Source organism: Telopea speciosissima, chromosome 1 (genome assembly GCF_018873765.1).
Source record: "Telopea speciosissima isolate NSW1024214 ecotype Mountain lineage chromosome 1, Tspe_v1, whole genome shotgun sequence".
NCBI lineage: Eukaryota > Viridiplantae > Streptophyta > Magnoliopsida > Proteales > Proteaceae > Telopea > Telopea speciosissima.
In genome coordinates this window covers 55,149,506-55,275,815 of record NC_057916.1, presented here as the reverse complement: position 1 = coordinate 55,275,815, position 126,310 = coordinate 55,149,506, and the positions used below count along the sequence as shown (strand labels likewise).

Here is a 126,310-nt window from a genome sequence, read left to right as displayed (position 1 = left end):
TTTACCACCTGTTGATCCAACAATTGATTATAAAAAAGTCTTCACCATGCTTCTAATGCTCATAGAAGCCACAGTTCCTGAAGCGGCACCTTGAGTTCTACCGGGGTATAATCTCCAAACCATTGACTTTGACCCCAGTTTTGTGAACCAAGTGGGAAGAGGGGGGTAGAAGAGAATCACTGAAAATTTGGGGACAAAAACATACTGTCTTTTCCCATGCTTCGTCAGTGAGATGAACATTAAAACAGAAAATAAGGAACTATAAATATTTCAATAAATCAAATTCCTATAAAACAAAAAGGAAGAAGAAAGGGGAAATGAAAAAAACCGGGGCTCAAAAAAGGACAATGAAACAGATTTGAATTGAAACCTTTAGACTAAATGGAAGCCCTACGCCAAAAAAATTTAGGTGGACCAAGCCCCATTTTGAGGTCCAATAAACACAAACACTACCAAAGTGGGGAAAGAAAGGGGAGAGGAAAAACCAAAAAAAGGAGGGATCATACGTTGCATATTAAAACAAACTTATTAGAAAGAGCTAGTTGTGCTTGGTCAAGACCTCATGCACCCTGCCCAACCCAAACCCAATGAATACTACTACTGCATATTAACCTTTAAAAAAAATGCTGAGAGAACATTTAAGTGGTAGAAGTAAATTAGACAAACATTGAGCTCATTTGAGCACTTCAGCTGATTACAACTTTGGTTGTTACATATTAACCATTCGGTTTCCATTATTGGGCCAGGCTTGCCCTATAGAGTGTAGACAAACCAAAAACTGATGCTATGCAAAGTTTGGTCTGTTCAAGTGCGTTATCACTTTGACCATCCACACTTATTACCAATGATGCAGCTTCTTTTCCTCCAAGAGCAAGGTTAACATTAAAACATAGTGTACTATTTTTCTTATCATATTTTCTACAAAGGCTCTCAATCAAATATTTAGGGGTTGTGAAACAGAGAACTTCTGATTAGTTTGCTCCCAACCCTAGGGCAGGTGCAATATTGATATGATCTTGATTGATGAAGACATTAAAATGTGTTAGGGATCCCTAGCGAGCAGTAAACACAGTTTGATTCAATCCAACAATATCAACATGCAAGTATAATTAATAATTGTCCATAGTTCAAAACAAGTTAACAGTTCAACACTGAAAAAAAAAGTATAAAAGTACCAGTCAACAAAGAACAGGTAATCTTTCAGCAGTATCACGACCAGAAAGTTGTAGTTATGAATCACAAAGAGAACTAAAAAATAGCAATGCCATTGAATAATTTATAGGTTCAAGAATAAAATTGTGTTGTGCAACTTTTCAACCATAAAAGCACCAAGGGGGAAAATTGGCAGTGAAAGACTGCATATAGAGATCATAAGATTAAAAAAAAATTCCATGTCAGAGAAACGATAACTTTGAGCAGGCTACACATGAATAAGGCATACATGTGATGCATTTCAGACAATTTTTTCTTTTCTGGGAAAAGGAGGAAAGACAAAGAGAAAATGTTGATAATTAGTACCAACACATAAGAAGTGGCCAATCTCTCAGTGATTTTGAATTAAACCAAAAACCAGCTCTGATAAGCTATACTACAAATGATAAACAAGCATGAGTAATCGAAGATGTAACTCCTAGAAGAAACAATCCTCCAAAAAAATGGGTGGAATGAAAAAGAACCACAATCAATAGATAGATTGTAAATTGCTGTCTTCTAGGATTAAGACGGTAAGTTAGACACAATCCTTCATTAAGTTCTTAATGATTACCCTGCTGTTGAGAGCAACAAGTACTAAAACACAGAGGTTGCATAGACCTTCATGACTCTGCCTTAACATGTATAAGGGTCAGAACATTGCATGGTTTAAATACCAAATGATAGTAGAGTAAAGTTAACTCCCAAAAGTTCCTCAGACACATGGCCACACAAACAGCTCACAGTAAGTACTTCAATAAGGTCATGAACCATCCCTACGCATGCTTATGAAAATTCAAAACAAGTTTAGAAGTTTCCAATAAAAGTTACTTTTTAAATCCCTATTCGTTACAACATATCAGCCCATTACAAAGAAATGTCTGCACTAAGATACTTGAAGGAAAACTCACTCCTTGTAAGTGTAAACCTCAATGCTATTAAGCAATTGAACCAATGGAACAATGTATGTTAGAGTTTCTCTCGCAAGAAATCAATGGAACAATCTCCAGGGCCTGTTCTATACTTACCCAAGAACATGGCAACGTCCATCGTAAACTCTCTGAGAAGTCAAACCCATCAACCCAACACTGCCTACTCCATACACCAAATCTATCCTCCTCTTCACCTATAATCCATAGACCATACCATTGAAATTAAACGAAAACTCATAAAAGCATTTCATTCCTAAATCCAATAAAGTGAAATAATCAAACCAGTCTCCTACAACCCAACAATCACATTCTAGGAAAAGAAAACGAGAAAGTCAAATAGAGCGAATAACCATTACTGAGAAGGAAATGGCAGACGCAAAGGAGTAGAGAAACGTGAGAGAGAGAGAGAGAGAGAGAGAGAGAGATAAGGTATGGGAGAGAAGTACCAAGTCGTTGTTCAAAGATGCAAAGCCAGAGCTGCTATTGCGAACTGGATAACTCTTTCCTCAGATCTCACAATTAAAGAACTTCCCTTCCTCTATGAAATTAATGATTGGAGTGAAAAAGAGAGTTGGGAATAGAGAGAGATAGAGAGAATGGATTCCTACCTCTTTGGTCCTAATCAGGGATTCTAGGGTTTTGGATTTTGCTGGTAGTATGATCGACGGCTTACTTGAGAGACTGTCGACATTTGCTTGCTATAAATTATATGCACAATAAAGAAGAATCCAATATCTCTTCAATTCTTGCTGGAATGTTTCGCTTAGAAGTTGTGCTAGGAGAAATATTAGCAAAAGATGAATCAGAAGGGTTTGGTTTCCTACTTAGAAGAAAGAAATAAGTTGGGTACTTTATGGAGGCGCAATACTTGCTGATCATAATAGTCGCATTGTTCTATCTATATTGAAAAAAAAAACACTTCTAAAACATAGGGAGAGGGTTTAAGAGGAAGGAGATCGTATTCTCACGCTGAGAGAGGGTTTGAGAGGAAGGAGATTGTGTTTTAAAATTTAAAAAAAAATAAATTAAAAAAAAAGGAAGGGAGGGGTATCTTAGTATTAAAAAAATGAGAAATTAAGGAAGGAATTAGACACAGAATAATGAGAAAAATATGAAAAAGATGGTATTTAAATAAAAAGAAAGGATAAAGTTGTCAAGTGAAAAAGTAGCCACAAAGCATGCATTCGTGCACTTATATAATAGTATGATATAAATATATATATATATATATCATACTATATTATAAATGTAGAAACTCAAAAGTCATGGCAAATCTTTTCATACCAAAAATACCCTTCAACAATATCAATAAGCCCAAAAAAATACCCTACATTGATTATTAATTATTAATTGTTATAATTTTCAGCTAAATTAAATTCTTCCTCCATTAATAACCCCCCCCACAATGTTACAATAATTATTCTTTTATAAAAATTAATGGACCAATTGTTTCCCTACTCAGTTTTCTCACGTTTTTTCAGATAAATTTAATAAGAGATCATTATTATTAATTAAAAATTAGAAATTATAAAGAGAGAGTAAAATAATCCCATTTTTCGTTGAACAATGTATAAAACCTCACTTTCCAATGTATAAAATAATCCCATCTTATCTTACCAAAAAAAAAATTTATAATATTATCCATTATTCCTTGAACAATCGATAAACTCCCCCTCAATTAATTGTTATAATTTTGAAAATACTCTTCATTAATTATTAATTGTTATAATTTTCAGCTAAATTAAATTCTTCCTCCATTAATAAACCCCCCCCTCAATGTTACATTAATTATTCTTTTACAAAAATTAAGGGACCAATAGTTTCTCTACTCAGTTTTCTCACGTTTTTTTAGATAAATTAAATTCTTCCTCTATTAATAAGAGATAGTTATTATTAATTATTAATTAAAAATTAGAAATTAGAAAGAGAGAGTAAAATACTCCCATTTTTTGTTGAACAATCTATAAAACCCCACTTTCCAATGTATAAAATAATCCCATCTAATCTTACCAAAAAAAAAATTACAATATTATCAATTATTCCTTGAACAATCGATAAACCCCCCCCCTCAATTAATTGTTATAATTTTCAGCTAAATTCAATTCTTTCTCCATTAATAACATCTTATCTTAAAAAAAATAACCCCTCTGTTGCGTCAAGAAATCGTCGAGCGGACCTGCGAGTGCCGTCACCTGCAAGTGGACCAAGGGGTCAACAGAGAGAACCAGTGTGGTTCCGGCCTAGGGCTCTCCAATGCCAAAGTTAGATCTCCTGAGCAAATAGATGAATAGTGATTATTCAGTATGAGTTTAGATGTCCCCTGATGGGGTTGTGTACCTTGCCTTTTATAGTAGTGTATAGCGGTGTGGAGAGTCCCAGTTTGATGGCGAGTGTGCCATTGAGTGGATAGAGGCCCTGGGTAGTAGGGCTCTATCCCGATTGGTCATCTCCCTGCGGGAGGGAGTGTCTTGGTGGTATCAAGATCCTTGGCGGGTAGATACTCGAGTGTGGTGATAATGTCATTGGTGCTTGAATTCGTCTAGGTGACGTGACCTCTAAGCGGTGGCCCAGAGTCCTGGTGGGGGCATAAGTCTATAGTGACACGATTGGGTCATAGATGAGTGGCCTCGGTGTCCGTGTACATCACGTCTGCCTCCACGATGCCGCACCTGGGTGTGAGGCCATGCCTGGGTGAGGCCGCCGCCTTGGTGAGGCCGCGCCTGGGTGAGGCCGCTCCTAGGTGAGGCCACGCCTGGGTGAGGCCGCGCCTAGGTGAGGCCGCGCCTGGGTGAGGCCGGCACTTGGGTGAGGCCTGCACCTGGGTACAGGCCACGCCTGGGTGAGGTCACGCCTGGGTGAGGCCACGCCTGGGTGAGGCCGGCGCCTGGGTGAGGTCGGCGCCTGGGTGAGGCCGCGCCTGGGTGAGGCCGTGCCTAGGTGAGGCCGACGCCTGGATGAGGCTGCCGCCTTGGTGAGGCCACTCTTGGGTGAGGCCGCCCCTGGGTGAGGCCAGCGCCTGGGTGAGGCCGACGCTTGGGTGAGGCTGACGCCTGGGAGCAGGCCGCACCTGGGTGGGACCCCCGGTTGGTTCTCCTTGGTTCTGGAGTGGGTCGCTTTGTGACATGTGGCAGTCGCTGACTGGTTCGATGAATCTTGGATGTATCATTTGCCCCCCACTCTCTTGGGATAGGATGTCCAAGAGAGTAGATGCCTTTATATAGTAAGGGGTCCACTGCGAATGAACTTTCTTTGTGGGGCTTGCCTATAAATCTGTTAATGTGGTAGGAGAAGTTGGAGGTTCAAACCTTTCCTCCTACACTCTTCCTTCTTCTTTTTTGCTTTATTTTTTGTAGATATATATCCCTCTCCCTCACTTTCTCTTCTTTCACTTCTCATTTCTCTTTCTTACTTTTTGTCTCCCATTTTGGTCTTCTTTAATTTCTCCTTTGCATTCCACTTTTTGTCTTTTGTCCTCTTTCTGGTGCCCACCATGTGCTTGTCTTTGGGTCACCTAGACTAGTATCCATTTTGCTTGATTTTGGGTCCTCGTATTTGCTTTGTGCTCACTTGGTGCCTTGTTTACTTGGAGGGCTTGAGTGGTGCTTGGCTTGAGTGCCTTGCCTCTTGTGGTCTCTGTCACTTGATCGTGTCAGTGGTGTGGCCGCATCGTCTTGTGCCTGCCTCCCCATGCGATCGCCTTCCCCCTGAGGTAAGTTCAACCCCTTCTCTTTCTTCTTTTTTTTTTTTTATTTTTTTTTATGCAGGGTTGCTCCTAGGTGAGGCCGCGCCTAGGGTGGCCGTGCCTATGGGGCGTGAGGCCGGGCCTGGGTCACCTCTCTTATGGGGCACGAGGCCGCGCCTGGGGTGGCCGTGCCTACGGGCGTGAGGCCGCTGGGTCATTACGCCTGCGTGAGGCCACACCTGGGTGGTGGCCGCCTGTGGGTGTGAGGCAGCGCCTGGGATGGCTGTGTCTGTGGGTGTGAGGCCATGCCTATGCTAGCCGCGGCGTGGGTGTGATGGACCCTCATGCTTCTCCACTCTCCTTCTTCTTGTCTGTGATGGATCTGCTATTTATACTTTGCAAGTGGTCTTCATTTCATTTTTCTTGCTAGCTTCTTGTCTGGGAGATCATTGCTCTGAGCAAGTAGCTAGTCTGCTTCATTATTTGTCCATGTCATCACCTAATGACTCTGATCCGACTGCGGTCGTGTTTGGATCCCTTGAGGAGTCTTCTTCGGGGTCGTCTTCCCCTGCGGATACTTCTTCTTCTTTGCCTTCCCCTGTCGCTAGTGAAGGGGAGGAGGAGGTTTCTGGAGATTCCACCCCTAGTAGGGGTCGTAGGGCCTCCAGAGCTTCTATTTCTGTTGGTGACCTTAGGAGTAAGTTGGCTCTCATTCCTAGCGTCTTGACTTCTTCGGACTTGGCGGTTTGCATTCTGGAGAAGACCCATGATTATGACTTCTCAAGGTTCCCTGAGGTCACTACACTGCTACTTGAGACTGCCGTAGTGGCTCGTGTCTCTCCTAAGGATGATGTTGTGGTGACAGAGGAGGGTGCGGTCTTACCAGAGGAGAGTGTTGCTCGTCTGGCTGAGGCTGATATGATGTCTCCTTCTGGATCAGAGGCTGCTCCTCCACTAGATGCCCCCTGATTTTATAGATGTTCTTTCTGGATGTTGACTTTTTGGATGATAACTTTTGGATTGTGATGCTTGCTTTTGTGTGTACTTGACTCTTTCTTTAGATGTTGATATGATTTGATCCTTGCCGCTTTGATATTGATCTATGCAATCTCATGTAGTTGGCGGTCCATAGGGATGCCTTGTCTCGGTGGTCCCCGGACCTTAGTGGCATGACGCCTCAGTGGTGGCATAATGCCTTAGGCATAGAGCCTCGGTGGTGGCATAACGCCTTAGGCATAAAGCCTCAATGGTGGCATAATGCCTTAGGCACAAAGCCTCAATGGTGGTATAATGCCTTAGGTATGAAGCCTCAATGGTGGCATAACGCCTTAGGCACAGAACTTCAGTGGTGACATAAAGCTTTAGGTATGAAGCCTCAGAGGTGGCATAAAGCCTTAGGCATGAAGCCTCAGTGGTGGCGTAAAGCCTTAGACATGAAGCCTCAGGGGTGGCATAACGCCTTAGGCATAGAGCCTCAGTGGTGGCATAAAGCCTTAGGCATGAAGCCTCAGAGGTGGCATAAAGCCTTAGGCATGAAGCCTCAGTGGTGGCATAAAGCCTCAGGGGTGCCATAATGCCTTAGGCATAGAGCCTCAGTGGTGGCATAACGCCTTAGGCATGAAGCCTCAGGGGTGGCATAACGCCTTAGGCATGAAGCCTCAGGGGTGGCATAACGCCTTAGGCATAGAGCCTCAGTGGTGGCATAAAGCCTTAGGCATGAAGCCTCAGGGGTGGCATAACGCCTTAGGCATGAAGCCTCAGTTGAGTAGTAGAAGAAGCCCAGTATTCCCGAAATTTTTTTCAATTCATCCTTGAAACCGTAATGCCATCTACTGCTACTGTTGGTGGTGCCAAACTCCGCTGTTGTTACTTCTGCTGATAGTACTTCTTCAAGTGTAGTGAGTTCTAGGTGCGGTCTACCTTCTTGTCCCCCAGAGTCTTCAAGCGGTAGGTCCCTGGACGTATCTGCTTGGAGACTATGTAAGGTCCTTCCCAATTTGTTAATAGCTTCCCTTCTTTTCTTGGCTATGATGTACTTGCCCTCCATAGGACTAGATCTCCCTGGTGGAATAGCCTTTTCTTGACTCTGGCATTATAGTACCTGACAGTACATTATTGGTAGGCGACGTTCCTTAGTAGTGCTCTCTCACGGACCTCATCTATAAAGTCTAGGTTCGCCCGTAGTCCGTCGATATAGGTACGTTCGTTGAAGTGCAGAACCCTATGGGACATGGCGTAGACCTCTACTAGAGCCAATGCTTCAGTGCCATATGCTAGGCGGAATGGGCTCTCTCCTGTGGGTGTCTGTACTATAGTTTGGTACCCCCACAGAACGCTTGGTAGCTCTTCGACCCATTTCTCTTTGGCTCCCTCTAGCCTTTTCTTAACTCCTTCCAGCAGTGTTCTGTTGGTGACCTCTACCTGACCATTGGCCTGTGGGTATGCTATCGATACAGGCCGATAGTCGACGTTGTAGCTGTGACAGAATACATGGAATTTGGGGTTGTTAAATTGTTTGCCGTTGTCTGAGATGAGGATCTGTGGTACCCTAAACCTGTAGATGACATCATCGCGGATGAACTTCTCCATCTCTGTCTCTGTTATCTTGGCCAAGGGTTTAGCTTCGACCCACTTGGTGAAGTAGTCAATCGCAACGACCAGGTACTTTTCGTTTCCCGATGCTGTGGTGAAGTTCCCTAAGATGTCCAACCCCCACATGGCAAAAGGTATGGGGTTGAGGATTGATGTCAGCTTGGTGGCGGGTAGATGGGGTACTGGGGCGAACAACTGACATTGCTTGCATTTCTTGGCATATTGGATGGCCTCCTCTTGCATTCGTGGCCAGTATAGTCTCTGGCGGAGGATTTTATAGGCTAGGGCTCGTCCCCCCATGTGGCTTCCACATATCCCCTCATGGACTTCTGCTAGGGCGTACTCTGGCCCCTTGGGTCCTAGGCACCGGAGTAGTGGTGATGTTGCCCCCCGCTTGTACAGTACCCCATCTAGGATGGTGTAGTTTGCAGCTCTCATCCTGATCTTCCTTGCCTCGGCCTTGTCTTCTGGTAAGACGTCGTTCTAGAGGTAGTTGAGTAGAGGGTCCATCCAGCTGGGCCCCTCCTCAATCTCATTAACTTGCTTCTCCCGGTATGTTAGCTCATGTAATATTTCCACGTACACTACATTGGTCAGGTTTCTGAGTTCATCATTGGCTAGCCTGGACAGTGCATCAACAGTTGCATTCTCGATCCTTAGAACTCGAACCATCTCAAACTTTGACCATGGTTTGTCGCCTACAGTCCTTGGCTGTAGCATTTTTTATTTATTTATTTTTTTGAATTGGTCTTTGGCCATAGACACCTCTTTGCTCGAACCTTGAATCTCGAACCCCGAACCTCGAACCACGATCCTTGAACTTCAACCTCGAACCTTAGACCTTGGGCCTCAACCTCGAACCTCGAACCTCGTCCTTGGATCTCGACCTCGAACCTCATCCATGCCCATGGCCTGTCGATCTTAGTCCTTGGCCATGGCCAAAGACCCCCTTTTTATTTTTCTTTCTTCTCTCTTTTCTTCTTTGCTTTTGGGCAGCGGCCTTTGACGGATGGCACCCATTCATGAAATTTTTTTTTTCTCTCTCTCTTGATAGGTGACGTCCATTGATGACGACCATAGCCCTTTGGCCGTGGCCTCTTGGTCGTGGTCTTTTAGCCATGGCCTCTTGGCCGTAGCCACTTGGCCTCTCTCTTTTTTTTTTTTTCCTGGCTCTGTCTTTGGTAAGGTGCATTCAACGACGAAATCTGCCAAGGCTTGGCCTTTGATGGCAGTCCTGGGTTGGAACCTGATGTCATGCTCACTTAACTCCACCGTCCATGCTATCAATCGTCCAGTGACGTTTGGCTTGTGGAGTATCTTCTTCAGAGGTAGGTCTGTGAGGACCGTGATGGTATGGGCTTGGAAGTATGGTCGTAGCTTCCTAGCTGCGATTACCAATGCGTAGGCTACCTTCTCGATCCTAGTGTACTTGGTCTCTGCATCGATTAGAACATGGCTGACGTAGTAGATAGGCCTCTGGACTTTGTCTTCTTCCTTCAGCAGTACTGCGCTGACCTCGACAGGGGTGGCGGCCAGGTAGAGCTGCAACTCTTCGTTAGGTTCTGGTCGCCCAAGCAGTGGTGGGCTTTCTAGGTACTACTTCAATTCTCCGAACGCCTTCTGGCACTCTTCCGTCCATGTGAAATCTTTAGGGCTTCGGAGGTTCTTCAATGTTTTGAAGAATGGTAAGCACTTATCACCTGATCGTGACATGAACCTGGAAAGAGCGGCGACCCTTCCATTCAACCTCTGCACTTCCTTGACCATCCGAGGAGGTGCCATCTCTTGGATGGCCTTAATCTTGGATGGGTTGGCTTCTATTCCACATACTGAGACCATGAACCCCAGGAATTTTCCTGACGTTACACCGAAGGCGCACTTTGCTGGGTTTAGCTTCATCTGGTTCCTCCTCAGTACTGTGAATGCTTCCTCTAGGTCGGTCAGGTGTTGGTTGGTATGGATACTTTTCACGAGCATGTCATCCACATATACCGCCATGTTGCGCCCGATCTGCTCCTCAAACATCTTGTTGACTATCCTCTGATAGGTGGCCCCTATATTCTTTAACCCGAACAGTATGACGTTGTAGCAGTAGTTCTCTTTGTCCGTCCGGAATGCGATGTAGGACTCATCACCCTCATGCATGAGGATCTGGTTGTATCCAGAGTAGGCATCCATGAAACTCAACATCTCATGGCCGGCGGTGGCGTCAGTTAGTAGGTCGATCCTGGGCAGTGGGTACTCATCTTTTGGGCATGCCTTGTTCAGGTCGGTGTAGTTGACACACATCCTCCACTTGGCTTTGGCACCATGACCACGTTTGTGAGCCAGGTTGGTAACTTCTCCTTTCTAATGAACCCTGATTGGCTTAACTTCTCGACCTCTTCCTTGATTGCTGCTTGTCGATCGAGGGTGAAGTTACGCAGCTTCTGTTGAATGGGCTTCCTGGTTGGGTCGACATGTAGTCGGTGCTCCGCTATGGAACGTGGTATTCCCGGCATGTCAGAGGTCAACCATGCAAAGACATCCATGTTCACTTGGAGGAGGTGTCCAAGCCCTTCTTTCTGTTCCTTGCTTAGCAGCGAGCCGACCTGAACGACCTTGGAGGGGTAGTCCCGGTTGAGGGGCCATGGGATGAGGTCTTCCACTGGCCTTCCCCTTCTCTCTGTCAGTTCATCTCTCTGGTTACTGACCATGCTCTCTAGGAGAGTGCCATTCCACGGGTGTTACCATTGTTCTTTTTCATGAAGGTGGCGTAGCACTCCCTTGCTTTCTTCTGATCTCCTCCGACTTCGCCTACCCCATTCTCGATGGGGAACTTCATCTTCAGGTGAAGTGGCGATATGACTCCTCTAAGGGCTGTCAGTGATGGTCACCCTAAGAGGCCGTTGAAGGACACCACGGACTTGACTACCATGAAATTCACCATGATGGTTACTTATTGAGGGTATACCCCGAAGGTGACGGGTAGTTCTATGGTACCTCTGATGGAGGCGGTGGCACCTGAGAATCCATGGAGGTAAGTGGGCTCTGGTTTGAGCTGATCGTCCCCGAACCCGAACTGTTGATAGGCGTCCAAGGAGAGTATGTCAACAGATGCCCCTGTGTCTATCAGTACCTTATGTATAGGCCAGTTGGCTACCTCCATCTGTACTACCAGGGCATCTTCATGTGGGAAGTTTAGTCCTTCCAGGTCTTCATCCAAGAAGGAGATCACTACCTCGGTCTTGGCTATCTTGCTTGGCTTCCCTGCCACTCCCACGAACCTGGTATGAGCTTTAGCTTTTCTGGTGGACTCTTACCCCGGTCCTCCAAGTATGGTGAGGATAGGAGGTCCCTTGGTGCCACTAGGTTCTGTTGCATCTCTCCGCTCTTCTGGGCGGTCTCTCTCTTGATCTGTTCTTCTTTCTTCTCGTCTCGATTCCATTCTGTCTCCGTCACGACCTCTATCTCCTTGGCCTGAGCGGTGGTCACGTCTCCCCTTCACATACTTGTTCAAGCTTCCTGCTCTTACCAGTTTTTCTATCTCTCTCTTCAATTGATAGCACTCCTCTGTGTCATGCCCATTCTCTTTGTGGAAGAGACAATATTTGTTAGGGTTTCTCTTCTCTAGTCCCGCTAGCATGGGTCGTGGCCAATGGAGTAGGTCACGGTCTTGGATCTGCATGAGTATCTGAGACCTGGTGGTGTTCAGTGGTGTGAACTCAGGGGTGCTTTCCCACTCACTTCTCTCTGGAAGGCGGTCTATCCTCCTAGATGGGCGGTCGCTCTTCTCTTATCGACGCTCTGTCCTCGACCGCTTACCCTCTTTGGGGTCATCAGGTGCTGACCTCTTGTTGTCCTGTGGCTTGGCCTCGATTATTTTCGTTCTAGCTTATAGTACCTTAGCCATATTTGTAAACTCGTTGCACCGCTCCAGGAGCTCTTTCATAGTCCTGGTCTCATGATGTGCCAGGTCCTTGATTAGGTCTAGATCCCTGATGCCTCCTGCTAGGGCTGCATGTTGTGTCTGGTCATCCAAGTCTCGAACTTCCAGGGACTCCTTGGTGAACCTGCTAACGTATTCCTTGAGAGATTCCCCAGGGTTCTGTACCACATTCAGTAGATTGACGGTGGTCTTCTTCTGCTTGACGCTGCTTTAGAAGCGGGTGATGAACTGTTCGCATAGCTCTGCGAACGAGCATATAGATCTCGGTCGTAGTCTGGAGAACCATGATGTGGCTGCTCCCTTGAGGGATGCAGGGAATGCCCGACAAGAGACCACGTCCGACCCACCATACAGTGTCATCATGCCATTAAAGTAGTTGATGTGGTCATTAGGGTCAGTGGTACCACTGTAGAGTTCAAAGGTGGGTAGTCGAAACCTGGAAGGTAGCGTGGCTGACATGATCTCCGTCGAGAATGGGTGTTGTCCAGGTATAGAATGTGTCTCACCTTTGGTCTGCTTCTTTAACCCTTCTAGCTTCTCATCCAGGTCGCAGAGTCTTCGATCGAGCTCATTGTCCCGTGTCTGTCCCTCATGCCTGGCCAGATGTTCGCTGCGACCCTGTTCACGCTCCCTCCTGGATGTCCCCTCCCTCCTTGAGTGTTGGCGGGATGGTGAATGGTCACGCCGTGATGATCCCTGTCGTGAAGGTGAGGGGCTTTCCTCTCTGTAGGTCCGGCTTCGTCGTTGTATGTGACCTTCTTCAAGTCGTCCGTCGAACACAGACCTCCAAACCGATCTCTGCGGGCTAGACACCCTCGCCCTTGGTGTTGACGTCCTCCCACGTTCTGACCGTGGCGAGAGGTCTCTTGTTCTCCTGGGATGTTGGGAAGGCTCCCCCCGCTGCGGAGTGGGGGTTGCCCGTTACGCTATTCTCTCTGATCTCACGCCCCTGGGAGATGATCTCCTAGGGTTCGGCTCTTGTCGAGGTACGGACTCCACCCTTGCTGATGGTGACGTCCTTCGGTGGTGAGACGTCACACTCTGTGTCAAGTATTCTCGAAAGAGTCATTGTTCATCGAGGATCTGTCGTTGCAGGTCGTTGATCTGACCCACAGTGGCTGGAGCATTGGGGTCAGGTATCACCTCCACCACCACATCGTCTACCTCGTCATTGTTGGGCTTGTCGACCACAAACTGGTCATTAAGGGGGATCTCTTCCTCTAGAGGGACATGGTCCTGGTCGTTGGCTCTGCGGCGAGAGCACTCTGGGGGTGGTGATCCATTCCTTGCTCCGTTGTTGGTGGTGGTAGTCTTCCTTCGTGCCATTGAATGAGTATGGAAGCGAGCTAATAGCTGTAATGGCTAGCGTCGTTCCCACAGATGGCGCCAATCTGTTGGGTCAAGAAATCATCGAGCGGTCCTGCGAGTGCCATCACCTGCAAGTGGACCAAGGGGTCAACAGAGAGAACCAGTGTGGTTCAGACCTAGGGCTCTCCGATGCCAAAGTTAGATCTCCTAAGCAAATAGATGAATAGTGATTATTCAGTATGGGTTTAGATGTCCCCTGATGGGGTTGTGTACCTTGCCTTTTATAGTAGTGTATGGCGGTGTGGAGAGTCCCAGTTTGATGGCGAGTGTGCCATTGAGTGGATAGAGGCCCTGGATAGTAGGGGTCTATCCCGATTGGTCATCTCCCCGCGGGAGGGAGTGTCTTGGTGGTATCAAGATCCTTGGAGGGTAGATACTCGAGTGTGGTGATAACGTCATTGGTGCTTGAATCCGTCTAGGTGACGTGACCTCTAAGCGGTGGCCCAGAGTCCTGGTGGGGGCATAAGTCTATAGTGACACGATTGGGTCATAGATGAGTGGCCTCGGTGTCCGTGTACATCACGTCTGCGTCCATGATGCCGCACCTGGGTGTGAGGCCATGCCTGGGTGAGGCCGCCGCCTTGGTGAGGCCGCGCCTGGCTGAGGCCATGCCTAGGTGAGAGGCCGGGCCTGGGGTGAGGCCACGCCTGGGTGAGGCCACGCCTGGGTGAGGCCGGCACCTGGGTACAGGCCACGCCTGGGTGAGGTCATGCCTGGGTGAGGCCATGCCTGGGTGAGGCCGCCGCCTTGGTGAGGCCGAGCCTAGGTGAGGCCGGCGCCTGGATGAGGCCGCCGCCTTGGTGAGGCTGCGCCTGGATGAGACCGGCGCCTGGGTGAGGCCGCGCCTGGGTGAGGCTCCCGCCTTGGTGAGGCCGACGCCTGGGTGCAGGCCGCGCCTGGGTGGGACCCCCGGTTGGTTCTCCTTGGTTCTGGAGCGGGTCGCTTTGTGACACGTGGCAACCGCTGACTGGTTCGATGAATCTTGGATGTATCACCCTCAATGTTGCATTTATTATTCTTTTAAAGAAATAAATGAAAAAATGGATTATTGTAATGTTTGTTTATATAAATAATTTTATTATTTATGTAAAACATCTAAAATGTTGGGTGTTCATTTCGGTGATTCATACATGAAAAAAAGCAAACACGTGCATTTGCACGTGCAACTTTACTAGTATATATATATATATATACGTACTAGTAAACTCACACGTGCAAATGCACATGCAGCCATATGTTGGTAAGAGAGAGAGAGAGAGAGGCATGTTGAGTAGATGCCATCAGAATATACAAATGTTGTATTTGTAACATTACTTAATGATTGTGACTATATTGGATGAGTTGAAAATACTAAGTAGTTAACTTGTTTCCCAAATGTTGCCTACTATCAATAGGGTTGTTGCCCTCTCTTCCTATCACTTTATGTCGCTGAGGTTTAACCTCGAACCAATTGAAAGAAATTGAAACATTTGCCCTTTAGAAATTCCATAAGCTAACTCTAAGGTTTGACTGATGGGACACCAGACAATCTCTGCATCAAAGCTATCCATTAATAAAGAAACATACAGATAGTGAGAATAAACACTATCTATGGAAAAATAGATACAATAAACATGTAAAAATACAATTACATACAGTGAAAACTCATAGGAAGAAAGCCAACTAAGGTCATGATTTGAATGGGGTAAAGATTGTTCATTTGTTTGAACAATGGTACTGTTGGTTTGTCTCCATAGGAATTATAATCTTATAGAGAATAACATGAAGGCAAGAAAGGTTTTGGGACGTTGTAACTTGTGCCATTTGTAGTAACACAGCCCTGACTTCCTTAGTAAAAATGGTCTGTTGATGGTGTTGGTCCAGCTTTGGCACATGAAGCTGAACCTTTAGGATGCCGTATTCTTGGGAGTTGACACAACCATTATCTATAAACTGTATGTAGCAGCTCTAAATATATTCTTGAAGCCCCATAGAAATTAGGGTATACCTAACCCAAGAAGCAATAGAACCAAAACTCGATCCAAATTCCTACAAGTTCTTCACCTTTTTTCCTGAAACAAATAACATTGAAAAAATCTTTTTTTTAAGCCTTATAAGAATATAAATTAAAGGAATATGGCTTTTCTGCTATCAATTTCCTTGTACGAAATGGAATGCTTGAATATATTTCAGAAAAAAAAAAAACTTATTTGTTTAAAAATTACATATACAAACATAAATTACTTGGCCAAAGATTGCAATATTCAGATTCTATGAACAAAAAGAAACCAACGATATACAGTGATTTATAAAATGGATTTAAATAGACAGAGGGGATAAAGAGAGAGAAGAATATGTTCTCTGTCAGTCTAGTAAACATTATATAACTGAAGAATGCCTCTATTTCAATGTGTTCACGTCAGTTTGTTTTGGCCCTTGACCACCCACCGATGGTGTTTGACAAAGTACACAAGACAAGAAGCCTTAGTTTGTATTTGCTCAAGGAATTGGGAACACTATAGATAGATAAGAAGAAGCTTGCTTTTAAGAGAGTGAATGTGTCTATCAAACAGAACTCAAAGTAACTGCTTTTTATGAGAGAAAAAACTAATAAAAAATAATGGCTTAACTGCTTCTAGATCCTTGGGATTTGGCGGATTGTTGTGGTGCAATTCAGGTCACCTACCTAATCTTCCTAGGGGGTGGTTTGGGGTATGACATAATTGGTGCCCATGTGAATTTTGTTTGGTGACTTGTGTGGGGAGTATTCCAACCACCATGATGCCTATATTTGTGTTAATACTTGATTTCTTTTCCAAGATTTTGGTAGGCTTTGATGGTGGATTTATTGTGTCGTCCTATTTACATGTTAATTGGTCAGTTAACCATCCCTTTCAATTGTTATAGGTAGCTTAGGATTTCTATTTTGTTAATTTTTAATCTGATGAAAAATCACGGTATTTGTACTACTGATTTGCTACTACTGAGATTTCGAGAGAAAGATTTGGTTTTGGAATGCGATAAAAAAGGGTTAGGATAGTCAAATTATTGGCTTGATTAAGGGATCTCTTGATGTGATTTTAACAATGATTTGAGTTGTTAACAGATGCAAACAAACTTGAGTAAGGTCTCTCTTAATGCACATTTTTTAGCAGCTGTAAATAGATGCAAATAAGTTATTAACTGGATTTAAGGCTTCATGTAGTAATGCTAAGATAACTCTTTGTTCCATAAGTTACTGATGAGCACATTTATGTGTGAAATCTTAGGGTATAAATCATACATTTTACCATATTGGACAGAGTTACTCGGTGCTTTCTTATGCTTTTCAGGTTTTAGGTGAATTCTTGTGAAAATGGAGGAGATGATGCTAAGAAAATGTTTTTAAGGTGTTTAAAGGTGTTAATGGCTTGGATACGTAGCCCATCGAGTCAGCTTCGCAACGGTTTAAACGGCACATGATTCCGAGTTGAAACGAAGAAGTTACGGCCGTTTCCGTAACGAAGCACGAAAATGGTCTATAGGGGTTTATTTGTAATTATTGATAGTCGGCTGGGGATAAAGTGAAGCGAAAGTTCGAATTGCAGGGGCCTTAACAGAATTATTAGAAGTTACATTTCTTGTACCCGAAAGATTCCATTTGGAGGGCTCTGGACAGTCCAACTTTAACTTGAGATATCTTGGGCTCCCGAACTCCAAATTGGACGAAATTTGGGTCTATTTTGGGTGATTTTTCGCAAGGAACACACTGGTGAGGCCTATATAAGCACCCCATGCTCCACGTTTCCTGAAGGACAGAATGGGTATTTTATTTATTCTTGAAGGAATCCTAGTCATCACCCTTACTCTCTCTCTCCTCCAACTTCTCAAGGGCACTTCTGGAATTCTACTGGGGATAGACTTATTTTGAAAGATATTCTCACCTATGGAAAGTTGAAAAATCAAAGATGCTTTGATTTTATTGCTTGGAGAAGATATCTACAAAGAAAATGAAGCACTTGTTAGAATGGGAAGTTTACTTTTCTAGAAATAGAAGGTCTATGTAAACAATCTTCTCTTTCTTTTTTTCTTAGGATTCAAGGCATTGTAAAAGAAGAAGGATAAGAGAATATTCTCTTTTCTTAGGGAATATTTCTCCTACACTTCCCTTTTCTCCCTTCTCTTCTCTTCCCCCTATAAATACCCCTTGCCCTTTGGGTTGTAAGAAGTAGTTTTTTAGTTAGTTTCTAGTTCAATTTTAATTCAGTTTTTTTAGTGTAATTTTTACTTCATTCATTTAGTGAAATTTTCTCTTCTTTTCCTATTTTTGGCTTAAGTTCTTAGTTTTGATTTCAAGTTCTTAGTTTTGATTTCATAAGTCTAGTTTAATGGTTGTAATAGTTATAGTTTAAAGCTTCCTAGTCTAAGTTCCTATGTTGATCACAAGACATGGAGATTTAGAAGAGGAAGCCATGGTGAGTTTATTCAAGTATTCAAACACATCAAGGTATCTCATTCTCTAAACCCTTAATCTCATTCTCCCTTTCCTCTATCTCTCTCTATGTTCTTCTTCTTCTCCCTCTATTTCTTTTATTTTTTTTATATGGTTGTGGTTTGTGGATGCACTTTTATTCCCTTATTCCTTTTTATGTGGTTATTATGTGTGGCTGTTTTTTTTTATTTCTTTCAATTTGCGTTAGTCTGATAGGTTAGATGCTCATGTGTTAGGACGTCAATTTAATCCCTTAATTTTGTTAGATGCTTATGAGTTAGGATGCATTAATTTTTATTAATTTAACACTTTAATTTGGTTCACTTTGCATTACTTTTAAGTTAGTTAAATAGAGTGGCGTATATCTCCTCGTGTTCGACCCGTAGCTACGATTGACCCGTACGCTTGCGGTATTATTTTAACTCAAACAGTTACATAACTTACTTTCATCATCTTGTCATCCGTGTTCAATGAATTCACAAACAAAACCTCTTTGTTGCATTGCTTTATATGATTTTCTCTGTTTGTGCTTTCATTGTTGCATTCGGAGCAGTCATGTTTGGTTGCCTTATGAGCCAGAATGCATTTTCCTCCTCTGTAATTCAAGGCTTATAAGTTCTGATTTTATGACAAATATTCAGATTCTCTCACCAAATAGATATCAAAGATGTTGGGGATCATCTGCAATATGTGCAATAAGGAATTCAAATATAATTTACAACATAAGCTCCAGTACAAGTCTGAATGGCACTTTTACAATCTCAATGGAAGGTTTGTCTTACCTTTTTCTCTTTTCTTCATTTGTCATTTCCATGGTTTATGTTAAATTAAATATTAAATTATGCCAATGGACTTTTTTTTATTATCTAGAACCATGTTTAAGAGAAAATTGAGTGACCAAATTATATTATTATTTGATGGGTTATTTGATTTGGGTTTCTAATGATGATAAAATTGGTTTCCTATTATCCTAATCCAATTGATTATTTGTTTGATGTATTATTTTGATTTGTTTTTTTAGATCAAATTTATAAAAATAAAATATTATTGCGAGGAAGGAGCCTTTCCCGTAGTCCTTTGATGTGTTCTTCAAAATAGTGTCGGATTATTGTGTCATAATGGGTGGTTGGTTCATTATTTTTTAGAGCTCTAACCTTTTGGAATTATTTTATTAATGTAATGTTATTTGTTAATTGTAATATGTAATATCAGGTTTTATTCTTGAGTTACCACTATTAGCACTTGATACTGTTTCTGCATTAAATTTATATTTTTTTTACTTACCTAATTTCTTGAGCATGACAATGCATAAGAATCATATATATGCAATTTTTTAAAAGAACTATTTGCCATGCTGTCTTCTTTGTTCCTATGTTTTTGTTACATCATCTTTGCCTACAGATCTCTGATGATCTAAAAAAAGTGGCTTCTTCAGAAGGGTGTTTTTTTTCTTTTTTCTTTCTTTCTTTCTCCCCCCCCCCCCATCTCTATCAGTCTGCTTCTGCTTACCTATTTCTCTACGAGTGTATAGTACTTCTTTGCTTTCTAAGGTTAAGGATAAGTATAGTCCGATTATCTGACAAGATTGTTGTTCGTTTTCTTTCTTTGTTTTGATTTGAAAATATTCCACGGTGATTTGTTGAGAAATGGGAATTTTTTGTTTGATTAGGTGGACTGAGCACTTACTAAATATCTACTCACCCTCTTTAAAGACAAGTGGCCTCTAATGTCTATAACTTTGTAACTCCCCACTTTGGCGCCTAGTTAGCAAATTCGGATTCTGGAATTATTCGGATAAAGAATTATTTGGAATAATTCGTTTTGTTAATTTAAGATTTTGATAAAAAAAAACAGTCAAAAAAGTGGACATAATAAAATTCTGATTCGGATTCGAATTCATGAATTATTTGTTTGTCAAAATAAAAGTCGGGCAAAAAATTTGGATGTTATTTTTAATATTTGATAGTATCTGTTTAACATTATCGATCAATAAATATACCTGTATAAGATACAAGTAACATAAAAATTGGAATACAAGCATTTATAGTCCACTAATTCCATCATCCATAAAAACATAACAAGAATTACAATGGTCTAAAGCACAACAAAAATCAAAATCATAATATTTAGTCCACTTAATTCCATCATCCATGCAACAAAAAGTACTATAAACAAAACAAAATAGTCACAATGGTCTAAAGCATAATAAAAATAAAAATCATAACATTTAGTCCACCTAATTCCATCATCCATGCAAAATAATAGTACTATAAACAAAACATAACAGTCATAAAAACATAATAATAATTACATCACCATATAACTAAAATAAATTAAATAAAATTGTCTGGGGGTTGAGTCTCGTTCTCAGTAAAAGTGTCCATTGCACCAAATAACATGTCTTCAGCAATACTATTGTCCACATCATCCAACATTCTCTCGAGCTCTCTATCAACAGCCTCGATGCTCTCATCAAAATTGTCAATACTAATGCTGTCAAGATTAATAGCCAACATGTTCTTCTGTTCAACTTCAGCCCTTTTTCCATCATCAACGAATTCATCCTAACATAGACTAAATCATCTAACATCTCTACTGACAATCTATTCCTCTTTTTTGTTTGCACTGCATCCCAGGCACTCCAATTTCTTTCACAAGCTGAAGAATTACATGGTTGGCTTACAATTCGAATGGCATACTTCTGTAAGATAGGAACTCTATCACCTTGAAGAGACCACCAAACCCCTACATTGGTAAAAAGATAAAACAATATAAATATGCAATTCTAAATGACAAGTAATTTATATATTTAATAAAAAAATAAATAAATTAAAATTTTGTAGTACACTTACGAGGATGTTGTGACTTAATCATTATCATGGCACTAGAAAAAAATATTATTGAGTTCTTCATTTGGTATGAAGCCAATTGTCCATAATATTCTTCCCTCTCATCTTCTGGAACCATTACATCACCAATGAACTCTGTTGCTTCTTTGATTTGAAGAATCTTTTTAAATCTTGGGCTACAATAATAAGCAGGATTGAAAATAGCAGCCGCATAGTGGATCACACTTAATATATTTCCATCCCTTCTCTTATCAAAGATTCTCAAAATCTGGCCATATCGATAGTTTGCCTCCTTAAACTTTTCTAATACCTCTCTTGTTCTTTCCATTGCATCATACAAATACGCTGAGGTAGCCCCATCATCATCAACCAAACGAAGAACTCGAATGATTGGTTCTATAAACTTCAAAATCTCTTTTGACTCATTCCAAAATGACTCCCTTTGAATAATATTTACCACCCTATCTGTCTTAACGGATCTAGAATTTCTTAGATTCCTCCACTCAGCTGATGCAACTAAGATTCTAAGTTTCTCTTCCACTTCAACAATGGACTGAAGCATTAAAAAGTTTGAAGCAAATCTAGTCTTATAAGGATATTTTAGATCCTTGTTTGTGAATTTTCTCATCAACTGTAAAACAATTGTAGACTTGTACAAGTAATCAATAATGCTCTTTGCTTCATAAAAAATGTCTTGAACCCATATAACTTCTTCATATATATCTTTTAACATAAGATTAATACCATGGGCTGCACATCGAGTCTTGAACAACCAACGGTATCTTCCAAGAAACATATCAAATGCATTTCCATAATTGGAAGCATTATCTGAAATTATCTGAACAACAACATTTGGACCAACACTTTAAATCTCTTTGTCAAGAATACCAAATATAAAGTCACCAGTAATCCTAACATGTGAACACTCTTCTGACTTCAAAAAAAGGGCACCACCCTGGGAATAAGCGATCACATTAAGAAAACACCGCTTCTTTAAATTAGTCTATGAGTCATACATTATAGTGCAACCAGTTTCTATCCATGATAACTTTACTACTTCAGCATATTTCTCAAGATCCTTTCTTGCTTTAGGGATTATTCTACCACGAAGGGTAGAATAACTTGGAATCGGAATACTAGGACCATATCGAGCAGCACACTTCAATAACTTAATGAACACCTCTGATTGAACAACATTAAATAGAATATTGTTCTTAATAAAGAATTCACGGAGGCATTTCTCCCAATATCGCTTATCCATTTTAGAGATCATTTCCTCCATAGTGGACTGCCTTTGACCATGTATTGTTGTGGTGAAAGAAGTCGAACCAACCCCACTCTCAGTAGTTATACTCCTATGCTTTTTATTATTTGATTCAGAACTAACAATAAGAACAGCTTCTCCTTGGACATCATCAACTACTTTTCCACAAGGACCAATATCATGGCCACTAACTTTAGCCAAATGATACTTGAGGCGAGTAACCCCTCCCTAAAACTGTTTCTCAGAAAATGTACATTTGAAACGGCCATTATCAAGTTGATCAGCATGTTGCCAAAACTTAGCTTTTTGCCTTCCCATTTTTCCTACTTGTTGAAACAAAGAAAACAATAATAATTATACCTTACAAAAATCTAAATAAGACAAACTCATATTGATAAAAAGAATAATACAATAATCTAAATAAGACAAACTCAATTTGGTAAAAGAATAATACAAAAACCTAAATCAGATAAACTCATATTGGTAAAAGTAACACCGTATGAATTAGTTTTCCAAAGAACCAATGGAGAGGACAATTCAATGGGAAAAAGCAACATTAAAAAATTCAGATTGGTTGCACACTTGCAAGTTACAGAGTAGCGAATTGCTTGAATAAACAAAAAGACAGCAATGGAAAAAAAATTTAAAAAAAGAATAAAAGAAAGAGGGAAAGATTAATTTTTTTTTAATTGAAAGTAAGTTGATTACAGGACCTTTTTTTTTTCTTTTCCTTTCATAGTCAATTATGTGAAATGGGTTCATGTGCAAAGAGGATTTCCGATGATTTCCAATTTCATTCAAGAATCAAGACTAAAGAGTGCAAGGACTTTGTGAGTGGGGCATGCTGTGGATACAAATTGTGACTATTCAAGAGGAATTCCAATTTCATTCAAGAATCAAGAGTGCAAAGGCTACTGTGATTTGTGACTTGTGACTTTGTGAGTGGGGCATGCGGTAGAGACAAATACATTACAGAGCATGTGGTTTACCTCTTAAAGATCCTCAACCCTTAGTTGGTCCAATGGAATAATGGATTCGTCGCTTGCTAATTGCTATACCGAACCTTGCTAAGCCCCACTTGAGAATTGAGAGAGAGGTTGATGCTATATACAATGAAAACACATAATAAATTGAGAGAGCAGAGTCAGTAGACTAGCAGAATCGCAGGCAACAGAGTATGTGAGAATGATAAAATAAACAAAAGGTTGGGAGGAGGGCAGCTACCTAGAGTGGAGCCGTAGATGGTGAATTTGTTGAAGAGGGAATAGGTGGCTGAGCGCTGCTCTTGATGGGTTCGAGAAAGATGAGAGAGTGACGAAGAGGGTTAGGAGAAGGAGCAAAGATGGAACTCAGGATGTCAAGAGTCGCTTGCAGCGGTAGCCAGAGGGCCGGAGTCGTCGGAGTGTCGGACAAGAAGAAGTGTCGCAGACTAGTCTTTGACTCTTTGTCTCTCTTATAGTAAAACTGTAAAAGGGTTAAAGGGATAAAATTGTGAAAGTGTTAAACCGTGAAACCCTAAGGGATAAAGGGAATAAAGGATATTAAGGGGTTTTTTTATTTTATTTTTTAAATAATCAAATTATTCGTATATAATTCGGTTCGTCCGAATATAACGCGATTTTTTAAATAGTTATAATAAAGCGTGACTTTTTTTGACTTATATTTATAAATTGGATTCGGGAAGAATAATTCGTATTATTCGATATAATTCGGTTCGGCCGAATAATTCATCAATTATTCGGCGAATTAAATAACTAGGCTCTGGCGCAATCAACAATAACAAAATTGTTGGTATTTTATTCTCTTGAAATTTGATCCATGTTTAAGTGTATTCTCTATTGTATTCAATTCATCCACTTTTTCCATCTTCCATTTGTTTTTTTGTAGTGTTTTTCTATTAACAATTTGGCATGTTAGAAATTGTCTATTATTGATGCACTATATTGTTGGAAATCTTGTGTTTCGTAATGAATCAACTTTCGGAGTTCCATAATTTTTACAATTTGCTTGTGTCCTTTACATTGGTGAATTGATGTAATGTTCCCATTTTTTATTGGCATAGAAGGAGCTAAGAGATAACAATTCAGGGAAGGCTCAATCCATCAACAATTTCCAGAATATTTCATTCCTGTGGATATCCAGGTCAACAAAATCTTTAATGGCTAAAATAGCCAAATCAGGGCCATTAATGGATGCAATGTATGGTAGACTGTTGTTTGAGGCAATTGAGATAGCTGAAATGGTTTCAGATTTAGAGCATCTTGTTTCATTTTCTTTTCGGATTTTCTATGATTGTTCTCCAATCTTAATAGATTATTTTATTTCATATGTGAAATGACATTATTATCTCACGATATTGTTTAACTTGGGTATTAAATACAGCTTTCGAAAGGTATAATCACCTATGGAAGATGCCGAATTATTTCAAACATGGATTGCATGATTTGCCAATATCAGACTTATGCACATTCAGTCATTTAATTGCATGATCCTTTTCGTGGATTTGTAGTTATGGACAGAATTAGACTAGTATCACCTGGGAACTATCTATGTCTAATACTACTTTTGAATTATGTCATATAATTTTATTGACATGTGATAATTATGACATTGTATAATTAGTTCCTCATTTGATGCTTTGCAAGCCAAATAGTTGTGGCATTGTTGCTTTAGTATCTTATATATATATATATATATATTTTTCCCTAATCTCTAAGCAAGATATTGTAATTTGAAATAGGAAGAAAAGGTTGTGGCCCACCTAATATTTATGTGAAGCCTAATAAGACTTCAACCCAAAATCTACTATACTCTCAATTTTGACTATAAGTTCTTTGTTTTATAGTTCGTATTACATTTTTTTTTTTAGGATGCCTTTGTTATATGCTGGTTGTAGTATCCTTATAAACTCTTTTTTAATGATCTTTATAGATTATTAATCCATGTAGTACCCTTAGAGCTTGATTCTCTCTCTCTCTCTCTCTCTCTCTCTCTCTCTCTCTCTCATCATTCATGCCAATTAAAACTATAGAAGACTCACTTTCTAATTGGGTCAAACATTATTGGACCTTAATTGGTTCAAATGTTGTGAAATTGTGGACTACTAAAATATCTAGAAAGAAATAGAAAAATATGTCGTAGTATTAGAACAATAAATATTCCATTCTATAAACAGTTCGAAAAGGAAATGGCGAAGGTTCTAATGTTATAGGACTTCAAAACATTAATGGAAGTCTTAATATATAAATCTTTCTCTTCTTGCGTTAAGTCATAGTTTCAATTTTTTTGCTAAATTTTAGTTTAGCTAATCTCTCTTCTGAAATATATTTCAGCCTATTTTAAAAAAGCAATCTTCAATGAATAAAAAATCTTGATGATCTTTCAAATGTTTTAGTCTCATGTCAACTCAATCGTCATTTCTGTCTCCCAAGTCGACAATGCGTATTTTCTTCTTGATGATCTTTTAAATGTTTACTTATATGCATCAATATCTATTGGTAAGAGTCAAGCACATGATACTATTTTGCACATTGAGAAAGTCTCATTACTTTATAAAACCAAAATAATTTGTTTTCCATCACTTAACAAATGATTACACGTGTATATTTACTAGTATATATATATATATATATATATATTTGATGTTCACCTAATATACAAATATGTTAATAATACAATAGATGACATAAAATATCACTATTCACATAAAAATTAATTATTAGGATTTTTTTTTTTTTTGGTACGATAATTATTAGGATGTTCATGCTCAAAACAAATGCACATGAAAAAATTTTGAAATATACAAATATGTTAATAACACAACAGACGAGATAAAATATTACTATTCACACAAAAATTGATAATAAATGCACATGAATAAAACTTTGAATTTTCTCCTTATCTATTTTAATTTGACATAACTTGAAAGATAAAACAGAATTTTGAATGCAGACCCTTAGTCTTATTAGAATACCAAACTAGTTGATATCCAAGCACCCTAGACTTAGACTACCTATCCTTGGCTTGGTGCCGGACTCGTTCCGTTATTAAGGAATTACCCTAGTTCATTATCGGCCCAACTCAGTGATGGAATGATATGTTTTTGAAAAAAAGAATAATGTTTTGAAAAGAAACAGTCGGGTTAGTGTTCGAACCTAGTTGGAAATGCACAAAATAGGCTTCAGTTACAAGCCTCAAGGGTTGGTGTTCAAACCCTTGACCCAAAATGTAATTTGGAGGACATGTCCTCCGGGCGAATGGACCAACACTTTGCCCATCCAACCTTGATTTATAGACTTAGAGGGTCACTTTAATGTAAGCCACATGATCCTTGTTGAAGATCAATAGATGATCCAACTTTGAGATTTATGGCTGGACAAAGAAAAACACAATTTAGAAATAAAATATTTTATTTTTTTAGAAATTATTTGAAAACAAAACAGCAAAAGACAAGAACAAGAGGAATATATAAATGTAAAGATGCATGAATCAGGTTTGGTACAAAATGTAAGTTCATATGAGAACAAAATTAAAAAACCTGACTTTATCTTAGTCAGCTTTATTGTAGAACATGATGCTTAACTTGGTTTATCCCAAACCAGAAAAGAAAGAAGGACTGGTTTAGATATTGGGAACCATGTCACATAGGAATGGGTCCGATGGATTGTATGGAAAACGATGCCCCCAATCAATATAGATTTGAATTTTTTGCTAAAAAAAAAATAACAAAGTGATTGATTATGTGGAAATGAATGTGGATTCTTGACAAAAATCGCTTGATGTAGAAAAGATAAATGATGCAAAAATCACATCAACCAAGTGGTAAAAACAAAAACTCGAATGAAAATTCAATCAAACGGGAACCTTGATAAACCCTTTGATCTATCATGGTTAATCTGTCGAGAAAATGATATAATGAGATTTTATAAAAGATACATTTCACATATGCCAATCATCTTTGAAAGAAAAATGATATAATGAGATTTTATAAAAGATACATTTCACATATGCCAATCATCTTTGAAAGAGAAGATCAATGATACCAACATCAGCTCATTCAAGGTTTAGGTAAAAGGTTCATTCAAAGGATGATGCAATGTAATTATGACATTTTCAATCGGATGGAACAAACAACTCGATCTTTGTAAGAACAAGAGAGTAAGCAACCCTGCCTCATCACTATCGACCAAATCACATAGCATCTAAATTCAACCCGAATCTCAAAACCGTGATGGCGGTCATTAGAAAATATTCAGTTTGGGCCCTAAAGTGTTCATGGCTGAGTAGGTGGGAATCACCCCATAGTTCTCGATCATGTAAGCTTTTGAGTCCTCACTGATATGATCTTAACCACCAAAACACGAGTTTCGAAAAACAAGCCAAACCTCTATACCAAATGAAGTGGGGATCATAATGAACAAGGCTAGTTACACTAATGTTCAAACAAAGATCTCAATCAATTGTTGTTAGTATTGTTGTTCCTAAGTAATGGATCTAGGTTCGATATGATGCATGCATAGGTAGGCCATAGGACAGAAAAATGTCACCTTTGACAAGGACTGTCAGATTGCCTATCACTTGCATATGCATAGTGAGTCAAAGGCAATTGACAAGTCCTTTTGTTGTACATGTAAAAGCCAAGCGGTTTGAGAAATGTAACATGCCTCTAGGCGGACCCAAAGGACAACGTCAGTAACTCCTTTAATCGATGACTCCACAATGCACGAGAATAAAGGTTGTGGTTTCATTGTGGGTTGTCCAAGCATACGCAAAGGTCCAGACAACTACGCCACAAGGTTTTAGTTAGTCATGCTATGAATCATCCCCGCAATAAAGAGAAATTAACAAACAAAGCCTAATCAACAAAATGTATGCAACAAAGTCCAAAATCAAGAGTTTGACATCCCCAGTGGAGTCACCACTGTAGAGAAACGCGAGAACGGATTCCCATTGCGTTCTCTTGAGGATACACTAGATATGTCCTTTCTATCACACACACACATATATATATATATATATATATATATATATATCATACTATTATATTAGTGCATGAACTCATGTTTTGTGATTACTTTTTCACTTAACTATTTTATTCTTCTTTTTTATTTAAATATCATATTTTCTTAATATCATCCATCCCTATTGTTTTTTATTTTTTCTTTACTTCTGGTATCCTCGTATTTAAAACTTTTTTTTAATAAAAAGTATATACCTTCATCTCCATCGAACAGAATCTTTCTTTGTTTCTTTTCCTTATTGGTTACCAAAAGTACCCTTTTTTACTCATCAGAACTTCCAAATCCTTCCTTCGTATCCTTTCTTTATTTGTCAAATCTTCCAAATCCAATCCTCCCACTCCCTCTGTCCACGATTTCCTTCGTTCTCTCTCCCTAAAACTAAATATACGATTCTCCTGCCGATTTATGCATCGTCCTCTCACCAGTGATCTTCCCACTGATGCGCTATTACTCAAGTTAAGAACCAGTAACCAGGTATAGTCACTCTTATTCCGTTAATGACGATCGATTTCTATTGATCTTTGGAATTCAATGTTTTCTTTAAATAAAAAAAATACATGCGTAGGATCCTGTCCATCTTTTTATTAGATCCTTTGGTTCATAAGTGTTTTTTTTCCTTTACCTCTTAGTTCTCCGTTATATCTGCAGATTAATTCTCTTAACGTTTGCGTTTGTTGTTATCGAGTTGTTATGTTTGATGGATACATTTGCTTTTGCGCTAGGGTTTGTTGGATTTTGCTTTGCTTTCGATCGTCGACTTTATTTCACAGGATTTCTTATTTATCTAATTGAACGCTCCAATTTAAGGGTAAGCTGTTTTACTCATTATCTCCTCCCATGATTTGCCGACTCTATCTTCCACTTGGATTGGTTCTTTGCTTGAATTGTAGTCACAATTCTAAATGTGGTTAGGAATAAGAGTTGGCAATTCCACATTATATTTTGTTTAAAAAATTCTTGTTTTTTTTGGATATTCCAGATTGGTTACAAATTGATATTAGTGGTTCATGGTTCTCAAATACCTTTAGTGATCGGTCTTGTACTCTTGTTTCATTTTGTTGTTATCTGAGAGGTTAAGGAGTACTTCAAATGAAACAATCCCTGCTAAGAAAACAGAAAAATTTTATGTGGTTTGAATCAGAACCTTCTGGTTTTTTGACGCTCTCTTCCTGTCTGCACTATTTTATTTTATTTTTTTTTGGCCTTGAAATATAATTTTTGGATCATACAATGGAATTTTGATGATTTCTAATATTTATTTGTTTGGGAGGTATAATGTATTTGATTCAAAAGACATGGTATTCTGATGTGATTCTTCTGTATCATCAAAATGGAATAAAAAAGGTTTTATTATGATTGCTTAGGTTCCTTATGTTATCAGTGGTCAGTATCCCTCTTGTTCATGGATATTGATGTGTATTTGGAACTAGATTAGTTTAGGGCTTCCTGATTTTTTATGTGGTGACTGTACAGAACTTGTTTGAAAGTATTTGTTCTATGTGGAATGGCAGGAATGCCCTTATATTTGTTGGCATCTAAGTAACAGTGACCTCCTCTGCATTGGTCTTTCTTTGGGTTAACGTGTGAAGTTTCAATTGTCACAAACAGGATATGTCTCTTGTGAAACTATCACTACATTCTTGAATTTGATTCAGGAAAGCAGATCCATTGTGATTGGTGGGATTCTAACTGCTTTGTTGCCCTTGCAGTGATAATACAATTGGCATTGCACATGATGCGTTTGATACTTTCTTCAGTGAGACTGGTTCTGGCAGACATATACCAAGAGCTATATTTGTTGATTTGGAACCCACTGTCATTGATGAAGTTAGGACTAGGTCCTACAGGCAGCTTTTCCACCCGGAGCAACTCATTTTTTGGGAAGGAAGATGCTGCTAATAATTTTGCCTGAGGACATTATACTGTTTAATTACATCTCATGTTCTTTGATTCTCTTACAATGTCGGCTTCTTTGGCTAAACTATTTTGATGTTATGTGCTACAGTAGGAAAGGAAATTGTAGATCTATGCTTTGACCGAGTAAAGAAATTAGCTGACAACTGCATTGGTTTGCAAGGGTTTCTGGTATTTAGTGGCGTGGGTGGTAGCACTGGTCCTGGTTTGGGTGCTTTGTTGTTAGAACGATTATCTATGGATTACGAGAAGAAGTCAAAGCTTGGGTTCACTATCTGTCCTTCTCCACAGGTAACTTCTGGTTTATACAGACGATATCAAGAGCAACACCATGACCGCAGAAAGTACAATGTTAATTTGAATGAGGAACGCCCGTTGCCTGATTTACATAAGGTCACTGTGAGAGTAAGTATCTATTGGTAAATCAGAATGGTCAAGTGTCTGACCTCAGCTTCGTTCTGGATTCTATGATTTGTTTGCAATTGTGGAGCATTCTCCCTTTGGTTTTGGTTCGAGTGATGGGGTTCACTGAGGCTGAATCTGGTTACTATGGAAACCACCGTTGCCAGGACTCTGCAAAAATCAAAGTTGTGGAGTTTGGGTCGTTTTTCTTTTTTTCTCTTTCAAAGATTTTAGGTACGACTTATCCATTTTTTTTAATTATTTCTATGCCGCCATGGGATTTACATATTGGCTTTCTCTATCTTTGGGACTCCTTTTGATCTTTTTCTTTCTCCTTTCAGATGCTCTAAGCAAGAAATTCAGTTCTGTTGGAGTTTATGTCGTTTCTTTCTGAAGTAGGATATGAGAAATGGATTGGATTATGTCCAAACTTATTGTTTTCTTAATCCTTGCTTACATTTGTTCGATTTCGCTCCATGTTTTTTTCCCAAGTTATCGAATTTGTTTTGGAATTGGCATCATGGTATGTGTGAATTTGGTGTTTTAAAAATTTAGTTTTGTCTACGCTTTGGCATGATTGAACTTTAATGGATTTCAAATAGAGATTTCAATTAGTGGGCTTCTCTAAGCAACGGGTTTTTTCCCCTTCCTCAGGATTGTTGAGCTCAGAGGCTGGTAAACTTCTACGGGGTTAAAAAGATACTGCTACAACAAAATCGGGTGTAAAAAGTCAATGGGTTCACCGAATGGTAAGCATATGAGATTCTCTGATCGCCATATGAACACTTGGGATTGCAAAATCATCTCTTTAGTGTTCATAGCTCTTGTTTTCAGAGCTTTTTTGTTTCTTACTTTCTGTATTCTTGTCTTCCAACAAAACAACTTATTTCTGCTCCGCGGCTTTTCTTCCTTGTTGGATTATGAACTTGGAGTCATCAAAGATACATTTTTGGAGGTTCTTGATATTTTCTATGGATAAATAATAAAAATGTTATTTTTGCAAGGGCTTGTCTCACTGCAATAATGTTGATCAGAATTCTAATCCTAAGATTGTGAAAATATCTCATATGTCATTTCATATACAAATGCATTATGTCTCTTTAAAGTTTAATGATAATGATAATATGGCCATACTACTACCTTTATAGACCGGGAAAAAAACTGTTTACTTCAATGAATAATGATGCATTATCATTAGCGATGAAAAGTTGCGTCAAATATGGAGGTTTTTAGTCCTATATTGTAGCATTGATTGGAATTTCAAGTATGATGCTGGATTACCATTATGTATGGAAAGTCGCATCATGGGTCCAAGTTTTTAGTCATACGCCAAGGATGAAATTAATGATCCTCCAAGAGCGGTCAAGAAATTGTTGAATAATCTTGTCTTTGTTGCATTGTTTTAAAATCATATCAGAATCAGTGGAATTGGTCGTTGATTCTGATTAATTCTGGTTCTCAATAAATGAGTTCTAAGTGAGTTTAATTGAGTTCGGCCGAGTTTGGCCAATTCCGAGTTGATTCAAATCAAAATCAATGTCAGTCCCATTCCCAATTTCGATATTTTTTTTAACCTTGATTAGTTCTGGATTATTTTAATGTCACATATACTCTTTATGCCTTTAGAATCTGGATGTTAACTATTAATTTCAGCACAAATTTTTTCAAAGCCCCAACATATTGGATTGTGTCTAATGGGTATTTAAAGAGCAAGTAAACTCACCCATGGCTAACCAAGTAGAAGAACACCCTTATGTCAAAAAAGTTGGAAATTCTCTTTTGACTCATAGGATTTGTGGCAAACAATCTGTTGGTATCTTAGAAGGCCTGCTGAAAAAGCTTACCTGTTGCTTTCCCTATTGTTCAAACTAATAGTACTGCTGTCACTCAACAACTACCATCCTTCTCTCCCCATCCCCAAAAGCATACTTTCTGAACATCACTTGCTGCAATAAAATATGCCTTAGAATAGTTGAAATAATTTAATCACTACTAAGAATGAAAGAAAGAAAGATTGAACATTTGCAATTTTCTGATGAAACTTAATTCTTCTTCTGTAGAATTTTGGAATTCCTTGCTTTGGTGGCTTCATTTTTTTTTTCTTCTCTTTTTTTTTTTTGTTCATATGTTTAATCTAGAGTGATGACGGAGAGTTTACTGCTCCATAATTGTCGCTCTTCTCCTCTCCTAATTCCTTTTTGATTGTGACAAGCAGGTATGAGAGGAAAAGCTACTTCGAGCTTGTATCATTAACGGAGGATCATTGCAACCATTCGATTAAAGTTATGTCCATATTTTACTGTGTCCGCTAGATGGGAATTGCAGCAAAAGAGGATTCCTCCTATCACTGTTGCTGTTATAGTAGGGAAGAATCCTTAATCCTAATGCCACCCAATGCGCCTCAGTCAACACATGCTCCGTCTATGAAATATGTGAAGTTTAGTATTTTCTCCTTTTTCTTTTTTCCCACTTCTGGATGGTAATTTATATTTTGTATTCATTGCAAGTTGCAATTTTCTTTCTTCCACATTTTTTTTTGTGAAAACCATCTCAGAACAATTTTGTATGACTGAAAAAAGCCGTCCTACACCCTACACTAATGAAAAATTATTTGATGTTCTAACTGGGACTGTTGACTCTATATTGATTTGGTTGGACTCCAAGTACAGAAACTAGACTGATATATTTACATTCCAAGAGTTATAGACTCTGTAATCACCATTGTGGGTTTTGTCGAATCGTCAACAGTTGGGTAGGCATTTGAAGGGAATTTATGTAGGAGCATATGGTTATGGATGTCGTTTTGATCAATATCCAACTGTTGACAACTTAATAGCACAATCTCTCAATTTATTTTTTGAAATCATTTCTCTACCTCAATATATGCCTGACTGAGGGAATAGGCTCAAGGTCAAGTTCAGTATTGCATGTTGTAGTTCATTTACTTACTCGATGTGGCATACCTTGTTTGAGATTGACACAAAATATGTGCCTATTAAGCCCATCGGAAGAGGAGCTTATGGTAGAGTGTGCTCTTCTATCAATAAGAAAACGAATGAAAGAATATTAATAATGCCTTTGAGAATCGTTCTAATGCATTGAGAACTCTACGGGAACTGAAACTCCTTCGACATCTCTACGACATGTGAATTTGATTGGTTTGAAGGATGTTATGATGCCTATCCATTGGAGAAGTTTCAGGATGTTTGAGTATTACATTTTATCAAAGAAAATTTTGGAAAGAAGTCCTATAAAAGAGGGCCTCAAAATAATTCTATACAAGCCATATTATATGGCTTCTTCTCTTAATCAGATGGAGTTATGTTTATATTAGCTTCTGCAATCTTGTATTAACTTGCAAAGAGCTTTTTATTTAAACATATGAAGTAGTCATAAAGGTCATACCCAAAATGTTACATGGGTGTATCGAAAGAAAAATCTGCTAAGTTGATCTTCAACAAGATATATGGCCTTGCATTAGTACTTATTTTCTTGATTTGTTAATTGGTTCTTACATGGTCCCTCTCTTTCTCTCTACTACGGCTGCTACTTGCCCTCTCCCATCTCTCACTGATGTTTGCATATTGCAGAGTGCACATCACTTGTTCGCGCAGCTCGCCAGTGTTAAAATAAGGTTTAGGAAGGGAAAAAGTGCAGAAGATTTGCATTGGTGGGGGTGTTGCCTTGTTATCTATTTTTGTGGCTTCTTTTTGTAATCATCTGTCTCTGCTTCTACGCCTGTGACAGTGTCTGTAATCTCTCTCTTTTCCTTTCTATCTGTTTTTGTATGTGGACCTCCCATGAGTTCTTTTCCCCAAATGTTTTTCCTAAGAAATTAAAAGAAAGCATGGGCCAAGTACAACTGAAACCAAATCAATTATTAATGATTTTAATTTCATAAACCAATTACACATCGGGGTTGATTAATTGATTTGTTATTGGTTTTGGCTATTGGCTGATTGGTAGAAAGAGAATGAGGAGAGGGCATTAAAGATAAATTGTAAAGGCAAAAAACATGGGGAAAGAGGAAGGGTTTAAGGGAGAGATTTAATAATAGTTCCAAAATTAATTAAAGGGACAAAGAACGCTACCTCTAAGCCCAGACATAGGGCAGTGCAAAATGACCGCCATACCCCATAGAAAGGCGGAAATTCCTGAGGGCAAGGTGGACATTGCATGGCCACAGGGGGCTGCATGCTACCAGGTAGCATTCTCTTTCCCTTAATTTAAATTTGCATCCTATACCCAATTATAATATCTCTATTCTAGTAATCACCATCTTTTTATCTCTTCCTCTTCTACGTTTCTAAGGCACCAATTATAACATCTCTTACATGGTTTCACTTTCCTAAGTACTTAAAATTCTCCTCTCCCATCTTTAATCATGCCTAGATACTTTCCTAATTTATTTATAATTTCAAATCTTAACTCCCAATTATAAAATCTCTCTCTCTCTCTCTCTCTCTCTCTCTCTCTCTCTCGCTCGCTCGCTCGCTCCAACTCACACTAGAGTATTTGATTTAAACCATCAATAGTCATCAGTTCCCTCCTCTCTCTCTCACCCGATTGAAACCATCAATAGTCATTAGTTCCCTCACTCTCAAGTCTAAGAACGAAGTGTTAAATGATTGACATGTTGAGAATGATGGCCTGATCAGATCGAAGTAAATTATACGATTCCTATTCATTCTAAGTGCTCCCTTTGTTTTTGACCCGTTATCTTTTTCTAAAGAATCATGCTCCACACAATTGGAGGTTTATTTCAATTAATTTATTTTCTATCGAGGTAAGATGTTAAGGAAAGATTACCTCTACAAATATGGATCCAAGTGCATGAATGTCTCTCTCTCTTTCTCTCTCTCTCTCTCACACACTCACACATACATACACCTAATAAATGCCCATGTGCATTTGCACGTGCACGTTTACTAGTATATGTTAATAACACAATAGATGATATGAAATATTACTATTCACACAAAATTTTGAATATAGTCCCTTAGTCTTATTGGAATTCCAAACTAGTTGATATCCAAGCATCCTAGACTTAGACTACCTACCCTTGGTTTGGTGTCGGACTCGTTCCTTTATTAAGGAATTACCCTAGTCCATTATCAGCCCAACTCGGTGATGGAATGATATGTTTTGGAAGAAAAAAATAATGTTTTGGAAAGAAACAATCGGGTTCGTGTTTGAATCAACTAAAAAGTGGGCAGCTGGTCCTTTGGGTCTAAGAACGGAGTTTATCCATCACCTCTCCTTGGAACAATTCTGCATTTCTGCAATGATGAATCAATAGCTTGACAGGCCTTCTCTGATATGGTATTTTTTTTTGTTTTTATAATAACTTGTTATTTTATTTGGGACACTAGGAACTATATGATTTTTAAGTCCGATAAACCTAAACCTCTTTAAGTGAAGAGGAAGGTGGAACATTGGATGAGTGACTTGCGCATCTTCCCCCGCCCCCCCCCCCCTCAAATTTGCCCATTGGATGATTTTAATGATTATGTAACCTTTGTCCTTCCAACTTTACCTACTCTAGATGTTCATGTTTTGATGTGCAGGACACGATCCTAGGAGCATAGGACTATAGGATGGACCTCATGCATTTTGCTAAAGGGTAAATTCATTTTAATTGAAACAGAAACCCTTTTCCCTAGTCATTTTTTGGAACCTAAACTTTTTGACCTTCTCAAAGATTTTGAACTTGCTGCAAAGCTGGGTTTGAAGATGAAAGAAGCTTGGTGCTATCACAAGACTATAACCGGACTTCTTCCATGTCCATCCCAATCTCCGTGACCTCTTGAAATTATTAACTTACTTGTGCAAGTGGCTGACATTTCAAAAGAAGTGTCTTTTTGTTATTGCAATCATAGTTGGAAAACCAGGTTTTCTGACTCGACTCACCTTTTAGAAAACCTGGTGACACGGCCTAGTTAAACCTAGTCAAGTCGAGTCGTGTTTTTTTTTATTATTAAAAAAATAATAAATGTTACATTGTTATGGATTGGATGATAAAGACTGCAATGTGGGGAGAGAGAGAGAGAGAGATGGCTTCTTTTCATTTATATACAGAATTATAAATGCCACATGGCAACTTCCAAGAAGAGAGACATAGAGTTGGCTTCTTTTCATTTATGTACTCAATTATATATGCTACATGACAATTTCCAAGAAGAGAGAGGGAGAGAGAGATCCAAAACGTTAGTTTGGCTAAGCATTTTTTTTATTTTATTGTAGGAGAAAGTTTTTATACACGGTCGTGTAAGCATGCACGATCGTGTCCCTTCTCACAGAGAGTTTGAAAAATCATAAACCCCCATCCATTAATTAATGCCTTGAAACTCCTAGCCTCTCACATACACGGCTTACACAGCCGTATATAAAAACTTTCCCCTTTATTGTATTACACATTTAGTTTTACATTTATTAGTTGTTACTTATTATATTTATTGATATATTCACTCATAATTAAGTAGTATTTATATTATCAAAAAAAAGAGTCAAGTAGCATTTATGTATATAAAAATTGACAAGATTCGTCTAGTTAAAAGTGACTCAGGTTAAAAAACTAAGTCTTGCCTGACTCGGGCGAGTCAATATCGAGTCGTGTCATTTTTTAACATTGATCAAGTCTACATGACCCTTGACCAGATTTTTCCAAAATTTTGACTTGACTAGAGTGACTCAGCCAAGTCAAAACCTGGTTTTTCAACTATGATTGTAACAGCTCTAATCTAACAAACCTCCTAACTCTATAGGCTGATAAAGCCGTAAACACCAACTCTTCCTTCAGCTATATTGTAAATGTAAATTTGTACTCAAGAGTAATATAATTTTCTTTTCTCATAAAAAAAAAAAATTCAATTGTTTCGTTTAATGGAAAATATTCTCTCTGGATAATGATCATATGAGATCAATGACTGTTTTTCTTTTCCTAATTTTTGGCTTTCTGTTTGCTTTTTAAGTTTTTACTGTGTGTTTGTCCTCTGTTCTGTAGTCTGTCTATGTTCACGTATTACATAAGCTTATATTCACAAAAATAAAAAATAAAAACCTCGGAAAAAGACCAATGTAAACGGAATATAGAACCTTGGACAGGGAGTCTAATTAGTCCAGAAGGGTTTTATAGGTCATCCGGAGGATTTGCAAGTCTCCAGTGGTGGTTTCGCAGGTCTATGTTGAGTAACGAGTCGTCATTGAGCTATCAATTTATGAGAGGATAGTTGAAAGTTAGAGGGCAACCACACCTTAAATCTAAATCTAAAGGATAAAACAGTCAATTGGTATATTAAACCCAAGTCGCATTATCACTTAAATCCAAGGGTAAACTGGTGAATTAGAATTTTAGGCCTAGTCACGTAACACACTTTAATTAATTTTCTAAAGTAGGGGAAACTCCGAGGAATTTGACATTGTATTTAAGATTTTGTGGCAAGAACAGCAACCAGTCTCGATGGAACTCAGATCAAAATCTCTCAAAAGGGCATCAATAGAGATCAAAACATTTACCGGTAAATTCTACACTCGTAAACCTCTTGAATGCAAGCAAAGTTTTGACGGATGCAATTAATTGCCAAGGCAAATGACAGCACAAGAAGCCAATAACCAATAGGTAAACACAAACATCAATTTCAATTTAACTGAATGTATATATAGGAACACCCCAATCTAATAAGCTCCAAATCATATCCTGTAACTAAACAAAAGCATAACCCAACTCTATCTCCTACTATTCTATCAACATCTATTAAATAAATAAATAAAATTACAAAAATGGCTCTAAGGGTCCATTGCACTTAATTGCAGCAGTTGGATGACCTGCAACTCCTTCCCTCAATCCAGCAATTTCCAATTCTCATGTCATCTGGTATACGCATACAAGTAGAACAGGAGAACTATGGGACACCATCAATACAACCCAAATTGAGCAAGTTGTCAAGACCAAGTGATTCCTCCAAAGTTAAAACTCAACATTGCAGTGTACCACGCCACAAGAGGACCTGAAACAAATTTACAGGACAAATCTCCGACAGGAACACTTTTTTGTCATCATTTCATAAACGGTGGGATGGATGACTTTTATCCCACAAGTTATTGAATCATCTACAAAAATTGCAACTGATAAAACTCCCTACTCATAATTGTCACAACCTCTTAGGAGAGGCAAGGGTTTGGAAAGCGATAGCCGCAAGGTGAAACCAACAAGGCAACCAAGGCTTCCACTACGCATTGCCTGGGAGACACTTGGATGCCTATGCATCGCCTAAGAAACGCCTTGACAACTATGCTTCTATTCAGGTTCCATCAAGTTTTGATGGCAAAACACATTGAAAACCAATTATTACCATTCAAAATAGTAGAATACCCAGTAACAAAAAAGTTCAATTCTGTTTAACAAAGGTTGGTTGCACAGACTGTAAACATGCCTAGTTGCTCCAATTTGAAGAAGTAAGGAGAAGATCATCATATTGTAAAGGATAAAAACAGCATTACACACCATAACTAGGAAGTTACAAATAATTGCTGTATTTTATGCACATTAATCTGTTCTAATTTAGTCTGAAATTAGATGGAGAAAATTCTAAAAACAAAGCACACAAATTAGAATTAGGGAGAAGGATCTTTCTTTTATTTCTTGCTTTGTGGTGGTTACACTAAACTTAAGTCACATAACAAATTTGCCCTCCTTCGTACAATAAAAAACGATATTCTTTGCCTTGTAGAAGGCATATATAGAATTTTAAAAGTTTTTATATTGTAAATTCATAATTATCTCTTGTCTTATATGATCCGCATCGGATATAACAAACTCAGTATAGCCATAAAATATTTGTTTATATATATATATATATATATATATATATATATATATATATATTCTAATTACACTAAGATATAAATATCCGATGTAGACCATATAAGACAAGAAATAATTATGAGATATGACAAGAATATAAAATACAACTTTTGGTATTACCATTCATAACCCCTTACAAGATAAAGAAGACAACCCTTATTATACCAAGAAAGGGATATTCGGTATAATATTAAGGATTATATTTCACATATTCTAAGTCCTTTTTATAACTTCCATTATGAGTCTTTGCATTGTAACCACCTAATAATGGGACAATTAAGTCAGAGCAATTATACAATTTAACAACATTGCAACATATGGGAACTTTAAATTATGGTGTATGATACCATTTCTACACCCCTACAAAATTTGTGTAACCAACAATGGTAAAAATAGAGGGAAATCCCTTTTTTTTAAGAGTTCTAGAAAGTATCGGAGGATCTACATCACCAGCAATCATGCTTTACACCCCCTACCCATCCCTAGCTAAATAATTCTATATAAAAAAGTTCTACTACAACTAGTTCAATTAATTATATATTAACCAATAAAAATGTAGTATTGTGATTTAACTCCAATCTCGCAATATATGCAAGAGAAGAAGCTGATGACAACACACAATCTATGAGTTTTTCAGCCACATACCAATTTTGTAATCAAAGGGTATGAGGATGGTTAAAACTCAATACAGGACCTTTTCAAAGAGAATCCCATGCACAATATGTTAACCAAAGCAACTCATGTAAACTATGCACTCCAATACAGACTTCATTATGAAGTGAGAAGACATAACTATATTATGGATGCAAAATCTGATGTCTATAAGACAGTCAAATATGATTAGAGCAATATTATCATCTCCGTATTTAAAAGGGTATGGTGCATTAAAAAGCTTCGAAGTCTCTCAGGGTCATGGCCTCAGTTAGATCCATTAATTTCATGTGAAATGCAGCTTCCCCAAGTAGGTTCTCCCTGCAAAACAGGGTCTTGGTTCCACTACACCTCAGACAACATGGATCAAATCATCACCAGCAAGATACACCAATACATAAGATTTCCCAATGAACAAAGAAGAATAACAACTAATGCATCATACAGACTAGAGCTAAATACATAATACTAAGATAAAACCATTTATGACCCTCAATAAGAGAAATAAATCTTAAATTAAAATAAAGCCTTACCAAGTAGGCCATTGAACTCCTTACATTCTCAAGGAGGTATGGACTAGGTAAGATTCAATAATTTCATATGAAATGCAACTTCCCCAAGTAGGTTCACCCTGCCAAACAGGGAATTGGTTCCCCCACACGCCAAACATGGATCAAATTCTCATAGGCAAGATACAACATTTAGAACTACCCAATCAACAAAGCACAATAATAGGTAATACATTACACATAAATGGGGCTCACTAATTACTTAAAATAGAAAAAAATATATCAAACTACCTTTGATCTTCAGTAAGAGCAATTAATATGACACATAATGCAGCTCTCCCAAGTGCCAAGTAGAATATTCCTGTTAAGGAGTGACTTGATTCCAACAAAATAAAAATGAATACCACCCAAATTGGAGAATCTAGAAACCTAATTCTACTTTAAAAAGCATATCCATCAGAAACGAAAAGGAGAGGAGGAAACAAACGACAGCATACCAAAAGAACAAAAATAACAGAAACAGGCTCGGATATACATATCAGCTCTTTCAATCAAGAATTCTCTGAAGCAGAACTGGTTAAAGCTGTATACTTAATCGTCATTGCCCACTCTCATAAACCACCTGGAGCATAAGAAGCTTCTGAATTCGAACGCCAATTTATTTTTTTATTTTGCAATGTAAGAAATATTTGAGTCTGAAGATGAAATACAACATATCAATGTCAACAAAAAGGTTAAGATTGCAGAGATCGATAAGGCGTCACACCTGTGGCGAAGAACTTTAGAGGCAAAACCATTGAGAAGAGTTTAGCCTCCACGTTAACCTCGCCAAGCTTATTATCTGCCTCCATGACTAGGCTCTTTTGAGTGATTATATAGAATATAAAGAGCTATTGGAGAGGCAACAGATGAACAGAACTAGCAATCAATATGAATAATGATCTAGCCATTGCTTTGACACAGATCAGCCGTTGTAGTTATCGAAGCTAAATTGCAACACTGAATGGCACACTTTAGCACACGCAATGGGGCTTCATCGTCAGTGAATTCTTCGGGGAAGCCCGGGGTGCACTGTGCGGACTAAACATTAAAAATAAAAATAAAAAGGACGCAGAGAAGCAACGAATATGAAGAAGGAAGTCGCCAACAACGGGGATTGCCATGGTAGAATAAGTGAATGATATGAGTAGCTAAGATCTATCTATTGCTACTTATTCACTGAACAGAAAACCCTAACCCTAACTAAGCAGAGAGTGATCATGAAGAACTTCCAGTTGCCAGATCCTGGCTGCTGTGTTCTCGATTTATATAGATAGATAAACCCTACTTTCTTGTTTACCATTGATCTACCGTCATCCTGTGGTTCACAGTTCACACGCATAGTTCTTTAACCGGGAAAATAAAAAGACACGCATGGTTCAACTATACAAAAACGTACATGGACCGGCCTCCACCGATTCATTATAAACCTGAGGCAGCGGTTGGTAATGGCTTGTAAAAAACATCCGTTCTTGATTAGAAACCATTTCTTCCCGTTTTTAATCTGGAACAGTGTTCTACATATCAGTGTATGAATATGACCGTTTGACAAATCCGTTCTGAAACATTTTCGAAACAATAATACAACAAAATGTGTGGTTTGGTAAAACTTGATCTTCCAAATTTGATATTAATTAAAATAATATTATTGTCATCCAAATTATACTAAAAAAATACTTATCAAATCATTTACTTTATTACCAACCTTAGTATAAATCCATTAAAATATGGGTTAAAAACGCATATCCTCCTAAAATGCACCTAATATTCCTCGTACCCCCCTCCTCCTAAGGTTCTGACAATTTCATGTACCACCCCTGAAAATTCCATGTACCATCCCTATTTTATCCCCTAAAGCCATTTAAGTCCACATTAGACATTAAATGCTAAAAAATGACCAAACTACCCTTTATATTATCCATGTATCATCCTTGAAAATTCCACGTACCACCCCTACTTTACCCCCTAAAGCCATTTAAGTCTACATTAGACATTAAATACTAAAAAATTACCAAACTACCCTTTTTACTATTTTTTTTAAAATTTGAAAAGACCTAATTATCCTAACCTATTTGTTAAAATTTAAAAAAACCAAAATACCCTCCTCTTCCCCAAATTAACATTTTTTTTTACAATGTGGATACCCAATACCACACGACCCACCATTAACACCATGCATCACCACCGTACCGAACTACAATAGATACAGGGAGACTGTTTCCAAACTTCCCCCAACAGAACGTGGGAAGAAAAGTGTATTCTTCACATTTCTTCCTTTTGTTTGCTTCTTCTTTCGCTTTAGTAGAACAAGATGTGTTCGTTTCTAGCAATGGCGGCCTTACGAATGCCGAAGCTATGTATATCAGGCAGAGGCAGCTTTTGTACTACAGGGACAAGTTTGGTGACAGAGGAGAGAATGTCACCGTCAATCCTTCTCTAGTCTTTGAGAATCCCAAACTCAAGAACGCTTACTATGCCTTGCAAGCTTGGAAGCAAGCTGTACAGTGATGTATGGTTATTATATGTTGCGTTCACTTAGGACACGACCGAGATGGAAGGGATTGGTAACAGATTTTCAGATCTTTCAATTCGTGTTCAGTTTTGGGGTTTCAATGGTGATGCTTTGGTTCCATTTTAATGGGTTTGGGTGTTCTGGGATTTGGGGTTGGTGTTTTAATGCTGTGTGGTTAATGCTTCTTTGTTAGCTCTGTTTATTGATTTTCATTCTAGGAATTATGCCGGAAGAAGAAGAAAGGTTGAGAAGATGGACAAAACGTCCTGATTCTTTGAGATTTTTCTTTTTTTTTGGGGGGTTTTGGAAATGGGTCAATAAATTCTGAAATATATATCTAAAAAGCCGTTTGTTTGTTTTACATTCCCATTCTCCGATCTAGGAATAGATTCAAGAACGATTTCCATTCTAGGTTCTCGTTTTCTTGCATCCTGCAGCCTTCACTTGTTTTCGATTTTGAAGAAGAATCACAGGTAGATGTCTTAAAGGAACACACATAAAACCTAGCAGATGAGTGGATATTTACCCTTATTGGCCGAGTTATTGCCCAGAACTCCTCATCCTGATGCCATCCTTTGGGTCACTTTAGGCTACGTGGTGCACATTTGTGGCCATGGAAGAAAAACACTTTCTTCCCACGTTCTGTTGTGGGAAGTTTGGAAACAATCTCCCTGTATCTCTTGTAGTTCGGTACGGTGGTCATGGTGTTAATGGTGGGTGGTGGTGGTGGTATTGGGTATTTACATTGTAAAAGAAGTTGATGATAGGGAAGATGAGGGCATTTTGGTCTTTTCAAATTTTAGCAAATAGGTTAGGGCAATTAGGTCTCAAATTTTAGAAAAGATAGAAGAAAGGGTAGTTTGGTCATTTTTTAGCATTTAATGTCTGGTGTGAACTTAAATGGCTTTAGGGGGTAAAGTAAGGGTGATACGTGGAATTTTCAGGGGTGGTACATGGACTTGTCAAAACCTTAGGGGGATATAGGGGTGTCAATACCCAATCCGAACCGATGAAACCGGCCCGAACGAGCCCGGACCACACTGGACCAAACTCTTAATGGTTCGGGTTCGGTTTGTGGATCCAGAGAGGCAAACGGTTTGGTTTGATTTGGGCTAGCCCGATGGTGCACCGATAGCCCGAACCATTAGGCCTGAACCCAAACCGAACCGACCTAACCCGATAAATAAGTAAATCAATAAATGCCTAATGCCCCATTGCCCCCTAAATGTGTTGTGATAGTTTCTCACTTTCATATTCTTTGTTAGTGATTACCCAACCAATTGTATCCATAGGCCATAGGACATAGGATACAAAGATGCAATGTATTTGAAATATTTTATGTACTTAAAAGAGAAAGAGAAGAAAAATTAACACTTACCGGACCTTACTAGTTATATAAAACTGGTACCAAACCGAATCCAAACCGATATCAACCCGTTATCATAAACCGAAACCAACACGAAACCAAACCGCACCGAAACCGAACATTTCTTAATGGTTTAGTTTCAATTTCTATAAAAGTCACACCGAAACCGAAATCGGCCCCAACCAGCCCATTGACACCCCTAGGGGGTACGAGGAATATTGGGTGCATTTTAAGGGGGTACGCGTATTTAACCGTTAAAATATCTATATTACCAACCTTAAATATGTTGGTGCATGTTTTGATTCTGGATTCAATTCCATAAAATGCCTTCGTGTGGATTTGTAATTTTAAAAGATTAACTGTTTAGTTACTCTGATTCTGTGATATAAATCCTCCTGAATAACTATTTAGTTATCTTGATTCTGTGACCTGAAACTTCTTGGAAAACTGTTTGGTTACCCTGAGTCTGTCAGTTGGATCCATCTAAAATTCAATTTAAAAACTGTTTGATTCCCATGTTTCTGTCATTCGTTAACTCTTTTTCCCACCCAACATATGCAATAAAAAGAGTTTTTACAGACTAATTCTCTCCTCCTATACAAACTAATTGTTATTACCTTGCTATTAACACTACCACACTACTTATGTAATTGTGTCATTACCTTGCAATCCAACATGAATAAAAAAATGTGAACAATCCATCACAATCACTAAATTCTTACTCTAATAGAGTAATAGTGATAATATCATTACCCAAAGATGCAACTACATAAAAATAAAAAAAATTTGTAATCCACGAAATGAGTAGTTATATAATCTAACTACCAAGTTGTAAAATTAAGTTTAAAAGAAGAAATCGAACACATCATAAAGCCCACACATGGTTTTAATTGCCTCCTTTGTTGAAGTCAAGCTTTTGAACAGCATCAATATTATCTGTTTGTGATCCGTATATCCCAAAGAAAGAAATTGATGTGTGAGAGAGAAAAGTATAAATGGAAAACACTACTTGAAATTGTGTAGATTATTGTCATAACTAACTATGTCATCAAACGTAAAATACACCAAATTTAGCATACAAGAAAGATTAAAAGAACTATGATTGGTTGCTTCTATAAGCTCAATATGATCAATAATTTATTGCATGGACTATAGAGAAAAAGAGATTCGTAATTTCAAATAAAATAAAAATATAGTTTTTGTTTGAGATAAAAAAATATATATAATCTCATAACTGAACTACTACTTAGATTACACCCCTGGTGCATGAAGGCTTGAACAAGATGCTAAGACAACCATTTAGAGTGAATAACTGTATATATGTTATTTTCATGAAGAAAAAAAAGGTTATTATTTTTTTCGAGTCTCTTTTCAATTTCCTACTCTTTCCTCTCTTCCCAAATGAATTATACATGAGTAAACGTGAGCTCCTTTAAGTAAGATTTTAACTCTCTTTTTTTTTTTTTTTTTCCAAGTCTTTTGTTTTTCCATTACCCAAATGAAAATCAAATGAATGTTGTGACTTTATCGAAACAAAGAAGAAATTCTTATGTGTGCTCTCACCTAGGCACCATTTTCTCAAAATATATACTTGAAAATATGAATTTTGGCTTGGCTTTGAGGTGCCTGTAGAAATTCCTGCAACTTTATTTGGATTTCATGAACTAAGAAAAGCAAATTGCATATCTTTTGCCCTCAACATAATGCACTTTTCCAGTGAAGGAGAAGTATTGGATTCAAGGCTTTTGCATCACACAAAACACACACCCTTGAATCCAGAAAGGTTGTTGATCCAAATAATCCTAACCCTTATTTGGTTGAAAACTTAGGATTTGAATGCTCAGTAACAGGTAGAAGAAGTAAATTCAGAGATTAGAAGAGGAATCCACCCCAAAATACACACCCTTCAATCCAGAAGTATTTTGCAACTAGCAGCAACTTGTATTGATGTCGATTGTGTACTACAGTAGTTATTGACCTATATTTATAGGGCAAAGTTTCCATCTTTAAGCTCAATCACAAAGCAAGAAAACTTTCTAAATCTAGTTTTAGAAACTACTTCTTTCCTAAAAAAACGAAAAATAGAACCTCACAAACTCAGCTAAGACTTTTAGTAGCTGTCTTGGACTGTGTCTTCTGAAAACTAAAACAAAGAGACTCAATAAGAAAACAAAAAAATAGAAAGTGAACAATTACAAACATGGTTGCTGTTGTTGCTGCTGAAACTAAGCTGCTAAAATCAGTGAACAGAAAAGACTTCTAGAAGGTAGCCTACACCTAGGGTTTAAACTTTACCATTTGGCTGCAGATCAAAAACCAACAAGGAAAGAATGTTTTTCAGCAGTCATTGATGAAGATTGAAAGTACCATTTCAATAACGATAACCACAATAAAAAATGATAAAACAAAGTATTATTTTTATTTTCATATTTTTTATCGATTCTATTTAGTAATACAATGTGAGAAGGCAATCTTTGGATAGCACGTACCTAGCAAAGGTGCCATGAACAAGAACAAAAAGATGATCAAGTTCATTATTTAACTTTGCAACTCCCTTAGATGCCGTAACATTTCCCTGAGTGCTACCCATAGTTTGAAATCTAAAGCTTTAATGTTTTTAGGAAATCCTCAAACCTATTAACTTTTCATCGTGCAAATATGAACTTCCCCAACACACCCACAGATGGGTTACAACAACAGAAAATTCAAATCCTTAGGTAGCCTCAAAGGTTTTGTGCCCTCTTCTAGTAAAGTTAATAGGTTTAATTGGACTCAATTTTTGGTTCAATTCAAGCTTACTCATCAAACTTACATGGGATTCCAAAGCTTTCAATAAATTTTGAAATGGAAACTATATAAATCAGAACAGAAGAAAGAGAGAGGAAGAAGAAGAAATTCACTTTAACCAAATGCCCTAGTAGCAAGAAACGAAGTGGAATTGGAAACCGCCTAGAAGAAAAACACAAAAAAAAAAAAAAAAATTATACGAGGAACCCTAACTCGGACAGAGAAGCATAGATATGTGAGAAAAAAAAACCTATAAAACGATCATAGAAGGACAGAGTGAGAGAGAGCAGAGAGAGACATTGCCAGAGAGAGGGAGAGAGGGACAACTGATAATTGATTGCATAGTTCTCAGGAGATCTCAACTTCTCAAATTGTTGTATGCGATTGGGGACAGAGAGAATGAGAGAGAGAGAGAGAGAGAGAGAGAGAGAGAGAAATGGGGTGAGCATACCTTGGTGGGATCAGACCTTCCGCTTGAAGAAGATGAGACCTTGGGTTCGGTCCTTCAGAGCTTGAAGACGAAATCTCTGATGCGTTCCCCTAGGTCCTTCAGCGCTTGAAGATGAGATTGCGCTTCCTAGGGTTCGATCCTTCAAAGCTTGAAGAAGAGAGACCTCTTCCTAGGGTTTTGTCCTTCGAGAGTTGGAAGAGTCACGAGGGTTGGTCCGTAAAAGTGGATTCCAGTAAAATCACCCTTTTTATGTGAGGGGTAGATTTGATGGAATCGATTTGGAATTCACCTCGTAACGAGTCAATTTGATGCTAAATGTGGAATTACCCGGGTTCACACGAATCATGTTCCATTTCAACCAAACGGTTTTAAATATTCAGAATCATGATTCTACGGAATGTTCTACTGATTTACAGAACCAAACACTTCCTAACATAACCAAAATATGTCAAATTATAGTTATTTAAAATTGAATTTACAACTTCAACAACCTAAAACTTAATTTAATATTCATTTTTGTTCAAATCTAACTTATTAACAGCTTCAACGACATCTTTGAACATTTTGGCTTGATTATCTGAAGATGTGATTGCACTCTTCAAATAACCTTTCAGAAAATCTGATGACGGCACAGCAGATAGAGCTGTTGAACTTTCTGGACAAACCCTTGAGACATCAGTCTGTTGGCTGGAAGATGAGGTTATGCCCTCTTCTATTCATTGGAAAAACCCACAACCGCGATTATCATCCTGTAAATTCTTGTAAATTATGAGATTCATCTATAATATATAAATCAAACAACAAATAGGTAAGATAAATAAAAATAAATTAGCAAGGCTAATCATATCCCAGTCGAATTGGGACAACACCAAAATGAGCATCCACAGTCTCTTTTTATTTTCATTCTCTTAACTTTACATTGTCCTTGTTCACATGCACACCACTTCAGTTGGTTCACCCAAAGAAAAAATGAACAACCCGTAGGATATTTGAAGTAATCTCTTCTTCTATTATTGTCTGACTTAGATGTTTATATCGTGCATTTCATACCATATTTTTCACATTTTGCAATAGAATGTCCATTCACATTACTAGATATCTGCACATTGAATATGAATGAAAATAAAATTCAATGTATTGAAGATAGTGAATATGACTGTTGATGAGGCATAAAACATCCCACCTATCGGAGGCTGCCACGTGGCCGACGCGACCTCAGTCCGAGAACAGAGTTGGGCCGAGCAGGAAATTGGGCCGACCCCATCTCCGATAAGTCACCTGACAAAGCCTGAGTGGAGCGAGCTAGCCGGTGGCTGAGGCCGAGATTGTACGGGTCAGCCATAGACTCCTAGCCGAGCTCATGGCCGAGACCAACCTCCCGGGCCGACCTCGTAGGCCGAGCCCTCCTCCATTGAAGCTCCCATAGCACCCCACCGGGGATCTCCGGGCCACGTCAGCACATCCCGAGAATCACGGGATAAGGACCGAGCCACGATCCTAGCGCATCACGGAATCGCACTCTACATGGACTCTTACCTTAATAAGAGTCCAACCCCGAAAATAACTCTCCACTCTGCTCTACGCGAGAGAACCTTCCGAAAGAAGGACTCCTACCATACTAGGACTCTTCCAACCGTCTCATCTCCTCCTTACTCTATAAATACCCAGGTATGGAGCACTATTCCTCATCTGGTTTTTTATTACTCAGTTACGCTGTCGCATTGGAGACCTGACTTGAGCATCGGAGAGTCCTAGGTCGGAGCCACACCGGCCCTCTTGCGCTCATTGCTTGGTTTTTGCAGGTTCATCCACGGGCGAACCAAGCACCGGAGGTTTTCACACGCACAGATTTGGCGCCGTCTGTGGGAACGACATCAGCAAGCATCGTCGTTTCTATCAATTCCCAGAGCAATAATAATGGTGCACACGAGGTCAGGGCAGCATGGCTCTACTTCCCGCACGGAGGAGCCGCAACCCGTTGTGCAGACAAGGTGATCACCGCCCCCTGAAGCCTCTCGACAGGGGATAAACAGAAGACCCCCTAGGGCAGGTGGTGCGCAACCCATCACGGGCACCATTCCCCCTCCAGAGAGTGGGAATGGGGGAGGTGCGCTAACCACGGCAGCGGCTAGCCGGGTACAGGCCGAGCCAAGTTTGGACGGGAACGGCCTACCAGCACCGCCACCCTTGCCGGAGAGTTTGGACCCAGAAGCCCCGGCAAATAATCGACAGGTTATGGATTTGCAGCTGCAGATGCTCCACACCAACGAGATGCTGCGCACCTTCATGAACCAGATGGCCCGAGGAGGGCTGATGGGCCAGCCGCTGGCCGCGGCCCCTCCAGCACCGGTGCGCGCTGAAAGAAACTTGCAGCAAAATGGTGGCCGGCGTAGAGCCGAGCCGAGTCGGGCCGCGTCCTCGCACCCGTCTCGTCAGAAGACTACACCTCCGCGCCCCAGCAGAGGCGCTCGGTGGGGTGAACAAGAACATCGCCAAAGCCCGCGAACAGGGCAGGAAATCGAACCGGCCGGCTCTGTAGCTAGGAGGTCGGTATTTTTTGGATGGATCGGAGAGGACGAACAGCCGAGGAGATTCTGAGAACAAAGGAAAGACCCGGTTGAAAGGGGCACGCCGAGACAAGGAGAAGGATCGCGTCATACTCCCCGGCGTCAGAACTCACCTCCCCGAGAAGAACAACAGGGGAGCCCCCGAGGGTCCAACTTCCAAGAAGAAAAAAGAACAAGGAAGGATGGTGAGGACCGAGCTGACCAGAATGGCCGACTACAACGGGACGACCGACCCTATCGACCCCGGGCCGAGGAGCCGGTTGGCCGAGCACTTGAGACTGAGCTGGAGAAGCGGCTACGAGACTTGGCCGAGCAAGTGGAGGGGTTGAAGAAACAGGCGACCCCGGACGCCTACTCTTTGGTCGGGCGTCACCCTTATCCTCCCGAGATCATGATCGCACCGCTACCAAAAGGTTTCAAACCTCCCCCGTTCGACCGATATGACGGGACGACCGACCCGACAGATCACATCAACTACTTTAATGCGATGATGACCATGTACGGGGGAACCGAGATCGTTTCCTGCCGAGCCTTCCCTGCATCCCTCAAGGGTGCAGCGACCTCATGGTTCTCCTGGTTGTTGCCGAATTCCATAAAAAGCTTCGCTCAACTCTGCCGAGCCTTTCTCACGCGCTTCCAGAGTAGCATGAAACATAAGAAGACAACGGTCAACCTCCTTAGCGTGAAGCAAAGGCCCGACGAGTCGATCCGAGCATTCGTCTCCCGCTTCAACAAGGAATCCTTAGATATCAAGGATTTGGATGAGGCCACGGCCCATACGGCTATGAGCAACGGTTTGGCCGATATGGACCTTATCAAGGACTTGGCCCGGAAGCCGACAAGAAACCTGGCCGAGCTCTTAGAGAGGTGCAATGAGTTCACAAATATGGCCGAGGTCCTCCAAGCCCGGAAGGGCAACGAAGGTCGTACCGACAAGAAAAGGCCGACAACAGACGACCGAAGGGAAGACAAAAGGCCAAGGACAGATCGCCGAGCTGACAGGTCGGATCGAGCTCGGAGCCCCGACTACACAGCATTGAATGCGTCTCACAAGGAGATCCTGATGCAAATACAAGATGGGGGGTACATCCGCCGACCCCGACCGATGCAAACGGGGTCATCTCGGAATCCCAACAAATATTGCTAGTTCCACAAGGACACCGGTCACGACACCGAAGATTGTTATCAGCTGAAAAGAGAAATCGAAGAGCTGATAAAAGCGGGCCACTTGAAGCGATATGTCAAAGGAGGCCGAGAAGATCGTGGAGGTCGGCGGCCTGATGACCGAGATCAAAGAAGAGCCGAGCCTAGGGCCGAAAACAGGCGAGTTGAAAGAGACGATGACAAGGTCCGAGCCGATAAGAAGGAGGACGGATCCGGGCTGAGCAATGACAAGGGAGCCCCCATATACACTATCCTCGGAGGGCCTGGGCAAGAGACTACTCGAAAGGCTAAGGCAAACGCGCGCTTTGTCGGAGTGGCCGAGATGCCCGCCAAGAAACTCAAGCCGGCGGTGACGATCTCCTTCACCGAAGCCGACCTTGAAGGTATAAGTTTACCTCATGACGATGCTTTAGTGGGGCAGGTAGAAATTGCGAACAGACCCGTCCACCGTGTATTGGTCGATACCGGTGCATCCGTGGACCTTATGTCACTAGAAGCGTACCGACAATTTGGCTTCGGCGACGAAGCGCTCAAGCCCGAAGGCACCTCGCTTCACGGGTTCTCGGGAGCGGCCGCGACCATCAAGGGCTCGATCGACCTACTAGTCACAATTGGGCAAGCTCCATGCCAGGCGACGATCCAAGTTAAATTCATGGTGGTAAGGTCGATAGTGGCTTTCAACGCCATACTCGGCCGTCCTTCATTGACCGCCCTCCAAGCCATCATCTCCCCGACACACTTGAAGATGAAGTTCCCTACCGAGAACGGTGTCGGCGAGGTCCGAGGCGATCAGAAGAAGGCACGAGAGTGCTACGCTACTTTCGTCAAGCAAAACAAGGGTAATGTGCGAGGAATGGCCATGTGCGCCGAGCATCTCCCCGAAGATCAGCGGGATGAGCTGATCGAGAGAAGAGGACGACCCGGGGAAGACCTCACCCCACTTCATCTCAGCGAAGATGACCCAACCAAGGTGGTCCAGCTCGGATCACTACTAAATGAAGATCAAAGAAGGCGGCTCGGAGTTTTCTTAAAAGCGAACGCCGATGTCTTCGCCTGGTCGGCCGCTGACATGTCGGGCATACCCAGACATATAGCTGAGCACCGACTCCATGTGGATCCGGGTCAAAAACCAATCCGGCAGAAGAGAAGGAACTACGCACTTGATCGACAAACCGCAATCAAAGAAGAGGTGGAGAAGCTTCGCCGATCAGGATTCATCCGAGAAGAGAAATTGCCGACCTGGTTGGCTAACGTCATCATGGTCCCTAAACTGAACGGGAAGTGGAGAATGTGTGTCGACTACACCGATCTCAACAAGGCTTGCCCAAAAGATGAATACCCACTACCTCGGATCGACCTCTTGATCGACGCCACTGCAGGTCACGAGATGCTGAGCTTCATGGACGCGTACTCCGGCTACAACCAAATCATGATGCATGAGGAGGACGAGTCGTACACGGCCTTCCGAACTGACCAAGAGAATTTCTGTTACAAGGTCATGCCGTTCGGATTGAAGAACGCCGGAGCGACATACCAGCGCCTCGTGAACTATATATTCCGCGGGCAGATCGGAAAGAACGTGGAAGTCTACGTGGACGACATGTTGGTGAAAAGTTTGAAGGCCGAGCACCACTTGGCCGACCTGGAAGAAGCCTTCGGCGTATTGAGGAAGAACCAGATGAAGCTGAATCCCGCCAAGTGTGCATTCGGCGTAACCTCGGGAAAGTTCCTCGGCTTCATGGTCTCTATCAGAGGCATAGAAGCCAATCCGACAAAAATCAGAGCCATCCAAGAGATGAGTCCTCCAAGGACAATCCGAGAAGTACAAAGGCTAAACGGACGTGTGGTGGCGTTGACGCGATTCATGTCGAGATCGGGCGACAAGTGCCTACCATTTTTTAAGGCCCTAAAGAATATCCGGAACCCAAAAGACTTTATCTGGTTGTCCGAATGCCAGGAAGCTTTTGAAGAGCTGACGAAATATTTGGAGAACCCGCCTCTTCTCAGCCGACCTGAACCAAAAGAGGAGCTTCAAGTCTACTTAGCCGCCACTCCCGTAGCGGTCAGTGCGGTGTTGATCAGGGAAGAGAGTAGAACTCAAAGGCCGATATACTATATCAGCCACGTTCTTGTTGATGCCGAGACTAGGTACTCTGGGTTCGAGAAAGTAGCATTCGCTCTAGTCACGGCTGCAAGGAAACTAAGGCCATACTTCCAAGCTCATTCGATCGCGGTACTGACCGACCAGCCACTCAAGAAGATATTGCACAAACCCGACGTTTCGGGACGGCTGATTTCCTGGGCAGTTGAGCTGAGTGAATACGATATAAGCTATCGACCGAGGACGGCGATAAAAGGACAAGCCCTTGCCGACTTCATTGCTGAATGCACGGGGCCCGAACATGAGGTCGGAGAAGAAAAGACAGTCGAAGAGGTCGGGGCTACTGCCGACCCAATTTGGACCATGAATGTCGACGGCTCAAGCAACTCCCGAGGAAGCGGGGCCGGCCTAATACTTGTAAGCCCCGAAGGGTTTCTGGTCCAATATGCCCTAAGGTTCAAGTTTCCCGCCTCGAACAACGAGGTTGAGTATGAAGCCCTTCTAGCTGGACTTCGAGTCAGCAAAGCTATGGGCATAAAGCGGTTGAAGGTGCGAGGAGACTCCCAACTAGTGGTCAACCAGGTCAACGGAGACTACGAGGCGAAAGACGAAAGGATGATAGCATACCTGGGCCGAGCCCGAGATCTGATCTCCGAGCTCGAGCACTTTGAGATGACTAGAATACCGAGAAAAGAGAATGCCGCAGCTGACTCCTTATCCAAGTTGGCCGAGGCCGACCTCCAATACCTGAGCCGATCAGTATACATAGAAATATTGGAGAAGCCCTCCTTACAAGAAGAAAGCGTAAAGCACATTGAAGAGGACGGGCAGACCTGGTTGGACCCCATTGTCAACTACTTGGAGAATGACCTGCTCCCGGGGAACCGAGACGAAGCAAAGAAGGTCAAGATCCGAGCCTCCAAGTACTCGATGATCGACGGAGTACTCTACAAAAGAGCAATCTCGGCCCCTCTTCTCCGATGTCTGGGACCGAAGGGGGCCGAGTATACATTAGCCGAGGTGCATGAGGGAATATGCGGGAGTCACATGGGCGGCCGAGCTCTTGCATACAAGATACTTCGGCAAGGATTCTATTGGCCAAGAATGCAAGAAGAGGCCATGAGATACATGAAGACGTGTGAGAAGTGCCAACTGTTCACGCCAATCCCAAGCCAACCAGCAACGAAGTTAACCTCAATGCTGAGCCCAATCCCATTCGCTATGTGGGGAATGGACATTCTCGGAGATTTCACCCCGGCATCGGAAAACAGAAAATACGTAGTAGTAGCGATCGATTACTTCACCAAGTGGGTCGAGGCCGAGCCCCTTGCCACCATCACTGAGAAGAACATGGAGAAATTTTTCCGAGATAAGGTCATCTACCGGTTCGAGCTACCGAAAGTTCTCATCACTGATAATGGCGCGCAATTCAACAACCCGGCCTTCTGAGAGTTCTGTGAGCACTTCCACATTGACTTCCGACCCATCTCGGTAGCTCATCCACAAGCAAATGGACAAGTAGAAGTGTCCAACCGAACATTATTCGCCGGCATTAAGAGAAGGTTGGATGAGGCCAAGGGGAGATGGGTGGAAGAACGCCCAAGCGTCCTATGTGCATATCGGACGACTGTAAGAACTCCAACCGGGGAGAGTCCATTTCGCCTCGCTTATGGGACCGAAGCCCTCGCACTGGTTGAAGTTATGGCCTCATCGTACTGAGTGCTCAACTTCGATGAGAAAACCTATGAAGATGGACTGAGAGCCAATCTTGACTTCCTCGATGAAGTCCGAGAAAATGCCCTACTCCGGAACGCGGCGTACCAACAGAAGACGGCGAGCTACTATGATTCAAGAGTCAAAGAGCGGCATTTCCGTCAAGGGGACCTTGTTCTCAGAAAACTCAGCGCATCCCAGCCGAGGCAACAAGGAAAATTAGCACCAAATTGGGAAGGCCCGTACATAGTCTCCAAGCAAATTCGCCCTGGCACATATCGCTTGCAGACTCCGGGGGGCAAGAAGGTACCGAGACCTTGGAACTCGGAAAATTTGAAGAAGTTTTTTCAATAATTGAGCATGCTTGTATTCGGCTTCAGTTCCGACATTCGATTCAATAAAGTCTTTTCTCCACCACTTAACGTATTGGCAAGCTCCCAAGTCGAAGTTGTAAGACCGGTCCTCATCGACCAGGCCGACATCAAAGACCGATCCTCATAGGTCGGCAGCCAAGTCGTAAGCCCGGTCCTCATAGACCAGGCCGACATCAAAGACCGACCCTCGTAGGTCGGCAGCCAAGTCGTAAGACCGGTCCTCATAGACTTGGCCGACCTCAAAGACTGACCCTCGTAGGTCGGCAGCCAAGTCGTAAGACCTGTCCTCATAGACCTGGCCGACCTCTCAAGGGCCGACATCCTTATTTGGCCAAGCCTAACAAAGTACAAAACTAAGCTAAGGCATTAGGCTCGGCCAGGAAGGATATTTGGCCACGCGTCCGCTTATATGATAGCCTCTCCAATCGGACCGAAGGAAGCGGCGAATTAACCAACCAAAGCGAGGATCACATTGACCTCGGGCGTGGCATGGCCGAAACCGCCGACCACATGAGGCATCGATGAAAAAGAGACGAGTCCTAAGCTCGGCTAGTGAAACGACTCGGCAACTTGGCCACAAACAAAACAGAATACGCAAGGAAAAGAATGCTGAGGGCGCCGAGTTAAAATACTTAGACAAATTCTGGCAAAAATAAGTTGTTTTATTCATTGTAAGCCGACTGATCGGCACGGTTACAAAATGGGCAGTTCGGCCCCAAAAAAAAAAAAAAAAAAAAAAAAAAAAGAAAATTTTTACATCTCCGTCTCCTCGGCGTGGGACTTGGAGGCGACCTCGGAAGCGTCCACGGTACTGGGCTCGGCAGTAGGGTCTTGGGGTCCGGCTCCCAGAGGGAAGACGTCGGCCGGAGTAGGGGCCTCGAGGGGCAGAGCTTGGGTGACCTCGGCTCCCTCCTCATCCCCCATCTCCCCTGCGAAGGTAGTCGCATCATCATCAAAATGGGAGAGATTGAGATCAGGGTACGCCGCCTTGATCTCGGCCAAAAGTTCAGCTCGGCCTGCCTCAAAACCCTCGGCGAAGAGTGGCTTCCTGATCTCATGGCAGATATCGGCGTACTCCTCCGATTTAAGATAGTCGCTGACTGCCGCGCTCCGAGCCGTGGCCAGATCTTCCTTGGCCTTCTCCTTCACCTCGGCGAGCCGAGCCTGCAGAGCCCGGACCTTCTCTCTCTGTCTGGCCACCTCGGCCTGAGAGCTCTCCACTTTGGCCTCAGCAGCGGTGAGCTTCTCTTGGGTCTCCCGACGCCTCTGAACGGCATCCTGGGCATCCTGATAAGCCTTCTTGCACTGGACGTCCAAGGAATAGTTCTCGGTCAGGAGCCGCTCGAAGCGGAGCATGGTCTCCACTGCTTTGGCGAACCCCTACAAAAAAGCATGAGAACAAAAATCAAGACAAATTACCCAGATCATATCTAATTACGAAAGCCGACAAGAAAACTTACCATGTTAAAATCTTGGAATAAGGTGGAGAGGAGCTCGGGGTCGGACAGCGCCTCGAGTTTCTCCTTGTTGGCCAGAAGCCGACCTGCATCAAGCCATTCCTTGGCGTGAGCGGCCGACGTCAAGGCCGAGTCCCCCGGGAAGAGGCGCCAGGTCGGCCGCACGGGGACATTGTTGGCCGAAGCCCTCCCCAGGATGTATCGGGAGATGTTGGTGGGAGAAGCCACGGGCGGAAGGCCGCCACTCGTCAGGTTTACCGAGAGCTTTTGACGCTTGATATCTCTCGGCTGGCTCCTCTCACCTTTTCGGCCTTTCCCCTTCCTCGGAGACCCGGCTGGACCCGTGTTCTTCTCGGCCTCCAGACCGACCACCGCGTCCGACGGTCCCGGCATTACGGCCTTGCCCTTGGAGGCCTTGGAGGACTAGCCCCGGGGTTTCTTCTCTGAATTCTTCTTCTTCCTATCTGCGATGGTCTCGGCCCTTAGCCGAGCTGTGTCCATAGGAGGAATATGGCCGACCACTGCAAGAGAAACCGAAAACATAAAAAACAAGTCAGAAAAGGAAAAGAAAACTAAAGTAAAGGGGTCAGCTCGGACTACAGAGACAAGCTCGGTAAGGGTTCCTACCAGGGGTCATATGCCAACTCTGAAGAAACCCCTCGTCCTGAAGCTGGAGGACATCGAAGGGCGGACGCTGGGGGATCAGGTCGAGCGAGGTCATCTCGTTCTCGGTCAGGGGTAGTACCCTATTGACATAGTTGAGGTTCATCTCCTTCCACTCGGTTCGGAGAGGGCTGTTGGGAATAGAAGCAAAGAAAAAACGGGGCTTCCAATACTTGTTGAAGGTCGGCGCGCCGACCAGAAATTTGTGGCCGCCTAGAGCCGCACTCTTCCCCGATCGGCGGCAGAAGTAGTACCACCCCTTCTTGGGAGACTTCTTCAGGAAGAAGAGCCGAGAAAAGAGCGCCACGCTCGCACCTCGGCCCATCTCGCAGAACAAAGCGTAGAAGCCATACACGGCCAGCCAAGAGTTTGGCACCAGCTGACCAGGAGACAGGTGGAAGTGGTCCAAGATCTGGTCCACCAGGCTGAGAACGGGGAGTCGAAACGCATACTTGAAGGGTGTCTCGTACAGAGCCACCTCGCCGGGCCTGATGAAGCAGGCCATCTCCCCGGGATTAGGAACTCGGAGCTGAATGTCCTCGGGGATGGCGTAGGTCGTCCTCAGATAGTCGAGGTCGGCCTCCGAGATCGTGCTCAGAACAGTACCGACACTGCCTTCCTCGGGCTCAGGGGCGTATGTAGACGAGCTGACCGAGCCAACCCCCACCTCGGACGCATCTCCCTCACTTGATTCCTCATCGGATGACGACGACCCGGAGTTCTCGGCCCGGTCTGCGGCTGTGGATTGGGCCGCGTGGTTAAACTCCGTGTGTAACGGGGGCTCGGCCACCTCGGCCTGACGAAGCTCCACTACATCGGGCTCGTCTGAGGTCGAGCCCAACAGGTCTATGGTGGGAGAGCGAGCGGGGAGTTCTCGGCTCAAACTCGCGCCCTCTGCCGTCCTGGCGAGCAGTTCGCCCATAGGACTACTACCAACTGACATACGAGGCGGAGAAGACTTACTGGTTAAAGAAGAGCTGAGCGGGAACGAAACGACGGCCGAGTCGATCACGAGCAAGCAAACGATGAGATCTACCGAGTTGACGGATCCAAACTTGCCGAGAAGTCAATAACTTAAAGCGATGAAGAATGAATAGTTAGGAGTCGCCTATTTATAATCCTTGGGTTTCTGATCCAACGGCCGACGAGCTCAACATGATCCAACGGCCCCATCAAAGGACGTTTGAATTCCGAGCCAGCCATAATGACTTTGCGACGCGGTACGTGACACCCAACCGTCGAGATCGTGCAACGTCAAATCCGCAGCAATAAATAATCTCGGCTCAACCGCAAGAATCTTCCAGACAAGCGACCAGGAAACTTCACTCATCAACGCCGAGCCGACCCCTGATGAGTGGGGGGGCCTGTGATGAGGCATAAAACATCCCACCTATCGGAGGCTGCCACGTGGCCGACCCGACCTCAGTCCGAGAACAGAGTTGGGCCGAGCAGGAAATTGGGTCGACCCCATCTCCGATAAGTCACCTGACAAAGCCTGAGTGGAGCGAGCTAGCCGGTGGCTGAGGCCGAGATTGTACGGGTCAGCCATAGACTCCTAGCCGAGCTCATGGCCGAGACCAACCTCCCGGACCGACCTCGTAGGCCGAGCCCTCCTCCATTGAAGCTCCCATAGCACCCCACCGGGGATCTCCGGGCCACGTCAGCACATCCCGAGAATCACGGGATAAGGACCGAGCCACGATCCTAGCGCATCACAGAATCGCACTCTACATGGACTCTTACCTTAATAAGAGTCTGACTCCGAAAATAACTCTCCACTCTGCTCTACGAGAGAGAACCTTCCGAAAGAAGGACTCCTACCATACTAGGACTCTTCCAACCGTCTCATCTCCTCCTTACTCTATAAATACCCAGGTATGGAGCACTATTCCTCATCTGGTTTTTTATTACGCAGTTACGCTGTCGCGTTGGAGACCTGACTTGAGCATCGGAGAGTCCTAGGTCGGAGCCACACCGGCGAACCATTGCTCTCTTGCGCTCATTGCTTGGTTTTTGCAGGTTCATCCACGGGCGAACCAAGCACCGGAGGTTTTCACACGCAACAACTGTAATTAAACTAAAGAGATAAATCAAGCAGCAAAAGAGAAGAAGAAATCAAGAATGAAGAAAACAGAAGAGAAGAAATCTGGAATTAATTATCTCCAGCCTCTCACACACTTTTTATATAATAAAAGTCATTACATTAGTTTTCCCAGAACAAGTAGGAAAGCAAACCTCAGAATAAGAAAAGAAAAAGGAATCCTAACAACTCATAACACCATCTCATAGCAACCTTAACAACTTACGTGTAGGGTCTGGTTCTTCGTAGACCCTCACACCCACGAAATCTAACACTCCCTTCAAGCTAGAGTATATATATTACCCATGCCCAGCTTAGTACAACCACGAACAAAAGCAAGCCGAAACAGAGAATATAATACCTTAGATATGGAATGGAGAATTGAACTAGAATTCCAAATAGATCTGATTCAATATTGAAGCAGATGTAAACACACAAACCGAGAACTTCGAGAAGCAGATTGAGTTGAAATCAATCTCTCAAACACATACCAACTTTCTAATCTTCAAATAGAGATAGGAAAATTAGAATCGCAGATTGCAGAGAAATCAGAATCGTAGATGTTATTTCATGCGTGATCTTCAAGTAATGATAAAAACACCATAATCATAAATTGTAGAGACTTAGATTCGCAGGTTGTATTCCATGCGAGGAGAAGAAATAGATTCAGGCCTTAGTATTCCGTACTACATCAAAGACTGGGCACAATCACAGACCAACAGCATAGGGTCCTGCACCCAGCATGTGAAGACTATAATGATCTTCAATCTAAATCACAGGATAACAAATCTTCACAAAAGCTGATACCATGTAATTAAACTGAAGAGATAAATCAAGCAGCAGAAGAGAATAAGAAATTGAGAATGAAGAAAAGAGAAGAGAGAAAATCTAGAATTAATTATCTTCAGCCTCTCACATACTGTTTATATAATAAAAGTCATTACATAGAAAAGGAAGTTAGTTTCCTAGAACAAGTAGGAAAGCAAACCTCAGAATAAACAAAGACAAAGGAATCCTAACAACTCATAGCAACCTTAACAATTTACGTGTAGGGTCCATAGACCCTTACACCCACGAAATCTAATAATGACAATTAGATTGTACATTGAATATAACAATTAGATTTAATATAACTAAAAATTTCTTGAATAAAAAGGTTGCATACCACCCATGGCCTAGAAGTGTGCCATAAAAAATTCAAAATAAGTTCCAGAAAATATCCTCCGAATGTTCATACACAATTAAATTCAACCCATATGCTCTGCTGTCCTATAATTTCTGGTCAACTGATTTGCAATGTTTTTTCGAATGTTATTCATGATTCTTCTACCGTCTTTCTGACTGAGTTTAGACATAAATGTTAAATACGGCTGGTGTTTAGGATTTAGTTCATCTATCACTTCATCGTTGTCATTCCCTAATTTTGCAAATTCTTTGTCCACAATTTGTTCGTCATGGATGTAATTATGCATTCCTTAATAGACCATCACAATGTATATATGGACTCTAACACTATAAGGAGGCATATTTCTTAATATCATAAACCTATTTTTCAGAACCCCAAATCAACACTCAATTATATTCCTTTGTGAGGAATGCCTGTAGTTGAATAACTCTTTAGCAATCTTCGGGTTTCTCCCAGATCCTTGGTAGTTGGAAATATGATACCTCTCACCTCGAAATGGGGTCAAGTACCCAACTTAACTTACATACGTAAAGTCTATAACATAATATTTTCTTACATATTAAACCATTGTGAAATAAAAAAGTTAGTAATTTAAATACTTCCTCCCAAGTGATTTTAATATATCAGTAGGATTAAATGGGTTGTTACCTTCAGGTGGATGTAGGAACTGTAAACTGGGATCTCTCCTTGCATGCTCAAATACACGACAATCATTAGCACTGTCCTCCCAACCTGCATAGACATACGTGAATCGCATATCAAAAGAACATACACACTTCACGTTTTGTCTGATAAAGGCCCTTACGGTTTCTGTGACGTGTTTGGTCTGACTTAGGCACTATGACACTAATATGACTATCATCGATGGCTCCAATGCAATTCTAAAAACAAAAAGGATAGTGTATGATTGATAAAAAAAAAAAAAAAAAGGGAGAAAGTTCTCTGTCCGGGAGTGTGGCCTATGCTAGCACTCCCATGAGTCTATCTCTCTCCTCCCCATTTGAAAAGACACTTCTTCCCCCTTGTTTTGAGGAAGAAAGAGATAGACACATGGGAGTGCTGGTGTAGGCCACACTCCCCGATAGAAAACTACTTCCGCCCCCCCCCCCCCCCTTAAAAAAAAAACATAAAAACCATACTTAGCATACAAAAAAAATGATAAAATGATTGCATATTATCTTAAAATAAAGATAAAATTTATGTTTTGAACATATCTCTATTAGAATTGAATTAAAATTTTGTGGTGTGATCCTTTCTCTTGCCAATTTTTTCTAGCCATTAGCACCCGTCCATGCAAAACTCCTGAAAGCAACGATCTGCATGACCACTCAAAATCTCATGGACCATTATTGATCATGGATGTCTACCATCCCTATAAGGCTCTCTAGTGTATAGGTTTTGGGTGGCATGTAATCATGAGGCTAATGTAATAATGTCACCCTCATCACTAGATGAATCATTACTGCACTGGTGTATTGTTGCCATAACTGCTACATATCCACAATAATATAATATGTTTAGATATAACCCACATTACACCATCAACATAATTACTTAGAACAAACATAGATATAAACAGTATTATACAACAAAAGCATACATTAACCATACAGTTTAAAAAGTACCATCAAACACTCAAATAAATTGTACAACATCATAGAAGAAGCAACAAATTGTTTCCAAAACCTACCAAATCAAACATAATACAAATTGTCAAGTTCAAACCACCCAAATTAAACATAGCATAACCAAATCAAAGTTTAAATCTGACCAACACACTATTCTAACTCCAACAACCACATCCTCCTGTCAGACCTACAACCAATGAATGTCTGCCTCCACTCAGGTGATTCCCTAATTTGTTGTAAGGCCTTCAGGTTCATGTCTTTAGGTATATCAGGTATTTCGTCAAGGACACGTGTATATGCCAAAGAATTGGTGTCGATAGAAGAAGCTGTGGGAGTCACTAATGTGCCAAGGTTAGAAGCTGCAGATATTGCCTCATTACTTACAAATGCCTTCTTTATCTTTATCACACACAATTTCCCAATAGAAGCCAAAGCCATTGAGACATCAGTGGACATACTCCGATTCCTTTAAGCTGTTGGAGTTCTATCTTGTCTATGGCATACAGGCTGCCTCTCCTCCTCAACCTCATTGACCTGTATGTCATCTAGACCTGTCTGAGTGGGGTTGGTTAGTGTAGGTCTTTCTTCATCAACCTCTAGATCATCAAGCACTCCAGGATTCACCCAATCTGAGGCCGAATTTAGTCCACCATTTCCACGGGCATAAGAATCTACAAATATCATTTGGAGTTCAAACCAATGTGTCAAACCTTGAGTCTGATACTTTTCCATCCTGGATGTGCCTATATACAAAATGAGATACTATATTAGACATGTATTATATACAAACCAAAATAACACGAAAAAAAAAATAGTTTAAATCAGACCAAAACAGGTAACAATATAATATTTACCACTATAGTTCTGTCCTAAACACTGTCATCGTCAACATAAGTATCTTGGTAATTGAGTTCCATCCGAACCCCGTAGTTTCAAGCAATGCCTTAAAGTTACTACTCTATTCTCATCTTGTTGAACTTGTTCCTTATCTGTTCTCTATCGAAATCCCAACCAAACGTGGCTTCTAACCGGGTTTTAATGTCATCCCATCCAGTTTTGCTGAAGGTTGCCCCACTCTTGTTACCAGACCTCACTAGTGGACCAATTGGCAGGCCTAAATTTTGATTTTGATTTTGATGAACTAGCCATAATCTTTGACAAGTATGGATTATATTTGATTGCTAGTTAAAGTAGGACAGATTACATAAAAATGCAATTAAAGTGGCAACACTAGTCAAATTGACTCATCATATCAAACAACTAAAAAGTAGTAATAGATCCAACAAGAATAATGTGGTAAGGCACTCCGAAGGATAACATATCATGCAGATTCAAATGCAATAGCATTGCTTCAGTTACTATGTTTCCACTTCAGATGGAATATATCAGCAAATCTTCCCACAATGAGTAAAGGACATAAAAGGAGTACTGAAAAGCAAGGATGCATTTTGCACTTATGGCAATTAGCTTACAGCAAAATGACTTCTTTAACATAAACACGATCATATTGTATTCTAAAATTAAAGAGGGGAAAAAAGAAAAAAATTTACTTGACAAAGTTTAAAGGAATTGATGTTTCAATCGTGAAAAACAAATTAATAATTTCATTTATCTAGTGTAGCTTTACCAAAACGAGGATCTTATTAAATGAATGCAAATATTCTGAAATTGTTTCCAAATTTCTAAGCAATGGGCCTTTCAGGAGAGAATAGAAAATTTTGAATGTCGTGGAGTTGAAATGATTTCAATTTAAACAAGTAAGAAAAAATCTAATCCATTGCAAGCTAGAGTGAAGACCTGGCTTATATAACAAGAATGATAGCAACTGATACACAAAGAGGTTAAATGATCCTAATGGAGTTTAAGTTTGGCGAATATCATGAATCACTATGGAATGCAAGTTCATGGTGATGCATATATGGTTTAGAATTTACAACCGAATAAAGCTTAGAACTAGGAAAGTATCATACCAAAATATGGGTTATAGTTACTAGCTGGATGCAAGGGAAAACACTATGAAAGCTGATGCTAGAAAATTAACCAGAACAGATAAGACGTTGCAAGGAGGAATGTGCCTTCTAATATTCAGTACACCATAGAATATTTAATGAGTAGTCAACAGCAAGTAAATAACTTCATAGTAGCTTCGGTATCACCCAGTATTACTCAGCTGCAAAGGAGAAAAAAATAGAAACTAAAGTGAACCAATGGTGAAAAAGAGGATAGAAAGGAAGAGTGCGCAAAGTTAAAAGAAGCAAAAAAAAAAAGATTCAGTTTCTTTCTCTTATGCAACTGTAATACCCTATCCAAATGACTTGAATCGATCTAAATTTGATAGGAATCAACTTAAAAACATGGATATCTCTAACATATTTCCAATTCATGAAACCATAAATTAACATATCAAACATGGATATTTGCAAGTCCATCCATACCAACACATATTATATCACGGATTATGTACATTGAAATCATAGAGAGAGACAGAGAAAGATAGCAAAACAAAGAAAGATTGAGAGAGAGGTAATAAATTATCTCACAGATTATGTATGTTACAGTGAAACATAGTTACAAATTTTAAAAGCCCTAATATTTGCTCAAAATCTATACTTTTTAGAAAATCAGATTTCTTCAATCTAACACCCGAGGGTCTACATCAGGCTTTCTCTTATCCAATTTCTAAGACAAAATTCAAATGAAGAAAAATTGGTAGGTCAGATAAAAAATAATTTGAATCATATAGAGAAACAGAGAGAGATAGCGAAATTGAGAAAGATTGAGAGAGATGTAATGTCTTATCTCACAGATTATGTACATTACAATGAAACAAAGTTAAAGATTTCAAAAGTCCTAAAAGTTTCATCAAGAACCCTATAAAATCCATACCTTTCCGTTTCTAATTTCTTCGATCTAACACCAGAGGGCTTACAACAGGGTGATTCTTACCAATTTCTGAGACAAAATGGGAGGAGAAGGTTTGGTAGGTCAGACCAAGTTCCCAAAACGAGATTACATATCGTAAAAAATAGAGACAAAGAGAGAGAGAGAGAGAGAGAGAGTTACAGAGATAGCATTTGGGTTAAGACGAACTCACAATGGCCTCCTGCTTTGTCGATCTTTAGCCCTTCTCCTCTCCTGCAACTTCACGTTGCCTTCAAGTGGTGTCCTTGAGCCATAGGTCTCTATTGGGTTTTTCCCGAGTTTTGTTGTTCATTTTGTGCTTTTGATTTGGTCTGCATAATGAAAAAATAAAATCATCTCTGAGGTGTTATGTAAATCACGTTCCACATATCAATAATATAACCGGTTCATTCTAAAAGAACAATAGAACAAACCATTTTGCCAAACATGTTTTACATGTTTTTCCATTATTGAAAAACGAAAGAATGCCAAACCGTTACCAAACGAGCTCTTAAAAATTGGAATCACAAATATTTCCAAAAAAATATGATTTTAATATTGGTAAAATTTGAGCATCAGCTTAAAGATTTTAAACTCACACCTTGGATAAATCATCCAAATCTAAACTGTTGATCCTTGATAACAAATCCTAAGTGTTCATTTATTTTACCCTTAACTAGGTAAATTGGTGAAGCATCACATAGAAGTTAAAACTATAGCATACATCAAGATTTTTTTTGGGTAAAAACCATAGCATACATCAAGATTGAAATTTATTAACTTTGGTTTCAATCTTTAAATTTGATTAAATTCAAACTTCAGTCATTTTTGTTTTCTTCCATGCAAATATCATTTGTGAAACTTGAGACATTCGAACAACTTTTCATTTGAAAAAGAAAAAAACTCATTACCAGTTTTGAGTCCATGAGATAAATATGCATGGATGGCTATAAATTTGTATTGTGGGTTCAATCTTCTCATTTTATCCCAAAACATCCTAGGGTGTGGATAACCCCCCACACCTTAGATGATTATACAAAAAATTAGAAAACATGAAGGAAAATAAAAGGCAGATTTGGTTTATGCTAAAACCATGTATGCTTATCTCAAATAGGGCTTCTTATGTTTTTCGATATCTCCTTCTACAACATGTACGTTTTATAGTTTTAAGTATATTTCCTGAAAGAAAATGATCAAATGATGGATTAATATATGTCAACTATTTCATGAGCTTATATGACAGTATAACAATTGATTGACACGTTTGTTAAATTATATGTCAAGTTTTGCTAAACTATTGGAATAGTTATAGTGTAATAAGATCTTGTATTAGCTCTATAAATTTGAGCCATTATACATAGTAGGTGTTACACCCGCACCCGAAATATATCCTAACACCCCGGGTCAAATTAGACTTTTACCAACGGGTAATGCCACGATGGCAATGGTTAACCCCTGCGACTTTGAACTTTAAATTTTCATTATACGTATCCCCTCGAAGCCTTGAAAGTACGGGCCAAAACCCGGTAACTTTCCTTGAGGTTTGGGCCCTGACAGTAGCAACGGAGTCCCGAACGGACTCACTAGACTGGTTCCGTTCGTGGATCCGTCCGTACTGTTTCTTACCCTTTTGAAGTATTTTCATGTGGGACTCACATCCCCGTGTCCCGGACACCATAACTAGACCTTTAGAACGAGATGGACTCCCACCCTTACCTTCAATTGGTTAGTTGGACCATGAAGGTGGGCCCACAAGACTTAATTTAAATAAATAATGAATTCTTCTACTTAGCTTGAACCAAACAAGCCCTAGAATTAATGAGTCCTTTATAAGACCTAGGGCAGACCCAAACATGTCCTAACTAAATAGATTAATTAAGTGGTGACCTTGGCCAAACAGGCCCTAAGGCTCATTTAAACCCAAAAGACCATCCTTAGTCTTAGAGACATTTAGGCAAACAAGCCCTGAGGCCTCTTTTGGTCCTTAAAAGATAGGGCTTAGCCCCATATTCTCCCCTCTCTCCCCCTCCAAGCAAAACCGTGGAGGAGAAGAGGCAAGAAAGAAGAAGAAGAAGTAAGGAAGAGGAATGGGAGGGGAAAGGAAGAAGATGGAAGGCATGCCAAAGGGAATTGGCTGCCCTACCTCTCCTCCTCTTGCTGTCCGGACAAGGATTAAAGAAAAGAAGAAAAAGGGAAGAAGGAGGAAGAAGATAGTGGATCTTCAAGGCTGGCTAGGGCTGGGATTGGACCTCCACTCACCAAGGTAAGCTCTATCTCTTGGTACCTCCCTCTTATCCATTTACACTCTTGATTTGAAGTAGTTTTCCTGAGCTTAAACTAACCTAGGGTTCCATTTGGGACTCAAGGTGAGGCTTGGCCTTGAATGAGACCTTAATGGTGAAGACCAAGCTTTAGTGAAGGCTTTCTATCAGTTGCCTTGCAGCTTTAGTTGCTAATCCCCTGGTTTTCAAAGCCCAAACTCTATATTGGACCAAATGGATTTAGATCCTTATGTGATCTTGGATCCATAAGGTAGGCCTAGGTTCTAGTGACCCTAGGGAGACCTAGGATACCCCTCCATGACCTTGAGTGCCATGTGAACTCCAGGTTCCAAGCTGGAGGGGAAAACCTTAAGAAATCTCGAAAAGAACTCTGATAGATGCACGAACGGAGTCACCGTCATGGTTCCATCCGTCAGCTCGTCCAATATATTCCGGTAGCTGGTTCGAACTGATGTAGGAACGAATTTACTTTGTTGCCTCCGTTCGCAGTTCTATTCCCTCTTGGGAATGTCTCAGGGATTGAATGGATGCAGGGATGGATTCATAAAGAGGTTCCGTCCGTGGTTCCGTTCACTCTCGGGTGTGTCTCAGGATTCGAACGGATGCAGGAATGGATCCAAGTGGAAGTTTCGTCCATGGATCTGTCCCTCGTGTTTTGACCCTTTGGCCTGAACGAAGTTAGGGATAGACTCACCCTGTTGCTTTCGTCCGTGCTGTCTTGGTTGAAACTTAATTTTAACTTGGGTCGCATAACATAGGACCCCCTATACATCTTTTGATGTTTGCTCTTGTATTCTTAGGCTACCAACTTGATGGATAGAAGGTGCACCGGTGAGATTCATGTCAACCACGTCGGGTGACACCTAAGTTCGGTGAGTGGGTTTTGGGTGATTTGTTTGGGCTTGGATATATATATATTAAGCAATCATTATCATGCTATTATATGAATTATAGGCATCTTGTGCAGTGCATTATTTATCTTAAATGTGAACTGCTTTGAATGTGTTGTGACAATGTTCTCACTATTGTATCGGGATACGGTGTAGGGTGTACTTGGTGTTGGAACCCCAGAATTAATTATGAAACTTGTTAAATGTCATCCTGATCTGTATGCGCCGTGCCGTATTGGTACCCGGGTACTAGATGGAATGGGACGTTGATGCACTCAGAATATCTCTCGGGATGATAGGACTTGCATGTAGTATATCTGTGGCTAGGATTCTTGTTCCCTTATGCTACGACCCTTACCAACAGGGGTTTATGTGTTGGATAGTCTGAGCACATGTTGCTTATGGGGGAGAGAGGCCAGGTCAGAGGTAGTGATGGCTATCGAGGTCTCCCACTGGGTGGTCTGATGGCTTCTACCGGTATAGGCTCCCTTGTGATAACTGTGATTTTATTGTGGCGAAAAGTTAAGTGACCCACAGTGTCTCCCGAGTTATCACAGTAGCATACACTTGACTTAGAATTTGTATGCTAAGTGGAAATGAATTAACATTAGCATGCATCATGAATTGTTTGAAATTGTATGTTTGTGTGTATGTGCATTTTCCTTTGCTCTCTCACTAGCTTGTAGAGCTAACCCTGTTGCGCAACCTCTTTTTAGTTGATATGCAGGTAATCTCTTGATGAGCACCTATGGATGCGAATCAAGTGGAGTCGGTGGCTGGGACTTGGATGTCGATGTACACCCAAGAATGATGCCCTAGTGACGTGATTTAATTATTTATTTATGTATTTATCTTCATTCATGTATAAACTTTATGTGTAAATATACGGAGTGTACTGGATGGATACGGAGTATTGTAACTGTATTATGTGTTATCATTAGAGAACCGATGCTCTATATTTATATGATTTAAATGAATTTCGCTTCCACTAATTCTGTAATTGGAACGATTTATTCCTCTAGATACGTTCTCTGATGTTATCATGACTTGATAACTGGGTGGACTGTGGCTCGGGACACTGTATCTGTGATCCTGGTAGTATTGGGATGACACCTGTCGTCCCAGTCACCCCCTTTTTCTTGTAAAATACCCTTTATTGAGATGGGGGCGTGACAGTAGGACTTTGATTTAGTCTAATGTATTTGATTCATTTCTGTGTGAAATTTAAAAAATATATTGGATTTTTAGAATTGGGTACAATATTGTAACATTTCGACCTTAATATGGCTACAGATAATGCAATTATAAAATAGCATGATTATGTAGTTTTTTGTGGTTTTGTGTTATTATGATACTATGCCAAAATTCAAATCATGGCTTTCAAGTTGTTCAATATATATGTATTTTTTTCGGGTAAATTGATTGTCTAGATTGCTAACTTGTTGGGATAATTTGCATTAATTTGAGAAGGACAAAATAGCTCTTTGCATGTTGGGTTGTTGCAAGTAGTTGTTCTTCCTCATTATTTGGGCTAGCTAGTGTAGAATGTTAAAGAAAGTATATGGTTTGCTAGCCTAGGATGCGAAAGAATATTTGCCTATATATGAATTTGATGTAGGCAATCTTGTCATTGTTTGTTTGCAATTTTTATTATTTTCTGCATCGTTTTAGGTTTATGTTTTTCTACAATCCCAGTCAGGTCATAGTACAAAAGGGAGTTCTGCTCAATGTCAATGATACTTTCAAAGAATAATGCAAAATTTGATAGTCTGGTGGAAGTTCTATACTCATGAAGATCAACTCTCCATTAAAATGAACAAAAAAATTACCCAAATCAATATTTTTTTAACTCTAGAAATATATGACTAAAGTGTAGGTAGAAACATTGAAAAGAAGTTGAATATTCTATAATATTGAGTGTATGCTTTGCATATAATGCCCACGAGAGATCCTTGAATAGGAAATTATAATCACAATGATTTCATAGTAATATTGATTGTATGCTTGGCATATAAAACCTTATCTGATGAGGAGAATTCATAAGCTCTGCTCTTGGTTGCTTCAGCTCTCTGAGAAGCCTCCCATCTCTCTGCAAGCCCATCATTACCTTCAAACATTTAGACAACTTCAAACATCTTTGATCTATGCTTTAGAAAGAACTAGGTGGACAAGAGAGCTACTTGAATCATCTCCTCAAGTTCAATTCTATCATAGTTGTTCTTGTCACACACCACTCCTTATCACCAGGGTAGTGTGACTATGATGCACACATGCACCCCAACAGCCACCAAGATATCATAAGTAGTAGCTAGCTCTCACAGTCCCCAAGTCGCATAATCATAATCAAAGCAGCGGGAGATAGTATAACAGTATAAATCAGAGTGCGGAAGCTAAGTTGTGTATCATATAAGTAATCGTGTGTAGCATTATCCATAAAAAACAACCATAGTTCTCATCATAACATAAGTACTAAATATCCACAAAATATTACATCAAAAGAGGAGTACTAAATACAAGAGTTGGGGCCAAGCCCACCGAATACAACCAGACTGAAAAATAAAGTAAATGTATCTTGAGGACCCTATCCTCGATCACTGTGTTCCATAAGCACACTCGTCACAACCACAATCAACTCCATGTCCCTCGCACTCTGGAACCCACCAATCGTCACCATCATCAACTACATCCAAACCATCATTTTTGCCCATTGGCACAATAAGTCCTGTGTCACAGTCTAAAAAAATGGGCACCATGTGGTGTGAGCTTCACTAAGCCCAACGAGTAAATTAGAACATACAAGCATGTACATATAGTCCATGAATGCAATGCACATGAATGCATGAATGAGTTCATTTTAATTATTCATCTAATAAAAACTAAGTCTGGGGGTTAAAGTACTATTGTAACACATTATGTAGTATCCCTGGTGCCGAAATCTTCTATTGGTCACCCAACAATATCAAACCCTAGTTGCGAATAGGAGCCTGCCAGTCCCCGAATGCGCCATGGGTCAACTAGCAAGCCCCAAAAATCCCGTCCTGACTTTTGGTCCTGGAATCATCCATCGATCACCCAAACTCGGTCCGCCTTCGGTAATAATCACATCGTGCCGCGAAAATGGTATCTCAAAAAATCTTGTCAAGCCTACCATTGTGGGTTGTCCAACACCTATCCCCCTGTTGGCAAGGGGTGGTTGTACTGGATTGTTCCATCCTAACCAACATACATCCGTGACACAAGTCGCATGTATACATATATATGTGGGACCCACATTCATAATTACCCATTTCAGGGCATGAAAACACTTGTGGATGTAGCTTGCGGTTGATGTATGCAACATCCATAGGGTTCTGCCCCATGGTCCTCAAGAGCTGATTTTGGCTCCGAATGACCCGGGGTTTTCTCTAGTGCTCTCGTACACACACGTGGATTTTTTCAAAGTGTTTTAAATGGTCCAAATGCGTTAACTACCATGCATGGTTGATTTAAATAGGTGATGATCAGTTACTTACCACCAGACATCCTGAAATAGTTTCAGTGTCATCTCCAATTACTCCCCTGCCGGGCCTACATACAAAGTTCAAATTAGACATGATTTGGGTGTGATTATAATAGGAGGGTTAGGCTAAATAATGAGAAATCCCTCTGACGGTTCCAATGATATGGGGTATGCCACATTCCTCATTGAGAAATCCAGATAAATCCCTCCGCCTGCTTTTCTTCCCTTTTCTATTAACCCAAAATGGTAAAATGTAGCACCACCTATAAGAGATTGAACTGTTCAATTTACGATACAGAACTCCAAAAGTTAGAAAATGTGTGTGTGTGTGTGTGTGTGTGTGTGTGTGAGAGAGAGAGAGAGAGAGAGAGAGAGAGAGAGAGAGAGAGAGAGTGAGTGAGTTGTGCTAAGAGCTCTTGATCTCCGCTGACGCGGATGAGAAGAGATAGGCTGAGTGAGTGAGTTGTGCTAAGAGCTCTTGATCTCCGTTGACGTGGATGAGAAGAGATACCTGAGTAAGTGAGTTGTGCTAAGAGCTCTTGATCTCTGCCGACGCGGATGAGAAATCCCGAGCGAATGTTCTCTACTACCTTATAGGGAAAAAGATCTCTGTTTGGTGACGCCCCCTACACCCTCTCACAGGGCATCGTGAAATGATGCACTTGCCCCCTGGGTAGATGCCCAAGTATTCTCCCTCATTGGCCCAGACTCTGGTGTAGAGATCCCTTGCCCTACCTTTTATTTGCTTTTTCCCCCCAAATAATCTAGACATTAGACTTCAACCAAACTAATGGGCTGTGGAGGTAAAATCAGTAATAAATAAAATAGACATGATATATTTTTAACATTAAAGATTAAAGTTATGAGACTCAATGGTTTAGATTTAGGGTTAGCGCGCTACTACTACTCAACCCTTTTAATATAGAAAGGATTGCAAATATTGATAATACAGGTTTATCGGAAGGACATAATTGTCGAAGTGAAAAAAAGATACGGACAGCTAGCTAACACTGCACAGTACCGTAGGCAACAGGGACTCTCGTTTTCCTCTTTCTGCCATTTTAAATTCCCCGCCACCATTTGGTCGTTGGTTTGAAGGTTTTCCCGTTTCCCCTCCCCAGCTCTTGCAGTTGCAGAGAGGAGGGCCTCTCTCTCTCCGCTCTATAGATCGCAGAGAGGCTAAATAACACGTTCTCCTTTCTCTGTGTGCGTTTCTGTCTTCTATCCACTGCTGTATCACTAGTTCTGGTTTTACTTGTCGTCTACGTCTCCCCCTCCTCTTGTTCCCCAGTTCTTTTGTGTTATTCATTTTAAATTACGCCATGTTTCAGATGTTCAGAATTCACCATTCATTTTTTTATTGCCCGGCGATTCCTATCGTCTGACTTAGTTTTTTTTTTTTCTCTAGGGTTTCATGTTTTATCTTGTCCTCACTGAATTGAAACGCCATCTCTCTTCTTCTCTCTAAGCTTATGAACAGGTAGAAATATGTTCTTTTTTTGTTAATTTTGATCGTACCTCTGGCTTACTCTCTATATGGTGTTCTAATCTAAGCTGATGTCTTTACCCAAGTCTCAATGGTTACCGACTTTCTGCTTCCTCGGGCACCATTGTGACTTGTGAGTGCTGTCGAACTGTCAACAGTTGGATAGGCATATGAAGCCCATTTATGCAGGGAAATCCGGTCATGGATGTCATTTTGATCCATATCCAACTGTTGGCAACTCAGTATCTGTCCCTCATTTTCTTTTTTAAATAATTTCTCTACCTAAAGATGAACATGGAAAATGAGAGAACAGTCTCAAGGTTAAGTTAATGCTGTATGCAGTAGTTCATTTACCTAGGATCATATGGTTTCAATGTTTCTCTCTTGCAGGATCTATTGAGGAACAGCTTCGGCAACATGGGAGACTCTTCAAGGTAAATCCATAGTTTCTCAAATTTAAAATGAGTCATCGTTCTGGTTCTTCGATGACTAAGGGCTTTCCCAATAAGCCACTTTCCATTTGATTGAAGATCAGAAATTCATCATGTATGGAGGGGGTAAATACTTTTCAGTTGATTTCATGTTCATGTCTTTACATCAGTGGATGTTCTGATGCTGTAATATTTCTATGATATTGTACTTGTAACACAATTGCATCTTTTCCATAACGGTTGCATAAATTACCCTTTATCTGTACCATCCATAGCTAGGAGACACCTATGAGATCCTGTTGCGTTGTTGTTCTTCCAATCATATGATCCTATTGATGTGATAAACTGCAGCATCCGAATGGGTTATTGGTAACATCCAACATTCATGGTTCATAACAAATTGATTTTCATATGGTTTAGATTAATGCTTGGGTTGTCTTTTAGGTTCAGAGTCTTCAGACTATTGGAATATTCTTGATTGCTTTTTATATTCTTAGTGTCAAGGATTTACAGAATGGGATCAGGGATCAAATCAATCCCACCCTGGATCAGTCTGGATTGGATGGGACAATGGATTAGGCAATCTTTGGCTGATGCTTGGCTTAAGTTAACCCGGATGCCAATCCTAGCTAAATCTAAGTTGGGGTATTAAGGTCATCCTGATCCAGACAAGAGTGCTCTGATACCGAATCCTTGGGTGGTGTGCTTTGCATGTCTTCAGTGTAGATGATGAATTTCTATATAATTGTATCATCTAGATTTAGCATGCATTACTTTGTACTTTTTTCCCTTTGGGCATGTAACATTCTTACTTTGTCTTTAGTGCAGATGGTGAATTTCTATATAATTTTATTGTTTAACATTCTTGTTTTTTTTATTTTTTATTTTTTGAGCTAATAAACACTAATGGTGATTTCAGGTGGCTAAGCTATTTATTTATTTATTTCTTGTTGCACTATTTTTTATTTAGCTATTTTTTTAGATCTGTTAATATTACAATGGGATGCTTACAGGTAGGAAACCAGAAATACACATCAAGTTCTTGTTGCAACTCATTGACATCCGTGTTATCTGGCAGGATGAAATCATGTGATGAGACTCATGGTTCACATAAGATATCATCTTGATATCCATTAGGGATTTAGGATATAATTTAGTATACGAATAGGATTGTATGATATGAATAGTGTACAGGCCATGAATTACATTGGTGTTCTGTGCTTGATGGTTTATTCTGTGTGTTCCCTGTAATTGCTAGATTCCAGTAATAGTTTCTATTGGTCTAATGGATAAAAGAACTTTCAGGAAGGAAACCAGTAACACAATTAGAGTGCTTGTTGCAACTGATTGCCATCTGGGTTATATGGAGAAGGATGAAGTACGACGACATGATTCGTTTCAGGCATTTGAGGAGATATGCTCAATAGCTGAGCAAAAACAGGTCATAATCATCTGATTTCTTCTTGTTTACTACTCAGATTCACGAACAGCTTAGATATATGATGCTAAATTTTGTTCCCATTGGTCTGTTATTACTCCTAGGTTCTATCCCTAATCTTGCTCCTGCTTCCAGCCCTTTTAGAGCTCCAACTAATGCTGCTTCATTAGTTTGCTTGCTATGGCACATGTACTGACTGTTCGTTTATTTATTTATTTTATTAAAAAAATTTAATATTTTCAAGCTGGTCACATATTCCTTCCATTATTGAAGCTATAACCAAAAATCCTAAAAATATCAATCAAAAGCCCAAGGTCAACTTGTGTGAGAGCGCGAGCAAGAGAGAGAGATCTATTATATCAGGATTAGTAATTAAGGAGCACTATTTTTCATTGTTGGTTGCAGGTGGATTTTCTACTTCTTGGAGGTGATCTTTTCCATGAGAATAAGCCTTCAAGAACAACTCTAGTTAAGACCATTGAGATCCTCCGCCGCTATTGTCTCAATGATCGACCAGTGCAGTTTCAAGTTGTCAGTGACCAGACGATGAATTTTGCAAACATGTATTATTTTCTTTCTATTCACTTAATTTCCCTTTTCAATGTCTTATTTCTTTTCCTTTCCTTCCATGTAGAAGCAAAAATTCCATTTACTTGGAAACTAGGAGAGAGATATGCAATTTAAGGAGATAGTGCTCTAAAAAAGAAATTGACGAACAACAACAACAACAACAATAATAATAATAATAATAATAAGGGAGCTTCTGCCCAAACCAATGAATAAACTGACTATACCTCACTGATAAACACTCCTCCCAGAAGCTCGACATTTCCTCCAAACCACCACAGCACAACATGGCAACCAACAGTGCACTCACCAGTATTTCACTCTATCAGTCTATCTTGTAACAAACTTCCACACACTTGCCACAGCCAGAAAACAACAATCACAAGGAAATATTAAAAATCTCAAAAATGGGAATAGTATTGCAATGCAGAAATAGAGCAGGGTTCAGCCATGTGGGTTTTTTCCCCCTTGTGGTACCTACTCCTAACTTGGCCTCAGATGAATGAGGTTCTTGACCTTTCCTTCCTTTAGGACCTGTTGCTGCACTCTATTGCCATCTATGACAGTCATGTGGTCATGATCAATTGTTTGATCCCTCAAACAGGATGTTGACACCTTCTGATACTAATATGGAGGGTTTTCCCTCACCGTAACCCTAGTCTCATGCTATTCACGCTCTCTGATGTGATCCTGGGGTCAAAATATCCTGTTGGGTTCGGCCCACCCAAGCTTGTAAAGGCTCTAAATGCAAAGGTAATTGCTCGTATGTAATTTCTATAACAATCTAGCACTTTATAAAGGTAAATAACAAATAGTGGCAATGCTGTAACTTATTGAAAGTTCAAACTACTGAAGGGAATTAAGTAAGTGGAAGGTTACGTATAAGTGGGGAGGGGTAATCTTGGAATGGGAAACAAAATAAGGATAGAAGGGAATAATGAGACAAAGGGGTGGGTAATATGGGGAATCACTTCAAAATATAATAACGTGGAAGAGGAGAGGGATTGTCTTCAACCTCTCGACTTCCAAATATGACCAGCAGCAACCGAATTCAATTCTCATGAAGAATCTCCATCAAACAGAAATGGATCGATCTGAAACTCAAAGGGAGGAATCACAAACTACCAACCCTATTAAGGATTTAAGGTAGCTCATAACAGAATCCAAAGGGCAAATGAATAAAGTATTATTTAGACATGCAAAGTGACCTTGCAGTAGAAATGATTGCAGTACTGAAATCTGAGTAACTCTCACAGAATGGATCTCAGAAAACAAGACCTTTGGGGTCTCAGTCGATCAGGGAGGAGGGGTTCACACCCAAGGTTACTGGCCAATTGGGACTGGTCTAATGATTCTGTAGATCAAAGATTATAACCTCTATAGTTGTCCTAACAGAGAATAGTCCAGCAGCAAGTTAACAGGGCCAAGATAAAATAAATAAAGAGATGCAGGAAGTCAGAAGAATAGAGAAGAATGAAAGATGGTAAGATAATGATGGGAGGGAAGAGAAAAGAGAGATAGGAAGGGGATCATGCAGGGGAAGGAAAGAGAAAAAGAGAGATGGTACCTGCGATGAGGAGGGACATTGGGAAAGAGGAACAACAGTCGACCAGCAGGCCACACAATGCTTACCAGCGTATGCAACTCAACTCAATATCATTCAATTATTTAAATTCACTCTCACGATGGGGATTACAAGCATATATATAAAGAAAAAGAAATTCCTAAAAAGATGGAAACTGTTGCTAAGAAGGAAACTACTTCGTAAAGGAAAATGAGATATGATCTACTACGGATCTACTTATCCTATGTAAAGCTCCCATAATTGAAAATTACAAAATAAACCAGAACAAGGTTGGGACCTGGTTCATCTTAGTTTGAATGGCCAGACTGGTCAAGCCGGTTCAACCACAAATCCGCATCACCATAGTTGTTAAGGCGGTGGAGGGGTGCCTAAGCGCTTAGGTGACAAGGCGCCCACCTAGGTCTTGCCTAGGCAACCAAGGCGTCCAAGTGTTATTTTTTATTTCCCCTATCCAGTTCGGGTATCTCGGTTGAAATACCCATAAATGGTATTTTTCGTAGAAACAGTATTCTTGTGTATTTCGATGACCCCCGATACAGAAGAAACAACTCTGGAATTACGAAATCTGGGACTATAAAGGTGCATTCAATCGTCAAAAAAGAGGATTTGATTGAGTATCGAAGAGCAAAAGAATTTAGGCCAAAATGCAAAATGCAAACGCTCTTTTCAAACATTATTTTGTATGTTACAATATATGCCTTACATCATAAAAAATCAACATTAAGCCAAATCAAGTCATCAAAAATCAACAGTAAGTCACATCAAGCTATAAAAAATCAATATAAAGCCACATCAAGTCATAAAAAATCAATATAGAACTAGAAGACAGCAGAACTAAACAAGCAAGCTATTGGAAGTTTGAAACAATCAAAACATACAGTTGTTTTATATTGTTCTTGTAATTGGTCATTTTCATGGTATACCTAGTCTCACATTTGGTTTATACCGTTCTTAGAAAATATAATTTTATCTATAAGTAATTAAACTGCTCTCGCTTGTTCTCTAAGAAGTTTGAATGGTCAAACAATTTATTTTTACATGAGACTTTTTGCATTAGGGGTAGCATAGTTGTGAAGGTGTCCAGGTGCCTTTGTCACGCCTTAACTTTTGGTGTCGCTTAGTTGGTGTCGATTTGGTTTCTGATCCCCTCACTCACCTTGGTTCGCCTAGGCACCTTGACAACTATGTTAGGTAGAGCACAAAACCAGCTTAAAACAAATCCAATTTTGCTTAAATCTGATTTATATTGAAGGTTATGTTCCGGTCAAACCTTAGTTGGTGTGTGCGAATGTTGTCAAATCGCTTTGAATGAACATATTTTTTTTTAGATGTCAAAACAAATGGATATTTTACCTCTCTTTTAGTTTTTAGCAATGTTTTACCATATTAAGATATATGAAACTTTTAGATTTGAGAAAAACCCCACCATTGGAAAGTTGAAGATTTCACTTACCGTCGAAAATCTAGTTTTTGTTCTTGAACTGGGGGTTTACCTTTTATCGTTTTGGAATTTGGTTTTTTAACTATTTTTATTAGATTCAAATAACTTGCTTATTTATGAATATTGAATAAAATCTTAAGTAAATGAAATAACAAATAAAAACATTTATTTAAATGATATTTGGCATAAATAAGGGCCAAGGCATTCAATACCACTAAGGCGACAACTGCCTAGACCCCCCAAAATCCACCTGGCCGCCTAGGCATTGACGCCTTGACAACTATACTCATCACTCTCTCTCCCTTCCTCCCTCTAGTCCTTTGAAGGAATCATTTATTTGTCACTGCCCAGTGACCTGCCCGTGTACATGGGTGGGTCCATGTGACAAAGGACCTTGGATCCATATCATAGGTAAAGTTTCAGCCCAAAATGAATAAGAGAAGTGGGCATAAAGTTTGACCTATGGTTTCAAAAAGTTGTAACATTGCCAAAACATGAAAATAAATGTAAATTAGAAAATTTAGCTTGTGGGGTTTGGGGTTTATAACTTGATATGAAAAAGGTCAATCACTGTCCATATGGCCAAGGTTTAAAGTATCGGTATCGGAAGGATGATTTTAAGAGACGTATCGTTTCATATCTTATCGGAGATACGTATTATACACTACAGATACACATGGAAATGGTCAAGATACACATGGAGTTACACTTTTGGAGCAAAAAACAATATAAAGAAGCAATATATAACATGTATCATGCATAAACACTAGAATGGAGAACAACATATAATGAGACAAGAGACTTTCATCGATTTGAGTACAAATCCTTGTAAATGATCAAGTTTGATGCATCAACTAACTTAGTTTTACCTAAATCTATCGATTTATAGCAAAAAATAGGATTAAAAACCATGATTTAAACACAAAGATCAAGTTTTTCTGAAACCTACCTTTTTCTGGGAAATTTACTTCAATCCTATTCTCAAAAATAAAATCATAGTCTGATAGTCACATGGGTCTTTAATGGCCGTATCAACGTGTAGCAGTTGGTATCGACCTGATCGGTATGTATCGAGCTGTATCGGTCCGTATCGACCGATACATACCGATACTCTCACAGAACCTTTAACGTATGCATCGTAAGTATCGGGTTCGATCCTATTGTATCCGGTCGTATCGGCCGATACAATACGATACCAATCGAGACATACTGTTTTTCTAAAAAAAAAAAAGATACGTATCGGACTGATACTTTAAACCATGCATATGGCAATGCCATGGGTCCCATACCAGATGCATAGTATGGTTGGTCATCTCTTTCCCAGTCTGTACTGACTGTAAACCAAGCCCATGGGATTCCAATATAGAAGTATTTACCCTCTCCCCTTTTTTTGGGTATAAATAACTCAGCAATCACATGTAGAAGAAGGCATCTGTGATTTGTAATAGCTTTGATTTGTTTTACAGGTTTGGTCATGTAAATTATGAAGATCCTCACTTCAATGTTGGCTTGCCAGTGTTCAGTATTCATGGAAATCATGATGATCCTGCAGGAGTGGTATGGTGTAATGCTAAAAACTCTAATATCAGATTAATTTAGTGTAATGTATACTTTATTATGTCATTCACATAATGTTACAATTCTCATTTTGAGTGACTTATCAGAATCCTTTTGAACTATTTGCAATTGTTGGATGTTATGCTTGTAATGTTGTTTTGGTAAGGTTGGCCCTGCCAGATAGCTGTGTGGTGGGTAGTTTTTTTTTTTTTTTGGATAGGTAGACCTCAAGGAGAGTTGAACTCATGACCTCTTCTTTGTGACGTGTTGGTCCTTGCCAACTGAGCAACCCCCTTGGGGTGTGGTGGGTAGTTAATGCAGGGGCATGATCACTGTTCTTGTGTTGGATTGTTTTCCGGTTCAAAACCAAGCATATTAACCAAGGGAGGTTCAAACCTGGAGACTAGAACTTGTGGGGCCCAATTTGAAAGTGTTTTTTAGCTTGCGGTTCCAGTTTTCCTGATTTTGAGGAACCGTATCCTCATCCAAGTTGTGGGAATATTTATTTATCGATTGTAATAGTGGACTGAGTTAGGATATCTTTTGGGTTGTTTTTTTGTTTTATTAATTAAGTTAAGATATATAAGGACACTCTTAATTAAGTTGTTAAGATAGATTAGGACATTCCAAGTCAGCCAATGTTAGAATAGTTTTTCCTTTTTATGTTTGCTTTCTTCTTTAAGACTTGGGTTAGTTAGGAACTCTTCTAGAAGCAGTCTGCGGCTGGAGGATGTTTTCTTATTTATTTGAGTTACATGTTTGGTAGTTAAGTTATCCAAGTCACTCTGATGCAGTTAAATCACCTAAATGGGCTTATTTTATTGGAAATAAGCTTTGACTGGAGGAAGTTTTCTTATTTATTTGAGTTACACGTTTGGTAGTTAAGTTATCCAAGTCACTCTGATGCAGTTAACTCACCTAAATGGGTTTATTTTATTGGAAATAAGCTTTGGGTTGGGTTATATATGTGTTGAGCCTTTGGTCCAAAGTGTTTTTATTGTAATAGACCACTTTAATGAGCCTATAAAATGGGTAGAGGCTAGGCATACGTGACTAGTTAAGTGTCTTTATTTCTTTATCTTTTAATTGTTATTAAGTGTTTTAGGCTGGATTAGGATTCTATAAGTCCAGTCCTGTTTTGAGTCAGTTTTTTTCATTATTTTAGTTTCCTAGTCAATTTAGGTTACCTTATTAGTTGAGGATTGGGTTAGGCCTTTCATTTTTTGTGTTTGAGTATGTCTTTGAGTCTTCTATGTAAGTTTGTGAGGTGGTCCAGCGTTGTACACGAATTTGATGAATAAAGTTTGGCTTTTGCCTTTGGTTCTGTGGTGATTCAGAATGCTCTTCCTTGTGGTGATTCAAGGTGTGATTGGTAGTGAATCCAATCCATACCTTCCAGTGGGAAGCCCAGGCACTGTTCCTCTATTCTTTGATCTTCGTTTAAGCTTATTCAACTCAGTAATCTGTTATTCTATAACCTGCAATCAAATTCAATTCTGTTCCTGCGATAGAGGATTTTCTTTCCACACTAGGATTGCTGGAATTCATGCTTTTACAGATCTGATTTCGATTCTGATTTCAGAAAACCTTTGTTGACAGTGGTCTCACTCTCGTTATTCTAATATCTGTTTCTGAATCTGCTGCATAAATAGCATAGTCCTGCTCCAAGTAGGATTCGATTATTGCTGTTTTGAAGGTCATTCTATATCTGATACATACTGATCTGTTATACCTGACTTCAATGGCATTAGTTGCGTTTCTGTTGGGCATATGAAATCTGTATTCTTATCTGTCATTTGATTCCTAGTTTGACTAATTTTGACCTATCCTAGTCCCACTAGTAGTCCACATCAGCAGATCTGACCATTGGATATGTCTTAGATTTTCAGCATTGATTCTTCCCAATAAAAGAGGCACTCGACGAGCTTTATATTGCTGATCTGATTTGTTGATCTTGTTTTATGAATTTTCTCTTAATTCTGGAAAGTTTTCACTCTGTTATCGATCCTGTTTGGTACTGGTTTCATAATGTAAATCAGAACCACATTACACTCCTTTTGCTGTCCACGCATGGAGAAGTTTTTTTAGTCTTTTCCTTGTTATTTAATTCAATTTAGGACACTGCCACATAACCCCTTGATATCTTCTTATATTTAAAGCAATGTAGCCCTAAGGCCAGCCCACGATTTGGAATTATGGAAAAGAGTTGCTTTGTTTTTGAAAAGTGAGTTGCATGCTCTCTCTCCTCTTTGCCCTCCCCGTGATTAAACTTTCTGTTCTCTTCTTTCTTCTCCTTCTCTTCCATTGATCTGAACCCACCGCTAGCAGATCCTCCATCAGTAGGGAACTGGGAAGGACCCATAGGAGGGAGACAGTATGGATGGAAAAGTGAAACTAGGCTGTCCAGGAAGCCTTCTACTGGCAAGACAGCATATCAATTTCCAACCAGGGAAGGCTGAAGATGGGGTTCTATTAGAAGTCTTAGCTACTAACCTGCAAAGACTTTACCGGTAATGCTGGATTATCTCTTCCCATACTTTTAAACTACATTGGCTTGATTATCATAACTTACAGATTATTCTTGATGAAGTTAAATTGTGACCCTTGGAGAATGAAATTTTCATCCTTCCATTCATTGTGATGGAAGCTATAATTTGGAAAATAGGAAGCTTGTTATACTGATTGGTGTTTTCAATTCGCTTGAGGTATGAAATTTTGAGCAAATTATATAATTATGCCAGTTACTAAATTTTAATTGAAGTCAGTGAAGCCTTTCGATATTTCGAGTGATTCTGGCTTTTTTGTCAAAAACCACTCAAAATGAACAAAGTGATGCTATTTCACCAACAAACAATTGGGGGAAAACCAGTTTGTTTTTTCTTTCCCTTTTTTTTGGGGCCAACATTCGTGATTTTGCACTGGATTCAAGCAATCGTTTCAAGCCAAACAATGAGTTGATGGAATTTGAAGGTATTTGGCAACTTTTTTTTGGGGAGGGGGGGTTCTCATTACAATACCAGGAAAGAGCCAAATTACCCCCCTCTCTCTCTCTCTCAGTATTGAACAAAAGTCACAAACAAGTGACAAATGCATCAATAGTACACATGTTTAATGGATCTAAACAATTGTATAGGATTGGTGAGTTGATCTATTCATTGAAAAAGGAAAACGTAACTTGATGATTTCTATGTTTTTTCACATCATTTCCTAGTTGCGAAGTCAACCTATTTCTGAAAATTTGGTTCCTTGCTGTGGAGACATAGTGTTAAAGCAGTCCTTAAAAATGTGAATCTCATTTCTTGTAGCCGCTGAACCATGGTATTGAACATTGGCAAATTTTGGTTGAAATCACCAAAATGTTTCAGTTTTGGCTCCTGGCAAAACTGGGTGGGGGGGGGGGGGGAATGTTCTGTTGATTTTAGTAGGAATCTACTTTTTTTGGGGGGTAGGTCAAAAAATCAATGTGGTTTTGGTCAAAATCACCAAAGTTAAAGTTAGTTTAGTTCTCACTCCACACCCCCCCTCCCCAAAAAAAATAAAAGAAGTTAAATTCAGAGTTTTTTCAAACTGGAGGTCAAGCCGAAAAGAAGCCAGTTCCAGTCCCCCCCACCCCCCCCCCCCTTTTCTTCCAGTTTTTCCAGTTTTATGGCATTTTAGGGCCTTTAGACCAGGCTGAAAATTGAGGCCAATTCCAGTCTAACCTTGTCTGACGATCTTGTCAGGTCCATTTTAAAAACTATGGTTGAAATCATTGAAACATTTCAGTTTCTACTTTCTACGATGACCATGATCAGGACATTAATTAGAAATCTAGAAGTTTCCCTACTTGGCAGGAAACCTGATGCACTTAGCTGCAATTTTAGTTTCAAAATATTGATCAGTGATTAATATCTTTAGTAGATTATTATACTGTTCGTCTTACTCCTTAAATGTTGTTAAGCTATTGAAGGATCTACGTTGAACATTGACCATTAAAGACTGCATTTTGTGGCCATTTCTTATTTGCTGTAAACATTATATTTTGTGCGATGGTGTCAGGACAACCTTTCTGCGATTGATATCCTCTCTGCGTGCAATCTTGTGAATTATTTTGGGAAAATGATTCTTGGAGGATCTGGTGTTGGTCACATCGCCCTCCATCCTATTCTTGTCAGGAAGGTTGGTCACAGTGAGCTTTTACTGTTGGGAGTATGCATTAAGTTACTTTTGAAGTGGCCTATCTTATAGATTTCACTACTGGAAGTATGTCTTTGCTTCTTTAATTATTACGGATTGACTTTAAATTCTTCTCCTGGCCGGTTTTCAGGGTTCAACATCTGTAGCTCTGTATGGCCTAGGTAACATCAGAGATGAAAGGCTCAATAGAATGTTTCAGGTGCTTCCCACTTCAAGACTTGGTACAAATCTTTATCATCTCTGTGGGGAGATTTTTTCTGATGATATTTCTAACATTTTTGTTGAATTTACGATATGATGCCTCAGACACCACATGCCGTACAATGGATGCGACCTGAATCGAAAGAAGGGTGTCCAGTGTCAGATTGGTTCAACATTCTGGTACTCCATCAAAACAGGTAAGACATTGTTTGAGAGACTGTTCTTTCACACTTGAAATGAAGAGCATTTTGTGGAAACATTAGACTTGATACTTTATGCATAAGACTTCAATTGCTTTACTATGTTCACCATTCCATTTCCATGTCCTGCAGGGTAAAGTCAAACCCTAAAAATGCAATAAATGAGCACTTCTTGCCACGTTTCCTGGACTTCATAGTATGGGGGCATGAACATGAGTGCCTGGTTGACCCTCAGGTGCCATCGATGTACCTTTTTCTGCTTAAATTAATCTCTTCTTCAGTATCCTTCTAAACATAGTTTCTAATTTCCACAGGAAGTTCCAGGGATGGGCTTCCATATAACTCAACCGGGATCGTCTGTTGCAACTTCTCTAATTGAGGGGGAAGCAAAGCCTAAGCATGTCCTTCTCTTAGAAATTAAGGTCTTTCTTGGTGTAAATTCCTATTTTGCATTTCATTTTATGGCAGCATTATCAGTGCCCCCCCCCCCCCCAAAGAAAAAAATAAAAAATAAAAAAATAGGAATGATTTTTAAATATTGATGCTTTCCTTCTATAGGGTAATCAATATCGTCCGTCTAAGATTCCATTAAAGTCAGTGAGGCCTTTCGAATATGCTGAGGTATGTAAGCTAGTAGCATGCTATGATCTTTTATTGAATGGATGTCTCTTACTGTGTTCATTTCCATTGTGTAGGTTGTACTAAAGGATGAGAAGGAAATTGATCCCAATGATCAAACATCCATTCTTGAACATTTGGACAAAGTGGTAAAAGTGTTCCTGCTACATTTATTAAAGATATTCAATTTCTGAACTTTGGAGGTCCTTGGTTTTTAGTTTCTTTACATCAATATTTTATGGTGACCGCATATATTTATTTATATCTTAATAAGATCTAGTTGCTTTAGGTTGGAAATTTGATTGAAAATTCTAGCAGAAAGGCTGTCAGTGGATCAGAGATCAAGCTTCCATTAGTCCGAATAAAGGTTAGTACACTCTTTTAGCTTAGCTTAAGGTATCTATCCTAAAATCTGATGCTTTTTCATTTTTTAGAGCTTCAGTTGTTTATCATTGAATGAATTCAATGGCACATGTTATTCTTTGTTTTGAAAATACTTTCGTTTGGAAAAACTCTCATGCATGGGGCAGATTTATATATAGATTTCAAGTGAGCAGGTCCAGGTTTCAATTGACCTCTCTATTTCAATAAGAAATAGAATTCAACGTATGACCTGTGAATAATGAAACAACAGCACAAGTGATTAATATTCTCTAAAGGACCAACCGACCAAAAATAACAAAGCAAGGACATCCCCATAGGTATTCCTTGCACCGTTTACATAGAAACCACTTGATGTAGGTAAATTAGAAAAGTGGGCTTATTTAGTGGAAAGCCTTGGGCTGGGTTACATGTGTTAGTGATGCAGGGCATCCTTTTGATCCAGCAGCTGGCCCATCAAAGAAGGCCCAACCAAAGTTTAATGCCCAGGTCAAGTCCAAGACCCAGCCCAAGTTCAAGTGATGTAGATCAAAATATGAAGAGGAGGCCAAAACACTGTTCACATGAACAGTGTCACAGCCCCTTATTTTTGGCTTGGTGAGAAGATTCCTTGAAGAATTGTGGGGGCAGATTAGTCTTTCAAGTATTAGTGATTCAAGTCCTTAAGTGAAACTGTGAAAGGCAATTTTGTCTTTCTTCTAAATGTAGTAAGTTGAACTGATGGGGACCACAGGCTGGAGATTTCAGCTGCAACAATTAAGTCATCCAAGTGGGTCCTACGAGGAGATTTGAAGACTTAAGAAGATTTTATTATGTTTGTATTTTTATTTTAGTCCTAGTTAATTAGAGTAGTTTCTATTTTCATGTTGCAACTTATTATGTTAAGTTTCTATTTCTCTTCTTACTTGAGGTGCAAGTATAGCCCTCTTTATATTGTAAGGCTGTTTATGCCTCTCCACGATTTCTATAGTGAATGAAGAATGCTTCTAGCAAATTATGTTTCCTTTTCTTAAGTTTGATTGTGACTTGATGGGCTGAAGGAGCCTGGCTAAGAGAGCCAAATCCACCTATCCCAACCTTTCCATTGTCATCTTCTCCATCAAGCCTGAGAATTGCTGTAATCATTCCACTACCAAGGATACCACTCAGTTGCTGTTGCTGCTATTCCAAGTTGTTGCTGCTGCTGCTGGATATCATCATTCGAAGGTTGAAGGTACTCCTCCAACACTGTTGTTGCTGTTGCTGGTTACTCCATTGATTGAAACCATTGCTGCACCTCTGCAACCCCATAACTGCAAGTTTCTAATTTCATTACTCCCCATTCCATCCACAAACCATGCTGGGTTTTGAAGCACACCATCCCCCATTCATTCCCTCCACTCGATCCTCACTTCCACCCCATTCGACAGGCTGAAACCTTCTATTTTCATTCCACCCCCATAACTTCACTTCTACCCATCAGAACTTCACCAAACTTGCAGCAGAGCCCCCTTCCCATAGATCCTACACTCGATCCAAGTTAGAGTCCAAACTGGTGGCTAGTTTGGCCTGCAGAAAATTAGTTTTTATTTTGGGAGTTGCTACCATATCTTCCAATTCAACCATCAGAATCAATTGAAACTTTCAACAGTGTTTCTTCCCTAGACAAGCATCATTCGATCCAAGTTTGGTTACTTTCTCATGGCTGGTTTGATCTCTACTCACTAAGTTACTAAATCTGAGTTTACCTTCTATTTTAGTGACCTGCTGGTATCTCCCTCTTCAGCCATCAATCAAAGCTGAGATTTTTAGGGCTTCATTACCCTTATTGGACCTTTACTTGTTAGGAGTATCAGTCCCACACGAGTTGGGGAACTACTGGTTCTGGAGTTAGCAATTTTCTGATGCTAAACCTCTGTTTCAGACCTGCGGTTACAGTGTTTTGGCTGCTATTTGGCTATTTGTGTTGTGAATAATTGGGACTAGGTTAACCCTAATCTAGTCTTGCATTATCAAGACCAGTCCAGATCTGTCTATCTTGGACTGATTTCAATTCTGGCCCTCATAGCCAAATCGTGGACCTCTTGGGGCAGTCAAGTTCTGGTCCCCAACAATTAGTTTTCCTTGAGTCTTTTCATATTTCCTAGGTTACTTAGTCCTTTAGAATTTCTTAGTGTCTTTTAGAATTGCAAGAGTTAGTTAATTTTCTTTGTTTATGTTTTCTATGTATTGGGAGTGGGGTTCAATGTTTTGGATTTGTTTTCTATGTAAGGACAATGGCGGGAATGGGAGGAGGGTTAGACACAACTAACGGATCACTGGACACGGTGGGCTGATCAGAAAAATAAGACATACCTTCGAAGAAGGTGACATCTGCACTCACAAACTGCCTTCTAGTCAGAGGGTCATATCACCTATATCCCTTCTGGGTCCTAGAGTAACCCATGAAGATACATTTGGTTGACCGAGGGTCTAATTTATCATCATGGAGATGGAGATTATGAACAAAACAGACACACCCAAAAACTTGAGGAGGCAAGTTGAAACTCGAGACGTCGGGAAATAAAATAGAAAAAGGGGATTTGTCGCTAAGGACAGCCGAGGGCATTCAGTTAATCAAAAAACAAGCAATAAGAACTGTATCGTACCAAAAATGCTTGGGCACTTGCATATGTAGCCATAGTTGTCATGGCGTCGCCATGGCGTCGCCATGGCGCCGCCATGGCGTCCTGGCGTTGGGAGAGGGGGCATATCGAGCTACGCCATGGTGGATGTCAATATATCGTTCGATATGGCTTCCATGGCGACGCCATGGCGTCGCCATGGACGCCATACCACGATATGTTGGCATATCGGTCGATATTTGTACATATAAAAGTTAGATTAAAATTTTTTTTTTTTAAACCATTTAATAGCTTAGATGCTTTGCTCCAAATCACATACACTAAAGAAAGACTATTGCTATCAAGCTTCAGTAAACAGGTTAGCCTATCATTTGATTTTTACTATTGCTTTCAATTATTTGATAGGTTAATCTATATTTTCAATTTTTCATACTTTCATATACACTAATGGATATTAGTTACACTTTCATGAATTAAACCATAGTGGCATAGTATATTAGTAGTAGTGTAGTACACTTTCATGTTGATTTTTGATGTTATAGGACATATATTATAGCATACTAAATGACATTAAAAATACAGAAAATAAAAAATTAAACATGGTCGACATGCTCGCCATGGCAACGCCATGGCGGGCGACATGTCGATATATCGACGTGACACCCTTCCACCGACTTGGATCGCCGTGACGCCGTGACAACTATGTATGTAGCATGAGAGCCCGGGCAACCTCAAATAAGTGCCTATTTTTCTGTTCCGCTACCCCATTTTATTGAGGAGTATAGGAACAACTAGTTTGATGAATCATTCCGTTAGTGGCACGAAAAGAAGGGATCTCAGTTTGAACAAATTCCAAAGCATTATCAGGTCGAAAATTTTTAATAGAAGCATTAAACTGGGTCTTTATTTCATTGCAAAAGTTTGAAATACATAAATTTTGATCAATCCTTTAAAAGTTACAACCATGTAGTTCTGGAATAATCATCCAAAAGTGACAAAATACCGAAGACCATGTCTATTACTTGCACGACAAGGACCCCACACATTTGAATGTTCTAAAGAAAATAAGGAAGTACTACGGGGCATAGGACGAGAAGGATAAGTAGCACGATGATGCTTACCCAACTTGCAGTCCTCACACTCTAATTTATCTAAAGACTTAAACTGGGGAAATATAATTTTTAATCTAGACAAAGATAAATGTCCTAACCTACAATGCCATTGAAAAGGAGACTCTCCACCAACAGTAGTAGCTGCAGCCTGCAGCCGAAGCAGACGGGGCAACACCATTTAGATAATACAACCCATCTTTCTCACACCCTCCACCAATTGTCTTCCCGGTGTGAAGATCCTGAAAAAAACAGTAAAAAGGGAAGAAAGTCATAGAACAATTCAAAATTTTAGTAAGTTGGCTAACGGAAAGAAGGCTTAAGGGAAATTGAGGAACATGTAAGATAGAAGAAAGAGAAAGGTTAGAATTAAGACAAACAGTGCCATGTCCAGTTTCAGGGGTAGGGGAACCATTGGCCACAATAACAGGAGAGGTGTGAGAGTTAGATGAAATAGAACTAAAAATGGATGACTTACCAGTCATGTAAGCGGAAGCCCCCTGAATCAATGATCCAGGGTGTGGAAGTGGTGGAAAAGAGAGCAGCAGGTGTACCTGCATGAGCCAATGTGGCAATGGAGGTGGATGCCCCAGTAGTGGAAGTGGATGACTCTAGACTCTTTATACGATGCATTAGTCGATGCATCTCATCATGGCGGTTGGTAGATGAATCTCCCACGGCTGAACTAGGCTTAGTATCACTAGGTGCAACAAAATCAGAATCATCTTCAGGTTCTGCATGATTGGCCAATTTTTGAGCCCATTCAGGCTTCCCATGCTTGAACCAGCATGTGTCAACGGTGTGATTCGTCTTCCACTCTTCCCACAATAAGAACACAACTGGGCTGCTTTATCAATATGCTGTCCACCATAATTACGACCACCAAATCCACGTCCTCCCCCTGAACCACGACCTCTAGTAGTAGTACAAGCTGAATTCTCCTTGGGGTTGGTTTTAGGCTTGGAACTAGGAGAGACAATACGCTGCAGTCTAGAATAGGTATCATTCAAGGTAGGGACAGATTCACCAGCAAGTAGATGCCCTCTTACAACCTTGAGACTAGGATTCAAACTAGCCAGAAATTTGGAGACAAAACTTGTTTCGTTGAGCCTTCAACTTTTCAATATCAGTAGTAAGAGGCTGGAACACATTTAATTCTTCAACCATGCCCTTAAAAGCACTGTAATACTCTTGCAGAGATTTGTCTGACTGTTGAAACTTGAACAACTTCTTATAGAGGTCAAAAATACTTGTCATACTCTTCTCTTGAGAGTATGTAATGTCGTCCTATATAGGCAAGGCCTAATAGGAACTAGGTGTAATCAGAATTCTGTAACTGTTTACAGATGTGGGATGTTTAGGGTAAAACTAGGGTTAGGTCTAAGAATTCAGGTATGGTTTATATATGGTTTTAGTATGCAGGTGTAAGGGATTATTATGGTATAAAGAAAGTAGGGTTTGGATAGGTTTAGAAGTTCTGCAGTTTTAGGGTTAGGTTTAGGGTTTTAAGTTTCAGATTTTAAGCTAATTCTAGGGTTTAGGAAAGGGCTTTGGAGCTGGGTTTCTGGTCGAGTGTAGCTGGCAGTGGGGGGGGGTGGTTCGATCAGGCTTTGGTGGTGTTTTGATGGTTAATTAGGGCTAGACAGAATTTAGAATGGTTTTTAGGGATTTGGATTTTATGGGAGATGAGGGGGATTAGGGTTTGAGTGGTCTGATTGGGCTGAAAGTATGATCGAGTGTAGGGGGGAATGTGGTGGATGTATGCTGAAGGTTTGGGACAGATCTGATGGTGGGATGATGGTTGCTTAGAAACTAAGCTATGATTTGAAGGAAGAAGTTGCAGGTTTAATGGAGGGCTAGGTTTGATGGATGGAGAGGGAATTGGAGTAGGTTTAATGGAGGGGAATGCTGAACAGTATAGGCAGGCTAGGGTTAGAAGAAGAAGGTTAAAATAAAAATTACAACTTCAAACTCACTGGATTACAAAGAACAATGGCAGCAGCTTGAGACTAGAAGAAACCTCCCGATCTTCAAGATGCAAAGAGTCATTGGGGATTCCAGTCCTTCAATCCTTGATATGACTCACAGGGGGGGGGGATGTCTTGATATGACTCACAAGAATGGATCTCATAGGAGAGAATAGCAGCAACAAAGGCAGCAAGCATAAAGCTGAGTTTTTATTAATCAAAATTCGTATCCAATGCTGGCCTCCCTTACAAACTTATATAGAAGACTCAAAAATAGACTTAGACACTAAAAAGGAAAGGCCTAATCCTATCCCTAACCTATTAGCTAACTTAAATTGACTAGGAAACTGAAATAGACTCAAAATAGAGTCCTAATCCAGCCCAACTAAACAACTAAAAGAAAAACTAATAAAATCACTTAAATTGAACCATTGGTTGAACCGGTTCAATTTAAAACACCAAATAAAAAGCTAAGTATGGAAATAAAACTAAGTGTGGGATCTAATCCCGTATGCAACCTATTTACCCATATTTTAGGCCCATAAAAGTGGCCTATTACATTAGAAACCCATGGGATCAAAGGTCCAATATGCATGTAACCCAACCCTAGACTTATTCCTAATAAAAGAAGCCCAGTTTGGTGATAAATCTGCATCAGTATGTCTCCTTTAGGTCATCCCACACTCCCTTTGCAGTGGTGTGGAACATGACATTGACAGTAATATACGGATCCATGCTGTTCCATTACAATTAAGATAATAGCATTCTCCTTCATCTAGGTGCTGTAATACTTACAATTAGGTTCTGGAGGAGGAGAGGTAATGTAGCTAAGTTTGTCCTTAGCTATGATGTAAACTTGGACAGCTTGTGCCCAAAGTAAGTAATTGAAATTCCCCTTCAACTTTATGGAGGTAATCTGAACATTGATGTTGTCATGGGGGGTCTTCGTATCAGCCATAGTAGATGTACTTCAAGAATCGATAAGAACAATAAGCAAGCTGCCAGGGCAGCAATTGATTCTGAAGTGAGGGAAGGGGATAGCAGCAAAAGAACCAACAACAACTAATAATTAAGTATGTAATCTGCAGCAGGGAAGAGAAGAACCAACCAGCAGCAAGGCCACACCTGAAGGAACCAGCCAAGGAAGAAAAGAGGATCGATATCAGGGTTTCTGGGAAGAAGAGCAAGACCTTCGAATATGCAGCAAAACCAGCCAATCCCAGTTGCAATCAATAACCAGAAGCAGTAAAAACAATATAGATGCAGATCTGAATCGCAGAACTCCAAAAATTAACCTTCCCAGATGAGATCGATATTTGTCTGGGTTTTATCCTGACATCGATTCTAGCATTCTTTGAGTGTGGTTGATGTAGAACTCTAATCAGCCATCAACAGTAGGTAGATAATAATAAAAAACACTCCATTAATCTTCAATAGGAGTGGATTTACACCATGATAAGGGCAGCTATAGGTAGCTGCACACCACAAGAGGAAATCGAAAAAGAGAAATCAGAAGAGAAATCAGAAGAGAATCGTGGGCAGCACTCCAATCTGAGAATTGTGGGCAGCACTCCAATCTGATTAAAAGAGCTCTGATTCCATGTTATAATATCAAGAACTAATTAATCAGACCAGAGACAGGAGAAGAAGAAAGAAGAGAAGAAGAATGAGGAGACAACACACAAATCCCAAGAGAGAAGGGGACCTGCTGTAGAACTGAATGATCTATCGCAGGTCAGCCACTGTTATATTTATAATCAAAATAAAAAGGACTTAGGACAGAACTGCCCCTACACCAAACTGACATAACAAAGGACTGAAATAAAACAAAGTAAAAAGACCTATCTGCCCCTATAAACACATATTTCAACAAAAAGGATGCCCTGCATCAGTTAGTCTGGTCAAACTGTGAAAGGGGCTTTTGTTGTAATAGGACACTTTAATGGGCCCAAAATATGGGTAGGAGGTAGGAATACGGGATTAGTTGGGGTTGTAGTAGTCGTTTTCTATTTTATTTCGTCTTATATTATCTTATTTCTAGCTGGAATAGGCATGATGTTGGCAATCCAACTTATAATTATTTCTAGAGTTGGTCTTTTAATGAATTTGGCTCTCTTTGGCATAGTTTATATTTATTTTTATGACCTAATTATGAATAATCAATTATGATAATAGGTTATGGGCTATAAACAATAATCATTTGGTTACTACTAGACATAATAGATTATATAGTGAAAAATAGGTTTGGTATGCTTAAGTGAAGAATATATTATGTATTATGGTGAAGGCGGGGTGGGGTTGGAGAGAGAGAGAGAGGGGCAAAAGAGAGGCTGTGTTCTACTTTTCATTAATTTTACCAATGTACCCTCACTTAAGTAGCAATTCTGCACATGCTCATTAATGGTACCCGCATAAACAAACATTAACAGTTTATGGTGATAAATCATACACAACTCTCAAGCTGTTTATGAATTTATGCTTATATTGATTTATTTTAATGAGAAATAGGGATCATAAATCATACCAAACACATCTATTTATGTTTATGTGTCAGATAAACATAAATTTAAACTATACCAAAGAGAGCTAGGTTGCAGTTTTTATTATTTTCTTTTGGATAAGCTAATCTGTAATTGAGTCCTTATGCTATCATATTTGGGGTAGCTTACACTATAAATAGATGTAAAGGCCTATGGTTCCCCATTGATTTGAAGTAATATACTAGTTCAATTTTTTGAATATTCGTTGCTGTGGAGTCAGTAGTGTGCTTGGTGAATTCTAAGTGAGAGCTAAGGTGGATTCCTCAGTGGAAGAATGGATTTTCTTCACAGCTTTTGGTGGATTTCAAAACCACCGCAGGCTTGTTCCTGCCATATTATACCTTATTTCTTTCTATTTTATTCAAGTTCACAGGTCAATTATCTTTATTTCTGTTTCATTCATTCTCAAATAACCGGTCAGATCTATTCTCTTCCCTAATACCTGCCAAGGTTCTAAAACTCGGGTCCGACCTGCCAGAAACCAAGATATGGTCGAAACTTGATCCAAACCTGTGATTTTTTCCCAGCCAACTCGAGCTGGAGGTTTTGAGGCCCAGAACTGTGTTTTTTTGTATACAAAACATAATGCATAAACTATGTTCACAAAAAAAAAACAAAACACTTAAAGTGGTACTTATGGTTTTTGAGCCAAGTTTACTGAAAGTCATACAAGTAAAGAGATCTATTCATTGATTGCTTCTTCTCCACCAATAATGCCGTGTACGCACAATGTACTGAGAATCATAGTTGTCACGACAGACACTTATTTATGCCAAGTAAATGTATTTATATTTGGTATTTCATTTACTTAAGATATTATTCATAAATAAGCAAATACCCCCTATTTGAATCCAATAAAAATAGTTGAAAAATCAAATTCCAAAAGGATAAAAAGTCAACCCCCCAGTTCAAGAACAAAAACTGGATTTTTGGCGGTAGGTGCAATTTTCAACTTTTAAATGCTGGGGTTTTTCTCAAATCTAAGGAACTTTAATATGGTAAAAATTGCTAAAAACCAGAAGTGTTGTAAAATATTCATTTCTTTTGATGTCTAAATTTTTTTTCATTTAGCACGATTTTGACCGCATTTGTGCACACCAAATTTTGTTTGACCGGTACATAACTCCTTCAATATAAATCAGATTTTAGCAATCTTGGATTTGATTGAAGGGATGAGGACATTATGAAGAGATGGGAAGAGTATTTTTACGGCCTACTAAATGGAGACAATACAAATAGGATTGATCAGAAGACTACGTTACTCATCCAGACACCACACACCATAAATATATATGAAAGGTTAGGGTGTCCGATGTTAAAGAAGCCTTAAGAAAGATGAAAGTAGGCAAGGCACCAAGCCCAGATGGGGTCCTGATAGAAGTATGGAAGAATTTTGGAGCTTGTGGTTTATCTTGGCTAACCAAACTGTTTAACTAAATTATGAGCACAAGAAAAATGCCTGATGGATGAAGGATATGCATTGTGGTACCGACTACCGATCAATAAAAATAAAGGTGATTCAGAACTGTAGTAATTGTAGAGGCATAAAACTGATGAGTCATACTATGAAATTATGGCAGAGCATTATTGAAGCCTACCTGAGGAGAGAAACTACTATCTCAGAGAACCAATTGGATTTATGCCAGGTAGATCCACATTGGAAGTCATTTACTTACTCAGGAGGCTCATGGAAAGATTTAGAGTTTGCAAGAAGGATCTCCATATGGTCTTTATTGACCTTAAAAAGCATAACAGAGTCCCTAGAGAATTAATATGACATGTACTAGAGAAGAAAAAGATGTCGAGTGAGTATGTAGATATAATTAAAGTATGAGGGCGGGCCTTGATGCAACGGTAAGGTTGCTCCATTGTGACCAAGTGGTCATGGATTCAAGTCTGGAAACAGCCTCTCAGCGTAAGCAGGGGTAAGGCTGCGTACATTATGACCCTCCCCAGACCCCGCAATGACGGGAGCCTCGTGCTTTGGGTACACCCTTTTTTTTTTTTTTTTTTTTTTTTTTTTTTTTTGTGTATGAGGGTGTGGCTAGCAGTGTGAGATCAGTGGGAGGTCAAGGTAGTGATTTCCCAATTACAATTGCGTTACTTCAAGGATCAGCTCTAAACCCTTATTTGTTTGCGCTTATCATGGACGATTTTACCTGGCACATTCAAGATGAAGTTCCATCATGTATGCTTTTTGCTGGATGAGACTAAAGCATGGATTAACGCTAAGATGGAGTTATGGAGTTCAACCTTGGAATCAAGAGGTTTTAAAATAAGTAGATCGAAGACGAAGAATATGGTGTGTAACTTTAGCTCCACTAGTACAGATAATGAAATGGTAAATATTGATGAGAGAGAGAGAGATACCGCAAAGTGATTACTTAGATATCTAGCGTCAACCTTAATAAAGATGGTGGTATAGAGGATGATGTTTCGAACAGAATTAAAGTGGGATGGATGAAGGTGTGACTAGAGTGTCGTGTGCTTGCCGTATTCCTTTAAAACCTAAAGGAATATTCTATAGGACAGTTGTTTGATCGGTTATGATGTACGAGGCAGAATGTTGGGTAGGTAAGAAACATGATATAGATAAACTCAGTGTAATAGAGGTGAGGATGTTGAGATGAATGTGCGGTAAAACTAGGGAGGATAAAGTAATAAATGACCATATTAGAGCTGAGTTGGGAGTTTCCTCGATACATAATAAGCTGTGAGAAAGTCGTTTGAGGTGGTATGGCCATGTTCAAAGGCGGCCTTGGGATGCCCCAGTATGGAGGAGTGATCTGATCCAAATCGAAGGAGCCAAAAGAGGTGGGGGCAGGCTGAAAATGACCCTAGGAGAAGTAGTGAGGAAAGACATGCATAGTTTAGGTCTGGTATCGAGTATGACCTTGAATAGAGCTGATTGGAGGGCAAGGATTCATGTTGCTGACCCCATTTAGGTGGGATATTGCTGAGTGGCTGTTTCCCCAATTTAGGTGTAATCAAGTTCCTCTCTTTGTACTTGTATTATTTATTTTCTTTGGATTTGCACGGATCCATGTAGCCGGCCCCATTTAGTTGGGATAAGGCATAGTTGTTGTTGTAAACTTAGAAAATAAACTAACTTGTAACTCCTGGACCCATAAGTATCTCTAACATTTTTTACATAGAAACTACTAATTTTACTCCTAATAAATCTTAAATTCCAACCCCCCCTACTAATGCAGCATGGTATCCAACAGTTCTCTGTTAGAGAATATGTGGATTCCAATCTACTCGCAGGCCCCACAAATGTGATGTAAAAGTACTGATTTGAATGGATTCAATAAGGAAAGAAGTAGATTATAACAGGAGATATGACCATAGTTGTCACGGCGTCACGGCGATCCAAGTCGGTGGAGGGGTGTCACGTCGATATATCGACATGTCGCCCGCCATGGCGTTGCCATGGCGAGCATGTCGACCATGTTTTATTTTTTATTTTCTCTATTTTTAATGTGTTAATAGATGTATACTCAAGCCATGTTTTATTTTTTCTCTATTGTTTCTCAAATTTTAAGAAGAAAATTCAGAAATCGAAGAAGAAATCGAAGAGGGAAAGAAGAAATCGAAAGAAATCGAAGAGGGAAAGAAGACAGGAAGAAGAAATCGAAGAGGGAAAGAAGACAGGAAGAAGAAATCGAAGAAGAAATCGAAAGAAATTGAAGAGGGAAAGAAGAAATCGAAGAGGGAAGAAGAAATCGAAGACAGGAAGAAGAAATCGAAGAGGGAAAGAGAGTCAGGAAGAAGAAATCAAAGAGGGTCGCCATGGCGTAGGTCGCCATGCAGCCCTCTCCAGCGCCAGGACGCCATGACAACTATGGATATGACAGATAAATAAATCTGAACTTCAGCAGAATAAGAATATGAAACTAATTCGCATATTTGAAATCAGATGGAATATATAAAAGGACTAACAATAAATTTTCAGATGCAAATGACAGATCGGGGACTTAATGACCAATATACAGAACTACTATTGATCATTAAGGATGATTCAGATCTGGTTCCAGCACTGCAACAGCCAATAGGTAGAGCAAGAAATTGCCTATCAACAGGAAGGAGAAAGTAATAGAGGGAGAATGAAGAAGGTAAACCTAACCGCTGCCAAGGGTAAAGAAAAGATCAATAGCAGGGAAGAAATAGCGGTCAATCTGCAGAGAAAAGGGGAAAAAGAACAGAGATTGATGGGGAAGAAAGAGGGAGAAATGAGTCCACATGATGCTGTAGTGCTCCTGTGGACTGGCACAAACCGGTTTTGAAGCTCAGACCAAGATGAACTGGGTCCAAATCTGGTTTAGATCCAGTAGGATATTTAGGGGTTTATTTATTTGGGGTTATTTTATATTTTTAATTAACTTTATATGAGAATTTAGGTAGTGTTGGTAGAGTAGGGGGGGATTGAGTCCAATTTGCTTTCTAATTCTGTTTACTTTCTATAAGGGTCTTTCTTTTTATATCTGTAAGCAATCCAACGAAATAAAGTGATTGAAGATGGAATATTGAATTTTTGTTTGAGTGGTTGTGTGCGTGGAATGTTTACCAGAGCCGATCGGTGCTCTTGGTTTCCTCGTCCTTTGATCTCTCCCCCATAGGTGCAATCTTCCCGTCTTCCTTATTATTTTTCTGTTCTTCTGATTTCTTCCTCTTTTCTTCCCCTGCTCTGTTCCAGCGATACCTTGGGTAGCCACTATCCCCCTCACCTCTTTCTTTCTCTCTTTACAACTTTGGGAGATCAATCCCCACACCTGCTAGGCTCCAGCAAGAAACACAATGGGAATTGAGAGTTTCGAATTGAAACTCAGTTCAAGTTTTGTTCTTCCGCTGGAACTGGTTGCAGAATAAAATATTTCTTTATATGGCATCTGTTGGGGCTGCTATCACTTGCATTTCATAGGATTAGGTGTTAGAAATTAACCCTAAATTTTCAACTTCGATTGGACTCATATCACGTGAGTTCCATCAACCTGAGCTGAGGTGGGTTACTGCTGGTTTCTACCATAGTTGTCAAGGCTCCTAGGCGAGCAAAGGCGATCGAGGGGGTTTAAAAAACAAGGCGGCACCAGTAAACAAGGCGAGAGAAAGGCACCTGGACGCCTAGGCGACACCTTGACAACTATGAGAAAGTTTCTACCTATCGAGAGGAGGAAGAAAGCATCCCTAATCCCTTCCTCCTTAAGTTTTTTTTTCTGATATTTTCCCTTTCTATTTTTGAATTCCAGAAAAGATCCCCTCTTCTAGATTTAATTACAACATTGAGTCTCTTATTCTATTATCTTGCCCAAAAAGGGTCCAAAATTTCCATTTATTTTTAGAATTGTCACTACTTATATTTGGAATTTTATTCGCTTGGGTGGGCCCATACAACCCAAATTTAGGGTTTTGGAACCTGGGGTTGCATCACCATATAATGTAGTCCTAGATAGGTAGAAGACGTACTAGGAGCTAAACAACCAGGATCTATAGAGCTGCTGGTTCAATGGGGGCAGAATTGAGGTTTTAGGTCAAGTTTAGGGTTAGGATTAGGTCAATGAGGGTGTATCTTATATGGTAAAGCTAGGCAGGTGTAGGGGAGTCTAATGAATTAGGTTTTATGAATTTTGGTGGGTAGAAATAGGTTAGGTGTATTTGGGCAGCAACTAGGGTTAGGGTTTCGGGTTTTGGGAAAGATGAGAGTGAGGGATTCTAGGGTTTAGGGATGGATTTAGGGCAAGGGCTTCAGGTTGAGTTCTCTAGGAGTAGAGAGGGTCACTTGGCCAAGGTATGGAGGTCTGATGATGGCTAGATGTAGCTGAACTGTAATTTAGGGCTTTGGATTTTAATGGGAGTTGAGGGGAATTAGGGTTTAGATGATGGGATGGGCCTGGGTTTAGGATCGAGTGGAGGGGATGATGTGAGGGTACTGTAGTTAAAATTTGAATGAAATTGGATGCTGGAATTGTGCTGGACAGAATGTAGAAGGTCTAGGGTTTAATGGATTGATGGGTTTTAATGGTGGATGGCAAGGGGGATTGATGGGGCTAGGTTTAGAGGATTATAAGAAGAAGGGGAATGGCTAATAACAGTAACCACTTACTTGGAATTGCAGATCTTCAATGACAGCAGCTTAAAGACAAGTAGCAGGTCCTCCCGATCTACAAGATGCAAGGAGTCAATTGGAGATCCACCAGTCCTTTCATCTTGATGTGACCCACAAGGCAACACTCGATTGGGCATGGCAGCAGTAGCAAAGGTAGCAGGCAATGAGATTAATTTTTGAATTCTGAATTGTGGGGGAGCCTCCCACGATTTGTTTTATTTATAACTTGGCCAATAGCCAATTCCTATTCAACCTAGGAGTATGATCACTAGGTTGAAACCTATTACAAATCACACCCTCTACAGAAATCATGGAGGGGTGGAACTAAAACAACTTAAATAAAAAGATTCCCTAAGCAACCAGTAGAATTAAATCACTTAAATTGGACCATGGTCTGAACCGGTTGAATTTAAGTTTACAATTAGACTAAAAAATAAACTAAGTATGGAAACTACAAATGCAAAAATAAACTAAGGCTCCAAACAGGCCCTACTCCTAGGGCTGCTTCTTCTTCCTCTTGCAGATGTAGGCCCTTGTAAGTGCATCACCACAACTCTCAACTTTTTCTGATAAAAAAGTACCAATTCTATTCACTGTTAATGGGAAGGTTTACAACTCTTTAATAAAAAAATAAATAAAAATAAAAAACAATCCCACTTGACTTAACTTCCTACAACTGATAACAAATGTAATTAAATAATATCTTCACCACAACTCTCAACTTTTTCTGATATAAAAGTACCAATTCTATTCATTGTTGATGGGAAGGATTACAACTCTTTAATTTAAAAAAAAGAAGAGAATCCCACTTGACTTAACTTCGTAACAAATAATAACCACTGTAATTAAATAACTTAAATTACTTTCTTAAACTAAACCCACGCTCAGGCCCTCTCAAAGACGACGTTCTAACCAGGAACTAGAGAAGCACCTATATGTACACTCTCAGGCTGTAGCCCAAATGGAATGGTACCCACAGCTCTAACAGCTGTAATTTAATATATTTAAAAGGACATAAATACCCTGTGAATTGAAAAAATCCATTTACCATCAGTTACCAATGACCAGACCATAGTTGTCAAGGCGGCAAAGAGACCCAAGGTGCTGGAGGGGTGTCTAAGCGCTTAGGCGACAAGGCGCCCGTCTAGGCGTCGCCTAGGCGACCAAGGTGCCCCCAAGTGTTATTTTTTATTTCCTCCTTTTCTAACATTATTTAGTATGCTACAATATATACCTTATATCATAAAAAATAAACATTAAGAAATAAGAAGTTTGACTAGTCAAATGATTTTATTTTTACATGAGATTTTTAGTATTAGGTAGAGCACAAAACCAGCTTTCCAACAAATCCAAAATTGCTTAAATTTGATATATATTGAAGAAGTTATGTTCTAGCCAAACCTTATTTGGTATGCGGAATGTTGTCAAAATTGCTCTGAATGAAAATATTTTTTTAGACATCAAAACAAATGAATGTTTTACTGCACTTCTGTTCTTTAGCAATGTTTTACCATATTAGGATTTATAGAATTTTAAGATTTGAGAAAAACCCCAGCATTAGAAAGTTGAAAATTTTACCTACCGTCGAAAATCTAATTGTTGTTCTTGAACTGGGGGGTTGACTTTTTATCCTTTTGAAATTTGATTTTTTAACTATTTTTATTGGATTTTAATAGGGGGTATTTGCTTATTTATGAATAATATCTTAAATAAATGAAATACCTAATATAAAACATTTACTTATATGATATTTGGCATAAATAAGGGCCAATACTGGGTTAGATACCAAATAAAAACCAGTGCAAGGCGCCTTGCACTATGGCGGAGGTCGTCTAGGCCCCAACAAAACCTGCTTGGATGCCTAAGCGGCGCCTTGACAACTATGGACCAGATTGGTTGAACTGTATTTCTTAGTCTTTGGCTGTCATATTTGTTCAACCAACTGGGTCGATTCTCCGCCTCTGAAAAGAATTCAACCTCTTTGAGTTCAGATGAGGCCCAACTATGCTGTCTGATCCAACTCATTTAGGAGAAAAGATCTACTATCCTCTTGAGCTTACGGGTTAGGAGGTTCTTGGTGGGAAGAAGCTTCATCTCTAGCCCTCTGTGCTTGATATAATATTTTTTTTATAACCACAGTGCTGAACCAAGGCTGCAAAAGAACAAGAGGGCAAGAGAGGAGATGAGAGATGAGAAATGGAGGTAGAAGGAGAAGAAGAAGAGAAGAGAAGAGTTGGCGGTAGAATGTGTTTGGAGAGAATAGACTTCTATCCCCTATATTGATTCACGTAGCCAAATTACATACCTACCCCCATAGCCTGATTTATGGAATAGACTGAACAAGGAATTAAATTTTGAGAAATAGATAGCTTTCAGCTCCCCTCCGGGGAGAGTTGTAATTGAATGCATTGTGATAAGTGAAATTTGGGGAAATCATTGGCTCACAAATCTTCTAAACTTGTTCAAATGCATGAATTTGGTATATGCATGCTTTTGTCTCTTGCTTTGTTTGATAAAAACAGAAAATTCAAGGGGGGGGGGGGTGGGAGGTAGCAAGAGATTTGCACCTTACCATGTGTTCTGACAAAAAAAAAAAAAAACCCCAAAAATTGCACAATCTTTTAAAATTCTCATTTTTCTTGATGTATATGAAATTTCTGTATCAATTAATGAAGCCTTTATGGACTGTAACCAGTTGATAACTGGTGATCTCATAATGGAAACTTTCTCTATACTTGTGTATGGGGTTAAAAGTGCTTCGCTGATTCCATTTCAGTTTTGAGTCTTTTTTAATTGGTGTGCTTTCATGTTCCTGCAATGGAAAAAAGTGTAGTATACAACTTTTATTTCTTTAGTTCCCTATGAAGTTTGCTGTAATCAGCTCCTTTGTTCAATTTGATAGGTAGATTACTCTGGGTTTATGACAATAAATCCTCAAAGGTTTGGACAAAAGTATGTGGGGAAGGTACTTCCATTTTTTGTTTCTTCATAATATATGGAAACCAAAGTTGCTTCTCTCTTGGTGTTTAATGGATTTTGTTGGACTGTAGGTTGCAAATCCACAGGACATTCTTATTTTTTCGAAGGCTAGCAAAAGGCATCAATCTCATGGAGGTAATTAAATTTTTCTGTTGGGTTTTTGTTTACACATTGCAATTTGCAAGAAAGGCTCCTGCATTCCTAGCATAAGGAGCCTGTGTTGGTTCTTGAGTTCTGTGACAAAACCAAGGATCTGTAACCAGTATCTAGAAGTAGGTAAGAGAGAAGAGAAGAAGATGGAGAAAAGGAGATTGCCAAAGGAGAGAGGCAACCGATAGATTGCAGTCTCCCCCCAACGTATGTATTAATTGAACCAAAATAGTTACAATCATAGTTGGAATAGGAAAAACAATCCTAGTCTAAAATAGGAAAGCAAAGATCTAATGTAACTAGGAATGTAATAAAGTAAATCTAGTGGTGTCTTTGTCAAGAATAGAAGCCCTTTGGTCCAGTGACTTTATCCTGCTCTTGGTTGATTCTTTCACTACGGAAAGGATCCCGATTTTGCAGAAGTAAGTCGAGACCCCCACAGAAAGGCCTAACTTGCCTGTGGAAAGGCTTGTCTGTTCTTAAAGGTATCGAAGGTACCTGCAAGGTCAACTGTGTAACTGCAGAAGCTGTTTCTTCTTCTGGTTGAATCGCCACTAACAGAGTATCAGAAGCCACCTGTGTAGTAAGGGATACTTCCTCTACTTTTCCTATATCCTTTTATTTTTGTAATCCTTAGCTCTTATTACATGCTATTATCTCTGGGTTCCCTTTTGGACTACATCGGCCTTTGTATTGGAGCATCCCCTGTTTTGTACCCTGGCTTATATTTTGTGGTGTGTTGTCTTTTTCTTACCCTGTATATTGTCATCTTGCTAGAAGATTTACTGTATTTACTTCCTCCTTACAGTAGTATCTTAACCAGATTTTGCCTGTGCCAATTCCATCTTAATCAGATCCTGCACTAGTTATATTCAACCAGATGTTCCCTAATTAGTCTATCACTTTTCAATTCCTCATTTGCTGGTTGGTGGTGAACGAGATCTTAGTATTCCTTCTCTAATATTTCTGTTATTTGTTTGGCTGTACTCTTCATTCCACTATTTGCTATGTGTTTCTGCTTTTGTTTTTAATCGGATTTTTTGCCGTCCCCTGACCTGCTATTTCATAGTTCTTTAGATACCATACTTTTTTCTGGATCTTAGTTTATTTTGTTTTGATAGCTGCTGAATCTGTTCCTCTAAGTTGATTATATTTTAATCATTGGATCTCATCTCATTAGCACATCTCTACTCTATTTGTATAGTGTATATAAACTTTGCTGTGACCCGCTGTAGCGTTAAATTTTCTTTATGTCATGTTGTAATATCTGTTCCTCATTTTGACAATAATCTGATTTACCTGAATTACTTGTTTTACTTTGCTTTATCATCATTAGTTGTTTAGTGTCTTCACAAAGCTACCAACCTGGTGCATTGCTTTACTTGATTATGCACCATTTTGCCTACATATTGTGTGTCCTTACCTCTTCGTTTCTACTTTTCTAATTTTTATATATAGTATATATTTTCTATTGTGGTGTGTCAGATCGGCAGCCTGCACTTTAATATATTTCGCCAATCACCTTTTGCATGGATCCTTTTTACTTTTTGATTTCTTTTCCTCTTTATCTCATGTCTCTGCATCCTCTTTTCAGTAGGGCGTCCCCCGTAAGCAATGCGCCGTATTGATGCTCGAGTGCTGTGATAAGTAGTCAAGGGCAAGTGCGAGGAAGTTTTTCAGCCCAGAAACGTAGGATTAGACTAGCTTCCTGGAACATTGGATCCTTAACGGGTAAGAGCCTGGAATTGGTGGATGTCATGAAGAGATGAAGGATAAATATCATTTGTATCCAAGAGACAAGATGGAAGGGAAACAAAGCTAAGATGTTGGATGACTTCAAACTTTAGTATTCGGGAGACTACAGTAACAGAAGCAGTGTGGGCACTGTTTCGGTAAATACGGTACGGTTTCGGTACGGTACAAAAACAGGGACCCCATATTGATACCGTACCGTACCGTTTAAGAGTCCCATTTCCAATACCGATACCGTACCGCTTTGGTACTGTTTTGGTACGGTATAAAAACGGTATAGAAAGTGGTATGGATTCGGTACAGAAACGGTATATTTTGGAGGTCTGAATTGAAATGCCCTTGCAAATGCTTTAGTGCTTTACCTTGCCAGGGATGAAGATGGATGGCATAAATTACACATGGTGTCCGCCTCTTTACAAAGCTATTGTCGTTGGTAATTGGAAAGCTGTCTCTCAATTACTATCAAAAAATGATGGAGCTCTACAGCCTTGCTCACATTAGAAGGAGAACTTCCTCTTCATATCGCAGTTCAAAATGGACAGGTTGAAATTGCTAAGGAATTAATTAAAATTATGCCTGTAGAGCATCTATCAAGACAAGGAAAACACCTCAGAACAGCCCTCCATATTGCTGCTTTAGATGGGATAATAGTGATCGTCAAGGCCTTGGTAGAAAAGGATCAGAAACTAGTGACAATCGAAAGGAACCACTACGACCATTGCATTCCGTAGTGGCAAATGCTCGTTTGACGCTTTGTAGTGCTGCAACTGCAACTCTGCAAGTTTATCTGATGACACTAAAGGACCAAACTACTGCTTGCTTTAAGTGAAGCCTAGTGCTCACTGCTCAATCGAATTGAGATCCGAGGAGGCTTTGCCGCTTTGGGTGCCACGAGGAAGCCAAGAAGGGCGAAGGGGAAAGGGAAACTGGGAAAGGCCGAGAGTGAAACGCTTGAAAGGATTAGGGATTTAGATTTTAGGTATTTTTTATTATTTTACAAGTTTACCCCCCAAAACGGTACGATTTCGGTATAACGGAATGGTTTCGGTACATACCGACTGTAAACCGATACCCTACCGTACCTAGGTCAATTCCGCTTTTTGGTACCGTACCGTACCGTTTTTGCAACGGTACAGTTTGGTACGGTTTTACGCAGTCGGTTTCGGTTTCAGTATACGGTTTCAGTTCCAAATTGATACCCTTAATAATAGTGGACAAAGATCTAAAAAATGACGTAGTAGAGGTTAAAAGACTTGGAGACAGGATTATGGCCATCAAACTAGTATTGGAGAAAGAGGTTGTCAATATTGTCTGCGCTTATGCACCCCAAGTAGGATTGGACGAGAGTAGTAAGCTCCTTTTCTGGGAACTAATGGATGATCTAGTGCAGGGTATTGGCCAAGATGAATCAATTATCATTGGAGGGGACTTGAACAGACATGTTGGGAGTGACCGTAGAGGTTATGAAGAGGTCCATGGAGGTTTTGGTGTAAGGGAGAGGAATGAGGAAGGGACCTCAATCCTAGACTTTGCGATAGCTTATGATCTTCCCAATGTGAACACCTTCTTTGAAAAAAAAGAGGAGCACTTAGTTACCTATAAAAGTGGGAACCATGCCAACCAAATAGATTTCTTCCTTACGAGAAGGATAGATAGAACGGTGTGTAAGGACTGTAAGGTTATCCCTGGGGAGAGCTTAACCACCCAACATAGACTGGTGGTCCTAGATATGTACCTCTGTGCATAGAAGAGTAGGAGGAAGGAACCTATGTACCCTAAGATAAGGTGGTGGAGATTAAAGGGGGAGTCTCTAAGGACCTTTACTGATATTGTGGTCAAACAAGGAAAGTGGAACTTTGAGGGAGACACTAATGTGATGTGGAACGAGATGATGACATGCGAAGGGTAGTCGTCAGGCCCCTAGGGAGACTTGGTGGTGGAATGATGAGGTTCAAGCAACCATTAAGACCAAGAAAGAGTGTTTTAAGATTTGGCAAAGGACTAAAGAAACAGAGGATAAAAAGAAATATAATGATGCGAGAAACGAAGCTAGGAAGATTGTGAGGTTGGCTAGGGCGAAGAAATATGAGGATCTTTATACCAACCTAAACACTAAAGAAGGAGAAAAAGCTATTTATAAGATAGCTAAGATGAGAGAAAAGAGGAGTAGAGATTTTGATCAGGTGAGGTGCATCAAGAGTGCTGATGGAAGAATGTTGGTGAGAGATGAGGACATTGTGAAGAGATGGGATGAGTATATCTGTGACCTACTAAATGGAGGTCAAGTAGAAATGACCCGGATGATTACAGTTTTCAGCAAGACGCCATACATCATAGACACGTAAGAAAGATTAGTGTGGCGGAAATTAAAGAAGCCTTAAGAAAGATGAAAGCAGGCAAGACCCCAAGCCCAAACGAGATTCCAATAGAAGTGTGGAAAACCCTTGGAGGCTGTGGCGTTTCTTGGTTAACCAATCTGTTTAACAGGATTTTGAACACAAGGAAGATGCCAGATGAATGGCGGAGAAGCATTGTAGTCCCGATCTACAAAAACAAAGGTGATATCCAAAGTTGCAATAACTATAGAAGCATTAAGCTTATGAGTCACACTATGAAAGTATGGGAGAAGGTTATTAAAGCCCGATTAAGAAGATAGACTCATATCTCGGTGAACTAGTTTGGCTTTATGGCAGGTAGATCCATGACAAAAGCTATCTACTTATTGAGGAGGCTCATGGAAAGATATAGAGAATGCAAGAAGGATCTTCATATGGTCTTTATTGACTTGGAAAAAGCTTATGACCGAGTCCCTAGAGATTTAATCCAGTGTGTCCTAGTGAGGAGAGGAGTTTCTAGCAATTACATGGATGTTATTAAAGATATGTATGAGGGTGTGGTGATTAGTGTGAGATCTGTGGGAGATCAGGGAAAGGAATTCCCAATTACGATTGGGTTACACCAGGGATCAGCCTTAAGCCTTTATATTTTTGCGCTCATCATAGACGATTTAACGAAGAACATTCAAGATGAGATTCTGTGATGTATGCTCCTCGCTAATGATATCGTTTTGGTGGATGAGACAAAAGAAGGGATTAACTCTAAGTTAGAGATTTGGAGGTAAACCTTGGAAACAAGAGGCTTCAAGATTAGTAGAACAAAGACGGAGTATATGATGTGTAATTTTAGTCACACTGTAATGGATACTGATATAGTTCGAATTGAGAGAGATACCACAAAGTGACTATTTTAGATATCTGGGATCAATCATAAGTAAAGAAGGTGGCATAGAGGATGATGTTTCAAAGAGAATTAAAGTTGGATGGATGAAGTGGAGAGGTGCGTCTGGAGTACTGTGTGACCGACGTATTCCTTTAAAACTTAAAGGAAAGTTCTATAGAATTGTGGTACGACCGGCTATGATGTATGGGGCAGAATGCTGGGCAGTTAAGAAGTCTCATATTGATAAGCTTTGTGTAGCAGAGATGAGGATGTTAAGATGGAAGTGTGGTAAAACAAGGAAGGATAAAGTACGGAACGAACGTATTAGAGCGGATGTGGGAGTCGCCTCGATCAGTGGCAACCAACTAGTCAAACGCCTCCAACACCTTGAAGCTGCATCTGCCTCCACCTTTACCACCACTCTAGCTTATAAAGGTAATGCTGCATTTTTCCTTCTTCTACTTCATGGCTTATCGATTTAGGTGCTTCATGTCACATGATTGGTAAGTCAAATTTATTTTCTTCCATAAATTCTGTTCAAACCCCTTCTAATGTTATCCTTGCTGATGGTTCCTCTACTACGATAACTGGCCATCGAACTGTCCAACATCTTCTATGACCTTCTCTCCTGTTCTTCATGTTCCTAAATTACCTTTAAATCTTGTATCTGTTAGTCAACTTACTAAGTCCCTTAACTGTTCTGTAACTTTCTATCCTTTTTATTAAGTTTTTCAGGACCTTCAGACAAGGAAGAAGATTGGTGGAGGGCTTGAGGGTGATGGACTGTATTACTTGGATGGCACCAGACCTTCCACTGCTGCGACATCTACTACCATACCATCCCCCATGCAATGGCATCTCCGGCTTGGTCATCCATCCTTACCTAAACTCCAATTAATGGTCCCTAGTTGCAAGTCCACATCTCACCTTGAATGTGAGGCTTGTGAACTAGGCAAACATCATTGTGCCTCTTTTCCTGTCCAAAGAAAATTCATTGGGATGCTGCCTTGCTGTAAATTGGGGTATCTGAAGAGTGCTCCTGGTAAAGGTCTTATTTATCGACCTAATCGGAATGCTAATCTGGTTTGGTTTTCTAATGCTGATTGGGCAGGTGCTGATGGTGATGGGCGTTCTACTACTGGCTTTTGTACCTTCGTGGGTGGTAATTTGGTTACATGGAAAAGCAAGAAACAAACAACTGTTGCTCGATCAAGTGTTGAAGCTGAATATCGAGCAATGGCACATACTACAGCTGAATTGATGTGGGTAAAATCCTTGCTCCAAGAATTGGGATTTTCCATCACTCAGCCTATGCAAATGTTTTGTGATAATCAAGCCGCCATCTATATTGTAAGTAATCCTGTATTTCATGAAAGGACCAAGCACATTGAGGTTGATTGTCACTTTGTTCGGGATGCTGTTATGAAGAAGTTAATTGCTACTCCATTTGTCTCTACTACCAATCAACTTGGTGATATGTTTACAAAGGCTCTATTTGGACCTGCTTTTCGTCGAAGTTGAACCAAGCTGGGTCTAGGTGATTTGTATGCTCCGGCTTGAGGGGGAGTGTTGAAGTACTGTCCACGTGACATTGTTCACGTGAATAGTGATTTGGTTGATATGTGTATCTTCTATTTTCCTAGTCCTAGTTGGAGTCCTAGTTTCTAATTATATCAAGTCCTAATTCTACTGTGAGTTGTTAGTCTTAGTTTCAGTTTGAGTTGTTAGTTCTAGTTCTAATTTTATTTCATGGTTCTTTTTCTATTGTAACTTGGAATCCTATCATGATTAGGAATTCCTAATCTGATTAGGAGTTCCCCTTTCTATTGTAATTTGAGATTATAAATACAAGCATTATGAGGGAGACTGATAAATGGAACAGTTCTCTCCTCTTCCTCATCTTCTTCTCTTTCTCTTTTCTTCCTCCATCCTCAGTTCTGGTTTTCTTCATCTATACTCTGTTACAGAGGTGACTAGTTTGATACTTCTCACGGCCGGCTGCTATCTACTGCTATTTTTTTTGGGTGCTGGAATCATTCTACCTTCCCTGGATTGAAGTTTTCCTACTGATCCTTGCAGTTGTTAATGCTTTCATGATTCCTATATTCTCTAATGGCTTATCCAAAGTCTTCAATAGACAATGTCCATGTTCAGATCACCAACATCATATTGAATGGTGTATCTAATTACATGTTATGGTCTCAAGCTGTCCGTGTTTACATCCATTCTAAAGGTAAGATGAAATACTGCACTGATGATCCTCCCTCAGTTGATCCTAAGAATTTTGCTACTCTTACTATTTATGAAGATTGGATGCATGAGAATTCTACACTCAAGATATGGTTGTGGAATAATATTGATCCTACTATTGTTGCCAATGTTATGTTTCATACTACTATAAAGGGCGTTTGGAATGATATGAATGAAAGTTTCTCTTAGGAGAAAAATATTTCTCAAACTTATGAGTTGTATGAGAAGTTATTTAATTGTAAGCAGGGTGACAAGTCCTTGAATTAATATTTCAGTAGCTACTAGGGCATTATTGAAGAACTTCTGGTGCACCTACCACTTACTATTGATCTGGAGTAGTTAAAGCTGTAGTGTGCTGAATTTCATGTTGCCAAGTCCTTCTTGGTCTGCACCCTGATTATCAGTCTGTCAAAAGCCAACTTCTGGCTTGTGAGAAAGTGCCTTCACTGAATGAAACTTTCTCTCATCTTCAATGCACATCTATTGCTTCTGAGTTCCAAGATTGAACCTTCAACATCTCCAAAGGATGGTTCAGCCTTTACCACTGGTAGAGGCCGTGGTTCATCCTTCTCTGGACGAGGTTGTTGCCAAGGGAGAGGCTGCGGCCGTGGGACTGGTGGTCGTGGCACAGGTGGACAGTCTTTTGATAAAAGTTCTCGCCATTGTTCCTATTGTGGTAAGCAAAATCACACTGTTGATACTTGTTGGGCCAAGCATGGATGACTTGAATGGGCCAATGAATTGGTCAACATTGTTATAACTGATAACTCCACTGAGCGAGCACTACTAGAGATACTTTATTTGCATCTGGAGCTTCCTCTACTGTGTCTGTTCCTCGAGATGATTATAATCAAATCCTCAAGTGTCTACAACAACTTGAGGCAGCTACTACTACTTCCACAGTTCCACAACCACCATAGCTTATATAAGTAACTCTGCTCTATTTAGTTCCACTACTCCCTAGATCATTGATTCCGGTGCTTCCTCTCACATGACTGGTAAGTCAATTTATTCTCCTCTATTACTGAACTTTGACAATCTTCTCCAGTAATCCTAACTGATGGCTCCTCTACACAAGTGACATGTCATGGTATCGTTTCTCCTACTACTTCCATGACACCGTCATTTGTTCTTCATGTTCCTCGTTTGCCAACTTACTAAAGAACTTATTGTTTTGTAACCTTTTATACTTCCTACTATGTTTTACTGGACCTTCAGATAAGGAGGACGATTGGTGGCGGGGTTGAGCAGGCTGGTCTATACTATCTAGACGACATAGGACTTTCTACTGCTGTTGATACACTTCCTAGTGGTTCATCTCCTCTTTAATGGTATCATCCTTTGGGCCATCTATTTTTATCCAAAATACAAGTTATGGTTGGCAGTTGCAAGTCCATTACCCGTCTCGAGTGTGAAGCCTGTGAATTGGGAAAACATCACTGATCGTTTTTTCCCTCTAGGCGTGTGTCTAGGAGTCCATCTTTATTTCATTTAGTTCGTTCGGATATTTGGGGACCATGTCGTGTCTGGAACAGATTTGGTTTTTATTACTTTGTTACTATTGTGGATGATTACTTTGGTTTACTTGTTAAAAGATCAGTCTGAATTTATTACTGTCTTTAAGAACTTTTACCTTGAAATAAGTACTCAGTTTGATGTTTCTATCAAAATTTTCAGATTTGATGATGCTCTTGATTATGTTCAAAGTGAAATTTCTCAATTTTGTTTAGATAAGGGTCATCAGACTAGTTATTTCTATACACCTCAACAAAATGGGGTAGCTGAACGCAAGAATCAACACTTATTAGAAGTTGCTCGATCTCTTATGATCCATATGCAGGTTCCCAAACATTTTTGGTGTGATGCTGTCCTTGCTGCCCTTTTTCTCATAAATAGGATGCCCTCTTCTGTTTTTAGATAACTAATCCCCTTTTTTTGCGCTTTATCCTACTGGTTCTCCGTTTTCTCTACCTTCATGGGTATTTGTTGTGTTTGTTTTGTTCAAATCTTATCCCCTCATATTGATAAATTATCTCCTCGTGCTGTTAAATGTATTTTTCTTGGTTATTCTAGAACTCAAAAGGGTTATAAGTGCTATGATCCTATTTCTCATAAACAATACATTAATGCTGATGTCACATTTTCGAGAACACACCCTATTATTCTTCTCCTGCTTTTACTCTGCCTTAGCCTGTAGGTTCGGCTAGTTCTCCTCCTATTCCTGCGCTTATTCCTTTGGATGTATCTCCTAGTAAACCATTACAGGTGTATCAACGACACGAGAAGATTGTGTCACCTGCTAGTTCGTCCCCCTGCTCCACCTGTTATGCAATTGGATCTTGGCTCTATGGTCCTTGCTCCACCTAACATGCCATCTGCCCCTGCTCCACATGCTCTACAATCGGATCTTGGTTCTGTGTTCCCTACTGATCTTCCTGTTTCTATTCGGAAAGGTAAACATGCATGTACACACAAGTCTTTAACTACTTATCCTATTGAGAATTATGTCTATATTTCTCAGCTTTCTTCTCAGTTCCATAATTTTGCTTTTTTGCTATCCACTAATTCTATTCCTCACAACCACCATGAGGCTTTATGTCACCCTAGTTGGAAGGTAGCTATGGACACAGAAGGCGTTATTATCTCGAGGAACATGCACTCTAGTGGATTTTACCTCCTGGGAAGGACCTTGTGAAGTGTCACTGGGTGTACACCATCAAGTACAATCCTAATGGTACGGTTGAACGTTTCAAGGCCAGATTTGTTGCAAAAGGGTGCACTTAGACATACAAGGTTAATTATTCGTTTTCTTTTGTTGCTCATCTAAATTCTGTTCATGTTTTTATATCTCTAGCAGTCAATTTGGACTGGCCCCTCTATCAGATGGATATTAAGAACGCCTTCCTCTATGGTGACCTACAAAAGGTAGTTTACATGGAGCAACCTCCTGGGTATGTTGCTCAACGGGAGAATTCTACCAGAGTGTGCAAGGCTATCTATGGGTTGAAGCAATCCCCTAGAGCTTGGTTTGACCAATTCAGCACTATTGTTACTCGTTGTGGCTTTTCCCAATGTTATTCTGACCGTTCTATATTTGTGCGACGCAAGGATTCCAAGGTTGTGGTGATTATTGTTTATGTGGATGATATAATTATCTCTGAGACTGATGTTTCAGGGAGATCAACATTTTCATATGAAGGTTTTAGGCTCTCTTAGGTACTTCCTTGGAATTGAGGTCTTGTGCAGCAAGAAAGGAATCAGTCTTGTCACAGAGAAAGTACATATTAGATCTTTTATTTGAAACATGTATGCTTGCTTCCAAACTTGTTGACACGCCAATGGACCTTCACCAGAAGCTTGGGATTGATGGTGGTGAAGATCTTGAGGATAAACATCAGTATAAAAGACTGGTGGGCAAACTTATTTAGTTGACTATTACCATAAGTCAGAATCTGAAATTTCAACTTAGCCAGAACAAGATGCTATGTCAAAATGAAAAAAAAATGCAATATTTCGGAAATTTCGGTCTAAAAAATGCATCGTTTCGTCAAAATTTCGGTTATTTCGTTTCGATATTTCGACATTTTACACCAAAAAATGGCCAACCAACACTCAGAAAAAATACAATATTTTGTCGAAATTTCAGTTTCTCAGAAATTTTGGTCTGGCCGAAATGGCCTTCCGAAATGAGATTTAATACTATGACTGTTACTAGGCTAGACAAATCCTTTGTTGTTGGTGTCGTCGGTCAGTTTATTCAATCACCCAATAAATCTCATTGGGAGCATGGTTCGAGGTCTCGTGAGATCTTTGTTATTGTCTCGGTTTCAACAAGGGTTGAGTTGAGATAGGTGTGAAATAAGAAAAATACATTTTCTCAACCGAAATTTTGGCATTTTGGTGAGATTTCCTATCGAAATTTCATTTCGGCCGCCGAAACTGGTATAAAGGTGCCTTATAAAAGTGCCTCATTTCGACGAGGCATGGTTGATATTTTGACCAGTCTCATTTGTCTTGGTGGGTTTTGACTTTAAATGCACACTCCCACCCAAATGCTCATTTTTTGACCAAATCTTACACAACCAAGCTTGGAACACATGGATTCTTGAAAAACTAAGGGTTTTACTTTAATTATAGAAATTTCATTCCCTATTTGCTTGTTTAAGCTGTTTTACTTGAATTATATGTGTTCTAATACTAAAGATCCTGTCGAATTGGTTATATCAGTATATATTTATATATACACACAACGTACACTACGAATCTAGGATCTTAAGTCAAACTACCATTTTGGGTGTGATTTTTAAAAAACTAAGGGTTCCACCATGTTTGTAGGGCCTGCAATAGTCTGTCCTGCAATTTTCATGACCTAATTAGGTCATATGGCCACCGAAACCAAGGGTCAAAATATGACATAAAAAACGCACCAACTCGGCCGAGATCTTGCCGAGTTAGAGAGACAACTCGGTTTTTTGGCTGATCGAAACCAGCTGTGTTACCAAGACCCATGGTTCAAAATTTTGCGATATATTGCCGAAATTTCGGTATATTTTGGTAATTTCGACACTACCGAGACGAGATGGGCTTCCGAAATAAAAAATGTTCAAATTTCTGAATATTTCATCGAAATTTCATGAAATTTCGGTATATTCTGTTAAACAATGTGTATTTAACTATTTATACATTAGGATCCGACCGTATACTGTCAATCAAGGGTGCAAACCCAAAACACCACTTTGAGTTCATTTGTTTGCAATATGAAGGTTTAAATGTGTTTATTTAGCTTAAATAACGGTGTACATGAAGTATCATGCCTTAATATGGCCAAAACCCACCGAGATGGAGTACCGTAATATGGCAGAAAAAATACCATATTTCGGCGAAATTTCAGTATATTTCGGAAATCTCGACCAGCCCAAAATGGCGAGACGAGTCGAGATTTTAAACCTTGCCGAGACCTCGAACCTTGATATAGTAAAATGGCTTATTTATAAATCTCGTCAGAGAGTTGATTTGGTAGGGTTCTCTGATGCTGACTGGGCTGGTTCTGCCAGTGATAGGAGGTTTGCTATTAGATATTGTACCTTTGTTGGAGGAAACCTAGTTACTTGGCGCAGCAAGAAGCAAACAACACTGCCGCTGAACTTATGTGGTTGAAGTCATTACTCCAAGAGTTGGGGTTTCCTGTTACCTCTCCCATGAAGATGTTCTGTGATATTCAAGCTGCAATCTAGTGTTCCATGAGCGAACCTAATATATGAAGTTGACTGTCATTTTGTGTGGGATACCGCCATGAAGAAACTACTGGTTACTCCATTCATCTCCTCTGCTGATCAGCTTAGGGACTTTTTCACTAAGTCTTTGTTCAGTCCAGCATTCTGGAAGGGTTGTTCTAAGTAGGGCATGGGTGATTTGTTAATTTGTATGCTCCAGCTTGAGGGGGAGTGTTAAACTGAGGGTGCTATTATGTAACCATGATGAGGGAGTCCTATTGTGGACTGTGTCTTTATTTCTTCCTTTGTTTTGCTTTCCTAGTTGTACTAGGAGTTTGTTTGCTTAGCTTTCTTTCTTTTGTCTTTGTTTTGGTCTTTGGTAGTCTGAATAGGAAAGCTCATATGTACTATGTTTTCTATCTATAAATAATATTGGAAAGGGGGTGCTGGTATCGGTTGTTAGCCTCTCTAGCAGCCTCTTATTCTCTCCTTTGTTCTCTTCTTGTTCTTCTCTTTGATTGCTGGTTCATATTCTGATATTGTCACAATCAGGGCAGAAACTTATCTAAACATAAAATAGGAGCTAGTAGAGGCAATTGGACTCTTCCTTGGGAAATATAGTGGAATCTTAAGTTTCTAGTACTGCTTTACAAAAGGCAAACCAAGTGAGTAATTCCTTGATTCTCTAGGAAATCAATCAGAAAAGCAAACTGCACCAGATAGGAGGTCCATAGCCTTTGTTGCTCCACACTATATGGGATACTCTTATGGGCTTACCTACAGGTAGATGATGGATTGAAAGTCTTCCCATTGAGATGTTCTGGGGTCTTCTATTGTTGTATGCTCTCCCCCCCCCCCCCCTCCTTTTTCTTTTCCTTATGGGGAAGGGTTAGTTTTTCTATTTAATATGTTTTTGAGATAACTTTATTTTCTTTGTTGGACTATAGAGAAGATTGAGGATTCTGAGCGACTTCGCCCAGAAGAACTGAATCAACAAAATATAGAGGCGCTGGTTGCTGAAAGTAATTTGGTAATCAACACTCAACTTTCAATCCTTCGTATTTTTTGCTTATCCTGGTACTCATTGTTAAAACTTTAGTGGAAAATCTCTTTCCATTTAAGACCATGATTTATTATGAATTTTCACATTATATGTTTTCTGCTTCTTTATCCAATAATCTACAAAATTTGCATCCAGATCTCCAAGAATCTGTATTGGCTCTGGTACAGATTTAGCTAGAAGCATGTATATGTTAAGTTTACACTGGGAGGTATCAGATTGGTGACCAGACTGTGTATCTGACCTACAAAGTGTGACAGAGACAAAAATAAAGATATTATGATCTGTCTCCTATAGACCTATATGAATTGGTTACAACAAGTCATATTGAGTTATCAGTTTGTGATTTCCCCCCGCGTACTGTTACTTTGCTATTTGAAACCTTGCTTGTCTTATGGGAGCAATGGTAAGTATTGACTTAGTGCAGTGTACTTCCTAGTTTCAAGATGATCTGCAGCACTTTGCTGATTGTATAGCTTTCTGTTTACTTTCCAATCTTGGCAAATTCTGATTAAAGAAATCATCAGATCCCAGGAGCATTGAATGTTTGGCTCTTTCCATAACTTCGCGTAGATTTTGTAGAAGGAAGCTTAACAGAATATGAGTGAAGGACCTTCTATTACGTAATGAGTGTGTAAAGAATTTTACATTTATTTGTTTTCTGTTCTGAGGCTCACAGAATAAATTTTTTTTTTCTTTCCAGAAAATGGAGATACTCCCAGTTAACGACTTGGATGTTGCTTTACATGATTTTGTTAACAAGGATGACAAGATGGCTTTCTACTCTTGCTTGCAATATAATCTTGAAGAAACACGTGTACTTTTCCTTATCCTGATATGTTTCTAAAAATATTGCATACTGTCTTGAGTATAATTTATCTTTTTTTTTTTTTCTCGTCTTATCCCTCCCCCTGCCCCACCCCTTCCCCCTCCCCCAAATAAAAAAAACTGACTGTTAGCTTGTTTTGCACTTCCCCAGAACAAAATTTGTCAAGAATCAGATAACCTTAAATTTGAAGAGGAAGATTTGGTCGTTAAAGTTGAGAAGTGCATGCAGGCAAGTAGATATGTTGTTTGTTACATTTCATGTAGGAAGTGTCTGACTCCATCGATGGTCACTATCTTTTCTTCCCTCTTTCTGTTGTTGCAGGACCGTGTAAAGGAAAGGTCTACATGCTCTAAAGCAGATCCACAGTTTACATCCATTTCACAGTCCGTACAGGTGAATTTATGAGCTTGAAGCTAAATTAAACTTCTGATTTGTTTGTCAAGCACAGAAGCTTCGCCTTCTTTCTGAGCCTCTGTATTCAACATTTCAACTTATATAGGATTCCAGAGATAGAAGTAAAACCAGAGTTGGAAGTCAAGTTTCATTTAGTGATGATGAAGACACCACCCAAATGCCCTCAAGCTCAAAGCCTACTGCCAGAGGCAGAAAACAATCTCAAGCTTCCAGGTCCTCTCAAGATGCTTCAGCACTTGGTAAAAGCAGAACTTCTACAAGAGGCAGGGGTAGGGGCAGGGGCACTAGTAACTTAAAGCAAACCACTCTCGATGCTATGAGAATCCGCCATTCTGAGAGGTCAGCTTATGGCCTAGACAAATATCTCTGATTTTCTCCTGTCATGAAAAGACAAGAAACTATTTACGAAGAAGAAAATAAAAATGAGAAAAGGAAATGGAACTATCTTTTGGTATAAAGTTGGTGTTTCTGGAGAATTAGGCCTTTGTTTCTTCTCAAAAGAATCTTTTGATCGTATCTTGATATTCATTGTCTAAATAATTTGTTATTTTTATGAAGTGTTATGTTATTAAATATAAAGAAAAAAAGGTGGAACAACACCTTTACATGCAATGCTTTATGTTTTGCATTCCCATGAGCAGATACCCTTTGGTGATAAATATGATAAGATAAAACATGCTTGCCTGTGAAGCTCCTCAGACGTCTTTTCTTTTGCAGATCTGCATCAATTTCCACTTCTGCTGCAGTCCGCAGTATGGTGGAGGAAGAAGAGGATGTGGATTCTGCTTCAAATGATGAACTGGAGGGACATGGAATAGATGATGCTGAGGGCAGTTCAGTACGTATCTCGCTTTCTTGACCATGTGATCCTGATCTCCTCTATCACAGTTGTTCTTATGTACACTAATGCAATTGTTAGCTTTCTTTTATAAAAGAATGTAATTCTTGGCCGTTTGTATTGCTTTCTGATCTTTGTCCAGTGTGTTTTCACCCTATATGTTACTATTAACTCAGTACCTTCTTTCTCCCCTCTCTCTCTCTCTCTCCCAATAAAGGAGAATGAAGAAAATCTCCTTGGCAGAGGACGGAAAAGAGCTGCCCCAAGGGGCAGGGGCAGGGGCCGCATGTCATCCTCCAAGCGAGGAAGGAAATCAGATAATTCTTCCAATCAGAAGTTTCTCATGAATCAGGATGATGATGATGATGATGGTGATGAGAATGACAGGGCAAGCAGGATTAAGAAGGATCAACCTCGGGTAAATGATTTCTTTGCAGATCATCTATAACCATCCATTTTGTATCCTGCCAATCTGGTAAGACCTCAAATTATTTTGTCGAAGAGAAGCCCTTGCTATGAGGTCCCTCATCTTTCTGGCTTCTGCTTGATTAGTACTGCTTTCATAAGTTGCCATTCCTATAGGATGCTTCCGTTAAATCCAGCATGATTATCATTATATAATTGATGGGTTTCCCAGCTCTTCAGCTTTGTTTCGTGTACCTTGCTGGAAGCCTGAAGCATCAGACATCATTGAACCTTCTTTCTTCTACCAGAAAGAAGCAAACAGTCAGCAGATTCTAATTAAATGTCATGTTATACCTAAATTGTGTCTAGCCTCCCTGTATTACAATCAGACTTAGCATTCTTATCAATGCAGTGGCATAATGTTTTCATCAATCATCTTAGAGGCATTTTATTTTATCCAAATTAGTTTTTGTCCTGATTGATATTGGTTCTGTAATTTCAGGTGACACGAAATTATGGTGCTTTGAGGAGGTGATCACCACTGAGTTTTGTTTAGTTTGTTCTTGAGTGGTTTACTGTCGCGATTTATGTGTGATTACTTTCCAAGGAGCCAGTCATTGGATTGTGAGGCATGCTAGCTGAAAGTGTAACTTCTGCTTTCTGATTTTCTCATTTACCATTGTAAAATAATTGGTAGCAACCTTTTATTTTGCAACATAAATATTTTTAGCTGTCTCCCTCAGTTTTTTTTTTTAATAGAAAAAAATAAATTTAGATAACTATAAAGCCGATAAAACATCCATTACATCCTCCATAACCATCACCCTAATTCTATTAATACTGCCTTTCCTAGCTAGAAGTTTAACATACAATGTACAGTCATCCATATGTTCTTTCCACTAAACAGTAACCAATCCTTTTAACCTGTCCACCTTAAATAACAATTGGAACATCCTCCACGGCCATTCATGTGCCTCTTCCTTTGAAAAGAAACTGATCACCTGCAAAGAATCCGTCCAAACTTCTAAGGAGTTACCCTCCTTGGCCCCTGTGAGCCCCTTGCAGAAGTCCCCTAATAGTGGCCTACACTGTGTCTCCTGTACCACCAAAGTCCATTCCCGGAAAAAAGCATACCCATTATACAGAACAATAGAAGTCCAACCAACCTCACAATAAATTGGAATCCTCAGCCACCAGCAACACAGCATGACTCATGGTTAGGCTATTGGTGAGCATACATGATAGAATAAAAAAAATCAACAGAAGAGAAAAGGATCAGTTAAGGACTCAGTTGGAGGGGTTAAGAAGTTGTACAAATGCAAATCTTTATCCCATTGAGACATTGTGAAGAATGATAGAGGGGTTGTTGGAAACAAGGTTCTGAAACGCAACCTGATTATGATGGTTCCATTGCAAATAGAAGGTTATAAAGTAAGGGCCGTTGCTTCTTTCTTCGTTTGTGTAAGCGTTTTATTCGCCCCGTAGTTTGCTGGTAAGGCGATGAGCATGAATTTGTGGAAGTGGCAAAAGAAGTAATGGAAACTATGAGACAAGTGAGTTGTGTCGCATGGTAAAGAATGGGCTATGACTATTATTGGTAATGATGATAAGGGTATAAGATTTCAATAACAAATGTCGGGTAGAAAGGCTGATTTATGAATAACTAGGGCTCATCTCGCATGTGTATATGTTCATTGCTAAGTGGCCAAAACCCGGAACAAGAGTTTCATTCGAGCTTCGAGATGGATTGTGGAAGGAATAACGAGTTGCTCACATTGACAAACCATGTATAGTCCACTGTTGATGAGAAATTAAATAAAAAGAAAGTCTAAAAATTGAGTCAGTGACTCATCACTTGGTTTTTAGGCCTGGAAACCCTGCATACCAAATTCTTTTGGAAAAGGAACAAGAAACACCACATACCATTCAGACTCTAATCCTCGATACGTTATGAATTATATCAAATGAATGTGGCTTAGGAAGTTGCTTTTATCCCTCATTTGTCTCCCTAAATGTTTTGTATTTTTTTTTTCTATCTAACACAATATCATTCCTTGGGAGGGAGTGAGATTGATAGGATTCTGATTCTTTGGAGCTTGTTATCAGGTGGAGATTCTGATTCTTTGAGTCGTTCTCAGTAGGATTGCGTTTAGTACAATTTTATTTTTCTGGGTGTTTTTTTATTCCTGGAAAAAGGGTTCCTTCATTGGTTGATGGTGTAACCTTCAAATTATTTGAATAGATGGGAGAATTATCTACATATGTCACATGTTGTTTTAGAGTTTAAATGACACCTTTGTAAGTATATCTAGAACTCGGCACCTTCATTTAATTATCCCTTATCTTATTCCCAAAAGCTTTTTAAGTTAGGAGCAGGGAAAGGGGTTCATACACTATCACATATGGCGATCGAACCATTTGTCAAATAAGGGGTGGGGTTTTAGTAATTTTGACCACTCATTTGTCCCCATCCAACATTTTGTGTGAGACTCTGTATGATGCACGACCATGCACTAAAATTTTGGCCTTAGGAGTATAAACAGGTTTTCAAAAATAATTTAAAAGTGACTTATCGTTATGTCATTATCAAAAGTTGTCGTTGCCTTGCATATGGTTGATGGTGTAACCTTCAAATTATTTGAATAGATGGGAGAATTATCTACATATGCCACATGTTTTTTTAGAGTGTAAATGACACCTCCGTAGGTATATCTAGAACTTGGCACCTTCATTTAATTATTTCTTGTCTTAATCTCCAAAAATTTTTAAGTTAAGAGTAAGGGAAGGGGTTCATGCATGATCACATATGGCGGTCGAACCATTCGTCAAATAAGGGGTGGAGTTTTGGTAATTTTGACCCCCCATTTGTCCCCATCCAATGTTTTGTGTGAGACTGTGTATGATGCACGACCATACACTAAACTTCTGGCTTTAGGAGTATAAACAAGTTTTCAAAAATAATTTGAACGTGACTTATCATTATGTCATTATCAATAGTTGTCGCTGTCTTGCATATTTTTTCAAGGATACATGTAAAATGAAAACATTTATCTTCGTGGGGAAAAAAGTGTGCTATACTAAAAAGGTTAAAAATTTGGCCTTGTTGGCCGAGCTCACCCTGAGCTCAAACAAGGCCTACGCTGAGATACATTAGTTTTTAAAAATAATTTATAAGTGACTTATCATTATGTCATTATCAAAAACTGTTGTTGCCTTGCATACTTTTTCAAGGATACATGTAAAATAAAAACATTTACCTTCGTGGGAAAAAAAAAAGTGTACTATACTAAAATGTTAAAAATTTGGCCTTGTTGGCCATGCTCACCCTGAGCCCAAACAAGACCTATGCTGAGATACATTGGTTTTCAAAAATAATTTGAAAGTGACTTATCCTTATGTCATTATCAAAAGCTGTTGTTGCCTTGCATACTTTTTCAAGGATACATGTAAAATGAAAACATTTACCTTCGTGGGAAAAAAATGTGCTATACTAGAATGTTAAAAATTTGGCCTTGTTGGCCGTGCTCACCCTGAGCCCAAACAGGGGCCTACGTTGAGATACCCCGGCTTTGAGGCGTGTTAAGGTTAGGAATTTTTGGCCTTGAGTCAAGGCCGAGCCATGCCATGGTTGAGGCCTTGGGTTGAGCCCGACCGACCATTAGTCTTATTTTTTTTTTTTTGTTGGTTTTTTTTTTTTTTTTTTTAAATCCAAAATTATCTGGGACCTAGACTGGGGCAGCCCCTAGAATTTTATTAATAAAAGCACAAAAAAAGTACATAGAGGGGGACATAACCCGCCTTACCCCCAAGCTTGAACACTCAAGCTCATTCAAAAGACCAAAAATAAAACCCACCCACACAGTTACAAGCGGAACACATGAAGACCTGCCTTGTCCTCTTGTTGTTGTTGATAGAAGTAATAAACTTTTAAATTTTGTGTTGGACTTGATGTGATCATCAATAGTTGAAAATAATACAACAGTTGAATATGCATTTGAATAGGCAAGTAAAATTTGTGCAATTTCTTCAATTCTCTTATTTATGTGTAAGGATGTGAAAATCCAAAAATACTTCTTTCATGTCAAGTAGAGGTTAACCAAATTTTGCATAGTATACTCTTATAAATATATTCTTATACGTCAAAACATGAATTTAACTAGTTGTGTTGCTTTCTTCCAATTAGTTGATGCAAAAAGGCATTAGATTAAGGGAAAATTACTTGATTAGCCATTATTTGCTTTGGTTTTACAAAAGTAGCCACGCTCTCTTTGCTTCAACAAATTTGAACAAAACGAGTTTGGGTATTACGAATACAGCCAAGTTAGTGGTTTCCATACTCTTGACCTTCGTATGCCAACCATTAAGCAAATACATTCTTCCAATTGTCTAAAAAAAGTTCAATTTCTACCTCAATGGTTTGAGCACATCACATAGATCGGACAATAGATTTTCGAGAGAGAAAAATGGGGGGGGGGGGGGGGTACACCAAGGGATTGAGTACGACCAATATTCTACCGAAATCGCCTGAAGAATGGAAGGAGAAGACCTGCAAGTCGCTGAAACTTTTCTGCCCTAGTCTTTTTAGTCTTCGTTCACCTTTGATTCATCCAAAGAGAATGATAACTGCACCAACATTGAAGATTTTGGCAGAGTGGTTTTGTCTGGGATGAACACATCTTAGTTTTTGTAGAACTCCCATCTCCTTCGTTGAACTCTAGCCAAGGGTTGTGACAGTGGTTTGAGGTAAGTAATGGTTATTTCCAATTTTTGTTTTTATTTTTTCTTCTTTTGTTTTGATCTTCCCTTTTTTTTTTTTTTTTTTTTTTTTTCTCTCATCACATCCAGAATCAAATCCTTGCGATATTCCATTGATTCCTTCGAATTTCATACTCTTTAGTTAACTGATGCTTCATAACATTTTCCTTTCTTATCCTTTTTGGTTGATGAGTTTGCTGCAACTCATTTATTCGTATTCTCATTCTATGATCCTTGTACTTTTCTCTTAGGTCATTTGTTATTTTGCTTTGCTTGTGTTGATTTTTATTCTGGCACATTCTTATTGTTATTCAACTTAAAAACAGATTACATGTGTATTTGATTCTAGTGTTCTTGATTACTAGCAATGCAGGTGTTTGCTGCAATGCCCCAATGGAATCAAGGGGACCCATGAGCCTTTATATAATGCAATGCCTTATGTTTTGGTTTTGTAGTCCCATAGGTGAAGCCATTGCTGCCTACGATTGGATGGAGGCATTTTATTAATTTGCAACCACAAAGACATGTAATACACACAACTCTGTAAAATAACTACTTTCCAACTTCCCCTAGTCTCCAGGAGAATATATCTTCTCTCACTGTTAAAATCCAAATAAGAATGAGTCTCTTCTCTCTATCGAACACATAAATTCAGAAGGGAAAAGAAGAGAAGAAGAAAAAAAAAAAAAAAAAAAAAAGAGTCCGCTCTATGATTGCTCCATAAATCTATTCCTATTGTTATTTTAATGGGTATAGTTTGTCTAGTCCAAGGAGTACATGAAGGAAGAACATGGGTGTGAAGATAAACTGAGAAGAGAACCCAAATGGTCTAATTTACTTAGAAATATACGATGTTCATATTATTTGGAAGGATACTTGATAGGTCACCAATCGTAAGATGACATACAAATCAAGGTTATTTGCAAGTTTGAGAAACCATGAAATTTTAGTATCTGTCATCTATTCCTTTAAGTAGTAGGACTCTTCTCAATTACATCATAAGGTTAATAATATATTATCTTCAATAAATAGGCAAAGATCATAGAATTAAAGTAACCAATATATATATTTTTTTCTTTGAGGGAAAGTAATATAGTTTAGGTAGTCTTCATTCTAAGTGTGACATGTGTGGATATTGAGATATAAAATCTTACCTTATATGTGTCCTTGAGAAATGTAAACAAATGCGTGTTTCATTGGTTTTAGGATTTTCAGCTACCTTGAGTTATTCGTTTTGTTCATGCATTAATCATCAATCAGATACAAATAGTGTTTTTCAATCGATATTTCTTATTCAATGTAAGAGGGAAAAGTAAAAAACTATAGAAAAGTGAATGGGAACGAGAGAAGAAAGGAAGAGAATTAGTAAGGGGAAGCTTTGTGGGTCTATAGATTGAAGGGTTTTAAATGATGTTGAATACAAAGGTTATAGGAATCGGGGCTTGTGGACTACCTAGAAGGAATGCACAACAATCCCCTGTAAGTTGCATTTTTTTATGAGATTGATAAAAAAAAAAAAAAAGTTTCAATTAAACTTACTGGCTATAATAAGTGGTCATGTGTTTGCTTTTGCTCTTGATTTTGCTATATGGGGATTGCAGTATATTGGAAAGATAGACAAACGTTGACATCCTGATTGCCAAAACCACGTTGATAGAAATTGTAAAATGTCCCAAACCCATCAATAACAAGAACAAAATTAGATGATAATACTAATTTGAAATTTCCAGCCCCAACTGTGTTTTATTGAAGTGGTTAGTGCCTGGGA

The 126,310-nt window shown here is 39.7% G+C and overlaps 1 protein-coding gene and 5 non-coding genes across 8 annotated transcripts; 1 reads left to right on the top strand and 5 right to left on the bottom strand.

Annotated features, from left to right (window-relative positions):
- Positions 1-40,006: 40,006 nt before the first annotated feature.
- LOC122649255 lies at positions 40,007-40,112 on the bottom strand. The gene has a single exon (XR_006331225.1). It is a non-coding gene; the product is annotated as a small nucleolar RNA snoR97 (small nucleolar RNA).
- A 258-nt stretch (positions 40,113-40,370) lies between these two features.
- On the bottom strand, positions 40,371-40,488 carry LOC122649228. The gene has a single exon (XR_006331202.1). It is a non-coding gene; the product is annotated as a small nucleolar RNA Z278 (small nucleolar RNA).
- A 192-nt stretch (positions 40,489-40,680) lies between these two features.
- Positions 40,681-40,795, bottom strand: LOC122649229. Its single transcript, XR_006331203.1, has one exon. It is a non-coding gene; the product is annotated as a small nucleolar RNA Z278 (small nucleolar RNA).
- Positions 40,796-41,133: 338 nt separating this feature from the next.
- LOC122649223 lies at positions 41,134-41,225 on the bottom strand. Its single transcript, XR_006331197.1, has one exon. It is a non-coding gene; the product is annotated as a small nucleolar RNA Z223 (small nucleolar RNA).
- Positions 41,226-41,553: 328 nt separating this feature from the next.
- LOC122649285 lies at positions 41,554-41,694 on the bottom strand. The gene has a single exon (XR_006331250.1). It is a non-coding gene; the product is annotated as a small nucleolar RNA snoR134 (small nucleolar RNA).
- Positions 41,695-73,697: 32,003 nt separating this feature from the next.
- On the top strand, positions 73,698-120,422 carry LOC122646826 (double-strand break repair protein MRE11-like). Of its 3 annotated transcripts, XM_043840442.1 has the most exons (24): positions 73,699-73,755; positions 74,152-74,195; positions 75,498-75,633; positions 76,036-76,193; positions 80,690-80,780; positions 84,819-84,938; positions 85,087-85,155; positions 85,263-85,354; positions 85,490-85,592; positions 85,672-85,779; positions 85,916-85,978; positions 86,053-86,124; positions 86,265-86,342; positions 103,581-103,643; positions 103,729-103,792; positions 117,189-117,271; positions 118,005-118,118; positions 118,281-118,358; positions 118,452-118,523; positions 118,630-118,883; positions 119,262-119,382; positions 119,600-119,800; positions 120,290-120,325; positions 120,369-120,422. In XM_043840442.1, exons 2-23 carry the CDS (start codon positions 74,179-74,181, stop codon positions 120,320-120,322), a joined length of 2,190 nt encoding a protein of 729 aa, XP_043696377.1. In that variant the 5' UTR covers positions 73,699-73,755; positions 74,152-74,178; the 3' UTR covers positions 120,323-120,325; positions 120,369-120,422. The 3 variants fall into 3 exon arrangements, with proteins under 3 accessions (XP_043696383.1, XP_043696377.1, XP_043696370.1); XM_043840435.1 differs by having other exon boundaries at positions 120,290-120,422; XM_043840448.1 differs by lacking the exon at positions 103,581-103,643 and having other exon boundaries at positions 73,698-73,755; positions 120,290-120,422.
- The last annotated feature ends 5,888 nt before the right edge of the window (positions 120,423-126,310 follow it).

Bases quoted from the DNA above. Each gene is read 5' to 3' on its own strand.
- LOC122646826 (XM_043840442.1), top strand. The intron at 103,644-103,728 runs GTACTTCCATTT...GTTGGACTGTAG, and splicing joins GACAAAAGTATGTGGGGAAG to GTTGCAAATCCACAGGACAT. The intron at 118,359-118,451 runs GCAAGTAGATAT...CTGTTGTTGCAG, and splicing joins AAGTTGAGAAGTGCATGCAG to GACCGTGTAAAGGAAAGGTC.